Source organism: Dermochelys coriacea, chromosome 3, assembly GCF_009764565.3.
Source record: "Dermochelys coriacea isolate rDerCor1 chromosome 3, rDerCor1.pri.v4, whole genome shotgun sequence".
In the NCBI taxonomy this organism is placed as follows: domain Eukaryota; kingdom Metazoa; phylum Chordata; order Testudines; family Dermochelyidae; genus Dermochelys; species Dermochelys coriacea.
The window spans coordinates 70,862,410-71,006,588 of NC_050070.1; the positions used below are offsets into that span (position 1 = coordinate 70,862,410).

The 144,179-nt window shown below is 40.6% G+C and overlaps 1 long non-coding RNA gene across 1 annotated transcript; it reads left to right on the forward strand.

The window, feature by feature from the left end:
- The first annotated feature begins 1,643 nt into the window (after positions 1 to 1,643).
- On the forward strand, positions 1,644 to 120,637 carry LOC119853549. Its single transcript, XR_005292119.2, has 4 exons — positions 1,644 to 1,872; positions 118,796 to 119,020; positions 119,241 to 119,314; positions 120,170 to 120,637. It is a non-coding gene; the product is annotated as an uncharacterized LOC119853549 (long non-coding RNA).
- Positions 120,638 to 144,179: the final 23,542 nt, after the last annotated feature.

A 144,179-nucleotide genomic window follows, 5' to 3' on the forward strand; every position in this document is an offset into this window, starting at 1 on the left:
GACAGGAATTGATCCGCATCAGATTTTGTTGCCATATCCTGTTTATTTCCAGAATGAGGATGTGGGTTATCGATATTGTTATAGTGGTATTGCTTGGGTTACAGGGGGGACTCCTTGTACCCCTACGCATGCGAATGACGTATAACCTATGGGAACGTCTAGCATTGATAGCCAATGTCACACACTTTTGTTTGTCTGATTCTGTGGCAGCCGGGGAACTACTGGGCACTTGTCTTGTGCCCATATGTCATCATCCCGAAGAAATTGGCAGTCACACCATGCTTGCAGCTTATGCCAATTTGTCTTCACAGTATTCGAATATGGCAAATTGGGGCCCCGCCAATTACTCCTTGCCCCCTGGGGCCCTATCTTTACATACCCCGTACCCAGCCGGGGCAGATAATGTAACGTGTGTGCGAGTGGTTAATTGCACACGCGCAAAGGTACCCATGGGCTGCCAAACCGTAAGTACCCCCCTTTTGAATTGTACTAATGTGGTTAATGTTTCTTTTAATTATGGACATATTATTTTGCCGTCTGATTGGTTTTTTACCTGCAGCGAACGAACCTTTAGTTATATTCCTGCCAATCTAAGTCATAATACCTTGTGCTGTCTTAGCCGAATGACCCTTTTGTTGCCCGGAAAGAATCAGCAGCGAAATCGGCGAAGCACGGCCCTGCAAAATACGTGTTCCGCCGATGTTACCTTATATAGTCACTCAGAATATTTGGCTTTGCTGAATGATGTTGCAGGCATTCCTGGCTTTGCAACTTATTATACGGTGCAAACTTTGAATGCATTAGCTTGTTTTGCTGTTAAAGCGCTTAATGCTACATCACAGGCAATTGCTCTTTTAAGTATGGAACAACAGGAATTAAGAGATGCCATTTTAGATAATCGAGCTGCGATTGATTTTCTATTCCTTAAGCATCCCTGGTGTTGCTATTTTTGAAAATGCTTTTAATTTAGAGAAATTAGTGTGTTGGAGTATTAAACAGTTTAATCTAATTTTTGAAATATTAACTGAGTTATTAATCGATGTAGATAGCATTTGCCATGCAGTTTTATATAATAGTGCTGCAATTGAATTTTTATTATTAGCACATGGACACGGATGTGAAGATTTTGAGGGTATGTGTTGTGTTAATTTGTCAGATCATTCTCACTCTGTTCATGAGTTACTTGCAAAATTAGAACAAAATACGAATAACATCATTATAACACACTCTTTTATTAATTGGTATCTGTATTGGTATAATTTGTTTGTGTGGTCCATATATAGTTCAATGTATGCGTTGGGGAATGTCACGGATGATTCAAGCTGCTTTTTAACAAAAAGGGGGAGATGTGGGAAATGCTGAGTATCAGATGTTTTAGAAATGTGTGCCAAATAATGGAAAATAACAGTACAAGAGATAAAGGACAAGGCCAGAAGATTTTGGCTGGACTGAGGACTAAACTTTGGCTGAACTAAGGACTAATGATATAAGCAGCACTTGAGAGTCTTTACTACCACAAGATAATGGAACCCAAAGATAAGAATGATGAGAACATTGGGTGATAAACAACAGAAAAGGAATAAACAAGTGCTGTATATATATTGCTGTGGGAAGGGAAATAAAGTGCTTTTTACCAGCAACTGTGTCAGTTGTCCTGTAAGCCAGCCTGCTAGCAGCAACAACAGTGCTTATTTCCAGTGCTTATTTACTCTATTTTCAAGCCAGTAAGCACTACGCTCAGTAGAAAGGGTGTGCAGAACAAGGCCATGAGGCAGCAAAAGGAGATGATTATTAAGGGGAAATAAAGATCAACACAATTATCTTGGCAATCAACAATGATGAGAAAAGAAACACAGAAAATGTGCTCAACAGGTATGTGGGAGTTTATGCTTATTATTATTTTTTAGTAGTCAGATTTAATAGGAAGTGGGGAAAGCTAGTGTTTATACACACTGCATTGCCTCCTGGATGTTCAGATATGGCAGGAAAGGAACAGTGCATGGACAAAAATATATCTTGCTATGCCACATCCTGAATACAGGGTACAATACTCTTCACAGTACTACAGGAAGGATATTACTGTCCAATGCAGCAGCAAAGGGCAATAAAAATGATACTAAGTCTGAATAATCTAAATGATTTTTAAAAAGGCTAAGGGAATTGGGTGCATCCTCATTAAAAAAGGGAGACTGAATTTTGCAGAATAGAATCCGAGCTGTTAGAGATCGAAGAGACCGGTTAGGGAATCTAGCCCTTCTCCTTACCCATGCAGATTTAGTCCCTCTCTGTGCATTTATTGGAGCTTTGTCCAGCCTAAGTTTAAATGTTGCACCACTTCCTTTGGGAGAGTATTTTGCTGCCTAATACAGCTCTCATTGTTAGCACATTTTTCATGATATTCATTATACATTTTCCCTTTCTTAATCTCACCTCATCTCTCTTAGTTTTATCCCCTCCAGCAACTCTCTGTAATCCCTTTCCCTGCTTGGTGTTTATACCCCAAGACTACTGGCTTTTATTATGCCCTTTCCTTTGTCGTTTCTTAATCAAGCTACATTTAATGCTTTCCCAATAATTAAGTTCTTCCAGCTCCTCATTGTGAAGATCTGCAGGTCCGGAACCCAGTTCTGATGACTCCGGGGTAACTGCTCTGTTGAAGTGAGCTGTAGCTCATGAAAGCTTATGCTCAAATACATTTGTTAGTCTCTAAGGTGCCACAAGTACTCCTTTTCTTTTTGCGAATACAGACTAACATGGCTGCTACTCTGAAATCTGTCCCTCCTGTCACCCAAAATCTCTGGCAAAGTGGGGAACAGCAGCCTATGAGCCCTCTGGGCTGAAGCACCACTGGATGTGTTGCTCACAAAGGCTCTGACTGGAAGTGCCTATCGTGTTCTCTGAATGGACCAGGCATGCTATTTAAGGCCTAGGTAAACACCTGAAAGCTGTACGCACAATTAGACAGAGTGTTGGCTTGCTGCTGCAACAGGCTTTGCTGTGTTCTCTTTATATCCTGCCCCAGCCCTGCTCTGGATACCTGGCCTCGTTTCTGGGCTGGTGCTTGGCCCCCTGCTCCACTCCTGACACCTCGCCTATCTCTGCTCCACAGTCCCTACCTCAGCTGACCTACTTGGCTCTGCCCCAGTGCAGCTCATGGACCTTGACACTGCCCTGATCCTATAGCTAGTATGGATGGCTACACTAGTATGGATGGCTACTTTTGGCCTGGACTGAACTCAGACCTCGTTATCGAGTCCCCTTCAAACCTGGCCTCAATCTGTGCCTTGTAGTTAGGATCCTGCTGCATGAAGAGAAGCTAACTCAATTTCCCAGATGCAATTATACTGAAGTCAAATAGAGAAGGACCATTTCCTCATTCCTCCATGATGTGGTTAGAGATGAGCATAGTAGGGTACGTCTACACAGAAGCTGGGAGGGTGCTTCCCAATGCCGGTAGACAGACATGATGTAGCTCTGCTTGAGACCGCTTGCTAAAAATAACAGTGTGGCCACTGAGGCACGGGCACCTGAGTTCAAACCCACTGGACCCCCTGCATACATACTCGGTGCCTAGCCTGAGCTGCTACCCATGCTGCTACAGCTACACCGCTATTTTTAGCATGCTTAGCTCAAGTAGAGATAGGGGGTATCTGTCTTCCTGGGCTGGGAAGCATTACCCAGTTGCTGTCCAGATGTACCCTAAGTAAAATTCAAACTTTTCTCTCTTCTCATTACACAGTTTCTGATTTTTATGAATTTATTTGAAATTATTTGCAAAACACTTCACGAGAACTACAGGCTTGCTATTTTATTTCTCATAATGTGCTGTGACCAGGGGGTATAGAAGGTCTGTCATAAACATACAGCTAAGGGTAGCCTAGAATTCCTCCTTACCTGTAAGGGGTTAAGAAGCTCAAATAGCCTGGTTGGCACCTGACCAACAGATCCAATGGGGAAAGAAGATGCTTTCAAATCTTGGAATGGGGGAAGGTTTTGTTTGTGCTCTTTGTTTTGTGTGTGGGTTCTCTCTTGGGACTGAGAGGGGCTAGACAGAAACCCATCTTCTCCAACCCATCCCAATCCAAGTCTCCAATATTGCAACCAGTATAGGTAAGCCAGGCAAGGCGGATTAGTTTATTTTTTGTTTTTCTTGTGAATTTTCCCTTTGTTAAGAGGGAGGTTTATTCCTGTTTTCTGTAACTTTAAGGTTTTGCCCAGAGGGGAATCCTCTGCGTTTTGAATCTGAATACCTATAAAGTATTTTCCATCCTGATTTTTCAGAGATGATTCTTAACTTTTTTTTTTTAAATAAAATCCTTCTTTTAAGAACCTGACTGATTTTTCCATTGTTCCAAGACCCAGGGGTTTGGGTCTTTGATCATGTTGTAACCAATTGGTTAGGATATTATTCTCAAGCCTCTCTAGGAAAGGGGATGTAAGGGCTTGGGGTGATTGCTGGTGGAAGGAGGAACTCCAAGTGGTCCTTTTCCCTGGTTCTTTGTTAAATCACTTGGTGGTGGCAGCGTTACTAAATTCAAGGTACAAAGGAGAATTTGTGCCTGGGGAGTTTTTAACCTAAGCTGGTAGAAATAAGCTTAGGGAGTCTTTAATGCGGGTCCCCACGTCTGTATCTTAGAGTTCAGAGTGGGGAGGGAACCCTGACATGGTAGAAGGTCTATAAAGAACTCATAACGATTAAAGATTATTTTTCCCTCACTGCATTATTTCCTTTTCTTCCTCTCCCTCATTCGTCGGCTGGACAGGCAATGTACATTTTACATTGTATATTAATCTGTTTCCCCATAAATCTAAGTTCTGTACCTAGTAAAACAATGAAAGAATCATTAAAGACAACAATCACTAAACATTTAGAGGATAAAGGAAACATCATGTTTTCCACAAACATTCATGCAATGTCATTTTCTGTTTGTATAGAGGGACAATTATTAGAGGAATATACACAAAAAGCAAAGTGTCACAATGATCTGTGTGACTATATGCCCATGCTGAAAATGGTCATGCAGCCATCTTGAAGTCTCTTCAATTTCTCTCCACTTGTTGTTTATACAAAGCTAAATAATCAACTAAGGGAACAGAACAGAATCAGTTGTGTGTCTTGGAGTTTTCCAAACACACACTACAAATAATGAATAACAAATCACAAGTAGTTGCGGTGAATAGGGAGGTGAATATTGGCAAACAGCCAATAGCTGAACTTAGTTCACTTGAAGTGTTTTGCAAATAATTTTTTTTATGTTCTTCACATACCTGTGGTCACAAGAAGTAGCTGAGATAGAGATTATCAACAACATTTATACTTTTAATTCCATGTACCATTCCTTGTGAGCCTATGTTTCTATGCAGACAGAAGGATTATTCTGGCAGAAGAAATAGTACTAGTATTGCTTTGAAGACCTGCCTAAGTCCATCCTTGTTTTGCCGTTATGGCCTCTTAATATTGGAATAGCATCTTCTTAGTGGGCACATTAGCCTAGCAGATGGGAATAAATGCAGGCATGCCAGAGAGCCAGTATGTGCATCAGTTTTAATTACTGGGATCTGCATGATTATTCAGGAATTACAAAAACAGCAGGAGGTTCAGAGCTTCAACACCTAAAGCTAACAAGATAAAAGGATACTTACATCATAGCTCCAGTGCAGAGTTTAGATAACTTTGAAACTTAAAGCAAACAACACTTATCTGCCCCCACCCCTATTTTATAAAGCAAATTTGTGGCTCCAGTTCTATCCCAAGTGGAGGAGAGACATCATAGAAAATCAGGGTTGGAAGGGATCTCAGGAGATCATCTAGTCCAACCCCCTGCTCAAAGCAGGACCAATCCCCAATTTTTGGCACAGATCCCTAAATAGCCCTCTCAAGAGTTGAACTCACAACCCTGGGTTTAACAAGCCAATGCTCAAACCACTGAGCTATCCCCCCATTATAAAGGACATATTTTATTATATAATCCTTTATAATAAAATCTCTACTCCTAAGCGGAGTCTTGTAGGAGATAACTATTGATGATAGTGTAATTTATGAAATCTAATACAAATTTCAGTCTGATTTTTTTTATCTCATTGTAGTAAAGAGAAATATACTGAAGGCCACTGATGATCTTAATAATAGGCTAACAAACGCTTGTTCTCTGCTTATAGTTCATGCAATATTTCAACTAATGTTTAAAAAGCTGTGTGTGGATTCTTTATATCATTGAGGCTGATGGCTAGATTGTGTGGGACAGCTCTTTTCTTATTGGTCCACTCTGCTTCTTAACATTTTTCTCAATAGTTACACAGAGTTCTCACTCACAAACTGCACATTCTGAGGTTCCTCAGGACCATTTGATGAACCCTATTCTTTGTCCTTACATGTTTCATTATGTGCTAGTTATCTCTAAGAACAATTTTTATTTTCTTGGGCTTAATCATGCTATACAATAAAAATTGATTGCAATTACCTAAAACTATTTTCATTCTTATTGACTAGTTTGATACTTTACAGTCCCAGAAATCATACTTTTAAAAAAACAATTAAAATTTCTTTATTAAAGTTATCATCTCCTTCCCTCTGTCTATATTTCTGCTGATATGATTGATCTTATGGCCTATGTTTGGAATCTTAAAGATCTTCTTTCTTCCCAGTTTCTCTTTTGAGCTTCATATTAAAAATATCAGTAAATCACAATGTTATCTGCTTAGATATATTGGGCCAATTTATTCCCAATTGAAATGTGAAGATATACTCGGGAATACACTGGTCCATTGCATGTTATCTAAAATGGATTTGGGAGCTTTTTAGCCAACATGATTGATTACTGTGATTTCTTCTCTGGATTTGCCGAGAAAGGGATTCATAATTTGCAGGTGGTCCAAACTTCTGTCATACTAGTTCCTCATTTATACTAGTTCCCCATTCATATAGTGGGTATGGAGAGTACAATAGAACACAGCTTCATTGTGTAAGGTGTTTTTCACATCAAGCATCATACAGAGCTAAACAGTGATGTTTCAAAATAAAAAATGAGAAGTGGGGACAGAAATACAGAAGTACAGGGAAAGAGGAAAATATGTTTTAGATGAGATCTGAAAAGAGATGGAGAGTTCCCATTCATTACAGGATCAATTTCTAGAGCCCTGCGCAGATACAAAAATATGGATCCACATCTGATCTGCATCCGCCAGGATCAACCCGTGATCTGAACTGCAATCCTCTAGCCGACTTTTACCTCTATCTGCAACCACACCCGCAGCAGCAAGTCATCTGGGGGCGGGGGGGGGGAAGCGGAGATGAGTGAGCCGGGGGGCTGGGGTCTTTCAGGGAAGAGGCAGTGTGAGGGCAGGCATTGGGTGTAAGGAGCAGCGCGGGGAAGGGGTCTGAGGAGAAGGGGTGGTATGGGTGGGGGGGCTGAGCCACAGAACAGCCCCAGCTCTGACCTGCCACCCAGTCCCAGCCACTGGCTGCTGGCCACCAACCCCAAGTGTGTTGCACCCCCTGGGCTGCCCGAGCCAGACAATACTTCCCGCAACTCCCATTGGTCTGGAATGGTGAACCGTGGCCAATGGGAGCTGCGGGCGGTCAATGTAAACAAACTGTCTCGTGGCCCGCCAGTGGATTACCCTGATGGGCTGTGTGCCGCCTGTGGGCTGCACGTAGCCCACCACTGATGTAGAGTGATCGCTTTGTGAAAAGTATTCACCCAGAGGTGATGTGGTGTTTTTTCTTTTATCATTTTCTTGTGTGAGTTTCTTTGAGAGTGTAGTGATTGTCTGGTTTCACTCACATAGCTGGGGCATTTAGTGCACTGAATGTGATGTACCATATGTTGTGATAGGCATGTGCAGGATCCATGGATCTTCAAAGGTGTGTTGTGTGGGGTGTTGGTCATTGTAGCAGTGGAGTTATGGCTGCAGGTTTTGCATCTGTTGTTCTGGCTGGGTTTGGTGCCACTTTGAGTTGGTGTGTGCTGGTCTTTGTGGAGCTTGCTTCTTATGATGAGCTTGGAGAGGTTGGGGGGTTGTTTGAAGGCCAGAAGTGGGAGTTCAGGAAAGATTTATTTCAGGATGGCTTCCCATTGATGATGGGTTGTTACCCATATGGGTTCCAGTGTGGGGTGGCAGGTGAGAGGTGCAGTCAGAGGGGGTTTTATTTCCATATAGAAGCAGGTTCTCTTTGAGTATTTGGGTGGCCCATTCCATGATGTCATCTACTTCTCTGGTTGAGTGACCTTTTTTGGTGAAGGCAGTTTTAAGTGTGTAAGGTATATATCCCATACTTTCTTCTAGGAGCATATTCTGTGGTATCTGAGTGCCTGGTGGTAGATAACAGATTTCTTGGTGAGTTTGGGGTGGTTCCTGGATCTATGAAGGTGGGTGTGGTGATCCATGGGTTTCTTGTATATGATGCTCTGTGGGATTTCATTGATGAAGCTGATCTCAGTGTCCAGGAAGTTGTTGCTAGTGTGAGAGTGTTCCAGAAAGAGTTTAATAGATGGGTGGTGGTTGTTGAAGTTGTGGTGGAAATCTGTGTGGAAGTTTAAGGCATCTGTCCAGAGGATGAAAATATCCTTGATGTATCTCAGGTAATCATTGGTTTTGTGGTGCATTTTCCAGAAATTCTTCTTCAGGGTGGCCCATGAAGAGGTTGGCATATTGCGGAGCCATCCAGTATCCATGGTGTTTTCACGGTTTGGACAAAGTGTTGTTGAATGTAAAATTGTTATGGGTGAGGATGAAATGGATGAGTTTGGTGAAGTGTTTGGGGGTGCTATGTGAAGATTGTCCATTGTCTTGTAGATATTTGAGGCAGGCAGCTATGCAGTCACTGTGAAGAAGGTTCATGTACAGGGAAGTGACATTCACAGTAGTGAGGTTAGTGTTCTGAGGGAGGTTGTTAATATTGCAGAGTTTGTGAAGGAAGTCAGTTATATCATTTGTGTAGAGAGTGGTTTGAGGATGGTTTCTATGAGCCCGATATTCCTTCAGTAAGAGTGCCATGGCTGGATATGGTGGATCTGTCTGGGCTCCATTTTCGTGTATCATGATAGACCAGAGGTTGGTAATCTTTGGCACGCAGCTCATCAGGGAAATCCGCCGGGGGGTCAGGATGGTTTGTTTACGGGCAGCGTTCACGGGTTTGGCCGATTGCAGCTCCCACTGGCCGTGGTTTGCCGTTCCAGGCCAATGGGAGCTGCGGGAAGTGGCACAGGCTAAGGGATTTGCTGGCCGCCACTTCCCACAGCCCCCATTGGAACGGCAAAACATGGCCAGTGGGAGCTACAATCGGCCAAACCTGTGGATGCTGCAGGTAAACAAACCGTCCCAGCCCACCAGCAGATTTCCCTGAAGGGCTGTGTGCCAAAGATTGTCGATCCTTGTCATAGACTATTATTACCCTCAGATACACAGGATAAAATGTTCTAAAGCACCTAAAACCCATTTTCAGAGTTAACTTAATTCCCAGGTATTTACGATGGAAAAATCAATAGGACTTAGGCTTTTTAATGCCTAAGTCACTTTTGAAAATAGAACTTGGCAATAGGAAGTCACTTAAGTGTTTTGAATATTTTTCCCACAATGTACACTCAGCTAGTTAAAATGGTTTGAATGAAAATTATTTTGGTTGAAAACATTTTTTTCCAAACATGAAATTTTTCATGAAAAACTGAGCATTACCAGTTGAGAATTTGGCCCTAAATGAGAGTTTGGTACATTAAGAAAGAAGAGATTGTTTATGACAACGTGTGGGAGGGATAGGACCCAAATTAAAGGAAAGGGTTCTATGTGGAGAATATTGTATCACCTTTAGAAATTTCCAGTTACCATGGAATACAATAATTGCACTTTTCTTTACAGATCAAAAAATACCATCTTTTCTTTCTATTGCTAAAACTAGTTCTTTAATAAAACTTCCTTAGGAAGTGTACTTTAGTTTTTGGCTGAGCCTGGGTTTTTGATCTCCATGCACAAGGTATTGTTATCCAAAATCTTAACTGATTGAAATCCTGTTTGTGATCCTATTTTCCCTCCAAATTATCGATATTTAGATTGCACTTTTTGTTTCTAGTCTATATTCCCCCAACCTTGTTACAAAGCAAATTAATTCAGCACTTTAGTCTTGCATTTCAGCCTACCATTTGTTGCTGAAAGAGCGGAGTGTTATTTAAGATTTCCTCCTGTCATGTGAAGCTAATAGGTCTGCTTCATTATGGAAAATCTATGTGGACTTTAAGAAGAAAATTAGATAATATATTTTGAACACTAGCATAATAACTAATGAGAGCTAATGATAGTAAACAGGCTGTGCAGCTTAAAATGTTTTAGCATGATAGATGTTTTAAAATTCTACAGAAAGAAAAACTGAAATAAATCACTATGCCATTCAGCAATATACCCTTGAATTAAACTAATGGATACTGGAGAGCATTATTTCAGAAAGAGAATACAATTACGCAGATTACATATATTTTTCCTCATGCTCTTTTTTTCTTTCTTAGCTTGATCCTGTCCTCCACATTCAGTCAAAACTACACATTGATTTCAGCGGCAATAACGACTGAGTAGGGATTGCAGAATCAAGCCCCCTGGTATAATGAATGTCAGTATTCTGTGTTATATGAAAAAGAAATGTGTAAGTGGAGGATTTTTGCCACTCCACCCAATATTCTAAGATATTTGGCTGGGAACTACTACATGACTGGCGTCAGACTGTTGATGATGAGTCTATAAAGCACTTTGAAATGAAAAATGCTATATAAGAGCTAGGTATTAAGTATTATTATTATTAATCTATGGTAAGATGTTTTACACAACAGTTATTAAACTGTGGAACTCATTGCAACAGGATATCACTGAGGCCAAGAATTTAACAAGATTTAAAGAGGGATTGGCATTTATATGGATAACAACACTATCCAGTGTTACAATCATTAATGGTCACAAAAAGAATACAGGAAGGGAGATAAATGATCATAAATGATCTGGAGGATGGTGTGGATTGCACTCTCAGCAAATTTGCGGATGATACTAAACTGGGAGGAGTGGTAGATACGCTGGAGGGGAGGGATAGGATACAGAAGGACCTAGACAAATTGGAAGATTGGGCCAAAAGAAATCTAATGAGGTTCAATAAGGATAAGTGCAGGGTCCTGCACTTAGGATGGAAGAATCCAATGCACCGCTACAGACTAGGGACCGAATGGCTCGGCAGCAGTTCTGCGGAAAAGGACCTAGGGGTGACAGTGGACGAGAAGCTGGATATGAGTCAGCAGTGTGCCCTTGTTGCCAAGAAGGCCAATGGCATTTTGGGATGTATAAGTAGGGGCATAGCGAGCAGATCGAGGGACGTGATCGTTCCCCTCTATTCGACACTGGTGAGGCCTCATCTGGAGTACTGTGTCCAGTTTTGGGCCCCACACTACAAGAAGGATGTGGATAAATTGGAAAGAGTACAGCGAAGGGCAACAAAAATGATTAGGGGTCTAGAGCACATGACTTACGAGGAGAGGCTGAGGGAGCTGGGATTGTTTAGTCTGCAGAAGAGAAGAATGAGGGGGGATTTGATAGCTGCTTTCAACTACCTGAAAGGGGGTTTCAAAGAGGATGGCTCTAGACTGTTCTCAATGGTAGCAGATGACAGAACGAGGAGTAATGGTCTCAAGTTGCAATGGGGGAAGTTTAGATTGGATATTAGGAAAAACTTTTTCACTAAGAGGGTGGTGAAACACTGGAATGCGTTACCTAGGGAGGTGGTAGAATCTCCTTCCTTAGAGGTTTTTAAGGTCAGGCTTGACAAAGCCCTGGCTAGGATGATTTAACTGGGACTTGGTCCTGCTTTGAGCAGGGGGTTGGACTAGATGACCTTCTGGGGTCCCTTCCAACCCTGATATTCTATGATTCTATGATAAAACCTCACGTTTCAAGTCTTAACACAATCTCACACTCTTAAAAGTAGGACATGATCTTTACAGAGGCAGATTACCCCCCATCTACCTGTTGTGGGGTTTTCCTGCTGCTTCCTTTAAAGCATCTGGTATTGACTGTTGTTGGAAACAGGATACTGAATGAGCTGGACTATGTAGCAATTCCTATCTTCCTCTATTTTATTCCAAGAATGATTTCTAACATATCAATGCCACAGGAAAGAAAGTGATCCTTCCCTTTATTTTTTTTTCTTCAAATAACTATAGAACTTGACTAGAATGAGGGACACAATAGGGAAACAAAGTAATTTGCACCAAAAAGCTCTGGTTTCCTTTTAAAGAAACACTTACACAACACTTCATTGTTGTCCTTCTTTGGTGGCAGATTTCTATTTCACTTGTAGCCAACCCCATAATTCACTTTGAGTATTTGTGTAGTCTATATAACTTTGGAGATGAAAAAGAACATGAGTTAACTTCTGACATTTATTTGCTGAGTGGGGTTTTTAATGTATGTATGTATGCATTTTGATACCATAAAGGTTTGCAGGACTAGTGTTAGACTTGATGAAACCCAAAGAAAAACTACAAGAGCTCTGCCTGTATCTGTCAAAGATATCTCTTCTCCTCCTTATTATCATTCTATCTCATACTTCATATCTGTCATATTAGAATTTTTAGTTAAAGAAGACTAAAATAGCTGCTCTATGTGAAGGATTAATGCAATACAAAATCTTTTAATTGCATAAAATCTATAGTACTTACTAAGATAAAGTGTATCTCCAGGTGGGCTGAGCCACTGTGGTGCATCGTGGGATTACAGTTTGACTTTTCATCATGATTCAGGATGCAAATAAATGTTGAAATATTGGTGTGACAGGGCAAGGACCTGTTCCTGTCTTCTGCTCTGTCTCCACAGACTGTTTGGAGACCTCCAGTCATTAATCACCACCATGTAGTTTATTTATATTGCTCTTTTTACCACCTCTACTGATCCATAAACCACAGCATTTTCAATATCAATTCCTCCTCAGTCCTCTGCCGAGGAGCGGGAAGAGAACTTTCACCCAGAGATCCTTCTTAGTTCTGACTCTGCTAGCCTCTCTCTCCCTCTACCACTTCCTTCCTATACCTTCTTCTACCTTCTGCATTAATGGGCAAATTAGCTCTTTGGTCCTCCCCAGACCACTCTAATCTGTTAATTAAGCACAGTCAGGTCCATCTCAGGGGAGTTAATTAGTGTTCAAGTAATGAGAGTGCTGGCACAGCTGATGGTTCCCAGCACTCTGTCACAACTGGAATTTCCCATGGGATGGAAATCCTGATTTTCGATGGGACATTCTGTGTTTAGATTTCAGAGTAGCTGTCGTGTTAGTCTGTATCTGCAAAAAGAAAAGGAGTACTCGTGGCACCTTAGAGACTAACAAATTTATTTGAGCATAAGCTTTCGTGAACTACAGCTCACTTCATTAGAGTGACTGTAGAAGTAGACTTTTAGGCCCAAATCCTGCAAAGCACCTAAATCAGATCCTCAAAGGTACTTAGGCATTGCTGTGCTCAGGATTGCAACACATAACCCCTAGGCAGCTTGCCACCTAGTGGAATCCTCCATCCCAATCTAGGTATGTAGGTAACCCATACAATGCATGGGGAGAGTTACATGCCTAAGAATAAAGAAGCATCTGATGAAGTGAGCTGTAGCTCACGAAAGCTTATGCTCAAATAAATTTGTTAGTCTCTAAGGTGCCACAAGTACTCCTTTTCTTTATGCCTAAGAAAGGGATCCTCAGAAGCTAGCACACTAAGTGGGGAGCCACCTAAACTAGCTAAGAGTAAAATACTGAGTAGCAGCACCTTGTTGTACAGGGCAATCAATCATTAACTTTATTAATAAATGTTGAGTGGGATCACTTGTTAATCTAATGGAAGCAGTAAGTCATTCTATTTATCGTAATACTTTTATTCTGGATAACCACATTTCTATAAATGATATTTCTTTTTGCAACCAATTATTGGCTGCTGCCACAAAAAAATCCACCCTTATCTAATGACAACAAATCAGGCCACACTGTAATAGGAATATGGAGTAGGTATCCCTGAAATCACTCTTCTAACATCACACCAGAAGCCTTTCAATTTCCTAGAAGATATGGAGATGATCCCTTATGTCATGATGTCCCTTTCAGCTCGGCACTATGAATTTTGTACCTATTTTATTTTGCAACAGTGGTGTGCAAAAATATTTGATGATAATTTCCTACTGGTATTTTCTCCATGAAGAGGAATATGTTCTGTTCATAGTGGCCCTACTATATCCTTCAATCCTCCAGAGAGATTTGCTGGTTTTATTCATTTTCCCAGTCCAACCTAAATTGTAGGAGAAAAATAGTCCCCAAAAGGATTAAAGTACATAAGAAATTGATTTGACAGAGCTAAGTTAAAATCCTTCACACATTTGCAAAAGACAAACATTTAGTCCCAAAACTTAGATTGTAAATTCTTTGGGACAGTGACTGGGTCTTCCTCTGTACGCTTTATTGGACAGTACTTAGCACAACCACGGCTCAATTCTGATCAAGGCTTCTGAGCACAATATTAATACATAATAATAATAAATAAAACCCTGGCAGACCTAAAATAAAATAAAGAAGCAAAAATGGTGAGTAGTTAATTAAAGAAACCAGCTGCTAGAAAAAATTTCATAAAAAAAGGAGCAGAATGAGCAAAGAACAACAGTAGGCACTGGAGGTATTGTACAGGACATTTCAGGAACACGAGTCTTACAGCAGAGAAAATTTGCAGAAACTGTACCAGAAAAACAAAATGCACAAAGCTAGTAAAGTTCATGCAATAATGGAAATTGATACTGGATTACAGAATCAGGTCCCAATTCAGCAGAGCACTAAAGCGTGCACTTAATTTAAGGCATATGCTTAAATTCCATTGATTTCAGCGGAACATAATCATATGAAGGAGGACTGGAAAAAGGAAGAGAGAAAGCCAGGGAGAGGGCTAAGTGCCTCTAGTTTATCTTTAGGGGAAGGGCTGAATTTGTCTGGAATGTAATATACTCTCGGGGAAGCTAGCTGTTCTATTTAATAAACAAACAAACAGAGCAGTTTGAAATGTTCTGAATTTTAATTTTGCAGTGAAAAAAGGGATTTTTTTGGCAAACAACTTTGTGAAACATGTTCATATTTTGCCTAATTCTAAAATTAAAGACTAAAAATTTTTAGAGCAATTTTTAAACCTAAAGAAAATCAAATATCCAAATATGAATATTCAGAAAGGTTGACTGGCTTTGCAATCTGCATAAGAGAATTCAACTTCTGTTAGAATGTTAGCATTGCAACAAGTAAACAAATACTGAATGAAAATATAACAAATGTGTAGAGTCTGCTCTGTCCTTGTTTAGAGTAGAGAGTCTCACAAGAAATATTTTGGTGGCCTCAGAATGCCAATTCTTCCTGGTGGCCGCTCTGACAATTTTTCCTAAAATACTAAATTAGCTTCAGGAAAAACAAATAAATAGGCACATATACATGTCCAAATCACTGTAATTTATTTATATAGGGTTTTTTATTGCACACTCAATCATAAAAATAATGTACAGTTGTCTCTATTCTTTACTGGACCTAAACAAAATAGAAACAAATAATGTGCTTTGCACATTCTTGACCTTTTGTTGTTGTTGTTTCCTTTGCTTTTTTTGGGGGGGGGTTGCTGTTCGTTTTTAGACTTGCTAGCTAGTAAGTCTGTTTCTGTGAAAAGTTTTTTGTGTATGTTTAACACTGCTTTGCACCCCACCCCACCCTGGAAGCTGTGGCTGCATGAAATGTTCCTGCTGGTCGCATGCAGCCATGGTGGCCACATTTGAGAAATGCGGCTGTTTTCTGCCATCACATGCTCTTCCCATTATGACATTTCACACAGACCTAGATTAATGGCAAGAAATCTACGATATAAACTCTCACAATGATAACAACGTTCGTTGGCATGAATAGATTACTATGATGGTGCCAATGTGATCCTGTGACTATTTGAAATTAACATGAAACACCTCCCAAATAGAATATGATTCATACATTATTTTCAGGATTGCTGGGGGGGAAATATTCAGCACAATGTTCAGGAATTTAGCAACCTGAATCTCTCTAATATTAATAGGCAACACGAAATATCTGTATGTTATGATAAGTATTTCAAATATTACTCTGTTAAACAAATTCCTTTTCAATATAGAATTCTCCTGAATCGTACATATATTATTCCTGAAGACACGGTCCAGATTATTTGGAAAATACCCCCCCTTTTGTCTTTTTTAAGAGGACATGAAAATGAACAGCAAATTTTCTGTAGGCTCTTATTACCATTTGGTCAAGACCACATTAGGACGAAATTATGGTGAAAACCCTTGAATGAAGTAATTTTCAAAAGAAGCTGTTAACCTGCTAAAGCACCAAGAAATACAGATCAGACTGAAATAAGCTTCACTTGTATGCTCCTTGATTCAACTACTTAGATAATGTACTTTCATTTAAATCTTCAGCTAAATGTGTGAGGGGATAATAACCTTTCTTGTACAGATATAATGAGACATCAGGATAGTGGTACAGAATAATGTTGAAGTAGGAAGGGGAAAAAAACCAGCCACAGTTCTGAGTTGTTTGTCTCTAATGACAGACAATTTTGACAGAACATGATGGTGGAAGAAACAAGCATGTTTTTGCCAGGCACTTTTGTACACTTGGAGAGCAAGAATCTGCTGAAATTTGACTGAGGACCCTCTTGCCCAGAAGTGGGATTTCTGCTGATATTGGAACTGAAAATGTATAACACAAAGGGGAGGCATTAATAACACTGCAATTTTTTTATTAAATAGTGAATAAGTATATATAATGCTGCATTCTTTTCCAGTTTCTCAGGATTCTTTTCCAGACCCATTCTATGCTTGCTAAGGTGAAAACAAATCACTTGCTCCAATAAAAGGTTGGAGGGGGAATGAAAACATGGCTTAGAATGAAAATCTAATCTCACTCTTTTTCATGAGGTTGCTACCACCACCTTCACAATATAGTCACTATAGCTTGGTTTCAGTAAATTATTTCAACCTTCTAATCTTATTTTCAAACATCTTATAAGTAATTTAGCTTCTCAGAATGTATTTCTGTACAAGGATCCTGATTATCTTCCTTTATTTTCTGCAGTATATTTTTTTTACAGTTTCCATTGTCCCCCCGTCCCTCACTGGTTTCTTCTTGGTTGCTTTGGACTTGATCTTAAGCCAATGGTTAAAACTCCACTGGTTTGTAGGAGGACTGGAAAACTTTTTCTACTTATTTAAATTTTGTGTAATATTAAACAGAACTGAAGTATTGATCAGTATATTTAACTTTCTGAAGAGAACAAACATCTCACTGTATTTTGTGTCAGGCTTATTCATGCAGAAAACACCCCAATATACTATATTTTGAAAGAAAACCTATCTTTATGCATCAGTGCATTGAAGCTTTCTTCAGCAATAAAAATAATTTTTAAAGTAAATAAAACAGGGTTTAGCATTTCAAAAGTTATTTCATCACATTCATCCCTGGCATAGCTCCATTCACTTCAATTGGGTTCCACTAGGGACAAATTTGGTTGATTAGATTTAAGGCAATTAGGTCATTCAGTGCATGAAAGAATTCATGAATATAGGTGAAATTTAAACACCTTTGTGGTGTGCTTTACTGTAAGGCAAACAAGTAAGCAGAGAATGGTTTGTTCTTCTAAGGATCAAACAAATACATCAGGGCTTTAGCTAGACAATGTCCAAAGCAAAGGGAAGAAGCATGACTTGCTGCAGCCAAGCTCAAAGGAAAGGTATAGATCGGGATGTACTTTAGCCAAATTCTAGAGAAGAGAATGATTTATTTCATTCATTCTTATGGATCTACTTTTAAGAGCTCCCTCAAGTCTCCCTAACAGAATAAAATTCCTAACTCATCCAAACATATCCCTTTTATGGTGCTAGAGGGACTTGGCTAATTCTCCTTAGCTGGCCCAACCCTGATACCTCCAAATTGCTGAACTCAGAGCAGACATTTCCAGTCCTTTTCTAGTTAGAGGGAGAGAGGGTCAACCTTTTCCCAGCCACATTCTGGATCTGGACACAACAGGAACACCTGTGTGTGAATTAGAGCGGTGGGAAAACTCAACTATTTCTATTCAAAAGCATTTGTGTGACAATTCTTCTGGTTTGGGGTTCGTAGCCTCTGGATTTTGCTTTAATTTCAAGTTTGAACAAAAACTCAATGCAAAAATATGGTTAAACCCTTGAGTTTGCCTGCTTTCTAATCAAAACCACGTGAAAGCACTGAGTTCCCTATTGTTTCCACCTGAAGCAATAAAATGGTCCAGAGTTACTCAAAACTCAGTCCTGCTCGCAGAAAAGGGTTGAAAATCTGAGATGGGTTTTGGAATTCTAACAAGACCTGAAAGCAGGCCAATTGCCCCTGGTTGTAGGATATGTAACAGAAGTTTCACCATTAAGACTGAGAGGAAGGATGGTTTTGTGGTAAAGGCAGTGGTCCAGCATTAAGAAGAGTGATATTTAGTTGCTGACTTTGCTAGAGGCTTTCTGAGTGACTTAAGTAAGATATGTAATCTTCCTGTGTCTTGGTTCCCATCTGCAAAATAGGGGATGGTGAAGATCATCCTCACCCATCTTGTTTAATTAGACTGAAACTTCTGGGCAGGAGGGAAAGTTTCTTCCCACATGTTCATCCAATGCCAATCAAGTGGGGACCTTGGGTCTCTAGATGCTACACAAAGAATAATTATGCTCTAATGCTAATTGTTTTTTTCTCATGTTCAAATGTAGTATTTTATCTCTTCAATAGATCAAGCCCAGGAACCACATGTACTATAAATATATATTTGTGCAGGTTACACATGGTAAAGAAGAGTTCTAAACAAACACATACATGCAGATAGTTGGCCCAAACACTTAATGTAAAATAATTTTGTATCAACAATAATTAAAAATGTAACGATTATGCTGTAATACTGCCTGCAGTGGCTCAAAAACATGTGTACTAACCTCAGGGTAGACTGTTAGGAAGCAGGGCACAAACCCCAAACTGGTTATGGGTTTTATATTTAGATTTCACCAACCAATTATCAAGGATAAACTCTTCAGGCACTATAACAGACTTAACATGGAGTGACAGACAGTCCCCTTGGGTATGCTGATCTATCTTGCCACCCAGGTGAGCATATCTCTGTGATAGATGGTCCCTTACACAGAGAATCACAGCAATACTCAGGTTTCAGAGTAGCAGCCATGTTAGTCTGTATTCGCAAAAAGAAAAGGAGTGCTTGTGGTACCTTAGAGACTAACAAATTTATTTGAGCATAAGCTTTTGTGAATTACAGATCACTTCATCAGATGCATTCAGGTTACTCCCAGTCCTAAAGGACTAGTCACTTACCCCAGGTCAGTTGCAGCTTAGATCTCACACCAAAGACAATGCTTGTAGCCAAACCTATAATAAACTATCTACAGATTTATTAAACAGGAAAAGGAAACCAGAGGGTTATTTACAAAGGTAAAATCAGGTAAACATAGATACACAAATGAGTTACAATCTTAAGTTTCAAAAGATAATAGAAGCTTCTAAAATCTGCAAACTTTTTATGTCCTTTAGGGCTAATCCAGACTAAGCAGCTGGGGATATCTTGCTTATGCCTAGAAACACTTTTTGTTCCCAGAGTCTAAGCAGTATTGAGATACCAAGTTCTTTTTTGTCTGGGGTTTTTATCCCCCTCCGGTCATGTGCTCTGAGCTGCAAACTTAGCGGAAAGGAGGAGTCCACTTGCATGACTCATCTTCATGGGAGGAAAGCAGGATAACAAAAGTCTTTTGTCTTTCCCTTGATGCTACAGAGGGAAATGCAAATTGCAACATGCCACAGTTCATCTGGTACTGATGGACCTTTCCTTTTGGGAAGGCCATAATGCCTTCTGTTGTCTCCTGTCTGATGATTTACATAGTTACAGAGGCTCACAATACAACTGCTCAAATATTACCTTACAATATGGGATACAGATGTTAAAAGTGAGATTAATGCATGCAGCAACTCACAAGCATTCAATTAAATCTAAACTGTAAACACATTCTGATAATTTTAGCGCCTATTTTAACAATGCTAACACACAGGTGAGTCAAACTGATTTCAATCATGTATTGTTAGTCTTCAACTGAGACATGGGGACCTTGGCATGATTTGGCACCTGCCTGTTGCAATCAGACTGCTGGCATCATTGCTGGCACGTACTTTTAACATTTTAAATAATAAAGGATATTTTTAGTATAATTTGGTGGGCCTACCACCTGGATTAATTTGGGATGGGTTTTCAAATCACTCTGGTCCCACTGAAATCAGTGGTAAAACTTCCAATGACTTCAGTGTGCCCAGATTTAGGCTAAAGAATAATGGATTTACACATTCCATCCTTGAATTTGCTTTGATTCCACAACATAAGAAAATAAAAGCAGCCATACTTGGTTGACCAGTGGTTCATCTAGCCCAGTGTCCTGTCTTCCAACAATGGCCAATGCCAGGTGCTCCAGAGGGAATAAACAGAACAGGTAATCATCAAGTGATCCATCCCGTGCCCACTCGCAGCTTCTGGCAAATAAAGGCTAGGGACGCTCAGAGCATGGGGTTGCATGCTAATCCCTGCTAATAGCCATTGATAAGCTTATCCTCCATGAACTTATCTAGTTCTTTTTTGAACCCTGTTATAGTTTTGGCCTTCACAGCATCCCCTGAAAAAAAGTTCCACAGGTTGACTGTGTGAGTCAACATTTTTTCTTTCTCTCTGAGGTCCCTTAGATATTCTTGAAAAATATAATGATCATTCTAAATTTCTTCATGGGAGAAATTATAGTGTTCCTCTTTTTGACCCAAGATGTTAGCCAAAATGTGGGGTCTTGTGGGATGTTTCCATTAGGAGAAATTAATGCTGAAGTCAGGTATTTCTTTGATGTAATCCTTTGATGTAATTATTTAGAAAGAATCTACATAAAGTCTTGTTTCCCTGAACACAGTAGGAATCAAACAACAGGAGACAGTTTTCTTGCTCACAGTTCCAAACCTCTTTCCAGCTAGCTCTCTGCCCCCAAAGCTCTCTCTCTTTCTTAGCTTTATCTCACAGTCATGCTACAAGTCTGTCTCTGGTTGTCCTTGGATTTCTGTGGCCTTCTCTGTGTGTTACAGTGGTGCTTCTCTCTCCCACACACACAATTGCAATCCAATCAGTCCCCTACTTCTGCCTTTGGTATTCAACCCCTGGGAAATCTTTGGGCCACAATTCTCAACTCCAGACTTTCATGTGGCTTGTGATTCTATTAATTCAGCTATCTATTCCATAAAAGGAGCTCAATTTCTTTTTACCTTTGTCCTGCATGAACAGCAGCTGGTATACCCACCAGCTTGAACCAGGTTTCACCCAACCCTCAGTATAACAATATGATATGATAACAAACCAGCTAAGCTCTTCCCCAAACCTCTGTGGCCTGTCTGTAGCAGAACCAACAGGGTTACACTATCCATGAGGGAATGGTATGTAGTGACCTTGAAAGGGGGCATAGATGGTGGGGGCGGAGGACTTTCTTCATCTGCCTATAATTATGTGGATCTACCTGCTAACCAATCTTGCTCTGCATGTGTGTGGAGAGCAGGAGAAAATGTGGTCTTGGAGGCTATTGTAGCTTTCAGATTATGAGATGTAGAGTGACTCCAAGACCATGAAGGGAGGATTTCATCTTCCTCCGATCCCTGAGAAGAAGATCTGGCTCATTTTACTGTATACATTAAATCCAACACTCAGTTGCTGCTCCTGTTGTCACCTTAGTCATAGTTTTAACAAATTGAATGGTTAATTGCTGATTTGAAATTACTATCAATTGGGGACACAACGGTTGAAAGGCTGTACTCCAAGAGTAGTTATCAATGGTTCCCTGTCAAACTGGGAGGACCTCTCTAATGGGGTCCCACAGGGGTCAGTGCCGGGGCCGGTGCTATTCAACATTTTTATAAATGAGTTGGATAATGAAGTGGAGAGTATGATTATAAAACTTGACGATGATGCCAAACTGGGAGGGGTTGCTAGTATTTTGGAGGACAGGATTAGAATTCAAAATGATCTTGACAAATTGGAGAATTGGTCTGAAATCAACAGGATAAAATTCAATAAAGACAAGTGCAAAGCACTTCACTTGGGAAGGAAATGTCAAATGCAAAATGAGGAATAACGGGCTAAATGGTGGTATTGCTGAAAAGGATCTGGGGGTTATAGTGGATCACAATGTGAGCAATTACTAAAAAAGGCTAATATCATTCTGAGATGTATTAACAGAAGTGTCATGTGTAAGACATGGGAGGCAATTGTCCCACTCTGCTCAGTACCGGTGAGGCCTTAGCTGGAGTACCATGTACAATTCTGGGTGCCACACTTTAGGAAAGATGCAGTGAAATTCTTGGAGAGAGTCCAGATAAGAGAAACAAAAATGATAAAAGATTTAGAATACCTGACCTATGAGGAAATGTTAAAGAACTGGGCAGGTTTAGTCTTGAGAAAAGAAGACTGAGGGGGGATCTGATAAATATTCAAATATGTGAAAGCAGTGGTGGGCAACCTGCGACCCACGGGCCGCATGCGTCCCATCAGGGTAATCCACTGGTGGGCCGCAAAACAGTTTGTTTACATCAACCATCTGCAGGCACGGCTGTCCACAGCTCCTAGTGGCTGCGGTTCTGTAGCAAGTACTTTTATGAGGTATTCCTAGGTTTTCTGCTATTGCCACAACCATTTATCAATAAAGTCTGATAAGTAGAGATTAATTCTCACCTCAGCATTCATCTCTTGCATTGAAATCTAGCACTCTCTCGCTCTCTCTCCAGCTTCTTATTGTTGTTCCTTTTGGTTTCCCTAATTCTCTGCCCAATATTTTTTTCTTCTCACCTTTCCTTTTCCTCTCCTTTTTATTTGTCTCCTTTCCACCTTTCTGTTCCTTATTACTCTTGTTTCTTTCCTCTTTCCAGATCTTCCTGTCATAGTCAAAAAAGTCACTTATGACTCTTTTGCCCCCCCCTCCCGCTGCCACATATATTCAAAGAAGTATCTTCATTCCTTGTGTTTTTGCAGAACTGTAACACCCTGGTTTTGCTTCTGAGATTTTGGAGAGATATTTTACTGCTCTGACAGAGATTTCAGCGTTCATATCACTGAATCAGAAATATAGCTAGTACAGACTCATAAATCAGTATTACTAAGGTGTATCTCAAGAGCTGAAACATTTTTATTGCAAACATCAGTGATAATATGGGCTTCAGGATTCCCCTGGAATATGGATGAGTACAAACCATTTAGGAGCAAATATACTGGATGATAACTAACTGACAGCCAGCCAAAAGCAGCCCCTGATAAAGATAAATAACCTGTACTCAGGGAAATTTTTTGCATCATTAAACATGGTGAGGGTATATGCTAGCAGGGGGTGGAGCTGAATCCCTAAAGAGATAAATCTAAATTACGTGCGCTGTAGTGATCATAACAGTAATGCACCATCTTGGCTAACTAGCTGACATCAACAGGGAAGGGAATTTCAGATTTAAATTAACCAAACTACAGAGCTTGCAGTGCGCATACAGATTAATTGGAACATATTCATGAACTTTTTATGCTTATTCTATCTGTTATTTTGATTTGTGCCAAACACTGAGGTTTGGTCTACACTACAGCGTTAGTGTACATACTAATTCTGTCAGTGTACATACTACAGACCTACTCCCTCCGATGTAAGTGCCCTACCACACTGACATAACTCCACCTCTGTGAGGGCCTTTGGGCTTATGTTGGTGTAGTTAGGGCGATGCAGTGTCTATGTAGACACTACTGTGTTACTTACATCAGCTGTTGGCTGGCACGGAGCCGTGAAATTGACAAGAAAGCTGTGCTGTCACCCCAGAATGGGTGAAAGGCTCCAGATAGAGTCCAGCTAACCCCATGTTGCCCCCGTGTCCTGGCTCCCCCAGCACTGCTGCTGCTGGGCTCCCCACTCCCAGCTCCAAGCCAGGCTGGCTTCCCACTCCCAGCTGCACTGCACCCTGGACTCCTGGTTCCCTATGGGGAGCCCAGGTGCTGCCCGGAGGCTCCCAGCTCCCGGCCAGGAGCTGCCCAAATGCTTGGCACAGAGCTCCTGGCTGGGAGCCTGGCTGCAGCAGGGAGCAGGGAGCTGAGCGCTTGGAGGGACAGCTGAGGCGGGGAGTGGGGAGCTGACAGCCCAGGGGGCAGCGGGATTCCCGGCAGCTGTGTGTGGAGCTGAGAGCCCATGCTGTTAGCTCCCAACATTGCCTCTCATAAATCAGTGGAAGTGCTCCTGGTAAGGACGTGCACCACCGACAGAAGAAGGGTAGTGTGGATATGAACCACCGCAGTAAGTGGTGGTTGTAAGTTGACCTAACATAGGTTGACTTAAGTTTCTAGCGTAGACATGCCCTGAGAACTTAGAATTGTCCCAAGAGTACCTGCATCCTTTTTTCTTTTTCACTTTCTTATGTGATTTGACTACTCCCCAACTTGCTTCTCATTAATCACCCTTCACCACAGTTGCATAAGATCTTGGATTAGGGATTTAGATAGGTAGCATACATTTCGTGGCACTTAAAGACAAACAAAAACCAGGAAAGCTTAGATGGTGGTCACTCATTTAATATTTCAAAAAAGGCAGAAGAACTTTGAAATCAAAGCAGCAAAAACATTTGGTCACATATTTCAGTGTCATCTGAAGCTCTGACAAGAGCAACAACAAAGAGATACTTTAAATTGGATCTTTTTTTTTTTACTTAAAGTGAATCAAATATCTTTTTAAAAACATTCTCCGGGGGAATATTGTCTTGACTAGAAAAATAATTGCCAGCCTTTGAACCCCAATTTTAATTGTTTTGAAAATAAAACAAAACAGTTTAATCTGTTGAAAAATATAAAGGACATAAATAAATAAAAATAACAAATGTTGGCAAGGTAGTGTTTGTGCAAGTATTTTTTTTATTATTCATTGATTCCCTTGATATGCTGGGTGACTATGATAAATAAGGAAGTAAATTTCTAACAGTCCAAATTTTCAAATAAGCCTTTAAAATGCATTCATTTGCATCAGTTTACATTTTTAAGTTTACATTTGCAAGTCTGTTTGCTCATATAAAACCACGCACATGTGTTTTTCATAGTAATTGGTGCTCCAGTGTGTACTTGTGCAGTTTGCATGCAGAAATGCCCATGTAGGTGGGGAAAAAATCTGGTCTTTCAGCATATGCAAAAAGATAAACTTACAAATTTTCTAGGTGTGTTTGACAATAAGGCCCTAAAGCCTCCCTCCCCTATGTCTCACATACACAGCTTTAATATAAAATTAACTAGTTGTGTTTGGGAGTATCCCTAAGAGAAGTGCCACTGCCCTCCCCAAAATTCTTAGGCTGGTGCTGTACAAAGTGTAGTGACACTGTTGGACTGGAATCATTAACATGGACATTAGCAAAGAATTAGGGTTACCGTACATCCGTATTTTCCCAGACATGTCTGGCTTTTTGGTTCTTAAATCACCGTCCGGGAGGAATTTTTAAATATCTAAAAAAGTCCGGGACTTGGCATTAATATTTTTTCCCAAAGAAAAGTTGATCATTCCAGAAAGAGAGTGAATGTTGATCACTCGAGACAGTGCCTGCTTTTTCCCTCTAGCTCCCAGCGCTTGCACCGCGAAACAGCTGTTTCATGCAGCTGGGAGGGAGGAGGGGGAACACAGTGTGCTCAGGAGAGGGGGCGGGACTGGGTAGGGGATTTGGGGAAGGGGTCCTATGGGGCGGGAGGGGCAGAGTTGGGGTGGGGACTTTGGGGAAGGGGTTGGAATGAGAGCGGGGCTGGGAGGCGGGGGGCATGAGTAAATACCCTCCCCCCCCCATGGAGTGTCCTTTTTTTTGAATGTTCAAATATGGTAACCCTACAACGAATGGCTTTGCATGCCCATCAAGAAATGCCAATGCCTGTTGCGAGTGCACTTTATTGCATGCAAGTGCAGTAGCTGTATGCCCAAAATATATAGCTCAGATAGGCCTTTGCAAAACAAGAAGCTTTTAAAGTTTTAACTGTGTCTGAGAGGACTCCTCCCTCAGAGAATCAAATAAAAAATGGAAGCAAGGATTTTACAGCTTGGTTGGACCCTGTGCAGATACAGCATTTCAAAGTGGTGGCACTGTATCTCACAGTATTTATCAAAACAGGAGATTTATCAAGATTATGATGGAGTCAATAGGTGGACAAGTCCTAGTCACATGCTCACCTGGAAGAATAATGCTTGAGTGCAGCTGTATAAATATGTACCAGATCTGTTTATCAGATTTCAGATAGCAGGGCATTTTACAAAGTGAGTGTAGTAGAGGAGATATTCTAACAGCCATGACAGTTCAGTGTAATGTCCTGTTTCTGCAAAGCACTGAAACATGTGCTTAACTTTAAATATGTGCCCAAGTCCCACTGATAGTGCTTAAAGTTAAACATATACTTAAGTGCTCTGCTGAATACACACCATAATGAAGAAATGACTAGCAAGAACTCTTTATCTGGATATCTCAAGGAACGTTTATGTGTGTGAGGAGGGAAGGTACATGAGAAAGGAGGGCATGTCTGTTTGTTGCTGATTTTTTAATCTTAGAAAAGAAAACAAACATTTTGCGAGAGATTTTTATTTTAAAGAAACCCTACCCATCCAGACAAAATAGTTGATTTTAAATTTTTATGAATTGTCGTAAAGTAATTATTAATTCTTTAGAGGTAATCTAAATTCAGAATTTCTTCTCACAGAAAATTTGGATATTTTGACATTTGTATTCATCCCAAATCATGATAAATATTAAAAATATCAATACTTTGTGCTGAATAAAATTGTGAAAGGTTTCAATTCAGAACTGTCAAAATGTTTAAATTGGGTTCCATTTAATTTTGAACTGTCACTAAGCGGCCATGATACCTTATGGGAGTTGTAGTTTGTGGCCATCATGCTGTAGGGGCAAGGTTCCTGATTTGGACCACATCTCCCATAATACTCTTTGGTTATGGGGTTTTCAGAACACACTGTCACCATTCAACCAGAAGAGAAACTATAGTGCATCATGGGAGATATAATCCAGCAAGAGGAGCCTGGGCAATAGGAGAGAATAGGGGCATGCAGCACCTGAACTACAACTTCTATTTGGCTTTAGGGCAACTTAAGCAAATACAGATTAATGCTTAACTGACCTAAAATGAAAAGACAAACCAAAGTGTTTTGATGTGGGACAATGCAATTTGAAACAAAATATTTCATGTAAATATTCCTAGTGGAAAACTGAATTTTTTTTCAGGAAAAATCAAACTTTTATCATGGAAAATTTTGATTTTTTTTGAAGAAACCATTTTTTTCTGCTAAACATATTCTAATAGAACATTCCTGACCAGTGCTATGATCCATAAATATAAAATGCAGGAGTCAGTTTTCATCTCATGGATTTGTACATGCGTGCCTATGTACTCACACGTACAAACAGGCAATATAAAATCAAATACAAATGTAATAATTGAGTGCAGAATAAAAAGTCTGCAACAGTCTCTGAATGCTGAATCACTCTGAATGTGCATTAATCCATTAAAACCACCATAACTTTTTAATCTGACTTTTTCCCTTCAAAATAAAAAGAGGAAGAGCAATTACACTCTACGAATGCTAATGATCTGAAAAATGTTTTTCAGATTCAAGTCTTCGTTTCCTGTATCCCCTTTTCTCAGAGGCCCTGCTTCAGTAAGGTACAAAAGCCTGCATGTAACCAGTTTAAACATTTGAATAGCCTGGTAGACTTCAGTGGCTGAACTCATCACATGCTTAAAGTTACCTTCTTGCTTAAATACTGTGCTGAATCAGGGCCATGTTCCATTCTTCTCTGTTCATTTGCACTTTTCTCATTCTCCTTGCCTCTCTTCTGCCTTCTATCTTTGTTTTCTTTATTTCTCATCCTGTTCTCTTTTCTGTTTGATCTTCCCTCTCCTCTTCCTTCCTCAATTCCCTGGCTTATTTTAAACATGTCTGAAGGCCAAAACATTCCTCCCTCTCTGCCCCCAAATGAATATCTGCTTTGTGGTAGCAGGCAAAAGCATTTTACTTAGGGGATTAATCCAAAACCCACTGAAGTCAATGGGTTGTCTACACTGCAATAAAAGATCTGCAACATGTCCATGGCAAGCTCAGGCTCAGGCTCATGGGCTCAGGCAGTGGGGTTATAAAATTGCAGTGTAGGTGTTTGGGCTTGGCCGGGAGCCTGAGCTTGGAGACCGAATAAATGCCTATTCTGCACTTTATAGCTCCACAGCCTGAGCCTCATGAACCCAAGTCAACTGACCTGTGCTCTGAGACTCAGTGCCACAGGTTTTTTATCACAGTGTAAAGATACTCAGTGAGAGCCTTTCCACTGACTTCAGTAGGTTTTGAATCAGGCCTAGATGGAGTTTTCTGACATGCCTGCTTAGGCTGGGAAAAGAGTACTATTGTTCCTGATGTGCATTCTAACAGTGACACTCCAACCGCATAGAAAAAATGGGAAAGTACAAAAATATTACAATCTACAAGTTTACTGAGCCCATAATTTTGCACTAGCTGTTATCATACAGCATCCAGGGCAGAGAGATTACTCATACCTACCTTCCTTCCTTCTGACATCTGTTTTTTCCTCAGTTAGCTATACAATTTAATGGATTTTTTTTAAATCACGATACAATGCTGAGTAAACAGTTCCATGAAAGCCCTGCTTTGTTTCTAGTTGCAAAAACATTCTAACACCTTTCCATCACCTTTATTTTAATAACCACCAGTAGATGTTAGTAAATCAAATTGACCCTTCATAGATAGATCAAAATAAACACACATAGATTAACTATCTGGTTGCTTTTACTGCTGGGTTATCCACACAAGTATATACCTAGCCTAGGGTGCCATTAATAATGCTTGCCAAGAGATCTTTGACCCTTTTATAATATGTGTCTTCAAAGGAATACACCACAAAGGGCTGTTAGTTACAATCAATGGAAAACTTTCAAATCTGGGTTTTTTTTTCATAAGCATGTGTTTTGGGGGATTCTTTGTTAAAATCCACTTTCAACACAAGTGAAAAATAAAACCATCCAACTTTTTAAACTCGATTCCATGAGTATGTTATGTGTTATGTAAATGAAATAATTGGGATTCAGGGGAAATGCTAAAACATCCCAGAGTGTAAAGTTTAACAGATTTTCATAATTTTTACCAACTTCTTCATTGACCCTGTAACAATACACTTTTGTTCTTTTTCTTAGATACAATATTTTCAAAGTATTGCCATCTTGAAAACATCATTTTTGCTAAAACCACAGCTTCAAGGATACATGAGTAAGATCAGATGCAGGAGACAGACTTTTCAGCCATTATAATAATCAATGCAATATAAGCAAATCAACAGATGTTAGCATCTTACATGTGAGCTATCAATATACATGGTTCAGAGAGGGAAAAACAACTCTAACGGTGAATTAAAGCAGACAGCATAAATCACAGCAAAAACTTAATCTAGCATGCTTTAAAGCAATTATATTTTTAATACACTTTATCCTCAGTAGGCCCTCCAGAGGCATACACATAATGTTGGAACTTTCATTAGGATTCAAAAAATGACTTTAAATCTTTCAGTGGCAAATATTTCTAATCATTTGTAAATTTAATTAGTGAGCACCCAAGTTTGATTAGCATATTTCTGAATATGATCATACACTAAAACCAGCACCTCGACACTTTGTCAGATGAACTCTAACCTCTCTTTGGTTCTCAACACAGTGTTCCTGTAAATGAAAATTCATATATAGAACATCACAGATATATTTCTCTCTATATTACTGGAAGTGCATATGCTTTAGATTATCTTTGTTTTATTTCCTGCCTATTCACATTCTGTCATGCTTCTGCATATGAAAGATGTGACTAGTCACAAATCATATAATAAATTACATATCTGAAAAAAAACATGGATTTAGTAAATTGTGCTCTATACTTATTTCATGGTGTTCCATCTAATTGTACAGCAGCTTTATCTCATTAATTACAACCTCGTCAGAACATGTATTGATTGCTGTTGAAGTAAATATCAAGATTTATTGATTCAAAGGGTAAAAAGACTGACCAAGGTGATGAGACAATAGGCACAATAACAAGAGTGACGTCAGTATATGTATAAATTCAGAATGCTTTTATCTAAGCTATTTGGAAATCTCTTCATCTAAAGTCATTTAACATATACAGTTTCCATCAATTCTCCCTTTAAATTTAACATTCTAAAGAGGAGATGATATTGGAGATTCAGAAAAAGCTGATATTCACCTCTAGTGAGTCTGTCAAGAAGCAAAAATGTGTATAAGCTATCTGATTGACTCATCAGAATTAAATAGGAGTTTTCACGAGTGCTGAGGCAGGTAATCAGGATAAATTCATTTGCCTATATTGTTCAGTTCCTTGGGAAGAAGTGAAGGATAAAAACATGATTACACATCAGATGACTGTTTTTGGCCCATCATGAGCCTAGATTTTTTTCTCCTGTATGTAATAATTTTCAATGGTACTTTTTGATATATCAATCTTGTGGATTGCTCATGAAAAATGTGAACACAACCAAGATAGATATTCTTTAAAATAAATGCCTAAGTAGTGAAGTAGGATTTATCATTGACAGCTAATAATTTAAAAACATAAACCTAGATTATTTTAATTTTAATAGATTATAACTATTATATCACTAAATGTGTTGTGCTATCCACTTAATTTTGTTCTAGTCTCATTCAGTATACATCTGGATGTCATAAACAAATTGTTGACATTGCAGATCATGACATCTCACACCCGCTTCAGGTCTTATCACGTAAATATAAGTAAAAGGGGAAACAGGGTATATCCTTTGGGGACTTTTGAGATACAAGATGTTGGCAGATGTCACATATTGTTAGAGCTGAGTTATCCGCTTTGCCAATGGCTTTGCCTTTGGATGGGAAACTGGAGCCAGGGCAGTACCTGGAGAGATTTTTTGTACTACATGTTGGCTTTCTGAGGATTCACTGGGCTATTACACTCTTCAGTGAGGATAGCAGGTTCATTTCTCTGAATTAGACCTTCATCGTTGGCCTTCAGCCAGTTAAAGGATCATGGATCTGTTTCAAAATTAGTGCCTTAAATATTTCTCAGTGTTTCAGCCTTCAGTTTTTGTGATAGGGCCAAACTAAATCAGGATGGCAGGGAAATTAGTGCCAGTGATCTGGCTTAGAGTATTCTGCACAGAGTTCAGCTCATGTTCAGTTGATCTTTTGTTCCAAGCAGATGAGAGCTCTTCGAGGATAAAGAACATAAGAAAGGCCATTCTGGGTCAGGCCAGTGGTCCATCTAGCCCAGGATCCTTTTTTCTGACAGTGGCCGGGGCCAGATGTTTCAGAGGGAATGAACAGAACGGGGCAATTATTAAATGATCCATCCTTTGTCTTCCAGTCCCAGCTTCTGGCATTCAGAGGTTTAGAGACATCCGGACATCTTGGCTAATAGACATCGATGGGCCTACCCTCCACTAATTTATCTAATTTCTTTTTGAACCTGGTTAACAGAACAAGGAGTAATGGTCTCAAGTTGCAGTGGGGGAGGTTTAGGTTGAATATTAGGAAAAAATTTGTCACTAGGTGGTGAAGCACTGGAATGCGTTATCTAAGGAGGTGATGGAATCTCCTTCCTTTGAGGTTTTTAAGGTCAGGCTTGACAAAGCCCTGGCTGGGATGATTTAGTTGGGGATTGGCCCTGCTCTGAGCAGGGGGTTGGACTAGATGACCACCTGAGGTCCCTTCCAACCCTGATATTTTATGATTCTATGCTTTAGACTTTCACAACATCCCCGACAATGAGCTCCACAGGTTGACTGTGCATTGTGTGAAGAAGTACTTTCCTATGTTGGTTTTAAATCTACTGCCTATTAACTTAGTTGTGTTAACCCTGGTTCTTGTGTTATTTGACAAGGCAAATATCGCTACCTTATTCACTCTCTCCACAACTTCATGGTTTTATAGACCCCCTTAGTTGGCTCTTTTCTAAGATGAACCATCCCCATCTTTTTAATCTCTCCTCACACGGAACCTGTTCCACAATTCTAATATTTTTTTCAGAGTAACAGCCGTGTTAGTCTGTATTCGCAAAAAGAAAAGGAGTACTTGTGGCACCTTAGAGACTAACAGATTTATTAGAGCATAAGCTTTCGTGAGCTACAGTTCACTTCACGGAATGCATCCGATGAAGTGAGCTGTAGCTCACGAAAGCTTAAGCTCTAATAAATTTGTTAGTCTCTAAGGTGCCACAAGTACTCCTTTTCTTTTTGCTAATATTTTTTTTTGCCCTTCTCTGTACTTTTCCCAATTCTAATATATATTTTTTGAGATGAGGTGACAAGAAATGCATGTAGTACTCAAGGGGTGGGCGTAACATGCATTTATATAGTGGCACTAGAATATTTTCTGTCTTATTATCTATCCCTTACCTAATGGTTCCAAACATTCTGTTAGCTCTTTTGAAGGCTGCTGTACATTGAGTGGATGTTTTCAGAAAACTATCCAAAATGACTCCAAAACAGTTGGGATTATGTTTTCCAATGTGCATTACTTTACATTTATCAACATTGAATTTCATCTGCCATTTTCCTTGTCTGGTTACGCAATGAGATCCTTTTGTAACTCTTAACAGTCAGCTTTGGACTTGACTACCTTGAATCATTTTGTATCATCTGCAAATTTTGCCACATCATTTTTTATCCCCTTTTCCAGATCATTTATGAATATGTTGAACAGCACTGATCCCAGTACAGATCTTTGGGAGACCGCAGTATTTACTTCTCTCCATCCTGAAAACTGAACATTTATTCCTACCATTTGTTTCCTATCTTTAAACAATTACTGAACCATCAAAGCATCTTCCCTCTTATCCCATGACAGCTTACTTTGCTTAAGAGCCTTTGGTGTGACCATGTCAACGGCTTTCTGAAAGTCCAAGTATACTATATCCACTGGTTCAATCTTGGCCACACAATTGTTGACCCCTCAAAGAATTCTAATAAATTGATGAGGCATGATTTTCCTTTACAAAAGCTGTGTTGACTTGTTCTCAACATAGTGTGTTCATTTATGCATCTGATAATTTTGTTCTTCATTATTGTTTCAACCAGTTTGCCTGGAACTGAAGTTAGGCTTACCGGCTTGTAATTGCCAGGATTGCCTCTGGAGCTGTTTTTTAAAAAAATCAACATCATGTAAGCTATCCTCCAGTCATCTGTACGAGAGGCTGACCGAAGCAATAAGTTACATAGCACAGTCAGTAGTTCTGCAATTGCATATTTGAGTTCCTTCAGAATTCTTGGGTGAATACCATCTGGTCCTGGTGACTTATTACTGTTTAATTGATCAATTTGTTCCAAATCCTCTTCTTCTGACACCTCAATCTGGGACAGCTTCTCAGATTTGTCACCTGAAAAGAATTGTTCAGATGTGGGAAACTCCCTCACATCATCTGCAGTGAAGACCAATGCACAGAATTAATTTAGTTTTTCAGCAATGGTTTTGTTTCCCTTAAGTACTCCTTTAGCACTTCAATCGTCCAGCGATCCCACTGATTGTTTGCAGGTTTCTTGCTTCTGATGTACTCAAAATATTTTGCTATTAGCTTTTGTCTCTTTTGCCAGTTGCTCTTTAGATTTGGTTTTGCCTGCCTAATTATAATTTTATATTTGACTTGCCAGAGTTTATGCTCCTTTCTATTTTCCTCGGTAGGTTTTGACTTCCAGTTTTTAAAGGATGTCTTTGTCTCTAACCTTGACCTTTACTCTGTTTAGTCATGGTGGCATTTTTTTAGGTCCTCTTACTGCTTTTTTTATTTGGGGTATAAATGTAGTTTGAGCCTCTACAATAGTGTGTTAAAAAAGTTTCCATGCAGCTTTCAGGCACTTCACTCTTGTGACTGTTCCTTTTAATTTCTGTTTAACTAACCTCCTCATTTTTGTGTAGTTCTCCTTTCTGGAGTTAAATGCTAATGTGGTGGGTTTCTTTGGTATTCCACACCACCCCCCAGGAGGTTATTTTAATTACATCGTGGTCACCATTACAGAATGGTTCAACTATATTCACCGATTAGATCAGATGCTGTGCTCTCCCTTTGTGAGTTCTTGGACTTGTTGCTCCAAGAAGCAGTCATTAATGGTGTATAGAAAAGCAGCTGATGCTTTAGTTTGATGTCATCTTCAAATTTATTACCTGATGGCTCTTAGCTTTATTAAAATTTTAATTAGGATGAGTAACCATACGTACAGTGGTACTACTAAGAAGCCTTCTGTCTCAATGAGTTGACAGTTTGTTGGACGCTCTTACACAGTGCAGTTATTGTTTTTATTCTAAACATTCAGCAAAATGAGAGAAAACAGAAGTTTTAAAGGACATTTGAAGATGACTACAAGATTATGTGATTTTTAAAAAGGACTGTGATATCTGTAGCACATGGATTGTACTGTACTTTCTTTTCTTACATAATAATTGTCATGAGAATGGGTTCATATTGTGGCATTTCATAGACTTGTTAAAATTATCAGAACAAAAATGAGGAAGCACAAGAAGTAATACTGCTGCATATATTCTTGGGAAGGTCATAGTAAATTCTATGACTTTGATCTATTCAATGTTAGCAAATAGAACTACTCGAAAGATCCACAGAGTACATCTGATCAGTAAAACTGTTCCATGTTTATTTAGTCATTTTCAGAGAAGAAATGTGCTTTAATCACTCATTGTTTTTATTTATCTGCAAGCACTCCAGTCCCAATAGTGAATACTTCTGAGCATCACATTAAAGCTTTGAAAGATCTTATTCACTGGTTCTATGACATCATTCCCAGAAGGACTTTGCCTTCCTTTTCACAGACTACAATGAACTAATCAAACAGTGATGTCTCATCCTCATGGAAAAGACAGTAGTGAGAACAAAAAAGTGACTCCACATGAATCCATTCTCATGACAATGATTGGGAAAAACCTGATCTTGTTACAGTCCTACAACTCTGACCTCATAGTCCCCGCTGCATGCTTTATTTTGGATTGTTGTTCTGCCATATTGATTTTCTTAACGTAGGCTTCTGACAAAAGCTACAGAGTATTCCATTACAAATGTGTTGTTAAAATGCAATGACAGGGCACTCCCGGAAATGACATTGAAGGAACTGTACTAATATATTTTCATAGATGTTAAAATTCTGAGATGGACATGAAACTTTTTCTTTTATGTCAGAGAGCCAAAGAGAGAATAAACATATCATTCTGCAACAAACTGTGCTGAAGAATCTTTAACATGCTGAATATCAAGGGATTAAGATGAATAAAGGCACACAACACAGTTATTGATTCTATTTGTTTCATCCTGTATGGCAGTTCTCTCAATGCTAAATATTAAAGATACATAACAGTATCTTTTCCTATTCACATTTGCCATGATATAAAGACCATAATCTTTTAAATATCTCTTCATATGGAAGTTTTTCTCCATTCCTAAGTATTTCCATCTCTGTCTCTGACTCTTATGTCTGTTATCGGGTGACCCAAAATGAACAAGATATTCCAAGTGCGAGTGATCCAGTGAGTTGTATAATGGCATTATAATATTTTCAGCATTAGCTCCATCCTATCCTTATGCATCCCAACATTATGTCTGGATCTCTACTTTTGGCAATCTCAATTGATGACACTATGTCAACTCTATTACCTGAAAAGAACTAGTCCAGGTTAGGTATCTCCCTAATATCCTTTGTGATGAAGATTGATGAAAAAAATTGGACTCCTTAATTTCTCCCATTATTCCTTTGTAGTCCAGTGGACCTACCCATTCTTCTGCAGGTTTCCTGCCTCCAATATACATAAAGATTTTCTTATTTTATTTTTTACCTTCGGCTATTTGCTCTTCAAATTCTGTTGTAACCCTCCTAATTCCCCATTTTACACATTATCTACTATTGTTTATGCTCCTTTATATTGGCTTCACTAGGGTTGGATTTTCACTTTCTCTTTGGCTCTCATAACTCCAGGGCCCTTGTTGTTCAGCTGTTGAGGTTTATTTCTTGCCTTTCTGTTTCATTTTATGTGTAGAGATATGCTTGCCTTCTGTGACTCTGTTAAGGTATGTTTACGAAACCTCCACGTTGTGTCTACGGAATTTTATTTCCTTACTTTTGACTCCAGGTCTCACTTTGACTAGCCTGCTCATTTTTTAAAAGTCCTGTTTTCTAATGTTTATTGTCACCATGCATTTTTTGGATACCTTTCCTTCCTCAGAGATGTGGAACGTAATTACACTGTAGTCACTGTAACTTAGTGGCTCAACTATAGTTTCTTCTTGAACCTAATCATATGTGTTACTTAGGACTAGGTTGCAAATTTTAAGTAAATCCTGCATGCTGTAAAAATTCAGTCTGAGGCATGGTTTGAATGCAAAATACATGGGCTTTGGGATAACATAATAACCTCTGCACACCTGCCTCTGAAGCAGGCTGTGAAATAGAAGCAGCAAGAAGGAGACTGCTGGAATGGCGTAGAAAGAAGCAGATTACAAGCCTTTCACTCAAAACTCTTATACTTGTCTGACATTTGACTTCCTTATTCCTCTTTAAAATTCTGTTTTAATCTTCCTTTTGCTATCTTATATCTTCAGAAATGTCATCTAACAGTTCCTGGAAAGGAAGAAGACAAACAAGAAGGGAAAGAAAGCACTTCCCTGGAAAATCAGTCAGTCTATAAGCATTCCACAGGAAATAACCAATATTAGTAATCAGTGCTAAGAGGTTGCTGGTAGCAGCCATGTTGGTTTGTGCCACTAATAGTTTAGGGGATTTATGTAAAAGATGTGAATAGCACTGCAACATGATTTGATATATAGCATTAAATCTTTCCTGGCTTTGGTACTTTCAGGAAGATGTCCAAACAGCCAGAGAAAGAGGGCCTTTTCTGGGGGGGACAAATACTTTGGAATTAAGCAGAGGAAACTCCATAACACGGAGGCTCTCAGACTCATCCTATATAGTTTTTTCCATGTAAGGGCAGGATTTGGCCCATAATACTTAAATTGCTCTATTATGCAAATATTCTAATAAGTCAGCATTATTTATTTTGTCAACATTTTTTCTTCAATTTTTTTAAAATACAGCTGTAAACGTGCATCCAGTGCACTGGTGCCTCTCCCATAAATTAAAAATTGCATCATAAATAAAGGGCTGCCCATAAAAGTATCTAGCCCAGCTCACACCCTCCTCAACAGGCTTAGCAAAGAATGAAAAAAAGATGGCCTTTTCAGAATGCCCATAAGATTACCTAATCAGGGCTCTGGAGAACTAAGATGGCATTAAGCCATCACATAGTTTTTTGCTGGCCTGGGTTTAATTTCCCCATGAACAGTGTCTTTAGGGTCACTGAGTTACCAGCAGCTTCTATGACTGTCCCCGCCATTGCCACATGGAAAAATTCTTAGTTATTTCTTTCACTTTCAAATGTTAGTAATAGTTTTAACTTTGACAGCCCTGCTTCTACAAAACTATAGTTAACAACTTGGTAATTGCTAAGGTCAAGGGGCTAAGCAGGGTGTATTCATTTCAGTAGACTACTACTTTGAAGAATGTAGTAATGACTCCCTAAGTCCTTCCACAGCTCCTTCCCAGTTCTGTACAGTTTGTGTATTCACACTTCCTTGGCAAGTCAAGGGTTGTAACTTCCTTGGCAAGGCACAGCCGTTTGGGAGGAAGTATGGCAAGATAGGCAAAGTTGCACACTGGCATCTAGAGTCCGACCCAATCTAGCTGTGGGGTGGTGTCAGGGTAAAACTAGTTGTGTGTCACCTTTGCAGACCTCTGATCCTGGCAGTAGCTGAGGCCTTCACTAAGCTGCCAACATCCTGCAGAAGCTATTCCAGCAGAGAGGAGGGGGTGTCATTAGAGCAGAATGACCCTTTAGTCACATCCTTTCCCTCCCAGGAATGCCCTCTGTACCATGGGCTTCAGGGCTTGCAGAGAAGCTGCTATACTAGCTTTCTGACACCTAGGGATCCTTCCTCAGGATTCCCCCATTGTGGAAAGCTGTATCTGTTGGGTTTCTTGATGCTTTATACCACCAGTATGTTGCAAAGCAGCCAGAGAAAACCTGAGAGTCAGGCCCACCATCTCAGGCCTTGCCACCGAGGGCGCCCCAACATGTTTGCATTGGCCCTGATTATTACAATACCTCTTGGTTCTAAATGGCAATACCTCTTTCTTCCCACCTTACCTCCACTGCTATTCCAGTTTGGGACTGCCCTCAAAGAGAACCTGACAATTGTGCTGAAGCGTGAGACAATTTTGAAATATTTACTAGTGGGAACTATAAAGAGAACACCCAACTCATTTCCACTTGCCACCTATGACAGGATGTACATGCATTTCAGCTGTTGAGTTTCATGTGTAGGCACCGGATAGTGTTGGTGGCTTTGATGTAAGAAGGTCAGATGAACAAGTTGTCCCTTCTGGTTTTAAACTTTGACTCTATATAATTCAAATAGAGAATAGCCTACAAAGAACAAACTCGGTGCATGTGTTTCTAAAGTAATAGCTTTGTAAAAGCTGATCTAGGAGTTTCAAAAATGAACTGCTGCGTGATTATAAATCTCTTATCTTAGAAGATCTTAAGAAGCAGAAGTCTTGTAATTCAGTTTTTTAGATGGTGCCATTTTAAGATATTCTGAGAAGAGGGCCACAACTAAATTAGAAATAGAAAATATAACAGAAAAGTCAAATACAAATATACAGATACTTCTCTGACCATGCCTTGAGAAATATGCTAATTAAGATAAATGGAGAAAGCAAAAAGACAGAGTGATCTTGTCTATGTCACACAGCTTTCTTTGGTGGATGAAGAACATTACAGACAAAAGAAATGATTTGAAATCTTTACTTTAGCTTCAGGAGATAATTCTGAACAGGACATTTTAGATCTTTTAAGGCCATGTAAGGTAGGCAAAAGAGAACCACTCTCAATAAAGGGATAAATCTTCACAATGTGTACTACACAGATGAAAGATACACCTCAGAATTCAAGCTGTGCCCTGGCTCTTTCAAGTCACGAACTTCATCTCAAGAGATCTCTAGGAAGAAACAATAGGCTGGACCATCACACAGAGATGCATCATCCATGTCATTTATTGTAACAGTTTTCTAGGTATGTGCAGTTCATGCAGCTACCCCAAAGAATAAGCAGCTTTGAGAAGTCTGGGTTTGATTAAGATTGAATCATGGCAAGGTAGGTAGGTGTTTTTGTGCATTATAAAATGGCACAAACAGTCAATAAAATGGATTGACACATCAAGCAGTTTACATGTTAACTGTAGAACAATTGCCTCTCTGTTTAACATCAGCAGTGAAAACTTGCAGAATTAATAGCTCTCTAAGAATTACGGCTCATTGGGATTATCAGTGTGACCAGGTATTTGGGATGGACCACACTGAGAATGCCACATCCAGGGCAGACTGCAAGGAATAAGGCAGACAATCCCCAAAACTGGTCATTTACTCTATAATTAGATTCACCAAGCCAATAAGAAAAGAGACTCTGTAGTACCACACTGGTTAACAAGAAGTCAGGCACAGTCCCTTTTAGGCATTCCAACCTTTGGCTCCCATCCAGACAAATTGGTCTAATATAGTGAGAAGTAATTGAAAACCCTATTTGCCATATTTAAAATTCTACCAATTCCAAAGGATCAGACACTTACCTTCAGGTCAATATATGTCTCAGATCTTACCCAAATATCACACTATCAGCCAATCCTTAGTAAACCAACTAAAAATGTACAGGTTAGGAAAAGAGGAAAATTATTGAGTGGTTAAAAGTTTATATACAGTACATTATAAATGCTTGCAGGGTCCTTACCTCAGATTTGTAGCAGTGATGGATGAGTCTGCTGGCTTGCAAAAATCTCTCTGGAATCACCCTAAAAGGTCAGACTCCAAATGCAGCTTAGATGTAAAGTCTGTTAATGTCTTTCCAGGCATTTTCCAGGGTATTCTAAACAACTGCTTGGAAGATCTCAGTCCCATGGCTTAAACTTTCCCTGTTTAAAGTTCAGCAGACTAGAGATGACGATCAAGCCCAAGGTTTCACTTTTATAGCTGAAGCAGGCTATTGTTTTGAGGATTTTTCTTCTTTGTTGAGCACACACTGATTCACCACTTTGAAGCTAACATTCAATTTCCTATGCATACACAGGTAATCTATGGTGACAGGTTTCAGAGTGGTAGCTGTGTTAGTCTGTATCAGCAAAAAGAGTCGAGGGATACTTGTGGCACCTTAGAGATTATCAAATTTATTTGGGCATAAACTTTCATGGGCTAAACCCACTTCATCAGATGCATACAGGACGGGCCATTTCAAACCGTTGACAAGAAGGTGTGAGTAACAGTAGGGGAAAAATTAGCATGGGGAAATAGTTTTTAGTTTGTGTAATGACTCATCCACTCTCAGTCTTTATTCAAGCCTAATTTAATGGTGTCCAGTTTGCAAATTAATTCCAGTTTTGCAGTTTCTCGTTGGAGTCTGTTTCTGAAGTTTTTTTGTTGAAGAATTGCCACTTTTAGGTCTGTAATTGAGTGTCCAGAGAGATTGAAGCATTCTCCAATTGGTTTTGAAGGTCTGATTTGTGTCCATTTATTCTTTTGCATAGAAACTGTCTGGTTTGGCCAACGTACATGGCAGAGGGGCATTGCTGGCACATGATGGCATATATCGCATTGGTAGATGTGCAGGTGAATGAGCCCCTGATGGTGTGGGTGATGTGATTAGGTCCTATGATGGTGTCCCTTGAATAGATATGTGGACAGAGTTGGCAATGGGCTTTGTTGCAAGGATAGGTTCCTGGGTTAGTGTTTTTGATGTGTGGTGTGTACTTGCTGGTGAGTATTTGCTTCAGGTTGGGGGACTGTCATTAAGTGAGGACTGGCCTGTCTCCCAAGATCTGTGAGAGTGAGGGATCATCTTTCAGGATAGGTTGTAGATCCTTGATGATGCGCTGGAGAAGTTTTAGTTGGGGGCTGAAGGTGATGGCTAGTGGCATTCTGTTACTTTCTTTGTTGGGCTTGTCTTGTAGTAGGCCTGGTCTCCATTTAAAATCAGATTGCCTAGCTCAGAGGTAGGCAAACTACGGCCCGTGGTCCACATCCGGCCCATGGGACTGTCCTGCCAGGCCCCTAAGCTCCTGGCCGGGAAGATCAGCACCTGGCCCCTTCACTGCTTTCCCCCCTCCCCTGCAGCCATGCCGCTGTGCAGGCAGCGCGGCTGCCAGACATGCTGCTCTGAGCAGCATGGTAAGGGGGCCAGGGCCAGGGGGTTAGATAAGGGGCAGGGGGTCCCTGGGGGCAGTCGGGGACAGGGAGCAGAGGGCGGTTGGATGGGGCAGAGGTTCTTGGGGGGGGCAGTGGACAGGGAACAGAGCGGGGTTTAGATAGGGGATGGAGTCCTAGGGGGCAGTAAGGGGCAGGAATACAAGAAGGGGGAGGTCAGGGGAGAAGGAGCGGGGGTGAGTGGGTTGGATGGGTGGCGTATTCTGAGGAAGGTAATCAGGGGACGTGAAGTGGGAGTAGTCTGGTAGGGGGCGGGGGCCAGCCTGTTTGGGGACATGTGCACAGCCTTCCCTACCCGGTCCTCCATACAGTTTCGTATCCCGACATGGCCCTCGGACCAAAAAGTTTGCCCAGCCCTGGCCTAGCTACATTGCTTAGAGCTGTGCAAAATTTTGCACTCTGTGTGATGTTGTTAGGTTGACCTAACTACCAGTGTAGATGCAGCTAGATTGATAGAAATTTTTTTCCATTGACCTAACTACCACCTCTTAGTATGTAGTTAATCAATGTATGGATTAACTACATACATGGAAAAAATGCCTTCTATTGATGTGGGAAGCATCTGCACTATGGCGCTACAGCAGTATTAGTAGTTTAGACATCTGTAGTTTAGACATACCCTGAGTGAGAGCACATTAGTTAATCTCAACAGTTATTGCTGTAATGTGAAAATTTCTATTAACTTCCGTGGGTTTAGATCAGGCCTATAAGAGTGATTAAGAATTCCTACTGAATCACTGCAATTTTGATTGTCATACTGTGGCTACATATGCAGTGATAGACCATAGGCATTTTTATGTCTACAATACCAATTATAATTTTGGCCTGAGCCACCTGAATAGTTTTTAAGCCCTTAATTTTAATCAGGAAGGGACCCAATGTGTATATTGCCCCCTTCCTGCTCTTTTCCCCTGAGTTAGATGAGGGAAAGGAACCAAAGCCAATTCCAATGTAGCTTTGTGCTTTAGAATAAAATGTACTGGTGGTCCAACGTGTAAAATAGGAATTTATCAGTTAAACTCCCCCCCCCCCCGCCACATAGCAGAAGAATAATGTTTAGGGGGTACAGAGGCAGGAAATTGCTTGTGACAAATGTAAAACATTGAATATTTCTTTTAAAAATGTATGATGTCAATTTAGTATTTAAAGCTGCTCAATGGCTGGGATAGAAACTTCTTGTGAAATATATTAGGTGTTTAGAGTCATTTAGTGGCTAGTAAAAACCCTCCTAATGAAATAATCTATTAATTGCTCAGGGCCACTCAAAGCAAACTTGTATAAAGTATTTAAATGGCTAGAGATGCTCAGAGGCTTGGTAATCAACTTTTAATAAAGTATATTCTGTATTTAGAGTTGATCAGTGGCTAGGAAAGCAACCCTTGCTCAGGAACAGTCATGCAGGCTAATAAAATGCAGAGCTGCTCAGTGGCTGTCATGAGGTTTTTAAGGCGATACTAAAATTAGAGAGACTGCATTAAGCAATGACAGTGAAGGCATTGGGATTTCTGTAGGATTAAGGACGGGCTGGGAGGAGTTGATGGCCCATGGCTGCACTTCAGGCCATTAACCCCAGCTAATCATTAGTTCCCAGGAAATGTCATGCATTGAGGTCATTATTGTTATTGTAAAAAACAAACAAACAAAATACCTATACAAAGGTATATGGATTTTTTTAAAGGTGGAGGCAGTTTTATATATGTATTTATATTGGTTTTCTAAAGAATTATTGAAATACCCTGTAGTTAATAAGATTCCAGGAATGTCTACTTCCCATTCCAGGACACAAATTAGAATCAAAGATACAGTACAGTGGACATCCCAAGTGGTGCTTGCTTGTCACCTTTAAAGAAGAAAAGGGGGGTGGTGAATATTTCTCTTGGGACACTTAATATAATCTGGCTTAATTTAATTGAGCCCTGGAACAGCTGCAAGCACAGGTACAGGGTTGAAATGTCTAACTTACCCACTTTCCCCTTTGCTGTCCCTCACCCTTTTTTGTATAACAGGGTGGCAGCTTCACTATTACATTTTACATCTAAAGAAATCTTTACCCAGAGTGGTGTGCAAGTACTTTACATTGTGTATATTGAGATTGCTGTACTCACTGCTGAAATACAGCCTCCTCTGGATAGAAGCCATTCTGGGCAAGCCACATGACACAACAGTGTTCTAGCAGGGGGAAGTGAAGAATAAAAGTTAATTGAAACAACAGGGGAAATTTAGGTAGTGTGACAGGGTTGAGCCAGATGGTTACAGGAGAGTAATAGAAGGCAGATATATTAGCCCCAGGCTAAATAGGTCCATTTTCCCTGGATAAGGTAACAGGGAAGGTTCCAGAACAATCAGGAACCTTCTGGAGACAATTAAGACAGGCTGATTAGAACACCTGCAGCCAATCAAGAAGCTGCTAGAATCAATTAAGGCAGGCTAATCAGGGCACCTGGGTTTTAAAAAGGAGCTCACTTCAGTTTGTGGTGTGTATGTGAGGAGCAGGGAGCAAGAGGCACTAGGAGCTGAGAGTGAGAACGTGGACTGTTGGAGGACTGAGGTGTACAAGCATTATCAGACACCAGGAGGAAGGTCCTATGGTGAGGATAAAGAAGGTGTTGGGAGGAGGCCATGGGGAAGTAGCCCAGGGAGTTGTAGCTGTCGCACAGCTGTTTCAGGAGGCACTCTAGACAACTGCATTCCACAGGGTCCTGGGCTGGAACCCGGAGTAGAGGACGGGCCTGGGTTTCCCCCCAAATCCTGGTCAGACCCAGGAGGAGTTGACCTGGACTGTGGGTTCAGAAAAATGGCCAAGCTGAGGGCTGCCGTGAAGCTCCAAGGTGAGGAAATCCGCCAATAAGCGCAGGACCCACCAAGGTAGAGGAGGAACTTTGTCACAGTAGGTAGAATGTAAACACCTGTGTTGGAATTTGGCCAGGATTAGCGTCTGAGCTAATTCTGAGTAATTCTGCAGTATATTCTAACACATAGTCCAGTAACTGAATCAGTCCATAATGTCATGGTGTCTTGGATTTAGCACTTAACTTAGTTTTCCTCCATTTACTTACTTAGGAAGCAGAAGGTGGTCATCACAGTAAATATCACCATATTGCAAAACTCACTTAGTGGCTGATTCTATCCAATATGTATAGAAGGTTATAAAAATGTTTGTTTCTTTTAGGACCAGAGATAGAGACTGAAGAGGACATTAAGCAAATAGCCGGCTGAAACAAAACGGGGCAAGACAGAAGTGAGGATGATTGGTGGGAAGAGGGAAGCACAATGGAGCACTCATCCCTATCATAATGTCACCATCCATAAAGGACATCTGCCTTCAGATCCTTAAGATGGTATGCAGTTTAGGGGTGATCCTTCTGGGCTTTCCACTGCTATTGGCTATACAAATATAGCTCTAGCTGTGAAAAATGCTCTCTTCTTCCTTCAGCTTACCAGCAGACTCAGCCCTATCTCTTTGGATTCAGATCTGGCCCCGGTAATCCACCCATATGACCTCCAAACTTGATTGCCTAGAGTTAGGCAGCTACCTCTGTAGTGAAGCACCCCAAAATCCACTTTAGGTGCCAAAGTGCTGATTTTGATGTCTAAAATGGGTACCTGGATTTGGATTTAGTTTCTTAACTTTTGACTCCAATTTAATGTAAATGCCACGGCTGGTCTTACCAGATATTTTACTGGTCACCTTTTTGAAATGTAGAACTGAGAAATTCAGCCCAGTTTTGCAGCTCTGTGAGGCAACAGCACAACTGATTATGTCATTGCATGTAGCATGAGCAATGCTTTCAATGCTACTAACGTCAGAGGAATTTGTCACGTGACATTTCAAAAGCCTTCCTCCGGGAGAATGATCTCATGCACAAATATGTGCCTCTGCTCAAAACCATAGTACAGGGCCCTAGTTTGTTTCTGAAGCAGCCTTACCAAAAGAAAAGCCCTACCATATTCTTAACATGTTAAAAAAGATTTTTGAAAGAAGGGCAGCTAAAGTGATATAAGGACTTGATTCAGAGTAGCAGCCGTGTTAGTCTGTATTCGCAAAAAAGAAAAGGAGTACTTGTGGCACCTTAGAGACTAACAAATTTATTTGAGCATAAGCTTTCGTGAGCTACAGCTCACTTCATCGGGTGCATGCAAGCTTATGCTCAAATAAATTTGTTAGTCTCTAAGGTGACACAAGTACTCCTTTTTTTGTTTATAAGGACTTGAGAGGCCCCAGTAGAAAGAAGTGCATTAGCTTAGCCTGGCAGTGTCAGCGTTTCACTTTACAAAGTCTGAATGAAGAATGCAGGTATTTATATTCAGTTACATTTCTCCAGGGCTTTATCCTCATTTAGTCTGAAATCCTTGCCAAACTCAGCTGGACAATTAGGGCTAGAGTATAGCATTTAAGCCCCCTCCCACTCCCACTCTCACATTGACACAAGGATGCAAGAAATAGGTATAATTAGGCTTTTAGCAGGGGACCTTCACAAACCCTTCAGATCTCAGCAGTACAGAAACATTCTACTTTGGTGTCTGGAGAATCAGGTAACCCTAGTCATTGACCTTCAGCCTGTTAAACTGAGAGGCTGAGTAGTTTCTCTTAAACTGCACACAGGATCACAATGATACAAGCCATTAAAGTTAACTGCTGATGAACCTAATCCATTACTTTTAATAACATTATATCTGTGTTTATCTGCTTAGTGCAATGATAACTTAGTGAAGGAGAATTAATTCTACATATTATCAACATAAATGATGTTGAGTGAAATCAGTTTCCTCTACACATGCAATGAAACATTTAATTAAATTTTGGCATGAGCCAATTGACTTCAGAATGGTCACTAGCTTTCTGGCTGACACTGGAAAAAGACTTGTGAATACCCAAGTAAATCTGCAAGCAAAATACCACCAACTGAAGCAAATCTTCAAAATGGCGAGGAGTAAGGCAGAAAGGAAGGTAAGAGCTGCACAACATGCTTGTTTGTAAGCCTGTCCTTATTAACCTTGTGCTCTGTGCTGGCTTTAACCAGCTATGAAGATGTGCTTAATATTAGCCAGCCCAGTAGGAACAACATTGCTCAATCTAGACCTTCAAATGCTGGTGACATTGCTACATATTACATCAATGGAAAAGTTGCCTACAGATCAGGACTCTTTCAGACTATTTAGAGATAAGGTAAGATGAATTTGCCAGCCAGGTGGTATGTACTCATAATAGAGCTACTGGCATCTGAAGGGTCCTGTATATGCTGCCAGTTAAGTCAACAATAAAACTTTCATTGACTTCAATGAAAGCAGATTTGGATCCACAGATTGAGTAGAACAGATGTTTATGAACATCACAGTAAGCTTTGTTAAGCTAAATAGATTGAGCTCCTTGCGCCTATCGCTATAAGGCACGTTTTCTAATCCTGTGATCATTCTTGTGGCTCTTCTCTGAACCTTGTCCAATTTTCTCAACGTCCTTCTTTAACTGTGGGCACCAGAACTGGACATAGTATTCCAACAGCTGCTGCACCAAGGCCAAAACCAGAGGTGAAATAACCTCTCTATTCCTACCTGAGTTTCCACTGTTTATGTATCCCAAGATCACATTAGCTTTTTTAGCCACAGCATAAGACTAGGAGTTCATGTTCAGCTGATTATCCACCATGACCTCCAAATCTTTTTCAGAGTCTTTCAAGGATAAACTCCCACATCCTGTAAACATGGCCTACAATCTTTTTTCCTTGATGTATATATTTACATTTAGCAGTATAAAACATCATTTTCTTGTGCCTAGTTTACCAAGTGACCAGATCTCTCTGAATCATTATTTAACATTCCCCCAATTTTTGTGTCATCTGCAAACTTTATCACTGATGATTTTATGTTTTCTTTCAGGTTACTGATAAAAATATTAAATAGCTTAGGGCCAGCAACTGATCTCTGCAGGACCTCACTGGAATCATACTCCTTCAGTGATGATTCCCCATCTATAGTTACATTTGAGACCAGTCAGATAGTTTTTAATCCATTTAATGTGTGTCATGATAATTTTATATTCTAGTTTTTTAATCAAAATGTACCAAGTAAAATGCCTTACAGAAGTCTAAGTGTATTAAGTCAACACAGTTACTTTTTATCAAACTGGTAATCTGATTAAAAAAAAATTAGTTTGACAGGATCTATAATCTTGCCTGAAATTGTTGTCAGGCTGGTAGGCCTAAAATTACCCAGCTCATCCTGTTTACCCTTTATAAAGATTGGGACAATATTAGCTTTCTCCCAGTCTTCTGAAACTTCCCCAATGCTCCAAGTGAAAATCACTCAGTGAAAATCAACATTAATGGTCCAGACAGCTCCTCAGCTAGCTCTTTTAAAAATATTGGATGCAAGTTATCTGGACCTGCTGATTTTAAAATATAACTTTAGTAGCTTCTGTTTAACACCCTCCAGAGACATTAGTAGAATGGAAAGACCACTAACACAATATGATGAGATTACATAATCTGTTTTTCCCGAACTACAGAACAGAAATATTTATTCAACACTTATGCCTTTTCCACATTACTATTGATAGTTTCCATCTAGTAAGGGTCCAGTACCATTGTTAGGATTCTTTTTGTTCCTTATATCTTTAAAAAACCTCTTTATTATTGTTCTTAATTCTGATGGCCATAGTTTTCACCTTGTGTCCCTTGATTTCCCTTATCAGTTTTCTACAATTTCTATCTTCTGATTTATATTCATTACTATCAGCTTCCCCTTTCTTCCATTTGATGGAAGAACATCTTTTTTTCTTAATTGTGGCTTTTTGGCATCTATTAGGTATTCCTAATTGATTGCCAATGATCATTCACATTCTTTTTCTGATTAAAATTCTTCCTTCTAGCAGATTGGGCTCATAATTGTTTTCAGCTTTATGAAACTGGCCTGATTAAAGCACCGTGTGTGTGTGTGTATATATATATATATATATATATATATATATATATATATATATATATATATATATATATATATAATTACTAGTCTAGACTTTATTCTGTTTGAACATTATAAATGTGGTCAAATTATGATCATTTGTACCTAAACTGCCATTCATTTTTAGTTCTGTGATCATCCCCTTGCTCCAAGTGGAGATGCGGCCTAAGAAGTCACGCTTCATGATTTGGCCTATTATTTTCAAATTATTTTTGTGACCATTAAATTAAACAAATGGAGTGGTTATTTGTTTATTTTAGATCATATTGATTTGTCATTTGGTAGAACTCAGGATTTTGGGGGAAAAAAAAGATGTACTATATTCCCATTATGAAATATGAAGGAACCAAATTTCAAATGATATGACAATGCTAATGTGGACTAATTCAAAACTCACTGAAATCAAGGAGGTAGTCTCCATCAATTTCAATTGCTTCAGATCAAGGTACCAGATAGAAGCAGACTTGTATGAAGAACTAGTTACATTGAATTATGAACTCACAATGAGGCTTCTAAGAAAAGAAACAGAAGAGTGGAGAAATGTGTGTGAGTGTCAATATAATAAAAAAGCAGGCATAGTTTTGCTCCCACTTTAATCTATAGGAGTTTTGCCATTGACTTAAGTGGGAACAGGATCATGTTGTGAATCACCTATATGTGCTGAACTTTGTCAGGATTTGCTTCCTAATTCTTTCCTTGAAAGAGTAAACCTGGAATTAGTCTGAGGGCTTTAGTGCTTTTCTTTGACAAAAGCAAGTTTGCAGCCCTAATGCTGGATTATTAGTGGGCTGCAGAGTTGCAGGATGCAGGAGAATGGGTAAAAGGAATGAGTGGAAGAGTGAATTATTTTGTTAAAATGGCATTAAGTAGTTACTGTTTATAAAAGAAAAACAATTTGGCACCAAGATATTATCAATTGTTCTATCAGTTGTTTGTAAGTATAGCCACATTATATGGGAAAGGTAATGAGATGTATAAATTCATGCAACATACTAGACCAGTGTAGTCCTGCCCACCCAGCACATCCTATGCATCAGGATAAGAAGGTACTTGAAGTACTGCCTATAGCTTGTCTTCCTCAGTTCCTGAGCCAGAGGAGTTCTCCTCAGATGTACACGATTGGAACAGGGTTGAAAATCTCAACCAGTATAACTATTATATCAAAAAAACTATGTTAAAAGAACGTTAAGATAGCAAAGTCAAGCACTAAAAATGGAATTTCAGAAAGGCTACCTATGTACATTTAATTTGGTCCTCTTATGCATATAGATTATCATATAATAATTACATGGTTACATACAATTTCCACTGCAGCCCTGGAATGGTGCATATTCAGTTCTGGTCAGTCCTTTTAGTTCCAGGATGGAGTATGCACAGTCATTCTGTGGGAACGGTGCATGCACGTTGCAATTAGTACACAGGAGCTGTGAAGAACTGGAGCATGCTCAGTGCAGTCAGAAACTTCAGAGATTTAGCTGCCAAACTCTAAGAAGTTGCTATTAAGCACATGTTGAATGAAATTTTTCAAGACTCAGAATTTGAGAGGTTTTTGGCAAAGTTATAATCCACTGAAAAAGGGATGTGTCTGGCAAAATTACCAGTATAGTATGGGGTTTTTGTATGGACATGACTGAATTCTAAAGTCTGTAATTGCTCATATATATACAAAAACCTAACACAAAGGGCCTATATTTGAAAAGGAAAAATATAAACATCGAATATTAGAGAGAGGCCTGTCCAAATCTCTGATTTTTATACCAGGAAAGTTTGGAGAGGTTTGACACTTGAATCTGGATCCACATTATTATAGAATCATATAACTGGAAGGGACCTCAAAAGGTCATCTAGTCCAGTCCCCTGCACTCCTGACAGGACTAATTATCTGGAACATTCCTGACAGCTGTTTGTCTAACCTGCTCTGAAAAATCTCCAATGATGGAGATTCCACAAGTTCCCTAGGCAATTTATATCAGTGCTAAACCACCCGGACAGTTAGAAAGTTTTTCCTAATGTCCAACCTAAACCTCTCTTGCTGTAATTTAAGCCCATTGCTTCTTGTCCTGTCCTCAGAGGTTAAGAAAAACAATTTTTCTTCCTCCTCCTTGTAACAACCTTTTATGTACTTGAAAACTTTTATCATGTCCCCTCTTAGTCTTCTCTTTTCCAGACTAAACAAACCCAGTTTTTTCAATCTTCCCTCATAGGTCACGTTTTCTAGACCTTTAATCATTTTTGTTGATCTTCTCTAGAATCTCTCCAATTTGTCCACATCCTTCCTGAAATGTGGTGCCCAGAACTGGACACAATACTCCAGTTGAGGTCTAATCAGTGCAGAGTAGAGCAAAAGAATTATTTCTCATGTCTTGCTTACAACACTCCTGCTAACACTTGCTTACAACATCATCCCAGAATGATGTTCACTTTTTTTGCAACAGCAGTACACTGTTGGCTCATATTTAGCTTGTGGACCACTATGACCCCCAGATCCCTTTCCACAGTAGTTATGAAGTTAACTGCATCTCTATGATGGCCAGAACCAAAACACCAGACCTGAACTCTTTCTTTTGGGCATTGGTTCTAAATACATACTGTTTCAGCTCATGCCTGTCTCTATTAGATAGAGAGGATAAATCATAATGCTTATCTATGCAGAATTAGTTGTGTATTGAGCAGTGTTATATAAGTAGTTAAAACACATAGGACAGTAAGAAAACAGTATTTCAGAGATACAATTTTATTCAAAAAATTAACATTTCAGATATTGCCATTACCTTTCAGGATTCCAGAGTGGTTCAGCTCCCACCCCTAAAACATTCTTTTTCTGATTACCCTGGTGTGCTGTTTAATCTATAGAGCTACAAAGCCTGCTATCTCTTATTCTATGGTTATCTTTCATTGTACAGTACATGATGCTGCTAGTTGTGCTGATAACAAAGAGCACACACAGAGAATATGGCACTGCATTGTTTATCTCCTTCCCAACTAAACATACCTCTTTCTCTCTTGGCTCCTATCAAAGCAAAAATTCTGAAAACAAGTTACTTTTAGTGTTAACACTGCATATGCCACTCAGATGTGGCTGTGACATTTTGTGCTCTCTATGTTACATCAAAGATTTTCAGAGTTTTTAAGAGGGCATAGTAGTCTTGTATCTAAAGTAGCAATCAGCCAAATCTGTCCACATATTTATTCAAGTGACACCATCATAGGACCTAATCATATTAGCCACGCCATCAGGGGTTTGTTCACCTGCACATCTACCAGTGATATATGCCATCATGTGCCAGCAGTACCCTTCTGTCATGTACATTGGACAAACTGGACAGTCTCTAAGCAAAAAAATAAATGGACACAAATCTGACATAAGGAATCATAACATTCAAAAACCGGTAGGAGAACACTTCAGCCTTTCTGGCCACTCAGTAAAAGATTTAAGGGTGGCAATTTTGCAACAGAAAAGCTTCAAAAACAGACTCCAATGAGAAACTGCTGAGCTTGAATTAATATGCAAACTAAATACTATTAACTTGGGTTTGAATAGAGACTGGGAGTGGCTGGGTCATTACACATATTAAGTCTATTTCCCTAAAGTTAAGTATCCTCACACTTTCTTGTCAACTGTTTAAATGGGCCATCTTGATTATCTCTACAAAAGTTTTTTTTCTCCTGCTGGTAATAGCTCATCTTAATTAATTAGCCTCTCACAGTTTGTATGCGCAAAAAGAAAAGGAGTACTTGTGGCACCTTAGAGACTAACACATTTATTTGAGCATAAGCTTTCGTGAGCTACAGCTCACTTCATCGGATGCATTTGGTGGAAAATACAGTGGGGAGATTTATATACACACAGAGAGAACATGAAACAATGGGTTTTATCATACACGCTGTAAGGAGAGTGATCACTTAAGATGAGCCATCACCAGCAGCGGGGGTCGGGGGGCGGAGAGGAGGAAAACCTTTCATGGTGACAAGCAAGGTAGGCCATTTCCAGCAGTTAACAAGAACATCTGAGGAACAGTGGGGGGTGGGGTGGGGGGAGAAATACCATGGGGAAATAGTTTTACTTTGTGTAATGACTCATCCATTCCCAGTCTCTATTCAAGCCTTAGTTAATTGTATCCAGTTTGCAAATTAATTCCAATTCAGCAGTCTCTCGTTGGAGTCTGTTTTTGAAGATTTTTTTGCTGAAGGATAGCCACCTTCAGGTCTGTAATCGAGTGACCGGAGAGATTCAAGTGTTCTCCGACTGGTTTTTGAATGTTATAATTCTTGATGTCTGATTTGTGTCCATTTATTCTTTTACGTAGAGACTGTCCAGTTTGACCAATGTACATGGCAGAGGGGCATTGTTGGCACATGATAGCATATATCACATTGGTAGATGCGCAGGTGAACGAGCCTCTGATAGTGTGGCTGATGTGATTAGGCCCTATGATGGTGTCCCCTGAATAGATATGTGGACAGAGTTGGCAACGGGCTTTGTTGCAAGGATAAGTTCCTGGGTTAGTGGTTCTGTTGTGTGGTGAGTGGTTGCTGGTGAGTATTTGCTTCAGATTGGGGGGCTGTCTGTAAGCAAGGACTGGCCTGTCTCCCAAGATCTGCGAGAGTGATGAGTCGTCCTTCAGGATAGGTTGTAGATCCTTGATGATGCGTTGGAGAGGTTTTATTTGGGGGCTGAAGGTGATGGCTAGTGGCGTTCTGTTCTTTTCTTTGTTGGGCCTGTCCTGTAGTAGGTGACTTCTGGGTACTCTTCTGGCTCTGTCAATCTGTTTCTTTACTTCAGCAGGTTTGTATTGTAGTTGTAGGAATGCATGATAGAGATCTTGTAGGTGTTTGTCTCTGTCTGAGGGGTTGGAGCAAATGCGGTCATATCGTAGAGCTTGGCTGTTTGTATGGCAACTTTCAACTTATCTGTATGTGTACATATATATTTTCTTACTATATGTTCCATTCTATGCATCCGATGAAGTGGGCTGTAGCCCACGAAAGCTTATGCTCTAATAAATTTGTTAGTCTCTAAGGTGCCACAAGTACTTCTGTTCCTATATGGCTAACTATGCATTGGACATTCAGAAAGTGTAAGGCAGTCAGATTGACCCTAAAGCTGTTCTTGGTTGACTTCAGATCTGCAAAAAGAAAGTAATCCAGTTCTATTCTTTTTCATTTCCTACAATACATGAAAGCTGATAAGCGTTGGTCTTGCAGAAATACAAAATTTAAATTGAACCTTCACTTCAGTTAGAGAACAATCTAGTGGTTTGCGTTCTCACAGATCTGCCGCTCACAGAGAATGAAAGCTCCTTCCTCAATAAAAGACTGTCTTTTGTGTCTTCTCTGAGATACCCTGATGTGTGTTTGTCCAGCTGATTTGCTCTCCAGAATTTCAAGTTTCCCAGATGTATGGGGAATTCTTATATTTTACAGACAAACAGTATAAAGAAAAATTCTTTTTGCAATTTTTCTTGGTTCTTTCAAAAGTTATATTCTGGTTGATCATTTAAAAAATTCTAAACATAATTACTAGAAATATGAGAAATGTCTCAATCAGTTTTGTTTGATTTCAATGGGACATTTATAGAACCTAGTAATATCAAACTGCATAAACTATTTTTCTTAACCAAGTTCTTTCTATCTCTGCATTTGGAAATCAATTCTTAAAAAGTATTTGATTCAGAAAAATAGCTTGCATCTGTGTGTGTGTGTGTGCGTGTGCGTGTGTATATATTATGCACATTATACAATAAAACTGTTGTATAGGACGTATAAAATTTTGCAAATATAATATTTTTTAAAACTATCATTCTAGTACACATATTGTCTTTGATAATTTTCAGTAACCAATTAAGTACCTTATTCCCTGGTTGGAGCAATTTTAGAATTTGTCATCCATTGGCAGTTACTTTTGCTGTTGTAAAATTTTAGATAAGAGAGAACCTTACGGCAATGGCTTATGTCCTGCCTGATAACATAGCCAGTGACAATAATATGTCTTACCAAAGGAGCCCAAAAGCTTTGTATAGTATTTATGATGTGTTGATAACCAGTGCTTAATTTGTAATGAAAGAGGTGCCAGGGCTCAAGCAATTAATTTAATTCCATAACTGACGTGGCAAGCATAGAGGTGCTGGGACTCAGCCCTGGCAAGCCCTTGCACAAATTAAGCACTGTTGATAACCATGTAGTTTACTTCTTGAGCTGGGAAATATTATGTATCTTCCTTTAAACATGTTTACTTCAAATGTATTGATACCATGCTTGAGTTTTCTTTCTGCAAATATCCACCAAATGAGGTTAACTAGTGTGAACATTTGCAATAAGCAAATTTACTCCCAAATGCTCCAATATGCACTGAAAGCAGATGCCAGATTTTATATTCAACTGTCATATTTGAAATTCTTCTTGCTGCCAGACTGATAATTTATATAAATCATCCAATCAGGGAACATAAATAATATCACTTGACTTACATAGCTAACCACCTCAAAATATAATTCAAATGTTCACAACTAACTAAACAAGCTGACTACAAATTAGTCATTTGATAAATATGTGAATAATTTTGTTAAATGAATAAATGAGAACTGCATTTTGGACAATTTGCAGTTGAAAAAAATAGGCAAATTGCATTTAATGTGTTGTATTACATATTATCCCTCAGCAATATTTACATCTGTGGAGAGGGATTAATGCAACTCTCTGCAAGGATCCAGAGGACTAGAATGCAGGTCTGTGGACCTGATGCTACTTGGCAACTATGGCAGATATATGGCACTATAAACTTTAAGGGACTAAGCACCACAGGAACTGCCACCAACAGAATACCCAGTTGGCAGCCCTTACCTATGACCTCTGATTGGTCCAGGCACACTATTTAAGCATGGAGGGAGTACCAGGAAGCTGCAACTCAGCAGTTCTAATCTGGTGCTCCAACAGACCCCACTCTCATTCCCTGCTTCAGACTCTGGCTCTGGTTCCTGGTTTGATCATTGACTTGACTCCTCAACCCAGATTCTGGTTCCAACTTTAGGCCTGCTCCTGGTTTCTGACTCTGTCTCTGACTCCTGGCTTGACCCCAACTCCATCTCCTACTCTAACCACAGGGCTCTACTCCTGTGTTGACCACTAGGCCTGACTCCTGCTCCTATCCACTAGACCAGGCCATCGATGTCCTGCTCATGACACTCCTTATGAAAGGGTTGAAACAAAGTTGCACAGGCAACCTTAATACTGATATTTGCTAACATTTGAGTGCATGACTTTGTGACCTTAAAGTTTTTTTAACATAGTATTTTTAGGTGCAGTAATTTAACATGCAGTAAGTACTCCTGATCAAACTGAATGCATAAAGTGTCCAAACAACAGTAAACAGGACTCTCACCTCAGTGGTATAAGAACAAAACAGTTCATTCTATCAAAGTCTTCCACTGAAGAATGTTTTATACATATGTACAATATACATATGGTTTTGTATACGTCATCTGTCTCTATCGGGATACATATCAATAATGGTGTTGTGCAAAAATTTTGGGCCAGATCCTTGGTGTAAATACACATAGATCTATATATTTCAAAAAAGCTATGATGACTTACACTAGCTGAGGATCTATCTGGCCCTGTATTGGCACAAATTGCTTATATATTACACACGAGTGGTGTAGCCAAAAGTGTGTTATACAGATCAATCCAAACCTTTATACCACATGTTATATATTTCATTCATGCCACAAATTTTATAGAAAAAATATTTTAGAAATGGTTTTGGGAGGTTTAAGATTTCTTATTGATGCTATTTTGGCACTTCTTTCCACATGTGAAGACAGATTGACATAGTACCATAAGTACAAGTGTACAGGCCTCAAAATAAGAGAAATATTCAACCAAAACAATTTTGAACCCTCTAAAATGATCTTAAGTGTCTTGTCTATAAATCGTAATATCACACTTTTAAGATCTGGACTATGACAACATAACTGGGCTAGACCCATGCTCTGTCCCATTGGAAAGTGCCGATGTTATTTCTCCCCCCCCCACCCCACCCCCCACTGTTCCTCAGATATTCTTGTTAACTGCTGGAATTAGCCTACCTTGCTTGTCACCATGAAAGGTTTTCCTCCTTTTCCCCCCCTGCTGCTGGTGATGACTTATCTTAAGTGATCACTCTCCTTACAGTGTGTATGATAAACCCCTTGTTTCATGTTCTCTGTGTGTGTATATAAATCTCCCCTCTGTTTTTTCCACCAAATGCATCTGATGAAGTGAGCTGTAGCTCACGAAAGCTTATGCTCTAATAAATGTGTTAGTCTCTAAGGTGCCACAAGTACTCCTTTTCTTTTTGCAACACAGAAGGTGTCACTAATCTCCCATACCTGAAGAAGAACTCTGTGTAAACTCAAAAGCTTCTCTCTTTCACCAAGACAACTTGTTCCAATAAAAGATATTACCTCACTCACTTTGTCTCCCTAATATCCTGGCACCAACACAGCTGCAACACTACAAATAAGAATGGAAGATATTGAATTTTGCCATATGAAATGTAAAGTCTAAAACATGAAGAAGAGAGAAAGTCAAACTTAACAGTGATGTCTACTTCCTGAGCAAATGCAAAAAACCATCATCCTCTGAGGACTCATCATCTACAGCCCTCTGAACACTATTTACATCTCTGACTTATTCCTTATGCAACAATATCTGTTTCACCTTGTATTTAGTTGTGAGTTTGACACGTTATCTTTCCCATGCTGGAAGAAGAGCTCGGTGTAAGCTCAAAAGCTAGCTTTTTTTCACCATCAGAAGTCAGTCCAATAAAGATATTATTTCACTCCTGTTGTGTCTCTCATCCTGATGATATGCAAGAAGATATTGGACCTTTAGCCTCTTACTGGTCCGGAACTGAATACTGTCCACCCTGCACCTCTGAGCGGTGTAATTTGGAGAAGAAATTCCATATGGGGGGAGGGGAGGGGCGAAGGAAAAATATTTTTGTAGCAAAGTGATTGGGTTTTTTTTAAAGCAGCTAGTTAAAAGCTGTTCAAAGGTTTGGAAGGTTGGAATGGATCCTGGCAGAGATGAATTACTAGGTAGAGTGCAAGTGAGGTAGTCAAAAGTGCATAATAAATGCAATTTATCACATAGCAGTGTTTGTATAACTAATCTAACGTAGCTAGGCTGCCCTCTATATTTTTAAATTAATATGATTAGTTAAATAGCCCTGATATCTTCCTCTGAAACAGCCACCAGCAGAGAAAGGAGCATTTATTAAGGGAAATAGACAGCAATATATCTAATGATGTCTAATGTGGTTTCCAGCAAATGGATGTCCTGTCAGCCACGGTTACACAACAGCATTTTTGTTTAGAGATTGACAGCTTCTGAAGGCACTCACCTACTTATTTCATGGCTATGAAACCTATGCCCCATGACTCCGTGCTCAAGGTGCTAGCCTCAGTAGCTGCAGTACCCACTTCTTTTTGTCTTAATAATTTGGAATTATGGTATAGAGGTCCCAGCTGAGATCAGGGCCCTACTGTTCTAGATAGTGTACAGACACACAGTCAGAGATGGTCACTGCCCCAAAGATCTTAAAGTCCAAATAGACAGAGCAGAAAAAGGGTGGGAAAAAGAAAGTATGAACATCCCTATAAAGTGTCTTGTTCAACATCACACAAGAAGCCAGGAATTCAGTGCACATCTCCAGTACCTTACCTATGAATTAATCCTTCTTCTCAAGCTGGTGATGGTAAGAAGCCAGCGCCAGCTTAGAAAATATGATTTGCATTTTCTTCTGCTCTGCCAACTATGAGGATGTTGTGGGAGCAGGCACTATATCTCTGTTAATAACACTCATGTCAGGAAGATGAAGGCAAGTCCAATGAGAATGGGTCAAGGGGGCAAGAGAAGAGAAATAGGAGGATCTGAAGAAAAGTAGTGGAAACAAAGAAGGGGCTGATATGGCAAGGCACAAGAGAAAGAAGGGTTTGTGGAGATAGATGGGAAGAAAGAAAAGTGTCTGAAAAGGGGGATGCTAAAGTAATAATAATTAATAATATGTTGTGCTCCCATTGCTCTTTTCATCTAAGTGTCTCATAACACCTTACAAACTGCGATCAGGTGTCTTTCCCTATGTACTCTAAAGTATAAGTGATACAGTCAAAAATGCACCCCGTTCCAGTGATCTGCCTTTATCAACAAACACATTAAGAATAGAATGAGCTAACCTTATACTTGAGTTTGCTCCTCAGGCTTGGTTGTTCTCAGGATTGTTCAGTGTACATCCTAGATTAGACATATTCTCTTTCTCTCTCATGAGATGCCCAACCACCACGGTAGAGTAGTGAGCCAACTACCCCAATGAGTTCTCACAATCCATTACAATTTTTTCCATCAGGATTCAGTATCTCACAATAAGGTGAGGGGTTCCAAGAAAACAAGAACACCCAATTACATATATATGACTGTACATTAAAACTACCATACAGGGAAGTTCATTTGGGAGTGGTATGTGCTCATTCACTCTAATGAACAGACTACTTTTATTTATATGCCTAAATATGGTTTTAAATACCCAACTTGAAGTACTCACAGTTGAAAATTTTGGCCAATGTTTCTTGCTCAAGGTCTAGTGGTGATGGAACAATTTGTATAGTGAGGGTGCTGAGAGCCATTGAATCAAACTCTAAACCCTTTATATGATAGAAACCACCTCAAACTAGGGGATGCGGCAGGACCCCCAACGTCCCTAGTTCCAGCACCTATGTCAAGGTTACACAGGAAGTTTGTGACACAGCGATTCATTCAAATCTAGATACCCTGATGTCAAGTCCTGTCCTTTAGCCATAAGGCTATCTTTCCCCTCATAGAGTTGCTCAGCATGGCAATCATTTTTATCTCTTACCATTTTATGTAATTTATTATTATTTATTTTTATTATTTTGGTTAGTTTGGCTAAGAAAATGTTTTATTCTTGATAACCTAAAAAACATAATAATAAAAAAGGCTTAGAACATTGAAATTTGCAGGCCCTTAGGCCCTGATCATGAAAACACTTTTCCACATGCTTATATTTATGCATGTAAATAGTCCCATATAAGTTAGTGCAATGACTCTCACATGTAACATTAAGCATATGCATAAGGGTTTGCAGGTTCAGGGGCTTAATTTGATATTGCCTCCCTCTGCCCCCTAAAAATTAGTGGTCACCAAAAATGCTGATATTTAGCATTCATGCAGCATTACCAGTGTCCCTAATGCTGCATGAATGCTAAATATTGACAGCTGCTGATATGATATAAACACCTTTAATGCGGCAAAAATGTAATTTAGGAAATACCTGCAATATTGTGATGATGGTAATTAATGATAATTATTTTCATCTATGAAATATTAACATTTTAGTGATGACCCACTCATATATAAAATGATTGAACTATTGAAGTCCAAATAGGCTTTTATTACACATTATTGTATAGGTTGTTGGTAGTACATAATGACAATATTTGGTGAATCATCTGTTTGAAATGTTCTTTTTTGTTTCTCTGCAGAATTCTACATTGTAAGAGGATTTCTATATTAGCAATTAATGGAAACATTTATTTCAGACATCAGCTAATCAACTGAAATTTCATTATGAAACTCTCCTTGAAACAGGTCACTAATTATAGCACATTTTTCGTTAACTCGTCAGATTCTGGCCATACACCATAGGGGATGTAACATTAATATAGCTCAGCTTTAACTGTGTGTGGGCTCATAAATGTAGGCTCAGCAGTGATGCTCTGCCTATATGTATTGCAAACATATTTTATCAAGGGCCTCTGAACCATGAGACAGGATAAAGCAAACCAAAGACTAATGTTTTGACCTTGAAATGCTTATGCATATGCCTAACTTTATGTATGTGGCTGAGTTGGTCAAAGCTTTTCCATCTATTCTTTTTTTACTGACAAATATCTTTTTTTTAAAAATTAAAATATATGTGGAAAGTTTTCATTTAATTTTAAATTTATGCAAAAAAAAAAGAAGAAAGAAAATTAGCTCGTTCTTTTGAAATGTTTTGCTCTAAGGACTTACTGGTTTCTGACCAGCTTTAATGTGAGTACTTCCATAGGCTTGAATAGGACTACTCATGTGAGCAGTTGCGTGTTTTCAGCTTCACGGATTTGGGGCCTAATCTGACAAATATTAATGCCCTGATTCTGAAAAGACTTACATGTGTACTTAACTTTATGCAGTATGAGTAGTCCCATTGATTTCAGTAGAACTATTCACAGTGTGTAATGTTTAGTAAGTGCTTAAGTCTTTATAGGGTATAGGTCTTAAGCACATGATTTACTTTAATCACATGAGTGGGTGTATATAGGTTTATATAAGAAAGGGATTTATGTTACAAATTTCAGATCCAGAGTTTTATTTTCTATTTCTATCTTGTTTTGATAATATATAGTGAAAATTGCCCGACTGTACCCTTTTGGCAGTGTTGAAACTTGTTTCGAAGAAAAGGGGAGAACAGATTTTCTATGCACTTCTTCAGAAACACAGGACTTTGAGATGTCCAGTATTTTTTTTCATTAATTCAAGGAGAACTGGTTTTTTAAGCACAACATTGCTTAAACCCTAACTTTACTCTGAAGGCATAATTTTCCTAAAAATTAACATTTAAAATAAAAATAAATAGCAAAACAATTAAAACCAGGTACCTTAACTATAATATATGGAAAAATGAAAAGGTTAAGTGATTGCTACTTCACACATCCTTCCAACAGAGCAGCGAGCAGCACACCTCAATTAATTAATGCATCAGACAACTGTATACTATCTAAAATTATTTTGAAAAAAAAAAGTATTTTTTTTCTTGATCAAATAAGGTTGGCTAAAGGGGAAAGAAAAAAACAACAATACACCAAAGGCATCTCCAGTCAAGCCTGGTTCTGATGACTTGTATGATCTTTTGTGTTTGTGAGGGGGTGATACAAAGGGAAAGAAGAAGCAGAAAAACAGCCCCAGGATAAAGAGCTTTGTGTGAAGCAGAAAATCATACTCTTTGAGGGTCATTTTCTTTGAGTTACTGACTCAAGGAGATAGGAGTCATAGACTGCATCTCTGAGGGACAGTCTCTATTCAGTTGCATGGCATAACTCCACCTTAGAAGATTATGAAAGCAGACGTTTTAAGGCAGAGTTTTTTCTGATAAGCATTCTTGTTATAAGCATGCAGATGACAGCATATATATTCTGTATCTAAATTTGTCATCTTTTTAAACCTTACCATCTGATACTTCAAGGAAACAATTTTGCATAATTGCAACAGTTGTGATTCCGGAAGAAGCAGAAAGAAAAGGAGTACTTGTGGCACCTTAGAGACTAACAAATTTATCTGAGCATAAGCTTTCGTGAGCTACAGCTCACTATCAGTGAGCACACTGGATAAGTGATCATGGCCTGTCTATGAGGAATTCAGCAGATACAACTCTAAAATAAGTTTGTAGTTGCGCTTGTTAAGTGTGTTTGTGACATCTAGCCAGGTTTTGAAACATTCTCGGTTCAAAATTTGTTTTTTAAAGGAATAGTAATGTTTGCCCACTAGGTGGAGCCTGAATTCTTTGGTCTTTCCAGGTTCATTCATTTCCCCTCTATTATAGCAGTGCTTGGGTTCTGTTAAAGTTTAGAACCCCTTTCTGTTTAAAGGTCAACTCTTCAAAGGGCTATAAAATCCACATGGTTACTTGGATTCTCTTGAAATTTGCTGTGCATCATAGGGGAGCTGGATAGGGCTAATGATCCATATTTAGTGTGATTTGAGCAAGACGTTCTTGAGATACAACCCCCCGAAAGAAACAGATTTCATAAAGTCCACAGATTTTACTAACTTTTTTTGTGCACAGATGGGGGTTAAACCATGGCTCAGATCATTCCCCAGCTGATTTCAGTTGCTCAACATTTAACTCAGCAGGTGCCTGGCATCCACTGCACTTTGGGAAAGCAATATTGAAATCATTATTAAAAGAAGAGTTAGGCTCTCTGGATTAGTGCCTACAAAACACCAAATCAAAGGCCATTGTGTATGTGCAGAAAGACTTAGCCCAGGTCTACAATGCAGACCTGTATCGGTATAACTACATAGCTCAGGGGTCTGAAAAATCCACACCCCGGTGGCGTAGTTATACCAACCTAACCCCCCGTGTAGACAGCTCTATGTTGACTTGAGAGCTTCTTCCGCCAACATAGCTATCACCTCTTGGGGAGGTGGATTAACTACACAGATGGCAGAAACTCTCCTGTCGGCATAGTAGTGTCTTCACTAAAGTACTACAGCTGTGCAGCTGCATCAGTGCAGCTACAACACTGTAGGGCTGTATATGAAGACAAGCCCTTGGTAAGGGGCTTTCCAGACGTACTAGCTTCATATGAGCTTGGAAGCCTAAGGGGACACGCTGTGGCTATTGAACCTGAGCTACTAGAAACATTAGAAGTTCACAATCAACCCTTAGAAGAACTCTGAGAATGATCTTTAACTATGCTGCTGCTGTCCAACTCCGTCAAAGGGGTTGCTTACTTTTGCAAAATGCTTGGTGTACAGCTTGGCCTTCATAACCAAGGAAGTGTGACACTCTCTAGTAAAAAGAAAAGGAGTACTTGTGGCACCTTAGAGACTAACAAATTTATTAGAGCATAAGCTTTCGTGAGCTACAGCTCACTTCATCGGATGCATTTGGTGGAAAAAACAGAGGAGAGATTTATATACACACACACAGAGAACATGAAACAATGGGTTTATCATACACACTGTAAGGAGAAAAGGAGTACTTGTGGCACCTTAGAGACTAACAAATTTATTAGAGCATAAGCTTTCGTGAGCTACAGCTCACTTCATCGGTCCGATGAAGTGAGCTGTAGCTCACGAAAGCTTATGCTCTAATAAATTTGTTAGTCTCTAAGGTGCCACAAGTACTCCTTTTCTTTTTGCGAATACAGACTAACACGGCTGCTACTCTGAAAACTGTAAGGAGAGTGATCACTTAAGATAAGCCATCACCAGCAGCAGGGGGGGGGGGGGGGAAGGAGGAAAACCTTTCATGGTGACAAGCAAGGTAGGCTAATTCCAGCAGTTAACAAGAATATCAGAGGAACAGTGGAGGGTGGGGTGGGAGGGAGAAATACCATGGGGAAATAGTTTTACTTTGTGTAATGACTCATCCATTCCCAGTCTCTATTCAAGCCTAAATTAATTGTATCCAGTTTGCAAATTAATTCCAATTCAGCAGTCTCTCCTTGGAGTCTGTTTTTGAAGCTTTTTTGTTGAAGTATAGCCACTCTTAGGTCTGTGATCGAGTGACCAGAGAGATTGAAGTGTTCTCCAACTGGTTTTTGAATGTTATAATTCTTGAATTGGAATTATCTTGGCTTATCTTAAGTGATCACTCTCCTTACAGTGTGTATGATAAACCCATTGTTTCATGTTCTCTGTGTGTGTGTATATAAATCTCTCCTCTGTTTTTTCCACCAAATGCATCCGATGAAGTGAGCTGTAGCTCACAAAAGCTTATGCTCTAATAAATTTGTTAGTCTCTAAGGTGCCACAAGTATTCCTTTTCTTTTTGCAAATACAGACTAACATGGCTGCTACTCTGAAACTCTCTAGTAAGCTGAAGCCTGTGATATGTGTATGCAAGACCAGAGTATGCCATACTATGAGAAACATGTATTTATGGGCTAACAGTTTCTAAAGTGCTAATGGCTTAATAGGATAGGAAGGGTTAGCTGGAAATGTACCAGGGAGCTAGATATTGTGGAGGGGGGTGGTGGAAGGGGATGAAGAAGGAGAGAGACACATCAGCTTCTTGCATGCGTATAAAGTTACTGTAAAAAACATGGAATAAAGCTGTCAAGATTTTAGGACACAGACAATGTCTTTAATTTTTCTCCCTGCCCTGTCAATAGCGCCACACTCCAAATATTTCAAAGCATGATCATAATCCTCATTTCACTATAATAAAGAATATGGGATAGACTAGGAACCCCTTAGGAAACCCATAGCATCCTTCACTATTAGTGGCCTCAATGATCCTCCAAAAAACCTCTTTCTATACAAAACAAAAATAAAAAATACATGAACACCTGAAGTAATTACTGGACCAAAAAATATTGTTAACTCAGAACTAAGATTGCTCAGTGATGTCTCATGGCCTACCAGAATGTTGTGTTCATCAAAAATCAAACCTCTGAAAACCAGGAAATAAAGAGTTAAGATAATTAAAATGATAACTTCTGAAAATCAGAAAATGCAGAATTAAAATATATTCCAATGCAGCCTTCATTCTGCCCTCACTGTGGGGCATAAACTTCCCAAAATTAGTTTGCATTATTCTTACCCTAATATTTCAGTTTCCATGCAGTTTGCACTTGCTGTCCAAAGTTACTGGAAATTTGTATCCAGTTTTTAGTAACATATACTAGTTGCTTGTGATTTTCACAAACCTTAGCAGAATACTATCTTGTCCTGGACTATCTTTGCATGTACCAAGAACAAAAGCTGACACACCATTTTAAAGATATTTCAGTGTAGAAGATGATAGGAAGCTTACTTTATCATAAGTATAGATCTTCCTAGAAATACATAATATTGGCTAAATAATTTTGGGTAACCATAGTAACTGCAAAAGGGTATTACAGGCCTGATTTTCAAACTGCACCTCTATTTCATGCATAGAATTTTGCCTCCCCAATGTACAGTAGCATAGATACAATTCTTTGTTGAGTGCAAGATTATGTCTGCAAAGATGGAGGCGGCTTTGAAAAAAGTCTGGCTACATATTGCTCCTAAATCACTGCTCCTAAATGTCCTTCATTTGGTAGATGAAACCTGTAATTTCAGCCGAGAACAGACTAGCCTGAAGCGATTCAAAACCTGCACACTAGTCATGTATCGAAGAAGTGGTATCTTCTTTCTCAACCTAGTAGTTGTGCTTCTTTTGTGTGTCCTGAATTATAGAGCAGTCCAGAGAACCACAATTTTGTTTCATGACAACTTTTGTGGTCCTGAAATTTTCTTTCATTCCACAGTGGAACAAAACCAAAACCTTTAAAATGTTTTTGGGAAAAGGAATGGTGTCAAAATGTCTGTTTTCAGACTGAAAAAGTCAGGCTTTTGATTCATCTCTCTCTCTCTTTTTTTCTTTCTCTCTCTGACTGCAGAGTCCACCCTGAACCCCAGAGACCTTCCTGTTGAAAATCTTTGTCAAAATAGTTTCCACCAAATGTCTTTGATAAAACAGCATCTTTCTGGAGAAAAATGTTTCACAAAAAATGTGCTGACCAGCTTTAGTAAGCAGTGCTGCTCACTATTTTGTGGATGATTTGCAAAAGCAGCAGATCTATCTATCGTAGGTATTCTTGTGGCCCCCGTCTTTGTAGTTTTGGAGATCTTTGCGATCTCTAATGTTTTTAGCCTCACAATATCCCAGGGAAGTAATATCATCCCCATTTTGTAGATTGGCAACTGAGAAGAGAGACTAGGGGATTTGTGTAAGGTCACAAAACAAGTCTGGTAAGAAACTGAACCCAGGTCTCCCAAATCCTACACTAGTGTCTTAATCACTGGACTATCCTGGCTCTCTCCTTCAACCTAAATCAGCTGGGTCTAGTGCTGGAAAGCAAGGGGAGTGACTTGACATGCTTCCCACATGTGAGAAATCCAGGGGTGTAGATGGAGTGTGGGAGGGCTGAGTCCACCAGGTGCACCATCTGTTGTCCAGCTGCTCAAAAAGACAGCATCTATTTCCCCATTTCCCATATTGAATGTTTTTATTACTTTAAAGACATTCAGTAAGAAATCTGATTGTTGTGTTCTTGTACTCTCATTCCCTAGTGCCCCTCTTTATTTCTTGTTCTTTCTTGTTGTGTCATGTTGGCTGCAAGCTCCTTAGGGAAGGGAATGAGTCTCCTTTATTTACCTGTGAGGCACTTAGCATACTGGGGACATGATATGAGTAATAACCTAAGGATGAAAGAAAGAGAGAGAAAAAATGAGACAGAAAGACCATATTTGGAGGAATGGAGAAAAGACCACAATTTCTCTCCCCTCAAGAGGGGAGAGTAATGTCATTGTACAGCAAAGGATCCCTGATTATACATATCAAGAAATGAAAATAATATCTTCTCAAACTGTTTGTATGTCTTGAGCTATGACAATATATGTTACCCTGTCCAGAGCTGTCAGTCCACATAGTTACTTGCACCAGCCTCTTATGTGTAGGGATGTTGATACTTTCTAGCAGTCCAGGGTTCCAGAGTAGAGACTGGGTGTAACAGGGAGAGAGGCAAACAGAATTTGGGGGCCAGGAACAGAGATTACAATAGGCACCACACTAGGGAACACTAACACTGCATGGAAAGAGTTCCAACGGAGCAAATAGGATTATTTAGACATGGTTCTACTTTAAAAAGTGACTCTGTAAAAATGGTATTGTGGGGATCTTGTCTACCTACCTTGCCTCTAGCCCCATCATCTTAGTACCTGAGCACCTCCCAAACTTTTGTAAATAGAGATACAGACACCCTCTTTGTCTTTTACTTCCTTTTCAGCCTATGGGAGAAACAGCTTGATTAGTTCATAAGCTTTCTGATTGTTTACATCTTCTTTTATATTTGAGGATGAGTGGGTGTGATTTGTGCATATGGGAAGAACTTACTGAGGGAAAGTTAAGTCTCAAATGTGATTTACATTTAGCTCTGAACTGGTGAGATAAGCCATCATTCTTGTCTGTGGAGGAAATGAATCATATAGGTCCAGCTCTCATGAAGGTTATGTTTCTTGAATATATAATTTCATTACTCCAGTGAAACATAATTGTTGTAGAAAGTCATGATCATGGAGGCAGTGGCAAGCTCTCAGGTAGCTATGATGAGCCCCAGGGATTGAAGGTCAGGGCTGAGACCTTGAACTGGACTCTACATTCAATGGAGAGTCAGTGAAGAGAATGGAACACCAGAGTGATGGATTCCTGGTGGCCTGTGTTGCTAAGCAGCTGGTGTATTGCATTTTGTACTAGTTGGAATTTGTCATAGTGTTTGGCTTCATTTATAAATATAGAAACTTGCAAATAGCCTAATCAGGAGGTCACAAAGATATAAATTACTGTGGCCAGGTCTGAGTCTGATAGATTCGGATCCTATCTACCAGCCAGGCACATATGGAAACAAGTGATTTTGTGACCAACAGTATTGAGTGTCAAAAAAGACCCCAAAACTATGGATCATTTTAATGGCAGGAGGGCAGATGCTTTAATAGTGGGGGGATGTTATAGAGGATGCAAGTTTGTTAAAGTACTTCCCTCCTCCTAAGGCCCATCTAATTTGGTTAGGCCATGAGAAAGTTGAAAAGTCACTGTTTCTGTAAAGGAGATGTACAGCTGAGGGTTGTCCATGTATTGCTGGCACTTCAGTTCCAGTTTTCTCACCAGTTCTACCAATGGCTTCCTGTGAAAACTGAATGCTATGCGGAAGAAGATTGAGCCTTATGGTACTCCATCGGTGAGGACTTTGAAAATGGAGAGCAGCTTCACATAACAATGCCCTAGATTTGGTCTGGGAGGAAGGATCTAACCCATGCTAGGGCATTTCTGTTTACATCTGCAGGGAACTTTTCACCTCTTAAGGGTTAGCAATATGCCTGTGGGAGACTATGTGCTTACAGATATACATGCCAGATTGGAATGTCAGATCATACAAGGGGTAAGTTTAAATGAAATGGAATTCTAATATCTATTTTTACTACAGGATGCCTAAGAGGGTGACCAGATGTCCCGATTTTATAGGGACAGTCCCGATATTTGGGTTTTTTTCTTACATAGGCTCCTATTAACCCCCACTCCCTGTCCCAATTTTTCACACTTGCTATCTGGTCACCCTATGCCTTAATCATTTTAGTTTTTCTACTGTTTGGGAATAATTTTTAAATTAATCTATGTGATGCTGTTGGGAAAACTGAAGTTAATTCACACACCAAGAACATCCTTCATCACTTCTTGCTTCTTGTCAGAAACACAATTCTCCTTCTCTGGAAGCATATGCCAGACATTTCCCCGCTGGCCTAGCTTTCCATTGCCTTGGAACATCAAAATGCTGAACTTGCAGCCTGTAGACAGAAGTTTCTTCCCAGAAAACATGAAAGTCATTTTGAGTTTTTTTTTAAAAAAAATCTGCACTTGTAATATAATATGCACCTTTCTCCTTTCCTTTCCTTTCTTGATATAATTGTCTCTAAAAAGTTTTGGATACACTTTCTTGGCATTAGATTTGCAGCTGTGATGTGTTCATGGTTCAGCTGGGCCATTTCAGAAAAAAAAATGCAAATATGCTTATGAAAAAACCCTACTGATTCTTTTCTCTTTGGTATTATGTTTGTGCATTTGTGCAAGTTCAGGTGAATGTTCGCCAGAAAGTCTGGAAGCAAATGCTTCTGAAAAATATTGCAAATAAATACTTCCAAAAATATTCATATAAAAAGTTCTCTCAAGGTCATTTTTGCAAAGCATTTTTTATATTGTTGTCTTAATAGATCCATCCAAACAGTGCTGAATGTTGCAAATAATTTGAGAATAGGAATAAGAAAAGACTCAAGGAACAGAAACTATCTGATGTGATTTAGGTGGCCAATCATACTGTGCAGAGTGACAACTAGTGAATACTCATTAAGTTTGTGAATAAACCCTTCGGCGAGATTTGGTCATACAAACCATTTTGTTGAGCAATAGCAGAAAAAAAAAGTGATTATTAAGAACAGGTCTGAGACAGGGAGCCCTTGTAAGTGGCACAGGAAGTAAAAAGTGGTGTTAGTGTTCGAGTGAGAGCAAGTAGGAAATTCTAGAATAAAATCATAAGTGAGACAATTTTTGATAAAGTTTGTGATTCTGTCAAAGCTTCTTAGGCCTGATTTTCCACTACAATACACCAGTTTTATGATGTTGTAAATTCCATTGAAGCAGATTAAAATAGATGTAACATATAATTTCTCCCAAATGTTCCAATATGAAACAGCTGCAGCCCGAGTTATGATGTCTTGCAAATCTCAAGATATGTTGCACATCCCACTCAAAACAAGGAATTGTGAGGTAGCATCTTATTATATCTTCTGACATAAAATCACTCAGAAGTTTTAATAAATAAATAAACAATTATTATTATAATACCTATGTTTTATATAGCACGTGTCATTAGTAGATCTCAAAATGCCTTACAAAACAGGTCAATATCATTATCCTCAATTTACAGATAGAAAAACTGAGGAATAGCGTAGTGAAGCGACTTGCTGTAGCTCATGCGGCAGGTTAGTAGCAAAGCTGGGACTAGAACTAAGGTCTCCAAGTCTAGAGCGTAAGCCACTAACCCACACTGCTCTGAACTGAAACTAGCCTACCTGGGACGTGGTCTTGTATATCTCTCAGCTACCATTAGGTATGCAAATTATCTTCTACAACTACAAACCTATCCAAAAGGAAAGAGGAAGAGGCCAGGGTACTTTCCAGCATGGCAGAGGGCAGTCACACTGGCAAGGTTTATGTAGAAACTTAGCTTGCAGAATCATTGCATTGAGAATGTTTATCCTCTCCACATATTTCTGTTTACTGTATTTAGCTGGCATCCCATCCAGGCTCCTTAGACATCAGCTTGACTCCTGAATATCATAGAACCCCCCATGACTCCAAGATCACTTGATGCACTGTAATGGCATCTCTTGAACTGGAGAGAGGAAGGCAAAACTGACAGCTTCCGACTTTAGTCTCTATTAATGGGCAGTGATACAGCAGGCTGGCTCATAATGGAGCTTGAGTCAAAATATTTTCATTTGCTAAGGATAATTTTGTTGGCTTTTGGAACATATCCCTTCTCAGCTAAAAGTAAGGAGTTTCAGTGATAAGGTAACAGAACATTGACCTCCGGGTTGTTGGTTCAAATTCAGCCTAGTTTAGCAGTGGGCTAATTGGTGTTTAGTAAGCTGTGTGAAATGAGTTAGGTAGATCAGTGCTGTTCCCAGTGGGCAGGTGTCCGCATCACAAATAACTCCCACCACAACTGGCACCCTTGTTGGCAATCTCAGCAGATGGGCCAAATAGGCATAGAAAAGGAACTGCACTTCTCATCTGTAGCATTGTCCCATGTTACAGGGAAGTTTATGCTGTGGCTACTTGTGCTGTAGCAATCTTAAATAAATAGATATTAGATAAATAGAATACTTTAGTTCTAGTACTAGGTCCATGAGTCTGGCCTCTTTCTTCTACCTAGATACATCATGATACTGTCTGAGTATCTCCCTATTAGTTTTGAATAGAGCCTCATGACTACTGTGCGAGGTAGACAAATGTTGTACCCATTTGACAGATGGAGAAACAAAGATTAGGTGTGAGGATTTTCAAAAGCACTCAGAGCTGGCCTATTTCTGCTTACATTAAAGTCCATGATAAAACTCCCATTGAAGTCAATGGGAATGGAGTTAAACCAACACTCAGCACTTGAGGAAATCCCATCTTAAGTCCATACACAGGGTCACAAGGAAGTCAGTGGCAGAGCTAGGAAGTGACCATTTCCTTAACCAAGAGACCATCTGTCCCCTCTTCTAGATAATGAATTCTCACATTTTTACCCCAAAAGCAGTTGGAAGTGCTTCATTTACCTCAGTCATTTGAACATTTGCTCATTTCCCAGACAAGTTTTCAATCTTCAACTTTTTCATTTAGTAAACTTAGTTGTCACAAGGACTTTTGTTGGGGGAAGGACGGAACAGTTGAATAAGTTCAATTTTAGTACATTCCATTTTCAATCCTTACTTTTGCCTGGCCCCTGCCTCCCCACCTTCTATAATGTGGACCATTAGTACCTTTAATCCTTTAACTCTCCTTTGAAACAGAGTTGCTTTACTATCTAGACTGTGCAAAGTTCTCATCAAGTCTGGTTTGTAAACATTCTTGGGGCACTTAGAGGGCAAATGGCTCTATATCTGGAAATACATTACAAAACAGTCTAGTTCCTGTAGCTTAATAGAAATTTAGGTCAATGTCCTATAAAGAATTTATTTGTCACTGTCATGTTGATAAATTCTTTTCACCACACTGTGGACCTAATCCTGTGTGAGGTGCTAAACCACTCCCCAACTCCCTCTGACTTTTCTTGCCTGGGAATCTAAGTGCTCTGCACCTCACGAAGGATTGGATCCTTCATGCATATGTATTGGACATATCAATTGGTGTAAAAGCTGTGGTTGGATGTGACCTTGCTTATGTAGAATATTTCAGGTAGTGTGTTGAATAATGAATGGTTTAATCATTCATTGATAGCAGCCAACAGTGTAATTGCCTGGTTCCGGAAAAGAGCGAGGATCCTATTTCAGAAGAGTGGTTCTAGAAGTGTAGATAATTGGCTCTAGGGAGAAATTTGAAGACGAATAATAATTAATGCAGGTTCTCTTAAAAAAAAATAAAAAAGCTTGTCCCAATGATTGCATGATTCTGTCTGTCTTTTTGCATTTTTACCTCACACATATTGAAATCTTTTTTAAGAACATGTTGTTGGGCTGTCACTCAAAGTCAAGCATACAGGGCTCTGGACATTTTGCAAAATAAAAGTAATTCAGCTATCAATAAGTCTTCTACTTAACATAAGCCACTTGAGCCCTTATGTATAGCGGCGTATTAAATTCAAAGGCATCTGTTGTCCTCACTAATTAATCCAATTTGGTGTTGAGCTAGATGAACCTGCAAAGACAATTAACCTCTTCTGAAGGGTTCTCTTGCAAATTTCAAATATATCTTATAAAAATAAACATAGGATTAATATATTTTCCCACTTTTTCTACCATACTAATAACACAATTTACATGGGACAGTTTTCAATTGATATAGCAGTTTACCCTACCCTGCTGCATTCACTCCTATCATTAGATTTTACCAATGCTCACATTTGGGTTGTACTGGGAGTTTGGGCCACTTTGTAAAAAATGTACATGTGATAATAGTGAGTGATGAGAGACACCATAGCTCCTGTCAGGCTAGTGGCCGGTTGAGAGGGCACCAGACGGGGCTTATGAAGACTGGGATCTATTCTTGCTGTTGACCTGCTGTGTGGTCTTGGATAAGTTTCTTCATCTTGGCTTCCACTCACAAATTTGTCAGTCTTCTCTGTTTAAACAATAAGTTCTTAGGAGAAGGGACTTTCCTTATCATGTGTTTCTACAGTGCCTAGCACAGTGGGGCCCAAGTCTTGGTTGGGGCCTACGGACACTACAGTAATTCAATAATGATTAATAAGAACATAAGAAAGGCCATACTGGATCAGACCAAAGGTCCATCTAAACCAGTATCCTGTCTTCCGACAGTAGCCAATGCCAGGTGCCTCAGAGGGAAAGAACAGAACAGGTAATCATCAAGTGATTCATCTCCTGTCACCCATTCCCAGCTTCTGGCAATCAGAGGCTAGGGACACCATCCCTGTCCATCCTGGCTAATAGCCATTGATGGACCTATCCTCCATAAATGTATCTAGTTCTTTTTTAACCCTGTTATAGTCTTGACCTTCACAACATCCTCGGAAAGGAGTTCCACAGGTTGACTGTGTGTTATGTGAAAAAATACTTCCTTTTGTTTGTTTTAAGTCTGCTGCCTATTAATTTTATTTGGTGACCCCTGGTTTTTGTGCTATGAGAAGGAGTAAATAACACTTCCTTATTTACTTTCTCTAGTCCAGTCATAGGTCTTCAGAAGGCAGCAGGTGCATTTCTTATCTTAGTAGCTGTCAACTCTGTAGTTTCCTTGGGTGTTTATGAATTTACCAGAGCTGGTTCAAAAATTGGGAAAGATTTTTGCATAGTCCTTCCCCTTCCCCAGAAAATTTCTGAATTTGAATTTTTTCCCCAGTTCTAAAGCATATTTTCTGTTATAGTTATTATTTGTTACACAATACACACTACGAGTTATTCTTTATTATTTTGCTACAAAATTCCTATAAAGAAAAAACATTTTTAATTGCTTGACTTACTCTCCATTCTTAGGTGTTTTGATTAATGAGTCTTATTTCAAAATGAGTGATGTTTAATTAAATATAACCTCCCTAGTTGCTGCTAGGACAATGACAGTATGAAGAGAGATTACACTAGTGCCTTATGGCCACAAACTGGGATATTATGGAGACATTAATTCTTTCCGTATTTAGGGAGATACAGTGTCTAGTGAGAAAGAGTGCAATGTGCGCAATATACAAATCAGTATAACTGTGAAAGAAATATAAGACAGTACAGCATACAGGAAATTGAATAGGCAACTTGATTCTGCTCTCCAGGTAGAGGGATTTCTTTGTATATAAGATCAAAGAGACAGATTCTGACACCTTTATTTATGCTGAAAAGGCAGTATCCTACTCTGAGTAGTTCCATTTTCTTCACTGGAACTGTATGCAGAGCATGGTGGCTAAAATAATTAGAATGTTTTGTGGAGTGCAGAGGACTAGTTTCTCCATTGCTTTGCATCTTGTATAGTGAATTATAATTTTTCCTGACCCCCCACTCAATGGCATCCAATTGCTAAGCTCCCTAACTGAGGTGGTGGGATGGACCTCTGGGTCCTTGTGTTTTATGGAGTTAGTTTAGTGGGCTTTACTGTTGTTGTGATGTCCCTTCATTGCAGAAGTTCCTCCACTTTGCCTTTGTTACCCATCTGACAATCTGATTCCACAACCTGTGTTTTACTGTGACGGAGAGTGCTTGAGAGCATTCTCCGAGAAGTCATCTTCCAGGGGAGCTATTGCAGTTAAGAAGGTGCCTGATTCACCATTTGTATAGCTTACCTTTTTCTCATTGCCGCATGTCTTGTCTGCCATTACCCCATTCACCTGTTGTGACAGTTGTATTTGCTCTTACATTTGGCTGAAAATTGCCTACTGCTGATTGTGGCCCCCTAGATTTTCCAATGGTTATTAGCATCATTCATTAGCTTATCCTAATATATCCAATTGGGGCATATCCTGACAGCCAGGATATTTGTTTTGGTGTTTTTAAACATTCCACTGAGTATGGAATACTCAGGTCTCTATTCCCTGCTGCTATTCCTCTTGGGTGACCAAGACTGTGTCTGTGCCCTGTACTCAGGTCATTCATTGGCCAGCTCAACTCATAACAAAGGGTAACAAAGGCAGCACAGCAGATTTACTTTGCTTACTATGTCTTTACCTAATCCTGCCTGCCTCTTTACTATGGGATCAGGAGGGTTGACAGTGCCTTCCCTCACTGCTCCTGAGATCCTCAAATATTGGGAGCGTGGCTTTCATGACCATGAATGCAGGATGTACTTTGGGAATACAGCAGACATTCAGTTTCTCTGGCTCTGCAGGGCTGCTATTTAGAATAGTTGCATGTAGCTGCTGGGAAAGCAGGCCTCAGGCTATGTCTACACTACGGGTTATGGAAGTATAATTTATGTCACTCGGGGTGTGAATAAGCCCTCCCCCGACCAGTGACATAAGAGATACCGACGTAAGCACCAGTATGAACAGTGCTACGTTTGTGGGAGAGCTTCTCCCGCTGACATAGCTACTGCCGCTCATTGGGGGTGGATTAAGTCACCTCTGTAAACTCTCTTTTGTACCAATCGGTGCATGGAAGAATGTGTAATGTAGACTTTTCTTTTTCCTTTGCCTCCCACTGCAATCTGGTCTGGACACAGAATTCAATCCCCATCGCTAGCTCCTCAGTGAAACACAGATAGAAGAGGTTTTGGAAAGTACAAAGAAGTGCAGTGATTTATTTGTGCATCTAGAGTCTGTGAGCAATATCAGCATTCCATCCTGGCTGCTTGCCTAGCGACAGGTGCTGGGAAAGGGAACGATGTGCTGGCATTGGGGGGGAGAGGAGGACAGTCACATTTAGCCTTCTCAACATTTGTTGATTGTTGCTCTAATCTTGGCTCAGTCATATTAGAAGAGATAACAATTTTTCCTATTGCCAGACAGTTGAGTAGGTGAGCTGGCAAAGCCACACAAAGCCCTCCGTGTCACAGTAAGTTGCTGCAGAGAGCCATTGTGGGTGTGGGGGACATGCTTTTGACTGATCCAGCAAACATGCTAAACTCCTCCCATGTGCTGTTCTGGGAATTTTGTGAGCTTTCAGGAGGGTGTATAGGGATGTCCTCTAAGGCTGATGTCATACTCACCCTTCCATGTAACAAGAGAATGTATCCATCCAAACCTTTCCATTAAGTAAGCAGTTACATATTTGCATCCGATGAAGTGAGCTGTAGCTCACGAAAGCTTATGCTCAAATAAATTTGTTAGTCTCTAAGGTGCCACAAGTACTCCTTTATATTTAACTAAATAGCCCTTACCATACATGGACAGGCTGTGGTCCCAACACACTCCAGTGAATGTCCCGTTATTGTGTAAATGACAAAGGATGATTCATGACATCTAGAAACAGTTTTATTTGTTTTTATTCATCTGAGTTATAGTGAAAAGAAACTGCCCTTATCTTCTCCCCATTCCTCCTTCACAACATCACTGTAGAAACTGTCAAAGCATCTCCTATATCTATGCTAAAATACAGATGCAAAAGTGGTCCCCCATACTCTGATTTTCATATAGGTCAGGTCTTTGTGCTGTTCCATTAAATTACACGTCTCTCATATTTTTTTACAGGAGTGTCTTTGAGTGACCTTGGATATTAGTCCTCACCAGTATTTGCAGCACCCCCAATTTAGCATCAGCTCTGAATTTTATTAACATGTTGTTTGTCTTCTTCCAGATCATTAATGAAGATGTTAAATAGGATTAATGTTTTGTCCAATCTATAACTTTGGATTCAGAATGAACAGGTTCTTCTCTGTACTTTTTTTTATTAGAGATTACTTAAAAGACAGCATCAGAAATGGATGTTTAACAAAAACAAGAGAAGGATAAATGTGTTGGGTAAGAGCAATTGGTGCATTTTTTATTGGTTAAAAAGTATAAATAAATAGAAAAAACAGATGGTTTTCCTTTTTGCATTTCTGTGAGCACAAAACCAAGACAAAATAGATAGGCAACCATGGCATAACAGGACAATTATTCTACCAAAGGGTTCCTGTGACAGAGTGTGTGAGGTTACCAGATCCTGGAGATGGATAAGACAGCATTGTTATACATGGTCGCTTTAGTTGTATTATTATTTTTTTTACAATATATGCATGTAAATAAGAAAAATGTCCTTCCCTGCTGTTATGGATTTCTGGCTATGACACTACTATGATTTTCAAAAGTACTTCCCAATAATATGTGGAATTATACCTTAGAATTCTTCTTTTTTCTTATGAAAGAAAAAGTTTACAACCGATGTAGATTATTTAAAACAACATAGGCTAGTACAATAGTGAATCTATCCATATACCTTCCTTTCCACCTATTATAATCTAGGTACTTATCTTGTCCCCATCAAGTTGTTTAAAACAAATGTGGCCAGCCATTTCACATTACCACACACTTAGTTTCTCAGTGCTGTAAATCAGCATAGTTCAGTAGAACTAACAATTGAAGATCTGGCCCAATTTTTAATATAATGTTACCCACTGATCTGACATCAGTGTATGTTATGGAAATTTCTTGATTGTCAAGCTTTGTTAATATAGGAATCTATGACTACCCAAGTGCTCATTGTTGATCTTACCTCTTTCCACTGACGTCAATGGGAACTTTACCAGTGACTTCATTGAAAGCAAAGTTAGATCAATGCCGCTGAGTGCTTTTGAAAATCCCTCCCCGGTTTTTTTCTATCTAAAGCACATGTTTAAATATATGTATTGATCCTTTCATGCATGTAATGCTTCACAAAGACACTGAAAAGGAGTATCAACCAGGAAAAAGACCACACCGAACCCATACGCTTATTTAGGGCTAGATTCTGCCTATTCCTTAGACGTTGTGCAGCCATAGAGCGAGGGAACAAGAAGTCCCTTCTTTCTTTGTGTAGCCTGCAGAATTGTTCAAGAGCACAAAACTGCTCCCTTGGGAAAGGAGAGTGCTAGGATGTAGGCAAGAACTATGGCTCTACCACTTAGAATCATATCAATTAAACATGAAAAAGCCCAGTTAGGTAATTTAACTCATCTCCCTCCCTGTGTAAGATTGTTCCTTATAATACCCTTCCTAGGGCTTTTTTTAGTTTAGAATGGACAAAATAGAATTATAGCTGTTGTACATTAGCAGAATCTCTTTTGTTAATCTGTGAGAAACTACTCTCTGTAAGCAGATTGTCCATATTGTTTTATCTCTAGAATTTTGTGTGTGCTTGCATAAAAGACAACAATGAGGATGAGATGAAAAGAATGACAATTTAACTAGAATTATAGATTCCAGTGAGAAGCCCCATTCCTTGTTATAACAACTAACTTGTGATCCTTGAAATTCTGCTTTTTGTTCCATTTCTGGTGTGACGCTTGGATTGTAACTCTCTCTCTCCCAGGGGTAATCTGTGAGAACCCCATCTAACTGAAGCCTGATGAAACTGAAAGTTCAAGATAGGTTGATCAGTGTCAGCTGTTCTTTTCTCTTTTAACAGCAGAACTGGTTCTTGTAAGAAACTTCCTGTGTCATGAGCTTCTTCAATGATTCCAGAGCAATGCCATTTAAGAGGGCCTCACTCATGTTCCTTTTCTTATAAAGGTCCCACTGACCTCACTTAAGTCACTTAGACATTTTTCCCATCCACTAAGTAGTCCTCAACATTTTGAAAGCTATAGCATTTTTTTATCTTATCTTATCCCCCTTGAATCCTGGCCCTACTCAGAGGTACTGGAACAATTATTATAGTGGGGGTTCTGAGAGCCATTGAATCAAACTATAAAACATGTAATGGAAACCACTTCAAACCAGGGGACGTGGCAGAACCCTAACATCCCTGGTTCCAGCACCTACGTCTCCCTTCCATCCGCAGTAATGCCTTGATATGAAAATGCTGCTGATATGACAATGCATTGACGATTAAAAAGTCACTGTCTTCACTGAAGGTCTCTCAGTTGCCTAGTTACAGTAAATTTTCATCTGTAAATGGGATTTCTCTGTCTAAAGTCCCATTTACAGGGAAAATTAGCACTCTTTGCTGCTACTTAATACTTTTTGGCAACAGAATAAGATGATCATATTCTGTTTATTTTCAGTGATATTTTTTTTTTTCATTTTTTGTCTGGTATGGTTTTCATTTTGCTGAAGCTTGTTACTGAGGGGCTGCCTTCTGTGGCTGACCACCAAGAAAGTTTTGCAAAACTGCGCTGCTTCCCTCTTCAAAGTCTTCAAAGTAGAAGTAAAGGTTGATTATTTATTTAGATTTATACAGAACCTTACTAAGTTGTTTATTTTTTTTTTGTTTTTTTGTGTGTGTGTGTGTGTGAGAGAGAGAGAGACCCCCACAGGGAACATTTGATATTTAGGACAAGAATCAGGAAAGAAATGATAACCTGATATTTTCCATTGCTGTTCCTGTTAATCTATTGCTAAATTTCATGCTTACTGCGTGTGGCAACAAGAACTATGGAATGGCAGGTTAATAGGCTTCTGGCAGGTTAATAGTGAGGCTTCTGAGTGGCTTGCTATTTATCATCACAACTGTTGGTCTAAGTCAGAATATGGAGCATGCTGGATCAAAGCATGCAAACATATCTTGTTTCAGAGTAGCAGCCATGTTAGTCTGTATTCGCAAAAAGAAAAGGAGTACTTGTGGCACCGTAGAGACTAACAAATTTATTTGAGCATAAGCTTTCATGAGCTACAGCTCACTTCATCCGATGAAGTGAGCTGTAGCTCACGAAAGCTTATGCTCTAATAAATTTGTTAGTCTCTAAGGTGCCACAAGTACTCCTTTTCTTTTTGCAAACATATCTTGGGATCACTTATCACTTCATTAAGTTTTGCTATTCATCTTTTCTCTATTTTCAAATTTCAGCAAACAGATCTTTGTGATAAAATTTAAAGGCTTGATCCTGAGCCCAGTGAAGTCAAGGACAAAGCTCCCATTTACTTCAATGGAGCAGGATCAGGCATTAAGTGAGATGTGCCAAAGCCAGAACATTTTATCCAAAGTTACCCTCCTGTGGTTAGATATTGATAGATGTTTGGCTGTGTGTATGCGTTTCCTCTGTGTGCTGCCCCAGCCCTGTGCAGACAGCTGGCATGGAAGACCTTGAGCGAACCACTCAACAACTACAAGACCTGTTAAGGGACAAAGGCACCCAGCCAAGTTTATTGTTGACCAAGTACGGTACTATAGTATCCCGCAGACTCTACTGGACCACTAATATATGTATGCCCATAACAATGGACCAGCTCAGTGAATGGCAGGATTTCCATTCCTCCCTAGGCTAGACAAAGATTCTCCCTCTGAGATACATCTTTATAGCCCGATACAAACAAGTGGTCAGTTATTACCCATTACCTTGTACATGTTGGTTCAATTAAAACATTTCTATTATGTACTGTTATTCTGACCTTATCTTTTAGGAGGGGTCATTGTGTTCCTTTTATTCTTGGGGAATGTTTTTGTACCATTTTTGATTTTGTGATGTTTTGGGACCACTTGATATTGGGATTTGTTTACGTGAGTACTCTCAGACTAGCACTTCTTAGGAATGTGTATTTTTGCAATATCAGCCCTGTTCTTGCCAGATTTTGTGAGCAGGACTTGCCTCATAGCAGGCCTCTGATACAAGGGCTTATGTCTTAGGCACTCTTCCCACTACATTCCCCTGCTTTTTTTCTTTTATAGGGATGATGTTTATCCATCACTGGAAAAGCATAATGAATGGACTGAAGATGGCCCAGTGGGCTAAACACTATTATGTGGCTGCTAGAGGTGTTCGAGAATTGTTTTGATTAAACTTTTTTTCTTGGAAAATGTTGATTTGTCAAATCTGAAACTTTTTGCAAGAAATGGTCTGGTTTTGACCATTTTTTTTCCTCAAAAACTTTACATTAAAAGTTTCAAAGTTGTCAGTGTTTTCTTTTAATATTTTTTCAAAGGAAAATATTCTGGTTTTCCCAATTGAAATGACTTTGTTTTGAAATTTAAACTAATTATAATATATTTTTTTAAACAGTCAAAAAGAAATGTTTCAAAAACTTTTTCAGATCTTCAGGTCATAAAAAGTTGAGATTTTGACTTTTTGTCCTATTTGAGACAACAAAATTTTGTGATATCTTGAAAAGTTTCACAAGTTGGGAAAATCATTACCCACCCATCTTAGAAACACTTTTTTATTGCTTGTGTATATGTTAATTTATATTGTGCTGATCCCTTCAGCTTTCAAAGTGAAGCATTTAGCTTAGAATTTATCATTCACTAAACAGAATGATGAAGTCAGTAGTAGAGTAGATAAAACACTTGCACAGAGCCACTTGGTTTACAATAGTTTACCTGTTTTTGAGGCCGAATGCAATAATGTCATCCTTATTTATCAGAATGTTTGGGACAAAATGAAAGATTTAATAATTATTCTGACCACCATACTTAATTTACATAGATTATATACATTTTGTGCTAAATAAAATAGACGAAACTAGTATAAGTTAGTTGCAATTCTCTCTGTAGATTCCTCTAGAACAGGGATCGGCAACCTTTGGCACATGGCCCATCAGGGAAATCCACTGGCAGGCCAGGACAGTTTGTTTACCTGCAGCATCCGCAGGTTCGGCCGATTGCAGTTCCCACTGGCCACGGTTCACCGTTCCAGGCCAATGGGGGCTGCAGGAAGCAGTGCGGGCCAAGCGATGTATTGGCCGCCACATCCTACAGCCCCCATTGGCCTGGAACAGTGAATCACAGCCAGTGGGAACTGCGATTGGCCGAACCTGCAGATGCTGCAGGTAAAGAAACTGTCCCAGCCCGCCAGGGGATTTCCCTGACGGGCCAGATGCCAAAGATTGCAAATCCCTGCTCTAGAAGTTTGAATCTCCACCTCATTACCAGGCATTAATGAATTCATGACACACAAGGTTCAGTGTTCAGTTAAGGGAAACAGTGAAGAAATAACTGCACAAAGTAAAACACTGGTGAAATAATCTTCTGAAGAAAAAAGTTACATGATTCACCATATCACTAAAGAGACAGGAATAATTACTTATGTGGATCATAGTTCCTGCTGAGAAATATCAGAATATCAAGCACATGCACACACATCTCCACAGTGAGCAGGATTGGGAGATTTCCCAGCACCTGCTTAAATAGTAGGGTGACAAAATGCTTTGAAAAAAGAAAAGGAGTACTTGTGGCACCTTAGAGACTAACAAATTTATTTGAGCATAAGCTTTCGTGAGTTATAAAGTGAGCTGTAGCTCACGAAAGCTTATGCTCAAATAAATTTGTTAGTCTCTAAGGTGCCACAAGTACTCCTTTTCTTTTTGCAAATACAGACTAATATGGCTGCTGCTCTGAAACCTGTCAAAATGCTCTGAAATATCCAGAACAGGTAAATTAGAAGAGACTATATGCAAAACAATGTGGGAACATATGTAATATTTTGAAGGCAAATATATTCTCTTTCTTCTTTCCCCACCCACTGAACTATTAGACCAGTGTGAAGGTGGGAACGATGCCACCCTAAATTTCAGAGGCTAGGTGGGTGAGGGAACATCTTGCACGGAAATCAAATTTTTCTCTCTCATCAACAGAAGTTGGTCCAGTAAAAGATATCAACTCACCTACCTTGTCTTACTAATATCCTGACACCAACATGGCTAGAATAACACTGCCTATCCTAAATTTCAGTCATGCTCAGTGAATAATATGCACTAGAATGATTAGGAGTATGGTCTTCTATTTTATAGGCATTTGCAGTGCAATTGGCCCCATTAAGGCTTCATTAGTCTCGTGTGGTTTCAACAGTCTGTTTAAAATATTTCCTTTCAATTTCCTCTGACAAATATCTGACATTGTTACACACCAGATCCAAAAGGAAGATGGCATATCCAGCCAAACACAAAGGAAATCCCAGCTTAAGTTTAGGAGAAACGGTTGATTTTAACTAAACGTCTCATCAAGGATGCTCTTACATTTCACAAAAGAAAAGGAGTACCCATGGCACCTTAGAGACTAACAAATTTATTAGAGCATAAGCTTTTGTGAGCTACAGCTCACTTCATCGGATGCATCCGATGAAGTGAGCTGTAGCTCACGAAAGCTTATGCTCTAATAAATTTGTTAGTCTCTAAGGTGCCACGGGTACTTCTTTTCTTTTTGCGAATACAGACTAACACGGCTGCTACTCTGAAACCTTACATTTCACAGAAAACAATCAGCTTTCCTTTGTAAGCAAGTGAGAAAGTAAATGGATCACATTTTTACAATAGCCATATAATCATTGCAGCAGAAAGTAGCCATTTCATTAGCACATATGAGCCTTTTGAAAGACCAGTAAATGGCTCATTATCAAGTTATGTAGCACTTATGTGGGTTTGCATGAGACTGTACTCATCACAAGTGTAGAAAAATGCTTCAAACATTAGCAGAGGCTATACTTTTCTTATTCATTAAATTCCTCTTCACCTATGCTCGAATGGTGAGCCCTCATCCGGTATCCTTTGATGTGTGCATAGACCAGAAAGATGTATCTGCCAAATAAGATTTAATTTTAATCTCTTTTCTTCCAGGCTCCATCCATGTCCATTATTTTCATGGCATAGGAAATAGAGAACAGAAAACATCTGTTCAGAGGGTGGTGGAAGGGTTGCTTAAGAGTTATAAAGTATGCATTCACAGACCCTCAAGTGGCTAAACAATATTTGCATATATTTCTTTTGTAACTGATAAAACAAGGGGTGTGTGCTTGTGGGAGGTGTGGTGGATGGTGTTGTGAAATGTTTTAGAATAAGACAACCTTAGTATGTAGTTGCTTTATTTTGTGTACTGGATTGCAATCCAGCTACTTTACTTCAGCTAAAAGATAATGAAAGTTGGCTACAGAATGCATACACCGTAGTAGTCATATTTTTAACTGGTAATTTTCCCACCAAGTGTTTGTTTTCATAATAGCCCATGATGAACTGTGAAACAATGAGGAAAGGTCAATAGAAAAGAAAGTTCATGATGAAGCAGAGAATTAATCAGGTTTATCAAAACTCTGTGCAGTATATTTCCCTTGTGTTGTATATATTATATTTCCCTCGTGTTGCTGCTTCTTCCTTTCTGATTTGGAATAACAGAGCATGGCAACATATTGTATTTAAAAGAAAATACACAAAGAACCCAGAATTTATGATACATTCATATTGCATCCGATGAAGTGAGCTATAGCTCACGAAAGCTTATGCTCAAATAAATTTGTTAGTCTCTAAGGTGCCACAAGTACTTATTTTCTTTTTTGATTCATATTCTTGAATTTGATGTATCTTGCAGGGGAAATTCACCCCTTCATTTCCACATGAGCTATATTCTCATAGCTCTGTATCACTTATTTTATTGGTCACCTTCAGAAAGTTACCTTTTGCCCATAGCTAGCACTCCATGGCACTGGAGAGACCACAATATTCCTCTGTATTTAAAATGTGGGAAATTAGCAGCTCAGATACCACTGAGTGGTTTCTTTGGGTAAATGGTAGTGACAACTCTAGCCTGATTTAATTCTAGAGCTCCTTGTATCTCTTTCTTTCTAATTTATATTCAGCTCTTGTACACACTTTGTTTAGAAGCACTACACAATTTAGTGTAGGTAAGAAGACACCATACTGGGTTTCAGAGTAGCAGCCGTGTTAGTCTGTATTCGCAAAAAGAAAAGGAGTACTTGTGGCACCTTAGAGACTAACAAATTTATTAGAGCATAAGCTTTCGTGAGCTACAGCTCACTTCATCGGATGCATTTGGTGGAAAAACAGAGGAGAGATTTATATACACACGCACAGAGAACATGAAACAATGGGTTTATCATACACACTGTAAGGAGAGTGATCACTTAAGATAAGCCATCACCAACAGCAGGGGGGGGAAAGGAGGAAAACCTTTCATGGTGACAAGCAGGTAGGCTAATTCCAGCAGTTAACAAGAATATCAGAGGAACAGTGGGGGGTGGGGTGGGAGGGAGAAATACCATGGGGAAATAGTTTTACTTTGTGTAATGACTCATCCATTCCCAGTCTCTATTCAAGCCTAAATTAATTGTATCCAATCTGAAGCAAATACTCACCAGCAACCACACACCACACAACAGAACCACTAACCCAGGAACCTATCCTTGCAACAAAGCCCGTTGCCAACTCTGTCCACATATCTATTCAGGGGATACCATCATAGGGCCTAATCACATCAGCCACACTATCAGAGGCTCGTTCACCTGCGCATCTACCAATGTGATATATGCCATCATGTGCCAGCAATGCCCCTCTGCCATGTACATTGGCCAAACTGGACAGTCTCTACGTAAAGAATGAATGGACACAAATCAGACGTCAAGAATTATAACATTCAAAAACCAGTTGGAGAACACTTCAATCTCTCTGGTCACTCGATCACAGACCTAAGAGTGGCTATACTTCAACAAAAAGCTTCAAAAACAGACTCCAACGAGAGACTGCTGAATTGGAATTAATTTGCAAACTGGATACAATTAATTTAGGCTTGAATAGAGACTGGGAATGGATGAGTCATTACACAAAGTAAAACTATTTCCCCATGGTATTTCTCCCTTCCACCCCACCCCCCACTGTTCCTCTGATATTCTTGTTAACTGCTGGAATTAGCCTACCTGCTTGTCACCATGGAAGGTTTTCCTCCTTTCCCCCCCCTGCTGTGGGTGATGGCTTATCTTAAGTGATCACTCTCCTTACAGTGTGTATGATAAACCCATTGTTTCATGTTCTCTGTGCGTGTGTATATAAATCTCTCCTCTGTTTTTTCCACCAAATGCATCCAATGAAGTGAGCTGTAGCTCACGAAAGCTTATGCTCTAATAAATTTGTTAGTCTCTAAGGTGCCACAAGTACTCCTTTTCTTTTTGCATACTGGGTTTATATCTGTTAAAGCTGTCACTGGTGGGTGGCATTTTTTACAGGAGAAAAGAAAGAGTAGGGCAAATAAGATTGGTAGATAGAGAAGATAAGATGGGTAGATAGTCATGTACTTTCAGCCATTCATTTAATCTATCTCATCTAAATATGTTCTTTTCCTCACAACATCTGCAAACTGGCATTACCATTTGATGGCAAGTGAGTTGACGTCTCTAAAAATATAACAATTTTACAAATTGTTTAGCAATGACTGAGTGCAGCCATCAGGCAAAGCAATGACAAGAATGACAGGATTTCAATATGGAATGTGCGAGTCTTAAAATAATCTGTGGATTGACTAGAAAGAAAGGCTTGATTAAATTCTTCTTGATAGCCTCTGAGGCAAAAAGGAACAGAAGTCTGTATATCTATATTTATTGCTAAAAGAAAAGGAGTACTTGTGGCACCTTAGAGACTAGCACAAGTACTCCTTTTCTTTTTTGCGAATACAGACTAACACGGCTGCTACTCTGAAACCTATATTATTGCTGGAAGACTCTGTCTCATTTCTCTGGCTACTGTAATAGAGGGCGGAATGTTGTCTCCCCTTGGGACCTGAAAGCCTCAGCCTGGAATATACTATCATGTTCTGCGTCTTCAGTGTGAATCTCTGTTTTTAAGGGAGAATGGGTTCAATGAGCTCAACCTTTGCCCAACTGTAAAAATGAGACCTACAAACTATTTTTCTCTTCCTTTGCTGGGATTTGAAATGGCTGAAATGTGCAAGAGAGGCATTCTCATAATACTTCTGAAGTACTGACCCCAGCAATCCCAGGAGAGCCTCTGTTCATGAGAGGTTTCAGAGTAGCAGCCGTGTTAGTCTGTATCTGCAAAAAAGAAAAGGAGTACTTATGGCACCTTAGAGACTAACAAATTTTATTGAGCATAAGCTTTCATGAGGTTACTGCTCAACTGAGTACATTCAGATAAGTGTCTACATTTTTAGCATTCGTATCTAAATCAAAGCAAACTCATTGAGGTTCACCCCTCACTAATTCTCAGCACACCTCATGTACAGGGTAGCACATGCTGTGCTCTGTAATGTCTCATAGTCCTGTGTATAGTGCATTTTGTTTTTCATTTCCACGGGCAAAGCCCAGTGACTTGATTCCAAAATGGACAAAAAATGGAGCCTCAAATCTGAACCTATTTAAAATTTTGGCTGGGGACAGGACGATTGACTCTTCCTGGGGGTAGCCAGGGCTGTGAGGCACCTCCCTGCTGTCTGTCTTTAGCATGAGGAAGTGCCTGCCAGAGGTCAGTACCTCAGTCTCACCTGTGACAACTCAAGCACTCCCCTCTAGGCTTCACAGGCCCCACTCTCTCTTTACAGATTAATGATAGGCACACACCAACCCTGGAGTCCTCAGAGTGTCCCCTGAAGTGCCCAGCCCTGGATCCACTGGACACTTACAGAATCCCGATGCTTTGCTCTCAAAGGAGCAGTACTCCTTAGATGACCAGTTATGCCATAGGGCACAGCTCTACCTAACACACACATGGTGGACACATTCATAGTAAAAATAAGAAATTTGTTAACAGAGAGCACAGATTCAAGTGGGTAGCAAGTAGAAGTACTTGAAACAAAGGCTTACATATAAATTAAAATTATAACATGTAGTCTAGAACCTAGACTTACTAACTAAAAACCCCCTTGTCTAATAATATTTAGCTCACCCCAAGTCTTTCCAGAATTTTTCAGCCAAGCCTGGCTATGATCCTTTTTTCATGGGGGAAAAAAAAAACTACATGCTATAAACTTACTTCCTAGGTGAAAGATTTAGAGTCCCTGTACCAGTGGTCACAGTCCAGAAATCAATTTTTTTTCACTTGTAAACAGGACTCCTTCCGGCTGGTTTTCTTTCCCCTGTAAATTCCTTCCATGAAGATTTTACAATCTTTTCATTAACATTGGGTTCAGATTGTAAATGGGTACCCATTGTGATTCATACAGTAGTCAGTTTACATATAGCCAGATAGATAGATAAACATCTCTTGCCTGAAAAAACCCCTTGTTTATCCCCTTCTGGTGAGCAGCCCCATTCACAGACCCCAAGAACATAATTTTCAGTATATATCTAATATATTACCTATACATACATTTCACAATGATTAAGATGACCAGTGTGACACAGGCTTTCAGTAGAAACCTTGCATGACACCCTTGGGCCAACTAGTATGAAGATACCAGACTCAGGAGATCCCTCTAACCCTCATGCACCCTTGTCCTCTGCCAGTTGGTACCAAGAGGTCACAGAGACAGGGAAGTGGAAAATGAGAGGTGAATCCCTAGAGCTGAACCTAAGCCCATGCTTTCCAGACACAGAGCTGGAGCAGAGTCTATTTCAGAGTTGCAGTGTGGATTAGGGTGACAACCTGAGATAAAGAAAAACAGGCCATGGCCCCCCTCCCTCTATCCTGACCCTCCTCTTCCTCTCTCAGGAGCCCTCATCCCCCAACTTGAAGCCTCACTCGCCTCAGACACCCTCATGCAGGAAGCAGTGTGGATGAGGGGGTGGGGGAGGCTCAAGGCCTCTTTGCTCTTATCTTTCCCACCCGTCATTGTGCTATACAGCAGAGGAAGAAGGTGGATCTGGACCTGTCATACCCACAGGCAGCCAGCAGTACAACAGAGTTCAGAAAAAAATAAACAGCTCCCTCCCTCCACCCAAAAAAGCAAAAAAACAAAACAAACAAATAAAACCCCCAGCAGTGACATATCCTTTGTGAAAAGAACATCCTAAAAGATAAAATAGCTACTTACAGAAATACACATTATGATCCTGTTACAGTTAATGAAAAGAGAAATAGAAAATATGTACAAAAGCAAATATTTGCTTAGAGCTACTCAATCCAGCCGCAACCTAATTTGGGTCCATACCTGGATATTAAAAAGAAAACAGATTTTTCATTCTGCAAAAAGTAGAGATTTCATTTTTTGGTTACAAATTTGGACAAAAAGGCAACATTTTGAATTTCGTTAAATGAAATTCTGAATATGTTCGTTTCACTACAGTTGAAACGTTTCATTTTGAATTTGACCATTCATAAAACTAACTAAATAAATAAAATGTAAATTTTGAAAAACAAAACAAAAAAACAGCCACCAGGTGGGCTGAAGTGGAGCCACAAGCCTGAAAGCCCTGGCTGAGCTGGGAGCCTCAGAGCTCGAGAAGTGGCTTTCAAGCTTCTGGCTCCCCATCAGCCTTCCAGACAGGCTGTTAAGGACCCAGAGCTTCCCTGGGCTTTCAGGCTAGCCAGCAGCCTATCCGGTAGGCTGCCTTAGAGCTGAGGAGACCTTGGAAGCTGAGGACTGAAACTGACATAATTCTTATGTTTCACAGCTGCCCAGGACTGAATAGCATTAGGGTCCAGAAACTGATCAGACTTGTTAATTTGACAAGAGTCTAGTCAGTTTCACTGCTGCTATTCAATTGGGGGCAGCGGTGATATGAAACTAACAAGAATGAAGTTAATTTTAGTAAGCAGTTTTCAGGGCTTCCAGGTCCCCTGCTTCTTGGTCAGCCAGGAATCCAGGGAACATGTGTGGTAGTTCCATTCTGTGAAAAACTGAGGTTTTGACTTTTCATCCTTATTTGGGATGTTAGTTTTAGTCAATTTTAGAAAATCCTATTTTTGTCCAACTCTAATAGCCACAAAAACCTTGATGAAATGGTGAGTGGGACAACTCCAATCTTTCAGGAGCTTTATGGTGCTCATGTGTTGCTTCACAGAGTAACTACATAAACAGTGGTTATTTTTATCTTTTTATATGAAGCTAGGCACTACTTCCCAATGTCCTTTACAAATTACATTTATAGAGAGCTCACTTTATCCACCACTGAAATGCAGTCACCTCTAAGAAGAAACACAGTGAAGAAGAAACACACTGTTAAGCATCAAAGAGCAAAACCACACAATAGAAGTGAACAGTGCTTTATCTAATTGAAAGTTCAGGGAAAAATGTAGAAGCAGATCATAGAATTATAGAATCATAGAATATCAGGGTTGGAAGGGACCTCAGGAGGTCATCTAGTCCAACCCCCTGCTCAGAGCAGGACCAATCCCCATCTAAATCATCTCAGCCAGGGCTTTGTCGAGCCTGACCTTAAAAACCTCTAAGGAAGGAGATTCCACCATCTTCCTAGGTAACACATTGCAGCGCTTCACCACCCTCTAGTGAAAAAGTTTTTCCTAATATTCAACCTAAACCTTCCGCACTGCAACTTGAAACCATTATTCTTGTTCTGTCACCTGCTACCACTGAGAACAGTCTAGATCCATCCTCTTTGGAACCCCCTTTCAGGTAGTTGAAAGCAGCTATCAATTCTCCCCTCATTCTTCTCTTCTGCAGACTAAATAATTCCAGTTCGCTCAGCCTCTGCTCATCAGTCATGTGTTCCAGTCCCCTAATCGTTTTGTTGCCCTCGACAGGATGCTTTCCAATTTTTCCACATCCTTCTTCTAGTGTGGGGCCCAAAACTGGACACAGTACTCCAGATGAGGCCTCACCAATGTCGAATAAAGGGGAACGATCACATCCCTCAATCTTCTGGCAATGCCCCTACTTATACAGTCCAAAATGCCATTAGCCTTCCTGGCAACAAGGGCACACTGTTGACTCATATCCAGCTTCTCATCCACTGTAACCTCTATGTCCTTTTTTGCAGAACTGCTGCCTAGCCATTCAGTCCCTAGTCTGTAGCAGTGCATGGGATTCTTCCATCCTAAGTGCAGGACTCTGCACTTGTCCTGCTGAACCTCATCAGATTCTTTTGGCCCAGTCCTCTAATTTGTCTAGGTCCCTCTGTATCCTATCCCTACCCTCCAGCATATCTACCACTCCTTCCAGTGTAGTGTCATCTGCAAACTTGCTGAGGGTGCAGTCCATGCCATCCTCCAGTTCATTAATGAAGATATTGAATAAAACCGGCCCCAGGACCGACCCTTGGGCACTCTGCTTGATACCGGCTGCCAACTAGACATGGAGCCATTGATCACTACCCGTTGAGCCTGATGATCTAGCCAGCTTTCTATCCACCTTATGTTCCATTCATGCAGCCCATACTTCTTTAACTTGCTGGCAAGAATACTGTGGGAGACCGTATCAACAGCTTTGCTAAAGTCAAGGAATAACAAGTCCACAAAGCCAATTATCTCATCATAGAAGGCAATTAGATTAGTCAGGCATGACTTATCCTTGGTGAATCCATGCTGACTGTTCCTGATCACTTTCCTCTCCTCTAAGTGCTTCAGAATTGATTCCTTGAGGACCTGCTTCATGATTTTTCCAGGGACTGAGGTGAGGCTGACTGGCCTGTAGTTCCAAGGATCTTCCTTCTCTTTTTTAAAGATGAGCACTACATTAGCCTTTTTCCAGTTGTCTAGGATCTCCCCTGATCACCATGAGTTCTCAAAGATAATGGCCAATGGCTTGCAATCACATCTGCCAACTCCTTTAGCACTCTCAGATGCAGCGCATCCGGCCCCATGGACTTGTGCTTGTCCATCTTTTCTAAATAGTCCCGAACCACTTCTTTCTTCACAGAGGGCTGGTCACCTCCTCTTCATGCTGTGCAGCCCATGCAGCAGTCTGGGAGCTGACCTTGTTCGTGAAGACAGAGGCAAAAAAAGCTTTGAGTACATTAGCTTTTTCCACATCGTCTGTCACTAGGTTGCCTCCCTCATTCAGTAAGGGGCCCACCCTTTCCTTGACTTTCTTCTTATTGCTAACATACCTGAAGAAACCCTTCTTGTTTACTCTTAACATCTCTTGCTAGCTGCAACTCCAAGTGTGATTTGGCCTTCCTGATTTCACTCCTGCATGCCTGAGTAATATTTTTATACTCCTCCCTGGTCATTTGTCCAAGCTTCCACTTCCTGTAAACTTCCTTTTGTGTTTAAGATCAGCAAGGATTTCACTGTTAAGCCAGCCATATTTACTATTCTTTCAAAACATTCGGATGGTTTGTTCCTGTAACCTCAGTAAGGATTCTTTAAAATACAGCCAGCTCTCCTGGACTCCTTTCCCCCTCATGTTATTCTCCCAGGTGATACTGCCCATCAGTTCCCTGAGATACTTGCATAGAATATCAGGGTTGGAAGGGACCTCAGGAGATCATCTAGTCCAACCCCTGCTCAGAGCTCAGTCCTCCAATTTTTGCCACAGAACCCTAAATGGCCCCCTCAAGGATTGAACTCACAACCCTGGGTTTAGCAGACCAATGTTCAAACCACTGAGCTATCCCTCCCCCCAAGGTCAAAGACTGCTTTTCTGAAGTCCAGGGTCTATATTCTGCTGCTCTCCTTTCTTCCTTCTGTCAGGATCCTGAACTCGACTATCTCATGGTCACTGCCTCCCAGAGTCCCATCCACTTTTGCTTCCCCTATTAATTCTTCCTGGTTTGTGAGCAGCAGGTCAAGAAGAGCTCTGCCCCAGGTTGGTTCCTCCAGCACTTGCACCAGGAAATTGTCCCCTACACTTTCCAAAAACTTCCTGGATTGTCTGTGTACTGCTGTATTGCTCTCACAGCAGATATCAGAGTGATTGAAGTCTCCCATAAGAACCAAGGCCTGCGATCTAGTAACTTCTGTTAGTTGCCGGAAGAAAGTCTCGTCCACCTCATCCCCCTGGTCTGGTGGTCTATAGCAGACTCCCACCATGACGTCACCCTTGTTGCTCACACTTCTAAACTTAATTGAGAGACTCTCAGGTTTTTCTGCAGTTTCATACCGGAGCTCTGAGCAGTCATACTGGTCTCTTACATACAATGCAACTCCCCCACCTTTTCTGCCCTGCCTGTCCTTTCTGAACAGTTTATATCCATCCATGACAGTACTCCAGTCATGTGAGTTATCCCACCAAGTCTCTGCTATTCCAATCACATCATAATTTCTTGACTGTGCCAGGACTTCCAGTTCTCCTTGGTTGTTTCCCAGGCTTCTTGCATTTGTGTATAGGCACTTAAGATAACTCGCTGATCGTCCCGCTTTCTTAGTATGAGGCAGGAGCCCTCCCCTCTTGTGCTTTCCTGCTTGTGTTTCCTCCCGGTATCCCACTCCCACACTTACCTCAGGGCTTTGGTCTCCTATTTAGAAATTGGCCAGGACACTGGAGTGGCATCCCTATTTTTGTATAAAATGTCATTGAATTCTCAATGACCAAAGTGGTCAGGATCTCAGGTTTACATCTCCAATGTCAATACACACCAGCACTACCAGAAACACAAAACCCATTATCATCATGCTGCGGCTTTGTTTCAGTACTGAGCCAGAAGGAAGATTTCAGAGTAGCAGCCATGTTAATCTGTATTCGCAAAAAAGAAAAGGAGTACTTGTGGCACCTTAGAGACTAACAAATTTATTTGAGCATAAGCTTTCTTGAGCTACAGCTCACTTCATCGAATGCATTCAGTGGAAAATACAGTGGGGAGATTGATATACACACACAGAGAACATGAAACAATGGGTTTTACACACTGTAAGGAGAGTGATCACTTAAGATAAGCCATCACCAGCAGCAGGGGGGGGAAAGGAGGAAAACCTTTCATGGTGACAAGCAAGGTAGGCTAATTCCAGCAGTTAACAAGCTCACTCCTTGCTACCCTCCTGCCCCAGGGGGGCGCAGGGCAGAGGAGAAGCAGTCCAGTGGGCAAGAAAGCAGCAATGCCAGCTGCTCCGTCACTGCATCCAGCTGATTTCTTTCTTTCTATCAACATCTTTTAAAAAGTTACTGTGCTCCCCGGCTTTTTTTGGAGAATTTAGATATAAATATACACACACTCACTCAGCCACACTATCAGAGGCTCGTTCACCTGCGCATCTACCAATGTGATATATGCCATCATGTGCCAGCAATGCCCCTCTGCCATGTACATTGGCCAAACTGGACAGTCTCTACGTAAAAGAATGAATGGACACAAATCAGACGTCAAGAATTATAACATTCAAAAACCAGTTGGAGAACTAGGGGGGAGGGATAGCTCAGTGGTTTGAGCATTAGCTTGCTAAACCCAGGGTTGTTAGTTCAATCCCTGAGGGGGCCATTTGGGGCAAAAATTGGGGATTGGTCCTGCTTTGAGCAGAGGTTGGACTAGATGATCTCCTGAGGTCCCTTCCAACCCTGATATTCTATGATTCTAACACTTCAATCTCTCTGGTCACTCGATCACAGATCTTAGAGTGGCTATACTTCAACAAAAAAGCTTCAAAAACAGACTCCAACGAGAGACTGCTGAATTGGAATTAATTTGCAAACTGGATACAATTAACTTAGGCTTGAATAGAGACTGGGAATGGATGAGTCATTACACAAAGTAAAACTATTTCCCCATGGTATTTCTCCCTCCCACCCCACCCCCCACTGTTCCTCTGATATTCTTGTTAACTGCTGGAATTAGCCTACCTGAAAGGGGGTTTCTACTACCTGAAAGGGGGTTTCAAAGAGGATGGCTCTAGACTGTTCTCAATGGTAGCAGATGACAGAACGAGGAGTAATGGTCTCAAGTTGCAATGGGGGAGGTTTAGATTGGATATTAGGAAAAACTTTTTCACTAAGAGGGTGGTGAAACACTGGAATGCGTTACCTAGGGAGGTGGTAGAATCTCCTTCCTTAGAGGTTTTTAAGGTCAGGCTTGACAAAGCCCTGGCTGGGATGATTTAACTGGGACTTGGTCCTGCTTTGAGCAGGGGGTTGGACTAGATGACCTTCTGGGGTCCCTTCCAACCCTGATATTCTATGATTCTATGATACCTTGCTTGTCACCATGAAAGGTTTTCCTCCTTTCCCCCCCCCCCTGCTGCTGGTGATGGCTTATCTTAAGTGATCACTCTCCTTACAGTGTGTATGATAAACCCATTGTTTCATGTTCTCTGTGTGTGTGTATATAAATCTCTCCTCTGTTTTTTCCACCAAATGCATCCGATGAAGTGAGCTGTAGCTCACGAAAGCTTATGCTCTAATAAATTTGTTAGTCTCTAAGGTGCCACCAGTACTCCTTTTCTTTTTGCGAATACAGACTAACACGGCTGCTACTCTGAAACTGTAAGGAGAGTGATCACTTAAGATGAACTATTACCAGCAGGAAGGAGGTGGGGGAGGAGGAAAACCTTTTGTGGTGATAATCAAGGTGGGCCATTTCCAGCAGTTAACAAGAACATATGAGGAGCAGTGGGGGGGGGGTGGGGGGAGAAATAACATGGGGAAATAGTTTTACTTTATGTAATGACTCATTCACTCCTAGTCTCTATTCAAGCCTAAATTAATTATATCCAGTTTGCAAATTAATTCCAATTCATCAGTCTCTCATTGGAGTCTGTTTTGAAGTTTTTTTGTTGAAGGATAGCCACTCTCAGGTCTGTAATCGAATGACCGGAGAGATTGAAGTGTTCTCCGACTGGTTTTTGAATGTTTATAATTCTTGACATCTGATTTGTGTCCATTTATTCTTTTACGTAGAGACTGTCCAGTTTGACCATGTACATGGGCAGAGGGGCATTGCTGGCACATGATGGCATATATCACATTGGTAGATGCACAGGTGAATGAGCCTGATAGTGTGGCTGATGTGATTAGGCCCTATGATGATGTCCCCTGAATAGATATGTGGACAGAGTTGGCAACGGGCTTTGTTGCAAGGATAGGTTCCTAGGTTAGTGGTTCTGTTGTGTGGTGTGTGGTTGCTGGTGAGTATTTGCTTCAGGTTGGGGGGCTGTCTGTAAGCAAGGACTGGTCTGTCTTCCAAGATCTGTGAGAGTGATGGGTCGTTCTTCAGGATAGGTTGTAGATCCTTGATGATGCGTTGGAGAGGTTTTAGTTGGGGGGGCTGAAGGTGATGGCTAGTGGCGTTCTGTTATTTCTTTGTTGGGTCTGTCCTGTAGTAGATGACTTCTGGGTACTCTTCTGGCTCTGTCAATCTGTTTCTTCACTTCAGTAGGTGGGTATTGTAGTTGTAAGAATGCTTGATAGAGATCTTGTAGGTGTTTGTCTCTGTCTGAAGGGTTGGAGGAAATGCGGTTGTATTGTAGAGCTTGGCTGTAGACAATGGATCGTGTGGTGTGATCTGGATGAAAGCTAGAGGCATGTAGGTAGGAATAGCGGTCAGTAGATTTCCAATATAGGAAACCTCTCCAATGCATCATCAAGGATCTACAACCTATCTGAAGGACGACCCATCACTCTCACAGATCTTGGGACACAGGCCAGTCCTTGCTTACAGACAGGCCCCAACCTGAAGCAAATACTCACCAGCAGCCACACACCACACAACAGAATCACTAACCTAGGAACCTATCCTTGCAACAAAGCCCGTTGCCAACTCTGTCCACATATCTATTCAGGGAACAACATCATAGGGCCTAATCACATCAGCCACACTATCAGAGGCTCGTTCACCTGCGCATCTACCAATGTGATATATGCCATCATGTGCCAGCAATGCTCCTCTGCCCATGTACATTGGTCAAACTGGACAGTCTCTATGTAAAAGAATAAATGGACACAAATCAGACGTCAAGAATTATAACATTCAAAAACCAGTAGGAGAACACTTCAGTCTCTCCGGTCAAAGGATTACAGACCTGAGAGTGGCTATCCTTCAACAAAAAAACTTCAAAAACAGACTCCAATGAGAGACTGCTGAATTGGAATTAATTTGCAAACTGGATACAATTGATTTAGGCTTGAATAGAGACTAGGAGTGGATGAGTCATTACATAAAGTAAAACTATTTCCCCATGTTATTTCTCCCCCCACCCTACCCCCACTGTTCCTCAGACGTTCTTGTTAACTGCTGGAAATGGCACACCTTGATTATCACCACAAAAGGTTTCCTCCTTCCCCACCTCCTTCCTGCTGGTAATAGCTCATCTTAAGTGATCACTCTCCTTATAGTGTGTATGATAAAACCCATTGTTTCATGTTCTCTGTGTGTGTATATAAATCTCCCACTGTATTTTCCACCGAGTGCATCCGATGAAGTGAGCTGTAGCTCACAAAAGCTTATGCTCAAATAAATGTGTTAGTCTCTAAGGTGCCAGAAGTACTCCTTTTCTTTTTTTTTTAGAAGGAAGATTGCCACCTACTGGCTCAGCAACAACACTTCCTGCAACACTGAGTTTTCCTTGGAGGCCTGCCAGACAGTATTCACCCTGCCCACCTGGCCCTAATCTGCTGATAAGCTTACTGTTTTGAAGGGCATGGCTGATTGGCTTATTTCCCCTTTTTCCTTATGTTCACTTTCTCCTCCTTGATTTATGGAGGTCTCCAGCACACTTTTACTGGTCCTTCTTTAACTTTACTGATAAGAGATTTCTCCATGTCCAATTAGTGTGGTTAATGTAGCAGGCTTGAACCAGATAATTAAGAGAATGAAAACAGACAGAATGACCGTGGTTCAGAGGCCTCCATAGGTAATTTATAAAACTTTTAAGACTCCAAGAAAAATGTGTTTCATGCTATTTTACCCCTTCTTCACTAGAAAAAAGGTGATCTTATAACCTCAAGGCCTTTCTAAAATCAAGAGACAGATTAATCTCTTTTTTAAAATGTCCCCCTAAAGATTGCACATTTCTAGAACAAAATGCATTTTAAAGTTCCAAATGAGTGGTTACTTTCATTGTATTTTATTTTAGAGCATATTTTTCATTATCACTAGATAGCAATCTATCATGTCTTGTCTGTTAGCCAAAAATACTGTGAGAACACGTTATATCCAGGATAACAGATATCACAAAGAGCATAACATTTCATGAGATCTGAAGCCTCATTCTATTGCATGTGCTTGCAGGTTTTCATTCTGAAGGGGGAAGACGAAAGTGGGTGGGCTGATGTAACAATGCTGCAATTTTGATAGCCTTTGGCTGGTTGGTTCAAGCAGTTTACGTAATGGAGTTTTTATTAGAGTAGCACAGAAGAAAGGCTTGGTCTAGAGAGGTGCTGCTGAATATCTGCTGAGCAGATGCAACTCTGTTTTCAGTGAAAGTTACGGATGTGCTACACTTTTCAGGATCAGCTCATAGTTAGGTGGAACTATGTTTTCAGAAACAGAAAAGTATTGAAGTTGAGAGATACCAGAGTCTGAGGAAACTGCTTAGAGCGACATTGACTGGGGTATAGACAAAGAGGTGAAATAATTAAATTTCACTATAGAAAGGTATTTCTACACAGGCTGAATTTGTTCAGTTCAGTTGTTCAAAAATAGGATATACATTTACTGTCTTTTCCTACTCGTCCCTAGCCCTGACTTGCTAGGTGCTTGCTTACAAGCTCCAAGTTAGACAATGTAATAAATGAAAGTAGATTGACCTTGTTTTAGTTGAGTTTTCCCATTAGGGGACATGTGATTGCAGGGCCAGGCAATAGTTCTAGTTTCCTGTGAAAGCTCACTAAGTGTAAACCCACAAAATACAGCTGGTGAAAATATTCTTGGGAGGTGAGGGGGCTGAGTAAAACTGTGAGGCCCCACTCACCAGTGTGTGTGTCACACTCAAAAGAGAATATGAGATGATGAGGGTAAAGGAGTGAGGGGGCCCTGCAGGGGGTTCTTGGGTCAGCCCTAAGGAACTGGAGCAATTGAAGAAGGGGGGGGGGGCTTGTGCAGCCCGGAGTTAGGGACATTTGGTCTGATCTATACGGTAGATGGATTTGGGTGTTGGGGGTAGCAGGAGGGTTCTGCGTGGTGGGGTAAGAGGTGGTGGAGTGGGGTGAGGGAGATTGGGGGATTGGGGACTAGAAGAGTTTTTAAGAGGTGCATTTATTGGGGAATGGTGAGCAATAACAGGGAAAGGTTTGGGGGTGGGGACATGGGGCTTTGGGGACTGGAGGGAGGGTTTTGGCAGGGCAACGTTTAAAACTTTTGGGGGGTATTTATTTGGGGGACCCATGTGATGATGATGGGTTTATTTGGAGTGACAGAGGTTGGTGGGAAGGTGGGATGGGTAGGGGCTGTGGCAGGAGGAAGTTTTGTGAGGCTTGGGTTTATTGCAGGGTGGGCGTGGATTGGTATGTGTTTATTTGGGGATGAAGTAGCAGGTGGACAGATTTAAGCAGGGACTGGGTGGAAGGTTGGGGGGTTATTTTGGGGTTAGATGAGGGCTGTGGGAGGCGGGTTGAGAAGAGGGTGGGAGCTGTGGGCGGGGCATGTTGGGGCTATAGTGGAGGGTTGAGTAGGTGGCTGTGTGAGGGGCAGGTTGGGGACTAGGAGGATTCTAGCTCCCTCATTGACTCCAGCTTTGCTTTCAGGCATTGGGGAGCAACAGTCTCACTCCAGTGACTAGGGATGGGTCTGGCTCTCTGGGTGCTGGCCACATTCAGGACAGACTTTGCCTGCTGCACCACATGAACTCTTTCACTGCCTTCCACCAGTCCCCAGGGACTCTCTGCTAGTCCTGCTACTTGGCAGCCAGGCGGCTCAGCTCCCAACTGGTCCTGGTGCCACCGGAGGCCAGGCAGTAGTTTGGCTCAGAGTCAGATTTGGAAGGGCTGAGCCCCTTCTAGCCCTAGCTACCAGCCACCTATGAGCTCATATTCCATTTACTGTCTTCTAGAGGTGAAGAGACCACCTTTGCTTATATGAACAAAATGATGGTTTCAGTTTGTCACACCATCTTTATTTGGAAATTTAAAATATTTTTAAAACTTCTTTAGAGGCCTGATTTTAATTTTTTCTTAACAGGTTAATTTAAAAGACAGATAAAAAATAAGTAATAGAAACAAAAATGCTCAGTGTAGATCATTGTGTTCAGATACACAGACCTAATATTTCTGGTTAAAAACCAAACAAAACAATGAAGGACTATTCTTGCTCAAGGTGCCCCCTTGGTATTTTTGATTTGCATTTTAAGTACCTCCAGTTGCTAGAAAGAGTGGATTATTCTCTCTCTCTGTGTGTCCATTTATCTACAGTTATTGTAATTTTTTGGGTGTTCATAACGAAATAACTAGGTGCTGAATATAGAAATTAAGATGCACAGAGTTATTAATATTGAACTTCACAGTGAACCCTTCTTTTCACCTCTTTTTCACCTCATTTCTTTGCTTTCTGGTTTGTTGTTTCTCTGTATGGATGGTTTCTTTTCCTTGTTCATTGTAGGTAGGTATGACAGGATCCCTGGGGTACAGCCTGGAACTGTGAGACTGCTGTGCCCCCTTAACTCTCCAGCATGGGCTGTCTCTCACAATGCTTTGCTAGTGACAAGCTGCAAACCCCTCCAGCTGCTGTGATTACTCAGCACAACTGCATGTGGAGCCCCACACCCAGCTAGATTGCATGAATGCTCCCAGAGCCACTCACGAATCACACAGAGAAAGGCACCAGTCAAATTCCCCCAGCTCCCATCCTTGTACCTGAGGACTATACCATCTTGTACTGTTCAAGATGAGCAGTGCAACTTTATTAATTGATTCATCACTTCATCAATGGAAAGTGGATATACAGCAGCCTTTGTATACCTGAACAGATTTACCAAACACTTTAGGCAAACTCACTGGTAAAGAGAAACAGTAAAACAAGTTTACTGACTACAAAACATAGATTTTAGATTATTATAAGTGATAGGCAAAAAGTCAGAGATAGTTACCAAAAGAAAAGAAAATATAAGCACGTAGTCTAAATTCTCAACCCTATTAGACTGGGTAACATCTAGATTAAGCAGTTTTTCTCACCCCACTGGATATTGCAGTTCATAGTACACAGGTTTCACTCTTGAAACCTGGGCTAGTCTCCTCTGTTGGAGTCTTCAGTCTTCTGAGGTTCCTTGTTGCTTGCAGCATAAGTGTGGGGAGGAGAAAAGGAAAAGCATGGAGCCCTTGTGTTCTGTTTTATATCCTTAGTCCATGTGTTTGGAGAACATAAATGCAGGCATGTCTGGTGGGCATTGCTGAGTCATCAGGCAAGATTGAACAATTTCCCTGGTGTGGCCGTGTACAAGTGATTGTAACTCCTTTGTAGGACAATGGCTTTTGATGGTTGTTTGACACTTGCCTGGATGTTGGTTAGCTCCCTTGTCCTTGTCTGTGGGGATCTAATATCTGGGCAATTCCCCAACTCACAGCATAGTTTAGTGACAACCATACCACACAATTTCATAACTTCACCTGCACTAATGATATCCATATTTAGATAGAACAATGAGTTTTAGCAGATCATAATCTTTCCTGTGGTACCTCACATGGAATGCTTTATATGCAATATCACAGATATATGCAAATGATAAATATGGGGCGCACACCAGGGTTGTAGAGTGTCACAGAAGATTGGTGCAAAAGGTGGGTCTTCCAAGGAGGTCTACAAACGGAGAAGTATAAGATCAATCTTATCTCCACAGCAAAAGCTCATAATAGTGATTGCATCATCTCTGGCTCTTCCCTCTGGGTACAGTTAGCTATGTGGAATTACACCCACTTACACAAGGAATGAATTTGGGGCAATGCCAAGGAAAGTGTCCAACCTACAAAAACAATACCCTGCATGTTATTCCCTTCATTCCTTATAGGCTCCACAACATAGATAGGATTGGAAATATGCCTTGGAAGTAAACAATTTTTAAGCTACTCAGATAAGAGTTTGATATAGCATTCCCCAGATTTGCAAGTCTGGTAACTAGTGGCAATGCAGTCTCAGAGAAGGGATTTCCACAGAACTTTTCTCTAACAGGAACATGTGTTTCAAGAGAGCACAGATTACCATTAAAATGGTGACGTTCACTACCCACAAATAATCATAATTTCTCCTCTCACCTCTGGGATGTGCTTTCTCCTTGATTTGTCAAAGCCCAGATTTGTTGACTTCCAGTACATGTTCCAAATCTGTGTACATAAGCGTTCAAGGAGATAGAAATGCATGGTGAGGGTCTCAGATCTTGTGCATGAAACAATACTTTAGTAGAGTGAATAATGTATTACCAGGCAATGGTAAAGCTAACCACTTGCAAACAGTAAAATATCAACATTTTACTTGCAGCCACTGTTTAAGAGCCCATTTAAAACATAGTGACACACTTTAAAAGTTTGCCCTAAAGCCACTGCTGTTTCTAAATCTTCCCTACAGCTTTCAATGTTTTTCCCTGCAGGCTGACTCTTCTTCCTTCATTGTGTGTCTCCTTCTCTCTACCCAGTTTTGCTGGTTTTGAAATAAACCCTCTAATTTACTCTCAATCTGTCTGCTATTAGCACTTAATTATTAGACTACTTCAAAATTAAGTCATTCCAGCATTTTGAGGATTTACTAGATAGTTCTTACTTAACTCTTTTCTTACACACTTGTTACATATGCTAAAGTCCTCAGAGGCTCTCTTTATAATTCTTAGTCTTTTGTCATGCTAATTGATGCTAGTGGATGTTCCCAAAACAAGCTATTTTCAATTCATCTGCAACAAATTCACAGGATAAAGATGCACCAGCATAAGTGTCAGGTTTCAGAGTAGCAGCCTTGTTAGTCTGTATTCGCAAAAAGAAAAGGAGTACTTGTGGCACCTTAGAGACTAACAAATTGGTGGAACCAAATGCATCCAATGAAGTGAGTTGTAGCTCACAAAAGCTTATGCTCTAATAAATTTGTTAGTCTCTAAGGTGCCACAAGTACTCCTTTTCTTTCAGCATAAGTGTATATATCTGAATTCCTCACACATTTCTATTCAGTAGACTAACGGAACTCTACAGAAACAAAGGTGGGTGAGGTAATATCTTTATTGGTCCAACTAAAACAAAAGATATTACCACACCCCCCTTGTCTCTCTAATATCCTGGGACCAACACCGCTACAACTACTCTGCATATAGTCACATGACCAGATTCAAGCTTACCAGTCAGCATCTCTTACAGAGACTGAGCCGAACCAAAACTCCAGCTCCAAATACTCTGAACCTTTGGCTTCAGAAATATCTGGATGTGAAATTTGTTGGCTAGGGCCCATGTATAGTTTCAAAGCTATAACCAACGGACAGGCTACTAGAAAGATGGGTCAAATTTCTGAAAGGAATAACAGGTGGATTTTTGTTTGTTTTAAATTATTTTTGTACAGTTCCTACTGTTATAAATTCTGTGTAACTAAATGTATAAGCACTTGATTCTGGAGAAATGTTCATTGATAGTTGGTACACTGCTTTTTAGAAGCCGAGCATAACACAGCAAATAGAACAGGTAGAATTTTTTCAATATTTGTTTTCCTTGCTGAAATATGGGGTTTCATTGAAATAAATGGTTTCCCCAAATGTAGATTAACGCATTTTGCTGATTTTTAGGCAGGAATGTTGAAAGTGAAGTTGGGTGTGGTTTTTAAATTGACATTTAGAATGAAACCTCATTGTGAAAAATGTTGACATTTCAAATGTCAGAGTTTCACATAAAACGTTTAATTTTGCTGAAAAGGTTAAAAATTTTTGGAGTTTTTCATTGCACAATTTTTTCCAACATTTCAACCTTTTTTTTGTCCCATTCAAGATGAAAACAAACATTGAAATATTGGAATTTTCTGTAGGATGGAAATTACGTTTTCTGAACTGTTCTCTAGTAATTTTTTTTCTCTTCCTGTGCCTCTCAGACTGGAATAATATCTCAAATACTGAGCTGCATTCTGCAAGGTGTACCCACAGAAAACACAAAACTTTCTGAGGGGTCAAAAACATTGCACCTTATTGAACTCTTTGCACCTTCTTGTGACTATTGTCCATCCTTGGACGGCATGAGATTATTTTTGGAGGCTGTCAACAATATTCATTTGAGCTTCTGGAGGTGTTAATTTTGAGCAACCTAAGACTCCCTTCTCTACCCATCTCCTCGTAGGTGAGCATGCTCCCTTTGCATGATTTGAATTATAGCTTTTGCTGGCTGCTATTGTGAAGGCTCCAAATAGTCTTCAATATGCTACCTGTTAGGCTGACCAAAAACCAAACCAAACAAACCCAAACAACTGAAAGCATTTAACAAAACATCCTTGTTAGGATTGCTGACAAGGGTTTACCTAATAATAGTAACATTCACTTTTGCATTTGCTGCAACTTCAACTTGAATTTTACCTTAACATAAGCCAAATCATACCCTCCCACAGAAATACCTACTGTGGTATAGCAACTGATCTAGGAACCATGTGATATTTATCTTTTGGAATTTGTAAACTGTCCCTCCTAGGCAGAGGAGTGTTTTGAGCCAGGTCACAGAGGAGACGGGGACATGGCCACCCAACCCATATCTCTGGAATCCCTGGCCTGGCAGTGGGTTTGTACCCTGCATATACTTTCTTTAGCCCACTTTTCCCCTACAGGAGCTGTGCTATTGTTGGCCATGCCTGCGCAAGCCCCCTTCTCTCACTGGTGTGAGGATGTGGAATCTAAGTTAAATCCAGATGTATTCTGGGGTGTATACTGCCATTTGAGGGGATAAGGCTCCTCCCAACACACCACCATGGTAACCGTCAAAGTGAATGGAACCCAATTACCACATTTCCCTCTTTGGAAGATTTTCTCCTCCCTGAACCTGCCCTTTGTTTCCCTCAGGAGAGATTCACTAAAATAGGGGCCCATCTGTCCTTAAAAGTGGAGGGTATGGTAGAGGGCATAGTTTTAAAACAATCTCACTAACTCTACTAATAGAAAATGATGTTTTCCATCTCTGATTCCTATGATCTCCTAGCAGGTTACAGCATTCAATACCTGATCAATAGCTGACAATGTGTCTCTGTATTTGGCTCTACACCTAATGTTTTGGCACCTCATGCCAAATAGAGGGCATTTATTTTATCTGCTATGGTGTAGATCTTTATTCTTTGTTGAAGCTGTTCCTACTAAGACAGTCTCAGCCTGTACTCTGTCCTAAGCAGCAAATGTAGTAGGTAAATAGAACAGAATCAATATTATTAATTTATGAAAATTAACTCCTGACAGCTCCACAGCTACTCCCTCTGGACTGGCATAAGAATGGAATGGGGTACATTCATGTAACAAGAAAAGGAGTACCTGTGGCACCTTAGAGACTAACAAATTTATCTGAGCATAAGCTTTCGTGAGCTATAGCTCACTTCATCAGATACATACATCTGATGAATTGAGCTGTAGCTCATGAAAGCTTATGCTCAAATAAATTTGTTAGTCTCTAAGGTGCCACAAGTATTCCTTTTCTTTTTGCGAATACAGACTAATACGGCTGCTATTCTGAAACCATTCATGTAACAGTACACTCAATTTTCAATATAAGATATTTGTACCTAGATGGAGTGACTCCAGAGTTGATAAAAGATATCCTTCTTACAGGAAGGAAACAAAAGCATTTTTTCATATTAATATATTTATTAGAAAGACCAGAGTTCAAATATTTTCCTTTATGTGTGTGAAGAGATGGAGATGCAGACGTCAGCCAAAAATCAAGGCCTGGGCAATAAGTCTGTGCTGAAAACTCAGAGTTTGCATTATAATGTTGACATAATGTTGGCACAGTATGAAGTGCCAAGTTGAAGCAAGACAGTAAGCTTAGAAATTCTCAGGAAGGGCTCACCCAAAGGCTCCAGATACTATGAGAGAAGCCTTAGTTCTATTGATTCAACCAAGCCTCAAGGTGGAATTACTAACAACCCAATGTTTTACTACTAGAGCTGGGCAGAGAAAGATAATTCCATTTCATGAAGGATTTGTTTATTTCATAATCTGTTTTCATTCTAATTCAGAACACACCCCCAGCATTTCAAAATTCTCCATGAAAGGAAATGCAGCCCCAGCCCTGGGACTCTGTCTGTTTAAGGGACTGGGGTGGTTGTAGTTGGGCTGTGGTCTGACACCAGGGGTGGGAGTGGCCAGACCAGAGTTAGAGAAATTGCAAGGCCAGGTTCTGTAAATAAGAGCATGGCGGCGGGTATAATAGGCTGCCATTGTACCCCTGGTTGCTTGGTTTTGGGGGGAAGTTTTTGTTTTATTATTCCCCATGAAGGTTCTGGGGCAGCCAAGGAGGTGGTATGTGCTATTCACCTTCCTGGGTTCAGCAGTAATCTCTCTGGACTCCAGAGAGATTACTGAGGAAACTAGGAAACTGAGTAGGAAATACTGGCTCCTCAGCTGCCCCAGAACCTGCATGGGGCATATCAAAAACTTCTTTGGACCGGAGTGAGAGGCTTTTCCCCTGCAGCAGCTTGGGGGTGGGGGAGAGGAGGAGTGACGCAGCTGCGGCTGGCCCAGGGCTCCTCTGGGCAGGTGTGGTGGGGAGGGAGGCTTGGGGCTTCAGCCAGCCCGGGATTCTTTCAGCCGAGGGGGAACGCATGGCTCTGGCTGTGGAGGAGGGGCAGGGGGTCTTGGGGTGCATGGGTGGATGGGGCGGAGCCTCCCCATGGGAGGGCTCCACCCGCTGCCCATGAATAAGACTCAGAGACAGAATCAGACTAGGGTCAGAGACTGGAGATCAGAGGCAGTACCATGTTAGAACTGAGAGGCAGGAATGAGGTTTGAAGTCAGGCTGGAGTCAGAGACCAGGAGACAAGGCAAAGTCTGGCATTGTCAGGGATCTCTACTACGAAGTCCAGGGTGATAGAAGCCCAAGGTTTAAATGGAGTGTCTAGGGTGCCGAGGGGTTTAGCATGTGGCATCTTAGTGCATGCACACAAGTCACAAGAGTCAACTTAGTCCTGGACCTTGGCTTACATAGGAGGCCACGAGAAGAAATGGGGAAGCCAATTCCAATGGGAAGGTCTTCAGGCAGCCAAAGTGACCTGTCCATGAAGTGTCATGGCAAGAGATGAAGTGCTTCTAGCCAGGAGCACCCTGGTGAAATGTATATGCGCCCGGGGGGATGGATTCTTCCTAAAAGTGAGGGGGCCATGAGGCCCTGCCCCCTCTTTGGCCCTGCTCCATCCCTCCTTGTCCCCCTCTGAGTCCCTGACCCCTGGCCAAGCTTGAAGCTGGAGCCCAGACCCCTCCACCTCTCAGGTGGGGTGGGCCTGAGAGCAGCCCCCGTGGTAGTGGACGGTCTGCAGCTCCCCACAGCTGCTGGCCTGGGGCAGCCCCAAAGAGCTGCAGCTGGGCCATGGTAAAATGGTGCCAATCTTTGAAGGCCAATTAATTGCAAATAGTTCCTTAGTCAATATTTTATAATTACATTCCATCGGGGTGAGATTTCGGGAAAAGTAGGTGCAGAGCTGCAGGACTTGCTGTGGGCCAAACCTCGGGGAGAGGATTGCCCCTATGGCTACATTGGAGGAATTAGCTTCCATTATGAGTCCTTGGCCTGATCTGGGTGTGCTTGAATGTGGGCAGTGGTGAAAGCTGTCTTGAGTTGTCAAAAGAAGGTGATCTCTGGATGTCAAAACAAATTTGGTGGTCTTGCAGAGGTCATAGGGGTATTTGTACTGAATAGCCTGGAATGAATTGTTGGTAAAAGCTGGCAAATCCCATGAAGTGCTGGTAACTCCTGGAGGGACCTGGGCACAGTCCAGCTACAGATGATCTCCATCTTCTGGGGGTCCATTTTAACAGCCTACAGGGAGAAGATGTAACCCAGGAATTCTGTAGAGGACTGGTCAAATGTGCATTTCCCCAACATCGTTAACAGGTCATGTTTTTCTAGTCTTTCCAGGATGGAATGAATGGGGTAACAATGCTCCTTAAGAGCATCTGAGAATACAGTATTTCATCGAGATAGATGACTACACACTGGTCCAGGATGTCTCTAAATACATCATTCACCAAGTGTTGAAAGGTTATAGGGGCATTGGTCAGACTGAAGGGCATAACTAAATATTTAGAGTGCCCATAGTGGGTTCAAAATGCAGTCTTCCATTCATCCCCAGCCCAGATACACATTAGGTTGTAAGCACCTCAGAGGTCCAGTTCAGTGAAGATTCTGGAGGACCACACATGATCTAGTAACTGCAGGATCAGAGGTAGAGGATACCCATTCTAGATTGTTACCTGGCTTAGGGCCTGATAGTCTACCCAAAGGCATAGAGTTTAATTATTTTTCTTGACAAATAGGACTGGAGCCCCTACTTGGGAGGTGGAAGGCCCGACGAGTCCTTGGCTAGCTTTTTCTGGATGTATTCATGGACTGTTGCCAGTTCAGGTTTGGACATCACATAGATCTGTCCATAAGGGACCTTCACCCCGGGTTGCAGATCTATGGGGCAGTCATAGTCTTGGTGTGTGGATAGTGTGTCCACATTCTTCTTCTCAAAAACATCCACATAGTCCCAATATTTTTCAGGGAGAGGGGGCCTCAGGCTTGGGAATGATTCTTTCTGGCTAACCATTGCCAGCTGGAGTCCCTCATCAGTTCACTTCTGATTGGCCACAGGAGCTCTGGACCAAAAAAGTTGGGCCCAGCTAAGTGCAGGCAGACCCTTTGGCAGTATTTGGAAGGGAAGTTGATACTTTCTCTCTCAAGGAGACTCAAGGGTCATGTTGGTTCAGTCAAGTGGTGCCAAGAATTATAGGGAAATGGGGAGAGTGAATGATGCTGAAATGTAGCACTTCCTGTTGACTCCAGATTACAGCCTCTAGGGGCATTATTTCCTGAGTCACTGGCCCTGAGGACAAGAGGGACCCATCTATCATTTCTACGTGAACTGAGGTGGGCCTTGGGAGGAGAGAGATTTGTAGCGCTTGAGTGGTTTTAGCATCAATGAAGTTATCTGTTAGCCATGAATCGATCAGGCCCAAGGGAGTGAAGGGAGGGGGGATCAGTTTGGCCCCATCTATAGTACTAACTCTAGTTGTACTTGGAAGTATGGGGATGACGCACATTTCCTGGATCAGGTTTCTCTCAAGGATTGGGGGGTAGTTCTAGAGCATAGCACCTCGGTGGTGCCCATGCTGGTTCTTCCTTTATGGCCTGGATTCTTTCATTTCTCTGATTCCTTGAGAGCAGAGGTTTTCAATGGGCCAATGGCAAGGGCATGTCTTGGTGCTCCACAATAAAAACATAGAATATTGCACCATCACCACACCTTTTCTTCCAGGGTCTAGTGTTGGTGACCCAGATCAACCTGCATTGGTTGTGTTTGGGCCCTGGGGTTTTAGGCATAAGATTTAGGTGGTGTGGTAACAGCGTGCCCCACCTCTCCTCCTTTTGCTCTTGCAGCTGGTTGTCAAAGCAGAGTGAGAGGTCAGTAAATGCCTCCAAGCAGGTTGGGGTCTCCATGTGGGCTAGTTCATTTTTTACTTCCTCACTAAGCCCATGCTGAAAATGATGCAGTTGGGCTGCCTTGTTCCACTCGACATCAGCTGCAAGTTGCTGGAACTGGGCAGCATAGGAGGCTGCTGGATCTTGTCATTGCTGGAATCTTCATAGGGTGTCTTCTGCTGAGCAAGCGTGATGTGGGTCATCAAAGATTGTGAACAAAGTTTGCATTCCAGTCCATCAACACCAGGCTGCCTTATTCCAGGATGGGAGAGGCCTAGTCCAGTGCTCTGCAGTAAGCAAATTGATCACTAGCCCACCCTCGCCTGGTCAGTGGCATAAGTTCGAAGGCAAAGCAGGAAAAGGAGATGGCATTGGTTCAGGAACCCCGAACTTCTGGCGGTTCCCCTTAAAGTGTTCAGGTAATGGTACTGTGAGGCTCAGTTCAGAGAGTAGTGGGCCCAGAGCATGGAATTTTTCTCCTGGGACTGTGTTAGCTGTTCACAGACTTTCTGATTTTCCTCTAGGAGCTGAGCCACTTGGGACTCCAGCAGACGGTTCTCAGTTTGGAGTTGCATGACCCATTCCTGTGGGGGACAGTGGGTGGTGATAGACTTACCCCTTCCATATCCTGGTTAAGGGACTCCCACAGTGAGGGTTGGAAGTGGATCTGGGCAAACTGTATGAGACCTGAGCATAGGTGGTCTAGCCTAGTCATCGTGGCTGAGAAGTGTGGGGCCAGTGAACCAAAATTGGTATCAGAAATTTAGCCTAAGTGACAAAATAATGAGGGGATAGGCTATTCTTCACATCAACTCCCTTTTAGATTCCTTAAAAGAAAAGACTAAGGAGAGGAATGCAACAATTGCTGAGTAAAAGAAGGAGAAAGAGTGAGATTCACTATCATGGCTGCTACACTCACCATTTCCTGGGACCTTGGGATCTACTGTAATGCCACTGGGCCGTTGTCATCCTGATCTGAGAGATGTCCTGACCAGACAGGCCATAGAGAGGGACCCAGATGACATCACCACCTCCAGCTAAATCCAAAACACCAGCCAGGATGTGAGTTTTTGTTTCCCCCCACTCCCCCGACTCCCATGTGTCTTTCCCCTTCCCCACCTTATTTCTTCTCTTTTCTATCTTTCTCCTTTTTTCCCCTGTCTAATGAGTCTGACTTAGCCATCCAAGACTGCATATTTTGCACACTGCTGTAAGCCTGTGACCAGAAAGAGGCAGCTAAAACCAATGCCCTAAACAGCCTGATGCTGGTTTGCCAGGTCTTGGAGTGACTGCTAAGACTATGTCTGTGCCTGTGTTTTTCCAGCAGTGATGCTGCAAGTGAGAATCAACTGCACAGAAAGAAGCTGCATTTTCGGTCTTTGCTGTTCTTTTTTCTCCTCTTTTGTGTGTATTCATCTTGTTTTGTCTTCTAGGAAACGGGATCAAACTTTAACAACAACAGCACCAGACCATGTCAACTAACTTCTCCTTTCTCCAAAAGGACAGTTATTACCATCTTTAATATCATCCAAGAGAGTGTCAGAGACGTTTTTCTTTAAACTCCCTCCAGCTAATGGAAAAGGAACAAGGGATATTGTTAAAAGGAAAGCCTTACTTTACACTTCACATTTCAAATGTTTTAACTGTTTTTCCTTCTTTTTCTATATCTTTAACAAAAGGCTAAAAAGATGTTTAAGGGTATGTTTGCCATGCTACTAAGAAGGTTGAAGTCTCTGTATACCAAACCCTGAACCTTGTTTAACACTGTTTAATGTTGGACAAGATCATGTTAACACCTTAGACTCTTTGAGCCCATATATTCCATCTAGATCTACAACTCTTCAATGGGCCCCCTCTCATGACTAAAAGCTAATAATGTAAATATAGTATTAGAAGATCAGGCCTTCATCTTGTTGTGTTTTATTACATTCTTGAAATTCAAGGGGATTTGGGTCCCTAATTCTCTTAGGCTTCTTTGTAAATCTCAATTATAATTACATAATAGTAGAGCAATAATTTATTTCTTCTTGCAAGAGGTAATAATTCAAAGGGAATATAGATCTCTGAGATTCATCCCTGTAGTCTATCAAATGTCCTATGAGCTGAATGAGGGAACAAAGATATGATGGAATCATTTCTGAGTATACAGAGTTGGTAATACAAAGTATGTTTTTTTAAACTAATAATGTTTATAGTATAGGAAATATACTATAATATAAAAATAGCAAAGGTTTGTTAAATTAAATTACTCTCCCCCTCACCCCAGAAAACAGGGAACTCAAGAAAGACCCTACTCTAGCTAAGGCTGAAAAAGAAATGATTGTTCAACATGCCATGCCATTGGCACAACACATATGCTGCTCATAGCTACAGCAAAATCATTCTCCCTTGCCAAAAGATCAATTAGTCTTTTCTCATTTGCCCCACATATCTGTTACAACACATCCCTTAAAGAAATGTTAGTAGAAGGCTGAGAATATTCCCTCCTTTCCACTCTTCAGTTTTTCCAGTCTACTTACTTTTTTCATATGTTGTTCTTTAATTAAGAAAGGGATGCTTCTTCTCTTGTCTGTTATCTCTTTGAAAGAACTAAGAAAAATGCCTATTTATTTCTGTAGTACAAATTGCTTTTTCATATGGTTATGCACAATACCTAAAATGATTAGAGTATTTGCATGCAGTCTCTGAATATATTTATTATGACACAGTCTCAATAGACAAAACATGGAGATTACCATATTCTCCTCCCAGATTCGTGATGTGTTCCCAATTCCAACCGTCTACCACATCCAGAATCAACTCTCAGTTTCCAATGATACAACTGCCATCAGATAAAATCTTAAAACTACACAAATTGTAATCTGAAAGTCCCTGGCAATTTCCAGGAGAAAATAATAACTGTTAAGTAACTTCTGTTTTAACACCTTATTTCAGTATTGTGACAACAAAGCTTTGCCTAATTAGAGCCTGTTTTTGCAGTAACTGACAATAACTGAAGGAAATATGATGCTGTATAAGGCTTTTGGCTCGATTTTATAGTGCAATGTAAAAATTGTAAAATTGCATTTTATTTTATGACCTCATTTTCTGATTTGCTCTTAACACGGTAATAATCAACATAGAACTTAGTTTACTAGGTGGGTGGAGTTAGGAGTCATGTAACTTGGGCTCCATCAAATGCTAATTAATTGGGTTTTCCTTAAGAAAATTCAGACTTCTCCTAAAAAATTTCAAAATTACTAAGTCTTTGGTTAACTTGGGTTCCAAGTGACTAATAGTCTCTGTGGTTTATCCCCCACTACGTACTGCTCCAGCTCCACAATTCAGTGTGGGCATTGATATGAATGGGGAAAAGAAGAGGCCATGGCCCCAGGTTTCCTACTCCTCTCTATAAAACACATATGAATTGTTGTAACAGAATCACATTTTTTCCCCCTGGATTCAAGGATGTTACTCCTGCAAGTTATTACTAAAGATGATACTCATAAACAGATATTCTGTACATTATTTCATGTTGTATAATTCTTTGTACCACAAAGCAAAGAGAGTCAGAAAAGGTCCCAATGGTCTGTGAATGGATTTCAGAATTCTCACAGTGTGCCTCCAATTTGAGACACATAACAAGACTTTTGAAAAATATGGACACCCTAGTTGCATTAATATAAATGGACGATTCCTTTCATATGCCCTGTTGCCCTTATCCATCACATACTTAAGCATCTACTTAAGTTTATACATATGCATACTTCCATTAAAGTCATGGGGCTACTCGTGTGTAAAGCTATGCATGTCTGAAGAACTGGAGCCCTATACGTCTCATCCAAATAGACTAATAGGCATTTTAGAGATAAACTTTATTGGGCTTTGGATTAGGCTATAAGATCCTGATCCAGTTGACCATTTAAGCATGTTCTTAGCTTAAGCATATGAGTGGCCACGGAAGGTAGAGTTAAGCATATAGGGTTACCTGCTTCTTTGGATCAGGGCCTAACACTGAAAGATTGAAGTCCTACTAGATATTTCAGGCATCATATATATTCCTTGTACAACTTTTTAAATATAGAAGTGTTTAAGACAGTAATTATATATTTAATTAAAATTAATGTCTTAAACACTTCTATATTATAAATATATATATAAAATTTGATAGTGTCCTGCCACCTCACTATCTCATATTGCCCTTTCAGAGGTTTCCAACTCTATGTGCAGTTATATGGGAGCTCCATAGGATCCATCCAGCTTGTGCTTTGCCTGAAAAATATTACTTCAAGGCAATCAGCCTCCCATCAATACCCTCCGCCATATTCAGTCTATCTTCCTTTAACCAAAAAACCGTCCAAAAAAAAAACCCCAACAGACCAAAAAAGTGCACAGAAGATTCCTATTCCACGTATGGGCAACAAAAATATTATGAAAAGCAACTGTGCACTTACTGCTCATGCAAAAAGACTGCATTCCAAAGCTCATCATTTGACTCTTGGCTGCTGTATTTTTTTTTTAATTTATTTTACTCATCACCTCCAAACAAGAACGTTTATTTACATTGTGGGTAGCAAAATGTCTATCTGGAAAAAATGTGAGGCCATTTTTGAGGTACGGAATGAAAAAAAAAAGTATCACAACCATAAAAGCCATTCTTTCTGGTTTACTATAACTCTGGGGGGCGGGGAAAGGGGGGGACATGAGTTGAATCCTGTTGGCTATTGTTTCAACTTGAAGTGAATTGGTACAGATGCTTCAGAAGATATAGACGCCCAAAAAGGTATAGAGGCTCAAAATAGGTTTTATAATGGAAAAAACTGGCAGACCCTTGACTTTAGCAGTGCAGACAGACTGTTCTAAGGAAAGGAGAGAAGAGGCATTTGAAAGACCCATTGGAAAGCAGCTTTTGCTCCTTTGAAAGCATAGAAACTGTGGAGGGTTTCCACCTTTTCTGCTTCCACTGCTGGATGATATCTAACTGGCTGATTAATTAATTACACCTGGTGGCCAATTAACTACTAAGAGAATGCTCTGAAAGAGAATCTAATTCAAAAAGATATCGGGGAGATGCAATAGGTGAATTGTAAAGTGTATGAGAAAATGTAAAAATCAATTCTCTTGGATACGTTTCCTTTGAGCATAAGTAGACACTTCATGACCTACAAGTGCAGTCTTACTAATTGCAATGATTAAAAAAATGGGAAAGTTTTAAGTTGCTACACAGCAGACAGAAAAATTAAATTAAAGTTGTAGAATGATTGTGTCTTTTGTCACAACATGGATGTGTTTTTAAATCAGGGGATCAAGATAAGTATTAGCTCCAAGCAAATAATTCACAATGAATAATTTGTCCAACAAATTTAGCCTCTTTTTCTGCTTAAGTCATGATATGTGATTTTCCTCAAGTGTGGTCTTTATTCAGCATTATTTTATGATACTTTTGTGACTTCTTTAATTCTATGGATTGATCCCAAACAGCTTTCTCTGAGTATTTAGTATGCATTCTGTGCTGGCCAATTTTGATTAGTTCGGTACACTTATGTGGTGGTATTATTTCTGTTACTGATTATATAAGGGCACAATCACTTATAGTGTGATAGTCACAGTTTCACATCTAAAATGTGCTTCCATTCAGATATTCAGCCATGGTGCCTCTACAGGTGGCTTTTTTGTGTATTTTTTATGCCAGTTAAACTCAGTTGCACAAATGTCTGACCACATCAGGCTTTTTCTCAGTCCCTGGCACTGGCTCCCACTCAGTTTTCAGATGCTAGTTTAAAACCTTAGTCCTAATCTTCAAAGCACTTATTGGATCAAGCTGCAGCTACAATAAAGACTGAATTTTAATCTACAATGTATTGAGGCAGCTGCATTCCTTTGTGACAATGCAGATCTCAAAACTGAGGATGAAATGCACAAGAACTGGGCACAAAGCATTCTTGGACAAAGGGATTCAGCTCTGGCATGAACTTCCAGAGGACACTGGGCAAATCCAGAATCTGCCATTGTTAAGAAACACTGCAAAACCTTCCTCTTTTTGATAGGCTCAAATTCCCATCCATAGATTCATAGATTCATAGATACTAAGGTCAGAAGGGACCATTCTGATCATATAGTCCGACCTCCTGCACAGCGCAGGCCACAGAATCTCACCCACCCACTCCTATAAAAAACCTCACCTATGTCTGAGCTGTTGAAGTCCTTAAATCATGGTTCAAAGACTTCAAGGAGCAGAGAAGCCTCCCTCAAGTCAACCATGCCCCATGTTACAGAGGAAGGCGAAAAACTTCCAGGGCCTCTCCAATCTGCCCTGAAGGAAAATTCCTTCCCGACCCCAAATATGGCAATCAGCTAAACCCTGAGCATATGGGCAAGATTCACCAGCCAGATACTACAGAAAATTCTTTCCTGGGTAACTCAGATCCCATCCATCTAATATCCCATCTCAGGGGATTAGTCCTATTTACCCTGAATATTAAAAGATCAATTACTTACCAAAATCCCATTATCCCATCATACCATCTCCTCCATAAACTTATCGAGTAAAACCAGATAGATCTTTTGCCCCCACTGCTTCCCTTGGAAGGCTATTCCAAAACTTCACTCCTCTGATGGTTAAAAACCTTCGTCTGAAGGTGTGCCTTGGAGTGAAGACCTCCATCTACAACTTTTGGGGAGGCAGGAATTTATCCATAAATAATTTCAATGTACAGATATACTCCTACACTTATCACCATGGACAGGCCCACACTGTAATAAAAAAATGTGATTACAGCTTGAGCAGACAGATCCAAATGATCTTTAATCTAGCTAGTTTATGTCCCAGAACAGTGAAGCTACAGCAGTGTATGCTGCAGCGTGGGCTGTACAAGTCTGCCTGGAACTCTGAGTCTAGCTCACGCTGAAACATGTACTGTCATGGTGTCAGTGGTCACGGACCCAAGCGAGTTAGATTGAACTAAATGACCAAGGTTGATGGGACTGTTTGGACTCTTTGTTCATTGGATTAGAGTTCATAGATTCATAGATACTAAGGTCAGAAGGGGCCATTCTGATCATGTCTGAGCTGTTGAAGTCCTTAAATCATGGTTCAAAGACTTCAAGGATCAGAGAAGCCTCCCTCAAGTCAACCATGCCCCATGCTACAGAGGAAGGCGAAAAACCTCCAGGGCCTCTTCCAATCTGCCCTGGAGGAAAATTCCTTCCCGACCCCAAATATGGCGATCAGCTAAACCCTGAGCATATGGGCAAGAGTGTTCATGTGTTAAGCACCTGGAGTTGATTACATTGTTGAAAGGCACAGCTAATGCCACAATGATTACAATATAGACATAGCCTATGTGTCATTAACTGTGCCTTTCAACAATATAAAAGCCCAGATGCTTAACACAAAGAACTCTAATGCAAAGGAACAATGGGTCCAAACTGCCCCTTCGCTCTTGGTCATTTAGTTCAACATTAGGCACCTCCTTCCATTTGGGATTCATAATTCATGTGGTGCAATGTTGTAATGGCCACACACTTGTGTTGTTCCTTGGATAAAGCAAGAGAGCTACAAGCGAATCCCTGTGCCTCTCTCCCAGGCCTGTGCTGAAACTGCTTTTGGGCTTGCAGTGTCCCATCAGCAGTAGTATCTTTCCCCTGCTTGTGACTTACAGACCATGGACTTCTCCTCAGTGTCTGGCCCATCTTCCAATGAGAAGAGAGCTGGCAGTGGTATGCAAGGGGAGAGATTTCTTGCCAACTCTCTAACCAATTGGCACTCTGAAGAGTAGAGAGCCCACTGGGGCTGTACAACAATATTTGCCCATCTGTGAGTTTCAGGAAAGACTCTGGTGGATCAGAATCTCCAAAGGCTCCTCTAAGAGGAAAAGTTGGACCCTTAAGGTACATTCTGATCTATATCGTCTGTTGTATTATCTAGATCTGTATAGGACATAATTTAATTTTTACCTTCTTTCAACAGCTCTGCATATCTGACTTTTTAGATACCTTTTACTTAAAATGATGTACTTCTTCAGATTCATATCAAATATCTTGTAATAGTTGCACAACAGATGTAATGCATTTTGAGTACCCATAACTACAGTACGAATGTGAACTGTTCCCTCATGCAGGGATTACAATATTGTTAGAAGAGTCTTGTTATTGTCTCTTAATACAAATTGCTGCTTTGGGTAGTAGCTAGGAACTCCTAGAGGACACAGCTATAGTGTTCTCCTAGTGCTTTTAGATATCAGCAAAAAACATCTGGGGAGTTATTTCCCTGATCCATTTCTCTGAGTGGAAGAAAGGTTTTATAGAATGTTTAACTAGAAAAAGATCAGCTGAAGTTAAATAAACCAGGCAGCAGCAACTTTCATTGATCCTTCAAAACCTTTTGCTCAGCTCTGCTTCCAGAACAATGAAGCTTCTCACCCCAATTCCAGATATGATATGCTCACACATTACTATAGCAATAGTTGCCATTACTATTAGTTACCTAGTCTTTAAAAATTAAAAATCAGCTGATCATAAGAAAGAGACCTCTGGGTCCAGAGAATTTGAAAACTGAAAATATAGCATGGGCTACTATATTTTCAACCAATATATATTTATGTTTATAACTCTTGCTATTATTTTGAGCATCCGAAAATATAGTTTGCTAACTCACTGATGTTTCATTTCAATATAAAATAATAGAATCGTAGGACTGGAAGGGACCTTGAGAGGTCATCTAGTGTAGTCCCCTGAACTCCTGGCAGGACTAAGTATTGTCTTAGACCACCCCTGACAGGTGTTTGTCTAACCTGCTCTTAAAAATCTCCAGTGATAGAGGAGATTCCACAACCTCTCTAGACAATTTATTCCACCCTGACAGTTAGGAGGTTTTCCTAATGTCCAACGTAAACCACCCTTGCTGCAATTTAAGCCCATTACTTCTTGTCCTATCCTCAGGGGTTAAGGAGAACAATTTTTCTCCCTCCTCCTTGTAAAACCCTTTTAAGTACTTGAAAACTGTTATCATGTCCCCCCCTCAGTCTTCTCTTCTCCAGACTAAACAAACACATCTTTTTCACTCTTTCCTCCTAGATCATGTTTTCTAGATCTTTAATCATTTTTGTTGCTCTCCTCTGGACTTTCTCCAATTTGTCCACATCTTTCCTGAAAAATGGTGCCCAGAACTGGACACTCCTGTTGAGGCCTAATCAGTGCAAAATAGAGCAGAAGAATTACTCTTGTGTCTTGCTTACAACACTCCTGCTAATATATCCCAAAATGATGTTTGTTTTGGTTTTATTGCAACAGCATTACTGAGTGTTGCACACCATATAAACTCCTTCATTTATTTTTAACCAATCCAGCTGTTTAAAAATTGGTGACATGATGAACATGAGATTCAATGTTTCCTATCCTAAATAAGCAATAACACGCATTGGAACACAGGAATGGCCATACTGACTCAGGTTCAGAGGTCTGGTTCAATATCTCATTTCTGACAGGTTTCAGAGTAGCAGCCTTGTTAGTCTGTATTTGGAAAAAAGAAAAGGAGTACTTGTGGCACCTTAGAGACTAACAAATTTATTTGAGCATAAGCTTTCGTGAGCTACAGCTCACTTCATCAGATGCATTCAGTGGAAAATACAGTGGGGAGATTGATATACACACACAGAGAACATGAAACAATGGGTTTTATCATACACACTGTAACCAGAGTGATCATTTAAGATGAGCTATTACCAGCAGGAGAGCGGGGGGGGGGGGGGGGGGAGGAGGGGGAAGGAAGGAGAAGGAGGGAAGAAAACCTTTTGTAGTGAAAATCAAGGTGGGCCATTTCCAGCAGTTTGCAAGAATGTCTGAGGAACAGTGTGAGGGGGGGGAATAACATGGGGAAATAGTTTTACTTTGTATAATGACCCATCCACTCCCAGTCTCTATTCAAGCCTAAGTTAATTGTATCCAGTTTGCAAATTAATTCCAATTCAGCCGTCTCTCATTGTAGTCTGTTTTTGATGTTTTTTTGTTGAAGAATAGCCACTCTTACATCTGTAATCGAGTGACCAGAGAGATTCAAGTGTTCTCCAACTGGTTTTTGAATGTTCTGACAGTAGTCAATACCAGATGCTTTAGAGGAAGGTGCAAGAAGCTCTTCAGCAGACAGTTATGAAATATCCTGCACAAAGGGAAATTTCTTCTTTTTCACCATGAGTTATTAGCATGAGGGTTTATATTCCTCCTAAAAACATAATCCTCTGTAATGTAACTGATGTTCCACAGGGACACCTGCAAAATGGGTTGGATAGCTCATTTGAGTCTCCTACAAATAGAGACAGCCACCTCCCCAACTTCCGCCCTGGTGAGAGGAGATGAACAACTGTCCTAAGCTCTCCCACCAACAAGAGGAGCCTACTGGCAGCCCGGATGTCCCCTGAATGTCACTCCAGTGTATGCAAAATGCATCCAAGATGAGTCGATAATAAAACAAGGGGCCACTTCCTTCAGGTACAATAGCAGATAAATTGCCCTAGGATAAAAATATTTCATAGTATTGTGTAAACTTTAGCCTTGAGCAATATTATATTGCCTTTGCCCCCAAACAAGTATCCATTTATATAATAGCTTATCTTCCTCATTTGTACATTTGGTTTTTTCCCTTGCACTGCACTGTGTATTTGCCTGCATGATGAAGTAAAAACCTGCCATTTATTTAAATGTTTTCCAGGTGGATGTAATGTTGTGAAAGAAGCTGGCCTGACAGCACTGGAGATTGAAGCACCTTGCTTATCCACAGAACAGGTACTGCCCAGTTCTCAGCAATGCAAGCCTCCTGACATTGTCCCATTCATGTGCCTCAACAACCAATCCAGAGACATGATGATCTCTAGAAGTCAGATGCTAGTTCAATTAGTCTCCTTGCTACATTAATGACCAACTGGTGACAGCTGTGCTCTTTTTTATGTGATGCGAACAATCATTTATGTAGCTTAGGACCAGACTAGAACCCAACAGCACACTCAAGGGGCTGCAGATTAGATGGAGTGGGACTTGATCAACATTCTTCCTTAGCAAAAACAACGAGGAGTCCTTGTGGCACCTTAGAGACTAACAAATTTAGGTGGGCTTTCGTGGGCTAAAACATGCATCTGATGAAGTGGGTTTTAGCCCACAAAAGCTGATGCCCAGATAAACGTATTAGTTTCTAAGGTGCCACAAGGGCTCCTTGTTTTTGCTGATACAGACTAACACGGCTACCACTCTGAAACCATTCTTCTCTGATCTAGCTCTGCTGCTTGGTGCAGAGAGGGTAAGGAGATGAGCTACCCTCCTTTCCATACCCCTCCACAGTCCCTTTCAGACATCTAGCATTTGTATAGGTACTGCTATAGAGCAGGGACTATGCTTCCCAGTGGGAACCTGACCCTTTCTTGCATGGGAATGCAATGAAGAGAAGAGGGAACTTTTTGTGCCCTCCACAACTCCTCTGTGCACCAGACCAAGGTCTGGCTGGAATCTGTCTCCTATTTGTTGCATAACAATTGCCAAACTGGAGGTAGTCTCCTCTTTCTAGGATAGAGCAAAGTTCATCATTCGGTACCTGTATTCCCAATGACTGTTTGTTCTTTTACAAATTATTTTCCTTTTCCTTTGAAGGGCCTTGTAACACTGTGGGCTGAACACAAGAATTTAGCTGGAGTGAAGAGTGATGTTAAACCTTTTCTTTCAATAGAAGCATTTCCATTGACTAACTATTAGTTTCAAAACTGAAGAGAAAAAAAGTGATGAAAAGCAAAGTGATGCACCAAGTTGACTTTATACACTATAGGTTTCCATGGATTTTACTCTTCTTTATAGATTTTTTTTTTATTTTTTTTACTTTGAATCCTGCAAACTTGACTTCAAATATATGTATGGTGGCCCCTCTGCTGACCCTGAGTAGGTTAATCTGGTGATGCATATTGTATAATGTGATTACAGAAGGTAAAACCGGGCAAATAAGGTACAGTATATGGAGTTCTTTAGCAGCTTTGATGTGTATCTCTCAATTTTCTGTCTTGCTTTAAAATAAAAAAAAAATAAATGGTGCCAGCAGTGCCTATAGTGCTTGATTAACACTGTCATGTTACCCTAGGCAGACATTGCCTGTACCTGTCTTGTTTCTCACAGTCATGCCCCTTTGGTCTTTTCAGAGTTATGGATACTTGGGACACTCCTATAAATGATTGTGCTGATTAAAAAAGCTTGATCATATCATCTTTTAGCTTTTAAATGTGCTGTCAAACAATAGAATCAGAAATATGGGGCTGTGGCAGTTATTTCATATTAATGCTCTGAGTTCAAACAAAGTGTCAAGATGACTAAGTATAAGGGATTTTCAGAATGCTTTAATGTTGCCTCATTTCAAATCACTTCATAAGCAGCTTGGTAATGAGCTCAATAAATTCTGTCGGAAAAAAATACACTAGCTACAAAAAAATATTGGAGCTATTTTATAATTAGCCCTCAGGGCTCCTGGGAAGGAGTCTTGTTTCCTGTTTGAATCCACTTTGTTAGTGCTGTGATGTGTAGATGGCTAAATGAATATGAAATATTGTAATTAAGTACATCACAAACTGTTTATCTTATCAGCAGTGTTTTTCTTTAAAGGCTGGCTTGTTGACCACTGGTGTATTATCCCCATTTTTCTGTGCCTTGTCAGCTGTAATAGAGGAATCCAAAACACTGAAGGTGGGTGGAGATAGAGAAAGAAGACAACAAACAAATACAATATGAAACCTAGTAGTGGCTTTCTTTTCCATGGAACAGGTATTCTTTTCCTTAGCTCTGAGCTGTATATTCACTAAGCAAAATGAGTTTATAAAATCTCTGGGGCTTGATGAAGAATGTGATACATATAGGTCTGGGTCTGGCTGTATGGTGCCTCACAGGGTATCCTGCTGAGCAAATTTTTTTTATGTATGACAGAGGCAGAAAACCAATCTAGCTGTTGGAAAAATGAGAACTGGTTTATTATTGATTAGGAGTCGAGTGATGGGCTGGCTTCTCCTTAATCTCCACTGTTATTCTAAAGGTTTGGTATTATGATAATCATTTGACCTCCTCGATTTCTTACTTTAGTTCAGTCATGTAGATAGCTGTAGACCGTGACAAACTCATCTAGTATGCTTTGCACTAGGATCTGTTGAAAAGTTTGCCTCAGGGCCAAATCCTGCTCACCTGAGTCAGTGAAGTAGCTGTGTTGACTTTAGTGGGACTTCTTGTGTGCTTAAGGTGTGCAGAATTGGGCCCTATAGTTGCAAATATTGTGAACTTTGTGTCTGTGCATAGTAACTATATAAATGAGAAATTCACAGCGTTTTCTAGTATTTAACTTCATTCCCACAGCCGTCTCAATAGCTTCTCTTCTATAAAGAAGTGCAACATCTGAAATCTCTTCACATTTCAGCCTTAGGAGGAAATAAAACCATCTTCATATTATATTCTTCTTCTTCCTTCTGACACAGACCAACACAGAAAAGTGTGCTTCCCTTAACATTATTCACAGATCAATAGTTTAAGGCCAGAAGGGACCATTACATCATGTAGTCTGGCCTCCCGATATCACATACCATGCAGTTTTAGCCTTTTGCACCTTTACTGAGCCCAATGACTTGCATTGACTAAAGCATATCTTCTAGAAAGACATCCAATCTTGATTTAAAGACATGGAGATGGAGAACCTACCACTTTCTGGCAGTTTGTTCCAATGGTTAACCACTCTCACTGTTAAACATGTGTGTCTAATCTCTTTTGAATTTGTCTGGCTTCACATCCAGCCATTGGTCTTATTCTGCCTGGCACAGATTAAGCGTTCTTTAGCACACAGAATTTTCTCCCCTGACAGATTTAGTTATAATCAAGGTTACCGCTCATCTTCTTTATGATTAAAAATCAGATTTATTTAGAGATTTACTCTCACGGTGGAGGCATTTTTTCCAGATCGAATTTTTTTCATTTGGGTGTCTCTTTCTGCACCCCCAAGTGAAAATAACAAAACCAAATCAAACCAGCAGGAAGCCCCTAAAAAAATGTCACCCCCAACACAAAAACAGGTGGGATTTCTTTCACTGCCAAAATTCTCTCCCATAAACATTAATGTAATGAGGCCCCACTCTTTTCAGATACCCAGGCAATAGGATAGGCCTTGCAAATGGGCACCAAAGGTCAACAGCCTATTCCAGGGCCTCCTTATGGGGAATACTCCATCACCAGCCCCCTTTCTGTTACACCTAGGGGACTCCAACGCTCAGTTGACCACAACTCTGGCAGTATTTATCTATTTATTGAACATAATTTTATTTGTTTTTGAAGATTTTTGATCACTTGCAGAATTTCCATTTGCTTTACCACAAAAGACTTAAGTACATAATCAAATCACCCTTTCATAAAAATAAACATTTTCCATTGGAACATACAATAGGATTTGCCATACTATAACAGAACATTGGTCGATCAAATACAGTATCTGGACTGAATAGAGTCAGTGGATTTATGGTTTATTAGAACAATCTATAATCCATTTAAACTCCACACATCCAGATTGTTTCTCCTTTCCCCCTTGTGACTGGAGAGGTGTTAATGGGCCACTTCACCTTGAATGCCCCCTTGAAATAGATGTGTTAACTACTTATGCGAAACCATATGTTCCACCTATTTAGCTGTTACATTCTAAGTACATTTCCCAGACCTGAAGAAGAGCTCTGTGTAAGCTCCAAAGTTTATCCCTCTCACCAACAGAAGTTGGTCCAATACAAGACATTATCTTAACCACACACCTTGTCTTTCTATCTGGCCTCTGGCAGTTTCATTAACTGATTCTTCAGAGAAAAGCCAAACCTACCATAATGCACTTAGCCAACTGTGTAATTCTACATATTATGAGGGAAAAAATCCTTCCTGACTACAGGTGATCAGTTTATGCCTGAAGCATGAGATTCAGTTGTAGTCTTGTCTTAGCTTTTATAACTACAAATGTTATTACTGATCATAAAATTATCTACCCCTTTAAACTCCAGTCACACAATATTTGATGATGACTTTCTGTGGTAGTAAATTCCAGTAGTTGATTATAAGCTATGTGAAGTAGCATTTCTTTTATTGCTTGTATATTCACTTGCTATTAGTTTAATCGATTGACCTCCCCCACACTCTGATATTATAGTAAAAGGTAAGAAGAAGGGGCTGACCAGTTTTCACTGTATTTATCAACATTTTGAACATCTCAGATACCTTCTGTACCCTCTTCTTTACCAGGCTAAATTATCCTAGCTTTTTGCAATCTCTTTTTATTATTATACACAGATATATGATATATATATATATATATATACACACACAAAGTCGCACCTTGCCTCAAATTATATTGTTGCCTTTCTGTGGATCTTTTCAGTCCCAGTTCTGGGTCAGATTCTCTTTTAAGACTGCAAACTTTCTTCTTTCTTTTATAAATAAACCTTTAGATTTTAGATACTAAGGGATTGGCATCAACATGATTTTTGGATAAGATCTAGGTTATTTATTGACCTGGGTGTGCGGTTGGTCCTTTGGGATCAGAAGAACTTATTATTTGATGAGACTGATTGTAAAGAACCACTCACCTCTGAATTTTTGGAGGTGATATAAGAACTGGAATGCCTGAGGAAACTGCCTTTATGGTTTCTTGTTAGCCACTGTGGTGAAACAGGAGTTTACTTTTGTGGCTGGTTTGGTAAATCTTATAAAAGAATAACCCACAGTTTTGGGTTGTGTTTGCCCTATTTCTCAGCAGTTGGTCCTGAATTTGGCATCCTCAGTTGTGACCCACTAAGGCATGGTTATAGCCCCATATACTAGGACATGAGAAACTAATGGCACACATGCAATCCAACAATTATGTCCAGCAAAGAGTTTTTCTATGAGGAGGAATTCTTGCTAGGAATTTGCAACCCAGTTATGGTTTCTTTACACTTCATGAGTGATACAAAGGGGTAGATCTCACTGAAGAGTCTGGCCATGTCTCTTTTTAAAGGTAAAGGTGACAAAACTGCAGTTATCCAAATGAGGGCATACCATTATTCAATACTGTGTGACACAAATACTTTTTCTATTGTCCCCCTTTTATAATGTACTCTCCAATTAACTGTTTCATTTAATGCTGCACTCTGGACAAATAGCCCCACCGAGCTATTCTATGAATCATTTTGTTTCTCAGAGGACTTGTACATTCAGAGCCCATCAGCACATATGGGTTGCTTAGACTATGTTTGTCAATGTGCGTTAACTTACATTTATTCATTCTTTTTTTCACTTCCCTTATCTTGCTCAGTGTGTTTGAGCCCACCTAGAGTTTTGTACAAAACTTAACATCAACTTATTTGCACAATCACTCATACGCTAGCAACTGGGTATTTACTCTTTCAAAAACAGTGCCTTGGATGTGGCTGATGTCCCCTTCTAACTAGAATGGGAGATCCATAGGTGGTGGAAACTCTATTTACAGATCGCCAGAGGGCATTGCATGTAAAGTTTAGAAATAAGGAACAAGGGTGCAGATCCTCCAGGGATGGAATGAGAATAAAAGAATGTCATAGAATAAAACAGTACTGTTGCCCTTGCAGGTCAGACTGTGTTCATGACATTTATATCATGCTCAGTTTTACACCTGACCTTGTGCCCTGGGGTGGTAGTTTTCCAATTCTAGTATTGAGCACAAATGGCAGAGCAGAACACTGTAATCATTTATAAAATACTCTAAAAGAACAAGTACACTGCCAATATGTCCAAAACACAAGTATTGAGTCACCTTGCCACCAGTAGTCATTACTGCAAAACGCCATCACCCGTAACAGATTCTGCTGCCTTTACTCACGTAGAGAGCTACCTTACTCTACAAAGAGTGCTATTTAATTCAGTGTGGCTACTCATGGAATAAGGTATTAATCAACATTCGTAAGAGTGGCAGAATCTAGCCTTGGGAAATTTATATTGGCTCCCCTTGTGAAGAACCAAAGCAATTTACTTTTAAAAAAACTGATCAGTTACAAGCAGCAAAATACCAGCCTGCCAGTTCTTGAAAATCAATAATGAACTCTCTGCTCCATAAGAGAAACAACCCAGAGCCACATCTTCAGCTAGTGCTACAAATATTTATACAAATATTTTACCAAACAGATTAGTCTTATTTTACGCTATGACGCTCATTAACCTTGGGAACTTCCTGAGCCAACTGGAGGAAACAAATTCCAGAGGCATAGGCCCTCCTTGAGAATGCTCTGTCCGTGGCATGAAAAGTTTAATTCCAAGTACCAACAGTGAGCATATCCCAGTGATTTGTCTCAGGACATGAAAAAAGGAAAGATGCAATCTCTCAGCCGATTTATTGCTTCAGAGCACAACCAGCATCCTGACTCTCACTCAGATGCAAATAGGTAGCCAATCAAGAGTGAAGATCACTAGTGTTATTGTTTATGATAGTTCACCCACGCTAGAGGTGGATCTTTGTATTCTACAATAGCTGAAGGTTCTGGATATTTCCTTGGGCGGACCTATGTGCAGTGTATTGTATTAAATTACCCTGAAGATTACGAAGACCTCGATCGCTGTGGTAGGATCTACCTCAGAGAGAAGTATTTACAGCTTCTGAGTCACTGTTTCCATTGAAGCTCCAGGAACAGTGATGCATCCAATATGATGTGAAAACTGTGAATCATATTGGAAAGGACAGATATATACCTCCAACACAAGGTTTACTTATTACCCTTGCTCATTCCTTTAGGTTCTTTTCTTTACCTATCAGCATCATGATGGTTTTGTCTGATTGAGCCTGAGCTAATTCACTTCCATTCAGTTTATTTTCCTACATCTATCAAGTACTGCAAAGCATGGAAATTGCTGCATGTGAGTTTAATAAAAAGCAGATGTAGGCTTGAGTGTTATTTGTATATTGATAACACTAAACAGTAAAATATCTCATTCTTTTCTCCAGAGGCCATCTATTTGTCTACTGCATCTGTCTATTATCAGTATAAGGACTTATATGGACCCCATCCCCATAGTCACAAATTAAAAACAAGGTAGGTGGCAAATTGTCAGTCTGCAGAGCTCACACATGAGTACTCCAGGGGTGAAGATCAAGTGTACCTTACCACCAAGAGGAAGGGACAATCTATGGAAGGGCTTTCTCAATCACTTCTTCAAGACTCCCCAGACAGTCAACAAAACTACATGGTCGACGGTATCAGTGGGTGTTGACAGGTCTAACAAAATCAGCTGGGTCTCTTTAACTGTGTCCATCAGGGTGAAATTATAAACCATAGATTTACAGCTAATTCTCCATGCTATTCTCTGGCATGTAGTACAGTAGAATGGGAATTATTGTTTAAAGAGAAAAAGCTACCCTGTCCTGACTTGCCTGTTTTGTTTCTTCTGATCCAAAACTTGTTTCTTTTGGACGCTGAATCCTTGTTTCCATAAACACTTTTTTGTTCTTCGTAAAAGCTTAATTTAAGTATTTAGATTTATAAAAGTGTCCATTCAGCACTGTTACTTTTGTTTCCCTGAGACTTCACTAAAGGCAAGGATTTCTTGGTTTCTGCCCACGGGCTCAGCTACCACTTTCTAATATCTTTGCAAACAAATTTCCTCTTTTGAACTTGGCAGATGATAAAATTTGTTTAGATTCCAAGTCTTTTCACATTCCAAGGGCAGAGACAGATGTTTATCCTAGCAACAGTGTCTTCCTTGTGGCAAATCTCTGAAAGATTCATAGAAGAGGTATTTTCTTAATGATGGATGTGAATATCTTATTCTTGGAGATTCTCATTTCTTTTTGCTCACCACAGCAAGCAAATGCCACTGTTGAAGCATGTGGTGGAAAGAGATGTCAGAACAGTACCAGGGAGGCAGCCACAAAATTCCTTCTAAGGGGCTCTCAATCTTCCTGTCAATTTAGTCTTCAGGGAAGAAATCTTCTCTCAGAATAATTAGAATCAATAATCTTTTGCTAGGGGTGTAACTTCAGCACCATTGTTTATCTTTGGGATTGGAACCATATTGCACTTAGATTGCTGAAATTTTATAAAATGTCATTATCTGTCAGTTTAGCCATCTGCCCTCACCCAGGTGCTCCAATTCTCCTAGAATGATCAGTCACTGAATGAAGAGTATAAAGAAAATAATAGTCTTCAGAATCTGTTTATTGTAAGGGAATTTCTGTTTTGATTTCTTTGCTATATCTTCCTTGTTTTCCTGAACATTGTGGGTGTTTATTAATTGCCTGAATATTTTGTCAAAACTTCCATCAGGAACAATCTTTCCTGTTTATTCAGGTCCGAGCTTGCAGGTTGTGAGCCATTAATTCTTCTTCTCCTATAGAAGTTCTGCTGTCCTATTTCCTTCTTGGATGAATGCTTCTTTTTAGACTTGGTCCCAAATAGTATATCTATCTATATCTATATACCTAAAGAATTTGAATTATTTTAAGGCTGTCTTTTAAAAGGATTTAGAATATTACTTCTTCCTTAAAGCATCCTCAGCTTTCACCACATCAAGAAAACATCAGACTGTTCCTTGGAAATGTGGTTGTACTTATTCAAAATGTTATACTACCTTTTAGAATCCATATAGTTGGTACCTTACTCTTTTCCAACATTGATGTGGATCTGACCCATTTATTTACGATCAAAGGAATCTTGCATTTAGAAATTGTATAAAGAACTTGCCTATTGCCCTTTCTCCATTTGGCTAAACCTCTCACAGAGGAAGGAAGTCCCTGAAGTGGTCAAGGATATCTGGCCTTGAGATGCAGCAGAGATACTACCTAGGCAACAGAAGGGAAGCCAAAGCCATACACAGCTTTCATGTGAGGACCTATTTCTCCTGTTCAGAATCAGAGTTTCTTATTCACTTCAGCCCTGCTGACTGTAAGCTAAGCACATACACATTCAGAGCAAGGCAGGATGGTGACTTTGCATGGAAGGTTCCACCAGGATTTAGAGTTATATGCCACTGCATAATTGCCCCAGAGATGCAGATGACAGTGCAAGAGGTACTACATGTGGTTTGGGGAGTGAAAAATGTATCCAACAATTTTAACCATAAACAGAGAAAGGAAAGAACGGAGTGAATTTAAAGAATATACAGTAGGTTTTTCCCATTCTGTACTTAACTGAAGATATTTTCTGAAAGTGGGAGAGGGTTGAACAACTGAAGAGGCACAACATATAGATGTAAATGGATTATCTATCTAGCCAGACACTTGCAGCTTGCATGGTTCTCATCACTGCAGTATCTGAGTACCTCCCAAAGTATTTAAAAAAAACTGTCTGACTGTTTCTTCCTTCCCAGACTGTAGAAGAAATAGCTTGAATCAGATATAATTGTTTGCTTATTTATGATTATGTGTGAGAGAATGGGTCTGTTTTCTGTGTGTATAATCATTGGATTCCCCACTCTAGAATCCAGGATTGACAAATCCTGAACTACCACCAGGATGAGTGGAAAAAAGCCCAGTAATGTTAGATAGCAGATATGTTGATGAAGGAGAAAGATTCAAGTACATTTTCCACCAGCAAATTAACTGAGATACAGATGGGGTGAGAGTTCACTTGGCTAATTTAGGTCAACAGACATCATGGTCCTCTTCCAAATAAAGAAAGAGAGATACTAAAACTAAACCATTAGACAGAGGAGGTTCAGAGGCACTCTGAACATGGCCTCCAAGGAAATAAATAACAAACAGATGTATTTTTGATCCATCACTGGCAAATCACTAAACATAACAGCACATTAAAAGATAAGTTTTAGTTATGGACAAGAGGCTTGGCTGGATGCCCACATGGAAATGCACTGGGATGCATGACCATGTACTATCTATTTCTGTGGTTGTTTCCCAGAGAGCTGAATTATAGCTCATTTTTACGTCTTTTAATCTGCTTTTGTTTGCTAAAGCATGCTGATGTGAATTGCCTTGCAGACTCATAGTAAATGCTCACCTTTAGAGAAATCTCAAAATCATAAATCCAATGATTTTTCTGTAAGTAGGATGAACCCATAGCTCTTTTGGCTCTTTCTGGGTCCCTTTCCATTCTGACACCTTGTAACTCCCCTAAATAGGAAAATGAGAAGAATAAAGAGTAAGATTTCTAGGGATTGCTAAGGGCAAAAGGAGACACAGGTACAGAATGTATCCCTCCACTGCATAACTAAAGGAACCTATTTTCGGAGTTGCTATGTTCTAGGTTTCATGCTGGCTAGAGAGTTTGACTCTTAACATTCTGGGTGTGGGATGACAGAAGGCCAAAAAGTGATATTGAACAGCTCTATTACGTTCTCAAACTGGAAATTAGGTATCCTCAGTAATACACATTAGGGCTCATTCCTGCAAACATGCTTGCACTTGACTTTACTGTGTTTAGTGAGGCTACTTACGTGCATAAAGTTAAACACATGCATGGATGTTTGCAGGATCAGGGCTCAGGTGACCTCAGAACAATGTATATTATAAAGCACAAGGATAAAGGAAAAGAAATAACATTAAAAAAAGTAAAACTCTTACTATAAACACCCCGTTCTCTTACTGTGCAGTAGACTACCACTGAGCCAGGACAACCCAAAAGGTCTAAATCAGCAAGATGAGGCACCTTCTTTTGCAGTGTACAAAGGCCAGAATTCTAGGATTCTGATTGGTTGGACATCCTAAAACGTTTCAGAGCAGGTGTCACAGCTAATTCCCCACTTTGGCAGAAGGTGGGGACCTGCAAGGATTATAAAAATTAATACTGCCCACTCCAGGCTTGTATTAAACTCCCAAGGTTACAGCTTTCTCTGACCTTGGATTGGTAGATGCCACCACCCAAGTGCAGAACCCCTTTGAGAGCCCAGGAAGGTGCACTTGGGAATTCCTTCCTGTGGGGTACCCTCAAGCCCTTTCAACCCCACTCTGGGGAAGAGCTGAGAAGAAGAAAAAAAATAAATCAGCTATTGCCACCAGCTAATTAAACAATGTGCACAAACCTCTTAAGACACAAAAATCCACTTCTGTTCTTAAAAATGGTAAATTTTATTAATTAAAAAAAAGAAAAAAATACATCTGGGAACTCAGGCTATTGCTAGATTTTAAAGAGAAACTACAAGGATTAAGCACCAAGAATAGGTTTCTTGAGGTCCAGCTTCAAGGTTACAAGCAAAACAAAAGCGTCTGGGGTTAACACAGAGGAATCCACAAGACATAACAAAAAAAAGGGATAAACCTAATCATGTCTTCCTAGACATTTCCTGATCTACTGACATATCTAGGGTTTTAAATGAGTAGTTTCTAAGTATGATACTGATGATTTTTCGTATCTGGCCCAAGCTTCTTACAACGTAGCTGCTGCCTTGTCTGCCTCTCCCCAGAAGAACAACAACAGACAGACAAAAGGGGAGCCTTTTTTTCAATTTTAAAAAGTTCTAGCCTTCCCATTGGCTCTTTTGGCCCACTCACTTCCTTTTACCTGTGCATAGCAGTGAGACTTTTTAACCATTTACAGGTAGAGCAACTAGAGAACAGCTACTAAGAGGGATTTTATAGCTACTGGCTGGTTGAGTGTCCATAAAATGCCTGTGCCACTTCATTTCCCTATGTCCAGTGGCCACAACTTAACACTTCTCCTGTTTTCCCTCAAACATTCTCTGTATCATAGCAGCAGATTGGACCCCTATGGAGTAGAAATTCCATGGCATGCAGTAGCGGAAGACCCCTTGCATTTGCTTGACTCATTCTGCCTCCCCACATAGGGGATTCTTGGGTCGTTCCAAAGTCTTTGGGGCCAAATAATTCTTATAGTCTATAGATCACCAGAGCATTTTACAAAACAGTTCATGGTGGAGTCCCTGCCCCAAGGAGTTTATAGTGTTAAGATCAGAACGAGGTGATGCCAAAAAAGAGGAGGAGAAGGCAGCATGGGCTAAAGATAAGAACAATATAAAGGTGTGTGATGGGATGTGCATACCGCACACTAGGCAGGAAAGGGTTAATCTCACACTATGGTGGTGGAAATCCCACCCCTTAGACTAGACTGGGCATGCTCCAGAGGCTAAAATTAAAAAGGAACACTGACCACCGGGAAAGAAGGACACTCGGTGGAGGATCCAACCTGGGAGCTGCTTCAGCCCCTGACTGCGGAGACCAGAATGTCGGAGGCACAGACTGGAGACTGGTTGCCCAAAGCCAGTTGACTGGATTCAGAGTCCCAACAAGCTACCCATGCCAAGCAGTTCGGGGATCCTGACGATGAACAGAACTCGGCTTCAGGACACGCAGTAGGAGGTAGCCCAGGGGGGTGTAGTGAGTGATACCTTGCACCTGAAGAAGATCAGAGTGTTGAAGTAGGATTCCTGATGACTGTGTGGTGACCACACACTCTGCTGACAGGGCCCTGGCTGAGAGAGGCCAGGTCCCCCTACAACTCCTGTTGCCACCCCCCTTTGGTGCCAGTCCCTTCTTTGACTCTGGTCACTAGGCCACATAGCCCTGACTCTAAGGGCAGTGATAGTGACTCTGGCCATAAAGCCACACAGCCCTGATCCCGAGGGCAGTGATATTGTCTCTGGCCACCAGGCCACATAGCCCTGAACCCAAGGCAGTGATTTTGACTCTGGCCACTAGGCCACCCAGCCCCGACCCCGAGAGAAGCTGTGTTGAGTCTGACCATTGTGCCTTATCGTGGTGAGGCCCAAAACAGTCAGGTGGACTGTGACCATGGTGTCAGCACACCCATTGCCTGCTGCAGCAGGCCACACGTGGTGGAGAATGTAGGCATAATGATCAGGCCCTTTTGAAAGGTCCAGGGGGAGAAGAACGCTAGGAGAGCAACCCTTCTTTGCCCACATATTCACCACCTTACCCAAGGTGGAGACGGAGAAGATGTTGAAATGGCTGTTGGAGAGCCAACAGCCAGCGACAAGCCACCCAACAGCAGCAACAGCAGGTGCAGCTGCTGCAACAAATCACAACTCAGGAGCAACGGCTGTTAAGGGAGTTAGCTGCACAACATCAAGCCCAGCAAGAACACCTGATTCAATAGCTGGCTATGCTGATGCTTCCCACTGGGATGCCGGACTGGACCCAGGGACTCTTCATGCCGGCCTCCCGCTGTGGCTGTCTAAAATGGGACCCAGCAATGACCCCAAGTCATTCCTGGTAACATTTGAACGGGTGGCCACTGCTGCTGGGTGGTCACCAGGGCACTGGGCCACTCTTTTGGCCCCTTATTTGACTAGGCCAGTGCAGGAAGCTTATTGTGGGTTAGACCCCCAGGATGATCTGGTATATGAGAAGGTGATGGCCTCCAGGCCCCAGGTAAGGGCCCTCCAATCCTCCTGAGCCGACCGCCAACACCTGGCCAGGTGCTGATCACCCCGTAGACAACACCAAGGTGGAGCTGGAATGAGATGGAGATTTTGTGCAGGAACAAAGAGAAGACCCGACCTTGAGTAGAGCCTGGGAGCAGGCAGCAGCCTCAGATCCAGAAGGGGACGACGTGCCGAGACCCCCACAGATTCAAGATCCAGTGAGATCGCTTATATCGGGTGTTACAATAACTACAAACACTAGAGCCTATCTGTCAGCTTTTGGTCCCCAGAAGATTATGCTGGAGCCTCCTGCATTTAACCCATTTGACACCCTGGGTGGGCCATCTGGGTCGAGAAAAGATTCTCCAGAGAATAGCCTGCTGTGTCTTATGGCCTGGCATATATCAAGAGGTCAGGGACCATTGTGCTTCTTGCCCTGAATGCCAGCAGGCCACAGAGGTTGCTTAAGCACCCCTTACCCCTCCCTGTGGTTGGCTTACCCTTCGAATGCATCAGAATGGATCTTGTCAGGCCCCTAGAAAAAAATAGGACCGGGAATCACTTTATCCTCATAATTGTTGATTACATGACACAATAGCTCGAGACTGTCCCTCTCCGCTTGGCCACAGCATGCACCATCACCACTGAGCCAGTGAAGATCTTCACTTGGGTTGGGATACCCAAAGAAATCCTGACTAATCAGGGCACCAACCTGTCCTCCAAATTAATAGCAGAGTTGTGCTGTCTCCTGAACATACAGACTCTCCGGATGTCGGTATACCATCCCTGAACAGACAGATGAGTAGAACGTTTCAATGGCACTCTGAAGTCCATGTTACGCAAATTCGTAGAGGATGATCCCTGTCATTGGGATTCACTGCTTCCAGCCCTGCTCTTTGCCATAAGGGAGGTATTCCAAGCCTCGACTGGGTTCCCCCCCGTTTGAGCTTCTTTATGGCAGACAACCATGGGGGGGATCCTCAATTTCCTGAGAAAAGACTGGGAGGCACAAGAGACGCGAGTCCTGAGAACTGCTCAGTATATGCTGCACCTCCAGGAGTGCCTCCGGGCCTTGGGTGCCTTCACTCAGAAGAACCTGATATATGCCCAAAGGGCCCAAGAATGACAATATAACAGGGGAACTAAGAAGCATAGCTTTGAGCCAGGGGACCGAGTTTTACTCTTGTTGCCCTCTACAGAATCAAAACTCCTGGCCAAGTGGCAAGGTCCTTTCAAGGTGTCCTGTCATGTAGGGTCAGTGGACTATGAGGTCCGATTACCTGGATGATGGAAAGAGACACACAGGTACCATTTGAACTTATTGAAAGCCTGGAGGACCAGGGGAGCCTTGTGATCACACCATCACCCCCAGAACCAGAATTGGGACCCCCAGTTGGAGAGACCCCAGACACCAAACCAGCTGTACTTGGGGAAGGTTTCAGTACCACCCAATGGGAACAGGTACAATGTCTCTTACAGGACTATCTGGACGTCCAGTTGACCCACCCTGGACAGACCAACCTCATAAGTCACCACATTGCAACAACCCCAGGGCAGAGAGTGAGGAATGAGCACTGACTTCTGCCCAGAAGATGTGGGCAGTTGTATACCAGGAATTAGACATGATGCCTGAGATGGGGGTGGTCAAAGAATTGAGAAGCGAGTGGTGAAGCCCGATTGTCCTAGTCCCAAAGCCAAATGGGGCCATCCGGTTTTGTATCAATTTCCCCAACGTTAATGCCATCTCTCTGTTCAACACGTATCCAAAGCCCCATATCGAATTGTTCCTAGTACAGTTGGGGGGAGCCAAATATCTGTTGACTCTGGATTTAACCAAAGGGTACTGGCAAAGACCCCTGACACCGAATTCCCAGGTGAAGACGGCCTTTCCCACACTATTCGGCTTCTTTCAGTTTATGACAATGCCATTCGGGCTACATGGGGCAGCCACCACTTTCCAGCAGCTGATGAACAAGGTGTTAAAACCTCATGACCAGAACATGGCGGCCTATATAGACAACGCTGTGGACTACAGTGGCAACTGGGAGGACCACCTTCAGCACCTCGCCAGTGTGCTCCAGGCCCTTCGGGAAGCTGGTATCACTCCCAACCCCACAAAATGCCATCTTGAACAGGAAGAGATGACATACCTCGAATACATAGTTGGAGGGGGTACGTTACGGCCACTGGTCACTAAGGTGCAAGCTCTTTCTGATACTCCAATGCTGAAGACAAAGAAAAAGGAACACCAATTCCTAGGATTAGCTGGATACTATTGACGCTTTGTGACAGAGTTCACGACGATTTTGGCCCTCCTCTCTGACATGACTAAGAACTCCCAGCCCAGGCAAGTGCGATGGTCTGACGAGTGTGAAGAGGCCTTCTAGACCCTGAAAGAGTGGCCACCAAGAACCAGTCCATAGACATCCCAATTTTGCGGAAGACTTCATGCTTCAAACCTTTGCCTCAGAGATAGGATTAGAAGCTGTGCTGTCTCAAGAAGTTGATGAGGAAGAGCACCCTATTTTATACCTAATCCACAAGTTATTCCCTAGGGAGCAGCATTACTCAATGATTGAGAAGAAAGCCCTGGCTTTGAAGTGGGCTATTGATGCCCTATGCTACTACCTGCTTGGGATCACCTTCAGACTAATTACTGATCATGCCCCCCTCAGATGGTTACACAGCATGATGGATAGAAATCGCCAGATCATGCATTGGTACCTCTCCCTCGAACCCTATGATTTCTGTGTGTTTCACTGACCGGGTAAGGCCAACATGGACTTTTTCTCCAGGCTGGGAGGGGTAGGCGGGGAGATGTATCCCCACGGGGATCCGTCTTAAGGGAGAGGGTGTGTGACGGGACATGCATACCCCATACTAGGCAGAAGATGGTTAATCTCACACTACGGGCAGCGGAAGTCCCACCCCTTAGACTAGATTGGGCATACTCCAAAGGCTGCACTAGTATAAAGGAGTGCAGCCCAGATCATTCTGGGCTGACTACTGGGGAAGGAGGACACTTGGTGGAGGCTCCAGCCTGGGAGCCGCTTCAGCCCCTGACTACAGAGACCAGAAAGCCAGAGGCACAGACCAGAGACTGACCGGGTAAGGCTGGAGACAGAGCCCCAACAAGCTACTGACACCAACGAGATCAGGGACCCCAACGATGAATAGACCCTGGCTTCAGGACACATGGTAAGAAGTGGCCCAAGGGGTGAAGTGAGTGATACCTCACACTCAAAGAAGGTCAGCATATTACAGTAGGATCCCCACTGACTGGGTGGTGACAACACACTACTGACAGGGCCCTAGGCCAGGATCCAGTGGAGAGGGAGGGGCTGGGTCCCCCTACCACCCCTACTGCCACCCCTCTTTGGTGGCTGGCCCTTCTTTGACTCTGGCCACTAGGCCACTTAGCCCTGACCCAAAGGGCAATTGTATTGACTCTGGCCTCTAAGCCACATAGCCCTGATCCCCAAGGGCAGCAATATTGACTCTGGCCACTAGGCCACCCAGCCTGGACTTCAAGGGCCACCTTATTGACTTTGGCCACTAGGCCGCATAGCCCCAACCTCAAGGGCAGCTGTGTTGAATCTGACCACTGTGACTTTTTGCGGTGAGGCCCGAAACAGTTAGGTAGACTGTGACCACGGTTTTGGCACACTCATAGCCCGTGGCAACAGAGGACGGGGCATGCATACACTGCCACAAGGGGCAGACACTTTGGAGGCTAACCTGCCTACCTTGAGAACTACATTGCTGATGTTTTCATTTTCTTTATAAAACGGATACACATATATTGTTAAGATTTGAAAAGCTTCCTTGAAGAAATGGGTTATGGGAAGGGAATTAAAAGAGAGGGTAGCCTTATATACCCACAGAAAAAGGGATGGGCAGGTTTTGGGGTAGGATGTCTGGTCATGAGAAACAATGATAGCTAGCAAATCGATTAAGTTTACAATTAGAATGTCCCTTGTTTAACTTCCTCTGCAGCACATTCACATGCTGCTTAGTGACCTAGCAAGTTACAGCAGATTATTATTTAGGAATATCTTTGTTAAACACAATTTCTTCTTCACACTATTAATCCCCTTCTGCTAAACAAAACTCTGGATTTATCTGACTTACCCCAGTGCTACGCCTTATCCCCAAGGGATTTCCTGAAACAGTAGGACAGTAAAGCAGTCTCTTGTACTCCATTATCTCTCTCTCTGTCTCTCTCTGTCTTTCTCTCTGTTTCTTGGCTTCACCTTGCATTGTCTCCCGCTGCAGCACTGGTACTTCCAGCAGCAGGCTCCTTATTGTCAAATACACTTTCTTCCTTCCAGCTGACTTTTTCCTCACTCACTCCATTGTAGGTCATCATTACCAGAGATTTGCTCTTTGTTAAAATTCCTTTATGCTCCCTTTAGTTTCTGATAAAGAGAGCTAGGCTGTGGGGGTGGGAGGAGATTAAATTAAAAATGCCAAAATATTTGATACCATCAACTTGTCATTGATTATGCAAAGGAGAGACAGTGATCAATTCTCAAGCAAAACTGCTGGAAATGTCTATCTGTATTTCTAGCAAAACCATTGCAATTTTTAGTTAGCATTTGGCTTTTTCTGTCCGCAAATAACCTTTTGTTTCCGGCTATCAAGATGAGATTTGGTGTGACCTCTTCTAGGCAGTCCCTCGCTGCTGCAGATTTTTGAGGTCACAGCTTTGCAATTTCATAAAAACGTGTCCCCATCTCTGCCACTGCAATCTGCTTCTATGGAACAAAACATTAAATCAGGGATATAGGGTGAAATGCACCAATATAGGATTAATATGGCACACAAACATGGTTCCAAGCACTACAGGGAGGAAACATATTCATTCATTACATGAACGACTTTTTTAATCTGATTGCTAATGAAGTGGTGGCTTCATTTAATAAAGAATTTAGTGTGTAGTGAGTTGCATAGTTTTGCTACAAGCAGCATTAAACAGGTGAAGAGCTCCACATGATAAGTCAGCTGTACCATACCTCTATACACAGTGAGGAATGTGACCTCATAAATTAAGCCAGTTTTGCTGAAAAATAGTGCCAGTAAAGAAGTCTATTTGTAAACTGTCTTCTCTTTCAAGGAAAAAAATCTTAATAATGCATATAGTAATTTAGACAAATGAACAGAAATACATTGACAAAATTGGCTGCAAACAATTAACATGTGTGGACACTAAGGGACAGATTCTCCTTACTAAATTCCTGCACAAAGTACAGGAAATGGGAGTGTTTGTGTGAAAAACAAGGTGCTATTGTGTCTTGCATATTTTCAGCCCTGTCCATCATTCAGCAACTGCTCTAACTTAGGCCATGTCTACATTTGCACTTATGTCAGCAAAACTTTTGTCGCTCAGGAGTGTGAAAAAAATTCCCTCAAGCTACATAAATTTTGCCAGAATAAATGCTCGGATGTGCAACACTATGTCATCGGGACATGCTTTCCAGCCAAGATAAAACCAGCTCAACGAGTGGCGGTAGCTATTATGTAAATGGAGAGCTCTCTCCCATTGGCATAACGCGGTTGACACAATCACTCTTATAGCAGCACAGCTGTATCGGTACAACTATGCCACTGTAGCTTGCAAGTGTAGACATGGCCTTAGAATAACAGAGATCATAGAATCATAGAATGCAGTGCTGAAACTGACCTCAAGAAGTCATCAAGTCTAGCACTTGTCTTGAGGGATGACCAAATAAACCTAGACCATCTCTAACAGGTGTTTGTCCAACCAGCTCTTTAAAACCTCCAGTGATGGGGATTCCACAACCTCCCTTGGAAGCCTATTCCAGAATTTAACTACCCTTATAGTTAGAAAGTTTCCTAATATTTCATCTAAATCTCCCTTGCTGGGATTAAGCCCATTACTTCTTGTCCTACCTTCAGTGGCATGGAGATCAACAGATCACATTCCTCTTTATAACAGCCCTTAACATATTTGAAGACTGTTATCAGGTCCCCTCATCTTTGTTGAACCCAAAGAATGCCCAGTTTTTAAACCTTCCTCATAGGTCAGTTTTCTAAACCTTTTATCATTTTTTGCTGCTCTCCTCTGGACTCTCCAATTTCTCCACAGCTTTCCGAAAGGTGTGGTGCCCCGAATTGCGCTAGCACTAAATAGAACAGGACAATTAGCTCCTGCATCTTACATATGGCATTAATGTTAATACACCCCAGAATATTAGCCTTTTTTGCACTGAATCACATTGTTGATCCTCATTCAATTTGTGATTTTCTGAGTGCCAGATCCTTTTCAGCATTAGCCAGCACTTGCCAGTTATTTTCCTATTTGTACTTGTGTGTTTGATTTTTCCTTCTTAAGTGTAGTACTTTGCATTTGTCTTTATTGACTTCATCTTGTGATGTCAGACCAATTCTCTAATATTTCAGATCATTATGAATTCTAATCCTGTCCTCCAAGTTCTCTCAACCCTCTCCCAGTTTGGTATTACATGCAAATTTATAAGCATAACTCTCTACTACCATTATCCAAGTTATTGTTGAAAATATTGAATAATATGGACCCAGAACTACCTTTGCAGGACTCCTAGATTCATCCTCCAGTTTGACAGAAAAGCATTGATAACTATTCTTTGAGTACAATAGTTAAACCAGTTGTGCACCCATCTTATAGTATTTCATCTAGACAATATTTCCCTAGTTTTGCTTATAAGAATGTCATGTGGGATTGTGTTCAAAAGCGTTATTAAAATCAAGAGATATCACATCTACTGCTTCCCCCCTTCTCCACTAGGCTAGAAACTCTGTCAGAGAAGTTGGTTTGGCATGATTTGTTTTTGACAAATCCATGCTAGTTTATTCCTTATAAAGCTATTATTCTCTAGATACTCACAAATTGATTGTTCAGTAATTAGTTCAAGCATCTTTCCAGGTATAGAAGTTAGGATGACTGGTCAATAATTCCCTGGTCTTTTTTGTTCTCCTTTTTTAAAAATGGGTACTATGTTTGTCCTTCTCCAGTCCTCTGGGACCTAATCTATCCTCCATGAGTTTTCAAAAATAATTGCTAATGGTTCCGAGATTGCTTCAGCTTGAGTATCCTAGGATGAATTTTGTCATACTTTGTGACTTAAAACATCTAACTTCTCTAGTAGTCGTAACTTGTTCTTTTCCTATTTTCTCTTGTGTTCCTTCCCTCATTATTGTGCTGAGTATCTGGTCACCATTAACCTGTTTAGGCTGTCTACACGACGCACCTTTGAGCGACACATCTGTGCCACTACAGCCGTTACCATTAAACGCCTGCAGTGTTGCCTCGTTTGTCATCCACCTCCATTGAGTGGCAGTAGGTTGTTGGCAGGAGACCCTCATGCCAACAAAGTGCTGTTCACATCAGCATTTTTTGTCAGCAAAACTTTTGTTGTTCGGGGAGTGTGTGGTGTGTGTGTGTGTGTGTGTCTACCCCGCCTCGATTACAATTTTGGACTTTCCATCTAGGATGTACTTTTCTATTTCCTTGGGAACACCCTCTAAGACACTGCTCCATTTGCATTAGCGGAGACAGATCTGCCAGAGTTTTAACACTTGCTCCTGTTATCTAGGCATCCCAATTTTTAACAATGTCGTAGGGTGTGTCAGGAAAATGCCACGTCTGGTTTCCACCTTAGGGTTCTGAGCCGCCAACTTGGATGTTAGTCCCATCCTAATTCTGGTCTTGTGTTTAAAATTTCATAATTCATTCATGTATTCTTAGGCATTTCAGCTGCCACTTCTGATAAGGGTCCACTGAGTTGTGGCCTTAGCTCCACATATTCTGGTCTGTAGGGATGTTGTAACCAAGGCAGGCCCTTTATAACATTTTCTAAGAAGGCCACTGTATCATTGCGTACCTTGTATGTGGGGAATTTTTCGGAATGGGGAGCGGTACTTGGAGAAAGATTGTTAGGGGCTACTTGATTGATCCAGTTTAGCCCTTTCCAGCTCTAATTGCTTCAGCTCCAACTCCGCCTCCCAAGCGCTCGCCTGCATTTCTGCCTCCAAGCGCTTCCCTGTCTCCTCTCTTCTCTGACCCTGGATGACTAGATGCTGCCACCACCCAAATGCAAACCCCTTGGAACCCAGGAAGGCGTACTTGGAAATTTCTTCCTGTGGGTACCCTCAAGCCCTTTTACCCCCCATCTGGGGAAGAGTTGAGAAAGAAAAACAAATAAAGTCAGCTGTTGCCATCAGCTAATTAAACAACATATGCATAAACTCTTAGGACACAAAAAACCCAGTCCTGTTCTTAAAAAGGTAAATTTTATTAAGAACAAAAAGAAAAAAATACATCTGGAATGTGTGATTTTGCTAGATTTTAAAATAGCAATTCCAAAATTAAGCACCCAAATAGCTTTCTTGGGGGTTCAGCTTAAAGGTTACAAGTGAACAAAAGCATCTGGGGTTAGCACAGAGGAGTCCACTAGCCATAAGAAATAAACCTAATTGCATCTTTCTAAACATTCCTGATCTATTTACATATTTGGGTTGTTTAAAGTAGTTCTAGATATGATCTGATGATTTCATATCTGGCTTAAAGCTTCTTCACAGCATAACTGCTCCCTCTTCCCCTCTTTCCTGGAAAACAACAACAGAGACAAAGGGGAAGTTTTTGTTTTCTTTCCATTTTAAAAAGTTCTAGCCTTCCCATTGGCTCTTTTGGTCAGGTGCCCACTCCCTTTCCTTTACCTGGGGGACTTTGTTAACTCTTTACAGGTAAAGCAAGCAGAGAACAGACACCAAGAGGGACTTTATAGATAACTGGCTGGCTGGGTGTCCATAAACGGGAGCTACACCTCCTTCATTTATTACAGCACCACACCCAGAAGGTGTATGGATTACACATGCACAAGATTTTGCTTTGTGTGTGCACAGTTGGGGTTGCCAGAACACTTGAGGGATGAACAAATATCTGGAATCAATTATGTACCCCCTAATTTAGAAAATGGGCCCACACCTATTAGCACATATGCTGTATTGTATGATAGTGTCCTCACACAGTCTGATTGTAATGATTTTTTATTAAACAGAGAACTAGCTACTATGTATGCAGCCTTTTGGCACCTATATTTTTTTAAAATATTCCAAATGCCTCAAAATGATTAAACTGCATTCTGCATTAATTGCTTGTTTTGGAATATAAAAAACTAATATAATGTCCCATACTATTTCACTCCAGTTTTCCCCCACACTAAATAATATAGCTTGAGTGTTTACAAAAAGCAAATAAACATTGTAAACAATTTATTCAAGGCTGTGTGCTTGCATGTCAATAATGCCTGAGTATACAGTCAGAACATTGGCAGTCCTTTATAATTATGGAGCAATCAAGCATCACTAAAAACAAATTCAATCAAGTGTGTGAGTATGATGAGTTTTAGACAGAATGTTATTCTAACATTACCACCTTTGATTCCTGCCAAAATGGGATAGAGGCAGACCGTGTATTAGTGGTATGGGCACAGCAAAGTGATGCAGCCATTGATGAAGGGACCAAGAAACAGTTATTCACACCCTGACCGACAAAGAAGCCCATGTAGGGCTAGACCTTGCAAGGTGCTAAACCCTTGTTCCTAATCCAGCCAGATGTTTAAGCTGGTGAATTGTTGCATTGAGGTTAATGAGCCAGCTCTTCAGCTGATGTAAACTGACAGTTTCATTGACTTCAGTGGAGCTCTGGCTATTTATATCATCTGAGGAGTTAGCCAAATAAGACTGCTCATGTGCTTAATTGATCATGTTTAAGTGGTTTTCTGGAGCAGGCCAGAGAGCTCAGCATCTTGCAGGAATATACCCATATTGCTATTTTTCAAGATAGTTCTGGAAATACCTTTGGCATAAATGTCAAATGGGATCATTTTAGGAAGCTTTATAAAATCTAGAGGATGCCTAATCATAACAATAATAAAGTATACCAGTTCCTATTAATACCCTGGAAACTGATGGTCCTCAATGTGTTGTGGAAGGTATTGAACACCTCCAAGGATCCACCCACAGTAGTCTTCCTCTTCTTCTTCTTCTTTTTGTGTCCTTGTCACAAAGTAGGTGTTTTTCCAGAATCGTGCACAAGTGATGGCTCTTTCTGTTGCTGCAGCTAGGTCCTCTTTCGTACAGATTCTCACTAACAACCTATAGGAGTTGCAATATTTTATTAAAAGTATATTAAAAATGGATTTCAGAAATTTTGGGAAAAAGAGAATTTTCTAAAGCAGCTACGTGACTTAGGAGTTTGTTTTGTTTGTAAAAGCAACTTAGGCATGTAAGAGCTCAAGTCTCATTGAAAGTCAATGAGATTTAAGTTCTTAGGGTGAAATCCTTGCCCCATCGAAGTAGATAAAAAAGACAGCAAGATGGTAGCCCCTACTTTTGAGGAACACTTTCTAATCTTTCTAGAGTTCCCTGGCCACACATCTCTAACAGTAACAGGCTTGCTGGTGGCAGGGAGATAAAGGACTTACAATATTTACCTACCTGACAAGAGTGTTATGAGATTAAATTCAATACATGTGAAGTGCTAGATACTATGGTGATGAATATCTTAGAAAAGCCCATTTTAAAAGGCAAGATCTTCTGGTGATGTGACATAAATAGTCCTTCTGGGTGAAGGTCACAGAGAGGTAGTTATTGATGCAGTTCTGCCACTACCTTGAACATCTTTAATTCTTCACCCACCTAGGTATGATATGGGACTGCTGTAATTCCACTGATCTACTTTTGGTGAAGGGCAAGAAGCAGATGCCCATGATGTTTCTTTTAAATGTATAAGATGACTTGGATGCTATTGACCATGATGTGCTGCTGACGCAGTTGCAGACCCTGATAGGGATATACATGAATTCACTCTTAAGTGGCTTCATTCTCTTTTCTCTTAAGCAGACACAAGTTTGTTCATCTGCCTAGGACTCTCTGTGGAGGGGTCCTTGAGGGCTGTTGATGATAAGGGAGATAGATGTGAAGATGGTAAGGGAGACAGTGAAGCTGCATTGCCTCCAAAACGTGGATGACACACAGTTCTATGCTTCTGTGTCACTGGACCTACTAATACAGTTACCCATCTCATTAGGGATTAGAGATGGCCTTGCTGGGACCAAGATTTATTAGGCTGAGGAAAAGAAGTGGAAGAAACAATGGAGGTGATATCAGGTCTCTCACGTGTGAGTATTTCCTCATCTTTTATTACTCAGGTTTGCAACATGGATTGTTGTAGGATCATCAACTGCTTCTGGATATCCAGCTAGCAGCAGTGGCTGAGAAGACTTTTTTTCTTTAATCACCAGTAAGGAAA